Source organism: Halichoeres trimaculatus, unplaced genomic scaffold (genome assembly GCF_033239565.1).
Source record: "Halichoeres trimaculatus isolate MK-OKI-2021-1 unplaced genomic scaffold, fHalTri1.1 fHalTri1_scaffold_5, whole genome shotgun sequence".
Lineage (NCBI taxonomy): Eukaryota > Metazoa > Chordata > Actinopteri > Labriformes > Labridae > Halichoeres > Halichoeres trimaculatus.
Genome location: NW_027437183.1, coordinates 23801133 through 23923028, shown reverse-complemented (window position 1 = coordinate 23923028; position 121896 = coordinate 23801133). Strand labels below are relative to the sequence as shown.

The 121896-nt window shown below is 41.4% G+C and overlaps 10 protein-coding genes across 11 annotated transcripts; 5 read left to right on the top strand and 5 right to left on the bottom strand.

The window, feature by feature from the left end:
- Nucleotides 1–2541: 2541 nt before the first annotated feature.
- Nucleotides 2542–27591, bottom strand: adra1aa (adrenoceptor alpha 1Aa). Its single transcript, XM_074670673.1, has 3 exons — nt 27382–27591; nt 22097–23538; nt 2542–3593 (listed from the first exon to the last, which is right to left on the bottom strand). Exons 2-3 carry the CDS (start codon nt 22992–22994, stop codon nt 3049–3051), a joined length of 1443 nt encoding a protein of 480 aa, XP_074526774.1. The 5' UTR covers nt 22995–23538; nt 27382–27591; the 3' UTR covers nt 2542–3048.
- Nucleotides 27592–33508: 5917 nt separating this feature from the next.
- tmem230b (transmembrane protein 230b) lies at nt 33509–35291 on the top strand. The gene is made up of 3 exons (XM_074670778.1): nt 33509–33838; nt 34735–34857; nt 34934–35291. The coding sequence occupies exons 1-3, from the start codon at nt 33743–33745 to the stop codon at nt 35072–35074; spliced, it is 360 nt and encodes a 119-aa protein (XP_074526879.1). The 5' UTR covers nt 33509–33742; the 3' UTR covers nt 35075–35291.
- Nucleotides 35292–38123: 2832 nt separating this feature from the next.
- Nucleotides 38124–67479, top strand: igsf9b (immunoglobulin superfamily, member 9b). 2 transcript variants are annotated; one of them, XM_074670310.1, is made up of 22 exons: nt 38124–38684; nt 44050–44145; nt 46143–46349; nt 55688–55834; nt 56987–57138; nt 57324–57441; nt 57747–57888; nt 58831–58976; nt 59147–59289; nt 59387–59527; nt 59621–59737; nt 59833–59983; nt 60095–60206; nt 60312–60487; nt 60573–60811; nt 60956–61040; nt 61125–61295; nt 61452–61488; nt 61767–65117; nt 65278–65447; nt 65612–65823; nt 66039–67479. In XM_074670310.1, the coding sequence occupies exons 2-21, from the start codon at nt 44085–44087 to the stop codon at nt 65809–65811; spliced, it is 6066 nt and encodes a 2021-aa protein (XP_074526411.1). In that variant the 5' UTR covers nt 38124–38684; nt 44050–44084; the 3' UTR covers nt 65812–65823; nt 66039–67479. The 2 variants fall into 2 exon arrangements, with proteins under 2 accessions (XP_074526411.1, XP_074526412.1); XM_074670311.1 differs by lacking the exon at nt 65612–65823.
- A 2099-nt stretch (nt 67480–69578) lies between these two features.
- gatd3l (glutamine amidotransferase class 1 domain containing 3, like) lies at nt 69579–74717 on the bottom strand. Its single transcript, XM_074669728.1, has 7 exons — nt 73968–74717; nt 73788–73840; nt 73590–73703; nt 73307–73438; nt 73129–73221; nt 69807–69985; nt 69579–69709 (listed from the first exon to the last, which is right to left on the bottom strand). The coding sequence occupies exons 1-7, from the start codon at nt 74082–74084 to the stop codon at nt 69579–69581; spliced, it is 819 nt and encodes a 272-aa protein (XP_074525829.1). The 5' UTR covers nt 74085–74717.
- Nucleotides 74718–74897: 180 nt separating this feature from the next.
- tmem127 (transmembrane protein 127) lies at nt 74898–77779 on the bottom strand. The gene is made up of 3 exons (XM_074671193.1): nt 77001–77779; nt 76462–76626; nt 74898–76360 (listed from the first exon to the last, which is right to left on the bottom strand). The coding sequence occupies exons 1-3, from the start codon at nt 77236–77238 to the stop codon at nt 76050–76052; spliced, it is 714 nt and encodes a 237-aa protein (XP_074527294.1). The 5' UTR covers nt 77239–77779; the 3' UTR covers nt 74898–76049.
- A 1068-nt stretch (nt 77780–78847) lies between these two features.
- On the top strand, nt 78848–80660 carry LOC141790708 (arylamine N-acetyltransferase, pineal gland isozyme NAT-10-like). Its single transcript, XM_074670756.1, has 2 exons — nt 78848–79008; nt 79267–80660. The coding sequence occupies exons 1-2, from the start codon at nt 78993–78995 to the stop codon at nt 80142–80144; spliced, it is 894 nt and encodes a 297-aa protein (XP_074526857.1). The 5' UTR covers nt 78848–78992; the 3' UTR covers nt 80145–80660.
- A 435-nt stretch (nt 80661–81095) lies between these two features.
- LOC141790793 (arylamine N-acetyltransferase, pineal gland isozyme NAT-10-like) lies at nt 81096–85389 on the top strand. Its single transcript, XM_074670878.1, has 2 exons — nt 81096–81376; nt 84270–85389. Exon 2 carries the CDS (start codon nt 84275–84277, stop codon nt 85145–85147), a length of 873 nt encoding a protein of 290 aa, XP_074526979.1. The 5' UTR covers nt 81096–81376; nt 84270–84274; the 3' UTR covers nt 85148–85389.
- Nucleotides 85390–86400: 1011 nt separating this feature from the next.
- ciao1 (cytosolic iron-sulfur assembly component 1) lies at nt 86401–89009 on the top strand. Its single transcript, XM_074669890.1, has 8 exons — nt 86401–86481; nt 86583–86858; nt 87242–87390; nt 87472–87583; nt 87672–87760; nt 87872–88076; nt 88188–88254; nt 88487–89009. The coding sequence occupies exons 2-8, from the start codon at nt 86720–86722 to the stop codon at nt 88719–88721; spliced, it is 996 nt and encodes a 331-aa protein (XP_074525991.1). The 5' UTR covers nt 86401–86481; nt 86583–86719; the 3' UTR covers nt 88722–89009.
- A 145-nt stretch (nt 89010–89154) lies between these two features.
- On the bottom strand, nt 89155–102760 carry snrnp200 (small nuclear ribonucleoprotein 200 (U5)). The gene is made up of 44 exons (XM_074669889.1): nt 102495–102760; nt 102105–102268; nt 100876–101047; nt 100557–100749; nt 100392–100447; nt 100195–100293; nt 99949–100101; nt 99766–99865; nt 99544–99680; nt 99364–99441; nt 99086–99259; nt 98841–98978; nt 98590–98745; nt 98334–98504; nt 98036–98229; nt 97659–97782; nt 97277–97426; nt 96945–97187; nt 96667–96855; nt 96374–96571; nt 96134–96286; nt 95949–96029; nt 95740–95823; nt 95382–95488; nt 95174–95292; nt 94934–95088; nt 94659–94848; nt 94401–94574; nt 94098–94258; nt 93788–94015; nt 93510–93701; nt 93223–93401; nt 92982–93133; nt 92785–92893; nt 92582–92690; nt 91800–91989; nt 91173–91337; nt 90923–91044; nt 90667–90810; nt 90403–90579; nt 90144–90304; nt 89932–90013; nt 89758–89850; nt 89155–89653 (listed from the first exon to the last, which is right to left on the bottom strand). Exons 1-44 carry the CDS (start codon nt 102537–102539, stop codon nt 89504–89506), a joined length of 6411 nt encoding a protein of 2136 aa, XP_074525990.1. The 5' UTR covers nt 102540–102760; the 3' UTR covers nt 89155–89503.
- Nucleotides 102761–105887: 3127 nt separating this feature from the next.
- Nucleotides 105888–113335, bottom strand: zfand5a (zinc finger, AN1-type domain 5a). Its single transcript, XM_074671154.1, has 6 exons — nt 113088–113335; nt 109443–109604; nt 108777–108879; nt 108566–108651; nt 107958–108086; nt 105888–107833 (listed from the first exon to the last, which is right to left on the bottom strand). The coding sequence occupies exons 2-6, from the start codon at nt 109600–109602 to the stop codon at nt 107685–107687; spliced, it is 627 nt and encodes a 208-aa protein (XP_074527255.1). The 5' UTR covers nt 109603–109604; nt 113088–113335; the 3' UTR covers nt 105888–107684.
- Between the last annotated feature and the right edge of the window lie 8561 nt (nt 113336–121896).

Below are 121896 nucleotides of genomic sequence, written 5' to 3'. Positions count from 1 at the left end.
AAGGGTTATGGTATTTGCTTTTGGGCTTTGAGCTCGGGTTAGGGTAAGACTTTTCATCAAACAGTGCCTCTGTTCATTAACTGTTTCTAAAATTATCTCCTTCATTTTATTGCTTTTACTGTAATGTCTATTGCTCCATTTTTTTTGTCTACTTTGACATGTGCTGTTGCCTGCCTTGGCCATGTCACCCTTCTGAAAGAGGTCTTGACCTCAACATGTCTTTTACCTGGTTAAATAAAGGTTAAATAAAGTGTGTTTCACAGATAGTGTAATGATTAATGTTGGTGTGTTTTCATGGGTTAGAGAACAACAAATAAGATTTCTTTTTCACATAGATTCATGTTGTTGTTTTTTCATGTCACTATAACAACTGTCCCCCCCTTATCCAGGCTTCAGACTGTTAAAAGTGACCAGAAAAAGAGGCATGCACATGCATGATATGTATTAACTCATCTTACCCTGTGTAGTGACCGAGAAAAGAGAGCTCTTAAGGTGATGCAGCCTCACGCTTTTGCTTGTTTTTGCTTTCCAATTCAGATACTCCCGTCTCATTTAAATCATTGCTTTTTATTTAATAGAACTTTTATTCGCAGTGGATGCTTTTTTATTTTTATATTTTTAGAATTGTTAGGGCTGCACAATTTTTACTTTATTTTATCTTCTATCATAAACTTTACAAATTTCCTAAACAGAACTGTTTTACCCACATGCATTACTTCCTGTTGATTTCATGTTTTAATTAGGTGTTGTCAGTTTTAAATGTGGAAGAACTTGATCATGTTGATTGAGTAAATGCAGAGGGCCTGAGCGACACTAGGTGGAGTCACAGAGTCGTGACTTGTAGCTTCAGCTTCACATCAGCGTTTTGTTGTTCCAGCTCTATGGATTCTTTTGGCACGGAGGCGCTCCCAGTAAAATGAAACTGAGCAAGACAACATCACAGTGGATGCACACATCAACAATGGCTGTGATTAGTAAAGCCTCCCCGCGGGCTGTTAGACAAATAAAATGGAGCATTATGAGAGCTGTGATTGGAACAGGAGAGGGGGAATCCTCTAACGGCAACATCTTCAGCAGCTGATGAGAGCTTTCAGGGAAACAACTGGGGAAAGCATCAGAAGGACTTAACAGAGCTAAGCCCTCATGGGAAAAGTGTGCAAACATGAGTCACCAGATGTACTCGCTATGCCTTCAACACTCTGGGACACAGACAATGCTATTATAAAAGCACAGTCCTTCCCAGAATTGATTTTTTTCTTTGCCCCAATATCCTCATGAAGATAAATTTAGCAATGAAAGATTTCATACAGTCAAGGATTGTAGCCTTAGTGTGTAACCCTCAGTCAGAATTGATTGTACAGCGATTGTATTAATTTGCTGATGATTTCATATCAGAAACTTAAAGAAAGTCTGCTTGGTAAATAAAAGCAGGCTGTGTTGATGAAATACATGAGGCGTTTCAGTCTACATCTATATTCTGCAAGTCTGCAGATCTAATTATAGCATTCATAAAAGCTATTCCATTTGGGGGTAATTTATCTTTATGGAGCAAGGCACAAATGTATTTGTTGACTGAAATCTTCCTTATAATCCAACTGCCTCCTATAGTCGGTGATAAATAGAGATGGGTGAATCAGGTCTTCTGTACCATGTGTGGTTTATTGCTGCGGCTGCTGTAAGCGCCTCATCTAATGGCATCTGTGCAGAGATTGTGTGATTTACAGGTTCACAGACGTGCAAGTCAATGACAACGAGGACGCAGACGAGCACTCTCACTGCCCCGCCGGGTTCCCTCCCCCTGTGGGAGAGCTGTCCACTTCACTTCCACGACTGAACTTAACACACAGAGATTGGCTTGAGGAGTCTGGCTGCATCTCTTCCCTCTCACTCAGTCACTGAGAGAGTGCATCTTGGTACTACAGAAGAGCTTTCCAAAGGGGTAAATCAATACAGTTGGCTGTGGTTTGTCCTCTTGCCCTTTGATTCCTCTGCGTAAACAGAGAGAGACTCTTTGCAGTCTTGAACTCACGCTCAACACACTCCTTTTTTCACCTTTTGTGCTGGCAAACAGCACTTACATACCCAGAAGATCTCACAAAAGGAGAGATAAAAGCCCTGTGTGTTTTGTATGTGCACGGCAGCTAAAAACAACTGAAGGAAGACGCAGCCTGAGAGAGGAATGTCTGCGTATGACTTAGCCTGACATCTCTAAATCTGGTGGATTTTTTTAAGAAGCTTGGGGGCCGGGCAGGATTGAGGTCAGCAACCACAAGGTCAGCTAAAATTCCACAGAAGTATATTAAGATGTCCATCTGGCACAGCTCAGAGGTACATGATATTGTGGGAATGAGGAGAGATGAAATACATGTTTTCAGGGGCTATAAATTTTAGTGATTCAACCAAAAGAAACAACAACTGCAGTCCAAAAATGTCACCACGAATCCCATATTAGGAACACGTCATACAAATTTATTCGTAATGTGACACAGAAGTACACAAGGTCCCTTAATGTGTACAGAGGAGCACACAAACAATGTTTTGACAGCAGGAACAGCAACATGGGCAAACTCTGGAGACAACAGGAGCACCACCGATCAGCATTTAGAAATATTTGTTGAAACCATGCATTTTTTTTAACATCTTTTGCCTGCTCCTCTATAATATAAAATATGTAAACATGAAGGATTTTTGGTCTCTTTCATAGAGCGGTTGTTTCCTCTTGGTCCACCTCAGGAGGAGAGAGTACAGGGTTTTTTTTTCATAACAACTAATGAACATTTTCTTAACTTTCTTAAGTTTTAGCCAGACAGGTCTGTTTTTATGGAGAAAAGTAGATCAGTGTTTGAATTTCTTTGCAGAATTTCGACTTTGTCAAATCCAGCAAAAATCACATAAACATTAAAGCTGAAAGTTTTAGATTCTGATTTCAAAGCAGCCATCACTCAAATGCAGTCCTTTGTGATGTGAATGGACTGAAAGGAATATGTATATTCATCCCTTGTACCCTTGAACTCAGAGTTATGACTAATGGATACAGGATTACAGTAGCTATACAGCCTCTCCTTTCTCTGACAGGGACAGTTGGTGGATTTTAATGGTGGGAACAGGAGGGGGCTGAGCGCAGTCTGGTTCCTGCGGGGGAGTCCCGTCACCGAGGATGCAGCAGCAGGTCTGTTTAAAGCTTTTACTGCAGAGTTTGGCCACTTTATCTCTGCTCGTCTCGGACGGTACAGACCCTCTTGTGTGGCCTCCAGAGAGGACCCTCCACTCTCTGCTGTCCCTGGAGGATGGGGATCTGGACAGGGCCATGGAGGAGGTTGGACTGAGCCGACACGGAGCCCCTCTGCTGTCCAAGGCCAAAGAGAGGGACTGACTGTGACCCTGTGTGTGACCTTGACCCGCACTCAGATGGTGATGGTGTGATCTGGGAGCTATTCTCAGACAGTGAACTCCCAGTAAACTCTGGAAAGCTTTCCTAAACTCCTGATTAGAGCAGGGGTAGATGATGGGGTTGATGCAGCTGTTGAAATAACCGAGCCAGAAGGTGATCTTGAAGACTGTATCTGAAGGTCTGTACGCCGGAAACATTGAGCCTGTTGGGAAATAGAAAACAGTAGAATGATCAACATGACAGCAGATGGAAAGACATAGTCCAACTGATCCATTTTCTAAGTTTAGACAGTTTAATATTAGGGCTAGTTGTGTGGGTGCATCAATCATGTGTTATTTGTCCCTTTTGCCACACCATAGTTAACCTTTTACAGTGTATTTCTGTTTCCTATTGTTGCTGTGATGGGAAATAGTTACTCCACCCTGCTTGTGAATCATATTTCACATTAAAAACCTCCCAGGCACTGTGATCCAGCTCAAAGTTGTGCATCATGTGCACTAGTCAAAAGAGAAACTGGCTAAGATTAAGACTGATCTTGACCCATTATGTGATCAACGTAAACAGGCTCATGCTACACTGTTACACAACCTAATCTGAACTCCACGGATTCTGGTGTCCCATCTTAAGAACTTTTCTTGAATATGTGGCACAACAATTGACGCCTCTATGCTATTTTTGCTGTTTGGGGGGGGGGGGGGGGGGGGGGGGTTGTTCCCTCTTTGCCAGAAGGCGCATTCTGTGTTAATGAAAGGAGTCAGTACCCTCAGTATATGACTTAAGCTGCGTTTCCACCAAGCAGTCCGGGTCGGTTCAGTACAGTTTGGGACGGTTTGGTACAGTTAAGCCTGATCCCTTTTGCGTTTCCACAGCAGACTGTGCCCTCTCATGGTGGGTGGCGTGTAAGCCACCTTCCGAGAGCGGACCAGTTCAGTCTGGCACCCACACGAAAGGGTCCCAAAAAAGTGGGACGGTTCGTCTCGGTTTATAGGGATCTGTCCCGGGATGAGTCAGTGGAAACGTCGCAAAAAGCTCCCCGTACCGAGACAAACCGAACCGGTCTGCTTGGTGGAAGCGCAGCTTAAAAGATATGGGAGGTCATGTGTCTTGTCCGTCTAGAGAAGATTAGATATACCATCAGAGTTTGCACCAGGATTTTTTTTGACACTTGGCTACTGTTTATATCCTATGTTGAAAACATAGTGGTAACCAATATGACCCTGTACTGACTGACTGGCTGAATTTTTGTTGGAGACCCAGTTTTCAGGAAAAAGAAAGGAGCCATTTGTCCCTGACTGTCCAAGGTTGTTTTCGTTCAATGTTGTTCTTTTTGTAATCCCACCTGAAAAAAAGCCTTTGGTCCAAAAAAAAAAAAAAAAAAAAAAAAAAAAAAACTCCATCTCAGCTCAGCTGATGAGAAACATGAAAAAATGCACTTTACATCGAAGGAACCTGTAACATCCCTGAGGTACTCTTAGTTTGAGCTGCCCCCTACGAGCGAAGCATTCATGTGCTTCTTATCAGACTGATGTTTGCTGTCATCTGTTTGTTGTGCACTTGTGTAATGTAATGTGTAACAGTTTAGAACAGTGTAGTTTAAATAAACAGTGTAGTTCACGAGATAAGCAATTTGAAGCAGATTTCTTCTTCTGGATCATGGTTTTAGATCCCTGCAACATTTACTCAGATAATTATTCTAAAAGTAACTCTCATTAAGCAAATTCAAGTGAATCAATTTCATTCTTAAATCAATTGGCTGATGGGTTGTCAACTTTTTTCAGACCAAGAACCCCCTAATTAAGCTGGGACTCCTGATTGGTTGAACAGTGACAGAGGCGAGTCTTCCTCTGTCTTAAGGAGCTACAAGCGAATGCTGAAAGGTAACATCTTTGGTCCCTGTGCATCCAAGACAATAACCAGAGGTACCAAGAAACAAAGTAAAAGACTTAGTTACCTTACTTAAGTAAAAATTTGGGGTATCTTTACTTGAATTGAGTAAATAGTTTGTAGCCGACTTTTTACTTTTAGTCCTTACATTTTCAGGCAAATATCTGTACATTCTACTCCCCACATTTTAGAAATAGCCTCGCTGCTCCTGTTTCATTCCAGCCTGTCGTCATTCAAAATAACACACACCAAAAAAGTGAAAACCTTTCCTAGAATCGCTGACTTTGCGTCATCCTGAAAGAGTCAATTTGATTGTGGATGGATGAGATATAAAACCATTCCAACACCCTATTGGTTTATACCAGGGGGCAACATCTGGTTAGTAAAAATGAAGCCTATGAAGGAGGAGGTAAAAGTTGCTGTTCGTTGAGACTTCCCTTTAGGCTGGCTGCAGAAAGACCGGAAATCACAGACCCACACACCCATCCATACAGCCTGGTTCAAAAACACAGCTTGGGTCTAAAATGCTGATTTCACTATCGGCACACACTGTACGCTGAGTGAATTTTTTTCTAACTCAGCAGTTTAGAAGTTATCAGGATCGTTTGATTTTCCAATCAGAGACACAGCTCAAGTCACGCAACCAGCGAGCGCCCTGTAGCTGCTTGAAGAAAAACTCACAACCAGCATCATAACGAATGTGGCTGCATCCGCCGATAGGGGAACAGCAGATGGGCAACATTGCGGAGGCTACATCCATGTTTTATACAGTCTATGGTTTATTCGGGATACATCACTCCTGCATGTGACACAAATCACGCCACACTCAGCAAGGACATAACGAGGTAGGTAGCATAGTTTGAAGATGTCTGTGGCAGAGCAGGAGGGGGTATGAAGGCTATAGGCCCCTGCCTAAGCTTTTGGCCTTAATGCCCCCCCACCCTTGAAGTTACTTTTGCTTTCATATTGTGAGTAGTTTTTGAAATCTGTATTTTTACTGTCCTACTTAAGTAAAAAGCTTAAGTTGATACTTCAACTTCTACAAAAGTCTTTTTAAACCCTGGTATCTATTCTTCTACTTAAGTAATGAGTGTAAAAACTGTCAACACCTCTGACAGTAACATGAGTAAATATTGAAATATTTGGATATGGATATTTGAATATATAAAAAATTGCCCAACCAACCAAATGTGTCACAGACCCCCTGCAGAACTTCCACAGACCCCCTGTTGAAAACCTCTGCTTTAGATTGTTTACATGAACCTTAATGACTAGTTGGGAGTTCAAAATATGCAAATGAAATTGTGCTTAATCGTGACTTACATTGAAATTCAGTGAATAATGTGAGGTACATTAGGTTACCTGAATTATTGTTGGTGGAGAACACCTGAGGCAGGTTTTTTCTGCTTTTCCTCGGAGAGTTTGTGATGGACGCCCACCTCTTTCTCTCACCAGGGATTTAAGCCAGCAAGTGGCAAGACAGCTGCATTCCTCTATCTCTCTTAGCTTATTTAAAGTGATGAATGAACTGCTCCTGTCAGCCACCGCCATAAATAAAGTCTCATTCTGTGGGAAACATGACCGCAAACAAGCTCATTCTCCAGCTAATGAATCCACCATGAGTGTAAGATTTAGCTTTGATAACTTAAGTGTTCGCCAACCTTCCTCTCCTCTCCTCTCTCCAGCTCTGCCTTCTCCTACCAATGTTGTCACTTCAGGCTTCAGAAAAACAACATGGTAGCAGCCAATTGCCAAGGGCACCACGTTTGCTGACAGCAAACCAATAGGTGATGTCACAGTGGTCACAGCCATTATTTATTTAGTGTATGGTCAAAACACTAACAGTTTGAAATACTGTGAAGCTTTAAAACTGGAAGTGAACACCTGCTGCCAACTCTTAACACCCACAGCTGTCAAACATCACATGTAGCTTTTACCACTCATGCTGAGTGCAAACAGACAACAATATGACCATATTTGTTGGGTTTTTTTTTCAGCAGCTTTATAATAGTTGATGAAAAACACAGTGTGAAACTAAAGACTCAAAAACAAGGAAACAGGACTGTGTCGAGTTGGGAAGACTTTTTGCCTGTTATCTAAGAAGCTTCATCTGGCTTCTTGTTGCTAGGCGCCGCCCTGTTGGCTGTGGCTGCCTTTTGCATCAGCTCTCTCTTCTTTGTCCATTTCTTGTAATTTTTTCGTTTCTGTTTCGTAATCTTTGTATTTGGAGTGGATCATTACTTTGTATGGCTCATTGTTGGTCATGGACACCAAACTTTTTGCGGCTTCAGCGATGTTTTTACTACTTTTTCTCCTGTGTTTGTCTGGAGATCCTCCTTGTAACCATGGCTGCATTGTTTACATGTGAACTCAGCTGTTTGCAGCCTGTAGCCTGTCAATGCTAACTGGTGTAAGGCCTGATGTCTTCCCACAAGGTGAGGAGAAGGAGGTGAGGACCACCTGGTTCTCAGGTGTGAGTTAAGAAGTGACGACGAGGACCTGGCTGTCCATCCATCGTTATTGGTGTGACGGCCCCTGAAGCCGTCTATGCTTGTGTGTGGCACTGTTGAGCTGCCCTGCTCTCTCTTGTAGGTGACGTCTCGGAGGAGGTGGAGTTGCATGATGGAACAACCTGAAACACCTGGCCAGTGTGAGGGTTGGGCCTCCTATTTCTTCGAGCCCGCAGGGGGGCTGCGGTCTAGTGTGTGTGGACTGTTCGTCTTGCTGGATGTCTCTGCGCAGCTGGGTGATTCTCATGAAGCTGCAACAAACATGTTGGTTATATTTTATGATCAAAACACGTTACTTTGATAAGTTATGATATTTCCTACAAAGAGGGTTAAGTGGGCAGTAGGGCTAAATGTTTTTTTTACACCTGTAATATGATATTCAGAATTATTTAACAAAATATCTTTGTGAATTCTCATTACCCAAAAGATCCATTATTGTATTGTTCTTTATCATCCCCTGAAAATTCTGTTTTGTTAAAATAGAGCAAAATTGCACAGTATTGTGTAAAAACATTTATATTTATGATCAGTATAGTTATTTATGGTGTATAGCATCACACATATATATTGATTTTATTGAAAATTATTGTGTCCGTACAAAAAGTTCCTCATTACCGCAACTGTACTTCATCTGCCTATAAAAACTGCACTGTACCTTTAAATTGACAAGCAATCCCTTGATGCATCACTTCAGACAGAAGCTTCAAAATGGTGACAAGGTTAGTTGCTCTCTCTTTTCTTACATGATGAACTTTTTGAAAATGTCTTTAAATTGTCCTCTTGTTACACTGTTGGTTATCATTACCGATACAGGTTGATAATCTGTACTATTGAAAATATATTACATTATTTTTGTCTGAATGTGAAGACAATTTAGGACTTCAACATGTGGCAAAGGTAGTGTTTGTGTAGCATGTTAACATTTTGTGCTATATGCCAACTTAGCTAAGAGTGCCTCATTACCGTTGCTCATATTTCTCATTACTGTGTACTTTAAAGGCGCATAACAGTAATGAGAAGTTATGTTGTGGTAATGAGATGCTCTTCCTATAGTTAGAGTATAACATTAAATGCAAGTATGTTATATTAATTTAGACCTCAAGATTTATAAATGGACAGTTGATGGTTATTTAATGAATTTTTATTGACTTCCTACAGTACTTTGTTAGCTTATAATGTCTCTATGTATTAACTATATAAGTACTCAAATTGTATTTGCACACTCACTCTGCCTTTTTAATGATCGTGTTGAATGGCTTTTGTGACTGTTGCAAAGACTGACCAACGACCAGCGCAAGAAGGCAGCAGCCAAGCTAGGGTTAAAAAGCACAGGGAGAAATTATATGGGAATCCTGAACTTCTGGAAGAGTACAGAAGAAAGGAAAGAAAGAGGTATTTTTAGTTACAGGAAGGATAGTGTGTGCATGTGTGTGTGTGTGTGTGTGTGTGTGCATGTGTGTGTGTGTGTGTGTGTGTGTGTGTGTGTGTCTGTGTGTGTGTGTGTGTGTGTGTGTGTGTGTGTGTAGGTGTGTGCGTGCATGTGTGTGCATGTCTGCTTGCTTCAAAGATGTCTTCTTGGGATGAGCGAGTACACCCATTGATACCTGTTAAACCAACTAAATCGAATTTAAACAGAATGGATCTGAACCTGAACCCAGAGGTGCTGGGCTCAACCTAGGAGTGGGTGGTGCTTGAACAGGAAGTTGTTCATTGAAGCCTAAAATTGTTATGTGATGATCAGAAGTGTCTATATTTGTTATTTATTTGAAAACGTCACAGAAATTGGGAATTTATTTTTTATTATAAGCCAGATATATAGGAAATAGCAGCAACACATTTTTTAGAATTGAATACATGAACTTAAACAATAAAAAACTATCCATTCAGAATTCAACAAACTATAGTGGAAGAATACTCCAGGAAAATTAAATAATATGTATCTGATACTCATTTCGGTACTCGCTCAACCCACATGTAATCACACTAATTATATTTCTGCTCTTGTATCATATCCACATTTTTTGTTACTGTTATGATACTGTTGATATTATAAAATGCTTGCAAAAATACATTTTCATAATTTGACTTGTGGTACACATATGATTACTATTACTGACACCCTGAGTCACTGAAGTTTTATTTTTTGTAGATATCGAAAGCGCAAGTCTGAGGGCAAACTGAAATCTGCAAGTGACCTGGATGCAAAAGCATTAAAAAGACAACAAAAGCAATGGAGAAAAAAAATCTGCTAAATATTACAAAAAACAAAAGACCTTCGAGGGATGTTCCAGATCTCACCCCACCCTCGATCAATGATGAGACAGCTGTTGAGCCCAGACCATCAAGAAAGGTGACAGAAAATGGAGAAAATCAGCACGTTTGAAGCTCCCTCACCAGTTCACCCTCAAAAAACATCAACACCAAAAACAAACAGGTCTGCTGCATCCAGGTTGAGAGGCAAACTTGAAGAAAAAAACAAAGCACTACAAAGGAAAGACAAAGAAATAGACAGGCTAAGAAAGCAAGTAGAACGAATGAAAATGGGAAAGGAAGCAACAAAAACAAGAAATAAGCTGATAAAAAATGCCCGTTCAACCATCAAGTGGAGGCAGCTGATGAGAAGTGCGATCAGAACCTTCTTTCATCATGATGATGTATCCACCATTGTGAACAGTAAAGCAGGAGACATCAGGCGCGGTGGGCAGGTGTTTAGGAGACGGTTTCTCTGTGACACTAACAAAAACCTTCACAAACGTTTTCTGATAGAAAACCCAAGCAAGAAGATTTCTCGTGAAAGAGGGAACATGAAATGCATGTACAGGCAATGCAAAAATTGCAAAAGCAAGTCATTCTCCCCAATGTTGGATCCAAATACAAGAGACAACATTGTCCAGTGGAAGGAGTGGGTGAGCAGGTCCACACCCATGAGTAAGGAGGGACAAGATGGATCAACCATTGAAATAAGACAACAAGTCTGGAAAAATGCTCCGCCTCCATCGAGAAGTCTGGTACTTCCTGGAGGACATTAAGCAAGTCATCCCAGAGCCGATGCCTGCAACATCTTCTGCTCGTCATTTTTGTGTCTTGCCTGAGATTTGGGAAAAGCACTCAAAGGCCTGAATTGAATGAAGTTGGATTTAAATCAGTTTTAACATTTTATTGTTCAGAATTGTTGTTATTCAGTTATGTAATGTCCTGATGACCTTTTGAAATGAACTCATTCCACCATCAGTCATTACCGCAACATAAATTCTCATCCTCCGTAGCAGATTTTTCATTACCGTAATGGATGTAAATTGGAACATATTTTTATATTTTTATTATTCAGAAAAATAACTTTGTTAATTTATTATAAAATGTTTCTTAAATGCTCTCTGCATGTGTTTTCTGGAAAGTATTTCTTGTTACTTAAGAGAGTATTTCAAAAATGTGACTCTAAAATACCTATAGTATATCAGTAATGAGATATCTGTTTTTGAATGTTATTTAAAAAAATAAAATATTGCTATCAATGCACTCTGCTGTTTATTTACTGTGCTCATTTGTGTTAATGTGAAAAAATAGGGTAAAAATATTTTTTAATGAATGGTCTGCTTTGTCAACTCAGCATATCGGTAATGAAAATTATTCTGGATCATGCTAGTATAAAATTGGAATAAAACTGAATTTAATTGTTTTCCTGGTTAACTTCTATCAAAAAACAAAAATTCATATTCTACTTCAGCCAGTAGAAACAAAAAGTCTGCCAGTTTAGGTTGTTTATATTTTTGGGTCACTGTGACCCTGTTGGTGAGAATCACCCAGCTGCGCCCAGGTCGCTCCGACCCCAGACGTGAACAGGATGGACTTTGCTTGTTAAAACAATAAAAAACAAACGTAGTAAACCGGTTTAAACCTTGGAGTTGTCTCCTTCATTTTGGTGCGCCTGAGAGCCGGGCGTAACATTGGGAATGTAAGACTTATCTCTAATAAGATGGACGATCTAGCTGTGCTAACCCAGCAACAGAGGGAATACCAGAGGGCAGAGTAGCATCATGCCATTCACAGACATGGCTAACAGAGCTAACATCAGACACCAACGCCACATTGGAAGAGCTTCACCTGCTGTGAGCAGACAGGATCCAGGAGACAGAGATGGAGCATGACTGAAGAAGCTCAGTCCTGGACCCTGTGGAGGTGGAGGCTGGCTGAACTGGAGAATGATGGACAAGCTGTCATCATCTATTTTCTTATGGACCTTTTTGCACTTTCTATACACTTTCTTATTTTTGTTTTCTTGATTGCTGCTGTGACTTCAATTTCGTTGTACTTGTTACAATGGCAATAAAGTTATATTCTAATCCGTTCTATTCTATTTTATTCTATTCTATTCTATTCTTCTTGGATGAGAGGTGAAATGTCTTCCCAACTCCACAAAGTCCAGTTGCCTTGTCTCCAAGTCTTCAGAATAACCATGACCTGGACGAATGGGAATGTGTACAAACATGGACAAAACAAATGGCCATCCTTAGTGAAGCCAGAATTGTTATAGCTCCCCCTGGTGAATGGCATCTGTCAAGTCTTTTCACCCACCTAATCCATGTTATCAGATCTATTAAACATGAGTCAGGCTCACAGCAGATTTATACATGTTTGAAGCTTGGTACAAAAATAGTCTCCCATCTGAATAGCTGATTTTCTAATGGCACACTCCATAAAGGGGGTAGAAAATGTTTCTTACTTGGCAGTTTGGAAGATATTAAGAAGGCAAGTTTGCCAAATCAGAGGCACCTCACAGCTTACTGACACGCAGGCACCTCATTACTATTAGTGAAGAGGCTCCAGGCCCGCCTTTTTCAAATATGGTCTCTGTCAACAATCTGCTTCAAAACTCTGTTTCAGAAACAGACGGGTGACACCATGGAGACGACGAGCATTCATTTTACACTCCATGGTCAGACTTGAAAATTAAAGTGGAAATTAAATTGATATGCATCAAACATGCTTTATGTTATCAAAGTTTGTCCTTTCATTACCACGTGTTCTAAGATGTTGAAAAGATGATTAGTTGACAGCTCCTTTGACAAATGAGGGCCCCTGCAGTGTTCATTACAGAATAAGCTGAGGAGCAGAACAAATAATGAACATTAGAAGAGACACTGAGCTTCTTATAGCTGTAAATGTCAGCTTCAAACTATGAATATCAGACAAGAATCTGATCTGCTAAGGAGTGTACCAACTTCAGGATCTTCAACGTTTGATTGGTGAGTTAAATGTGTCTTGGTTAGCAGAGGGGATTTGACGTCTGTCCTGTAGCTCCTCTGGCCAGATCACCGTATGTCAGTGCCTGTCGAGGTTGCTTTATGGCATCTCACAATGGAACGAGCAGGGAAGGTTCATAATCAATATATAGTGAATGGTTGACGGATAGTATTTATTGTTACTTCTTTCCTCCGAGCTTTCTGTAACTGGATAGAAATGCATGCATGCCTATAGTTTCTGCTCCTTTTTATGAGATGGTGTCCCTTGAGATTTGTTTGATATTATGTATTGATTTTTTGGGTTGTGCAACACTTTGGTCAGCAGTCATTTTGAGTGTTATAAAGTAGAAGAAAAGTAGAAGACGTGTGAAGAGAAGAAACTTACTGCTCATGTTAAAACTTAAAAAAAAAAACCAGACTGAATGGCTCATTTCTCTGTTTGCATACCTTAGAGGAAATAATTTGTTTTTTTCTATCTCAGCAGTTAAAGAGATATTATCATCCCAGGTTTGTCCAATCAGAGGCACAGCTCAAGTGACTTTTCACGTTTAGCACCCTGTAGCCAATGAAAGGCTTTGCTATTCTGTATCAGGAACAGATGGGTGATACTGATACTGAGACTATGTTTATATATTACATAGTCCATATGTTAGACACACTCAGGTATTCAGTTCACTCAATTTACCCACAGACTCTGTGATCCTGTGTTTTCCCATGTTAAACACGCTATAGTCAGGTAAAACTGTCATAGTAGCTAGGTATTGGCTGGCCCAGAGTGTCACACCCACTGTGGTAAAAGTGTGGCTTTTAACCGGGGGTGTGTTTGTTTTGGAACTAATTTTCTTTGTTCAAGACAACTTTTTACCAGATATGACGCAACGAGGTAAGGTATTTATCAGTGCAGTTATGTTACCCTGTTGTTTCAAACGAGACAACAAGCAAACGTTGTCAGTTTGTACTGTACTTAAGTAGCCTGCTAATTGTAGAGCTACTAGCAGCCTGGTGCTGTGAGATGAACCAATAATGTGTAACATAAGTGAATCCTGTTAATGTCCTACCAGTGCTCATCGACCAAGCAGAGCTAACATAACCTCACTCTTCATTTTATTGATAGACTATTAAGCTTAAACAGACCACTGCAGAATAACTGCTGCCTGTGGGTTAGAATGAACATTATCACAAACAGCTTAGCCTTAGCTTGTAGCACTCTCCGGTTTCGCTTTCTTTGCTCTTCTGCCCTTTTTCTGTCTGACAGTTAGTGTCCATCAGCAGAGAAAAACAGATCTCTCTTCTCACTTCATCAGCTGGCGTGGTTTTGTCAGAGACTCTGATATGGCGTGAATCAACCTAGATCCTGACCTGATCAGGAAGCTACGAAAAAGCTACGAAGCAGCATTTCGAAATGACCCAAATTGGCGCTGATAATCTCATTTTAAAGTGTGGATTACGATCGGGGAATATATCTGGGGGGGGGGGGGGGGGGGGGGGATTTTCAAGGTCACTTTCAAACTCCTCACAGCCCCTTTAACAGAAAAGATCCACAGATGTTGTAAAGAGAAGAGTTTTAAACACCAAGGAAGAAAAAGTTTAGTTCACATGTTCAGGTACGTGAGAGTAAAAAGACACTTGAATAGAGACAAAGCAGATTAAAGCCTGATGGCGTGTTATCATTGTCTAAAAGCAGTGAGCCGAGAGCTGGCATGCAGGAGGTCTTAACTACAGCCAAAATTACCGCCAGCTCCACCCATTTAATTTTTTTTATTACTGACTTAGATTCATAAATTAATTTTAACCACAAAATATTTGGGATGGGACTCCAGTACCCTGTAAAACCCCATGTGTGATCAGTGTTGTGAGAGAAGCAGATTTCCATTGATTCCACAATTTCCTCTACCGTGTGGACAAAGTTGAATAAAAATGTTGATCTAGTGCTAGAGGTTAAACAAGGAGATCACCCAAACTGATCTCTGGGCACTTTAAATATCTGCACCACAAATCCAATCATCCAAAAAATAATTTCTGAGCTAAAAACAGGACCGCTAACCTCTGTGGGGTTTGTGAGAAAAGACTTATCGGGAATATTTACCAGGTTTCATAAACAACAATCAATCACAGCAAAACACACAGACAGTATAAAGATATATCAGTTTGAACTAAATGTTGTCTTTCATTTAATCATCCTGCTCACCTGGCAAAAACAATGCAGATTAGACTTTTAGAGCTTTAACTACTTCTCCTAGAGTCTATGGCATTACAGGATGTGTTTTTAATGAAATCTGCAACTACTGAACGAAACAAACCACTGCTCTTATTTACATCCACTTAAGACAATTTAGTTTAATTGTTTCTTCCAGTTTCCGCTCAAAATATCTCTCCATGCTTGCCATCAGGGTGAGGGATTTATTAAAATTGCTGCCATAAATTAGGCAGCTCTTGATTAGAGGAAACACTCAGCAGAGAGCGTGAGTTGGATCTGAAATGAAGAAGCAGAGAAAACGGCTTAACAGGCCATTTGCATGCAGGCCTGTTTATCAGTGAAATGTAGGTGACTGTCCACGTCTCCAGCAGCTTCCAGTGGTCCAATAAAATAATGAAATGGCTGACCTATTGTGTGGCTTCAATAAATCTTTCTATCTCAGCTTACACCTCCATTCAGGGGTAGAAAAGGAAAGGAAGGTGCCATGTGAAATGCTTTATTGGGTGAGCTGTCGCCCACAGCTAAATGTGGGCTGACAAAAAATACGACCCTGATTTAGAAATGGATAAAAGGAAGAGGTGGAAAGAATCTAGCAGCAAATTATTTTGAGCCCAGCTCTGCAGCTTATACATTTAATCCTCAGCTGGACCCAAAAGAACAACTCTGTCACTGATGCTGTCGTCAGAAGATTGTGTAACTCCAACTGTGACAAACTTGACACTAAACAAGTCTTGGGTCGCCACTTCTTCTGTGAGAACTTGGAGAATTACATGAGACTCTTTCCGTAAGCATTTCACTCACACACACACACACACACACACACACACACACACACACACACACACACACACACACACACAGACACACACACACACACACACACACACACACACACACACACACACACACACACACACACACACACACACACACACACACACAAACACAAAATTTTGAGAAGTTGTTATCAACACTGCATGATTTTTTTTCATTTGGGGAATTTCATGCAGGGACAGTGTCATGAAATGAAACAGGTCATAAAAAGGATGCTGCTGAAAACACTGTCATCTTTGGAGATATCTGATGGAACAAAAAGCAAAGTCTGGCTCTATAATGACATTTTTGGTTCCTTTACATCAGTGCTATGAGTAAACAAACCTATTCATGGTATCAGCCCACGAGTGTGGAAAGCAGACTGGCAAAAAGAAAACAGTAGAGCAGCTTCTTTTTTTATTGTGTACAACAATCGTGCTGGTCACAGGATACAGACATCATCCTCACCACCCACTCTCCTCCACTGAGCTGTCCTGACTTTGACCTGCTGTGTCCCGCAAAAGTTTTATTCAGAAAAAAAACAAAAAGGTGAAAAACTTTGAATATCTTGGGGCAGGATCGTCATTTCTGTTAACACTCGCAATGCACCCTGGACGTTAGAGGAAATTTTCGGTAGTGCCTGTGTGAATACAGTCAGAGACACATTTTTGGTCAGTAGCAATAGTAAACCATAATGCTGGGTACACAACTAAACAGAAAACAGCTACAGTGAGCGTGATTATTTTGGAGGGTATACATTAGAGGAGAAAAGCTCATTCCCCTATACACTGAACATGGGCTGCCTGAATTATCTAGCAGTAAGGGATAAATAAGTTACTGTAAGAGAGAACCGCAAATGATTATTGGCTCAAAATCTACCTTTCCCTATCACTGTTGTGCAGTTAGCTTGCAAGCTTTAGCCCGTGAAAGAATCTGTTCATCAATAATTGGTTAAAGTAAACAGTCCTTGCAGCTAATCAGAAAGGACATTCACCGTCTGTACTGCCAAACAAACCAGTTTTCTTCTTCTTCTTCTTTGTAAAACCCAGTAAATTTACTGTTTTCTCATGAGACGAAAAAAAACCCCCCACAATTTCCGCAAATTTGACAAGTCATGCTTCAAGATGCATAAATCACCTCCCCCTAACTAGGGGGCTATATAGAAAACAGTAGAATTCTACAGTTCTACTGTTTCATTTATGCAATTTCATTACATTTTACATTTGCAGACACTTTTGTTGAAAGCAATGTACAACACAAGCAAGAATTCAGACAGGAGTACTTCTTGTACTACTACTGCTTCCAGGTGTGAAATAAGACCTAGTTGATGCTAATATTTAACCATAGCAAAACAGGGTGAGAAAAACACAAATTTAAAGCTGCATTTCTAGATTTTGAGCCACCTGGGGGCAGTAGAACAAGTTTAAAACATTACATAAGCTGTGTCCCAATTCAGGGGCTGCAGCCTACGGAGGCTGGATTTGAAGACTGATTACGTCACAGCGGTGCGTCGGAGGCTGTCCCAGTACGGAGGCTCCTCCAAATGCGGCTGACGAATCCGTCCTCCGTTTCAGGGGCCGCGAAGGACGGGTTCGCTGAATCCTTCATAGCCTCACATATCCCAAGATTCATTGCGCATGAACACTGAACTTAATGGACACGGCCAAACTACAAAAGGAGTCCTTTTTTTATCCAGATATGAAGGATATCTGGCAACAACTATGTGATTGTGTTTCTAAAACGTGGAAGAATATTTTGTTTTTCTGTGTGAAAATGTGCTGTTTGGGCTCCCATCAAGTAATATCCTGAGGAAAAACAGTTCTTTATAAATCTTCTCATTATTATATAAAAATATGTCCATAAATGTAAATTCTCTTGGGAAAAAACTTACTTGGAGTTTTTTTTATTTATTTATGTATTTTTTACAGGGAATTCAAAAAAGACATTAAATCATTTCAGCAGCTTTTATTTTATACTTATTTATTTATCATCCCCCCAGCACTTGATCAAATGTTGAACATGTACGTTGTTGCCTTACTCTCATGTAAATGGTAGATCTATACTCTATCAATAGGGATAATAATAATTCAAATGATGATAATGATAAAAATGATGATAATAATAATGACAATAATTAATAACAACGCAAAGTAATAAAAAGATAGTAAAAATCATCCTGTTTTGAATGTGAGGTTTTGGTTTACGTGTGTTTAAAAGTAATGAAAGCCTGACAGGTGAGGGCGGCGCTGAGTGACGTCGAGGGTAACAAACAGGAAATGCTTCGTAGACCAGACTGTCTCAATTCAGTTAGGCCTTTGCGGTCTACGCAGGCTATAAAGGCCGGGTCCTCCGAAGGCTACAGCCTCCGTAGGCTGCAGCCCCTGAATTGGGACACAGCTATCGAGACATTTCTGTAATTGAGGTCCTCCGAGGGCTGTGAAGGTTAAAGACTCAGTTTCCCATGAGCACTAGCACTCACTGTCATGAGGATGTGAGTCTTAGCAAGGTGTTTGTTTTGAAGCAAATGAATGTAAAGCAGAAAATGTTCTTTGTTCAAGACAACTTTACACCAGATACAAAGTGACAAAGTAATGTATGTACTGAAAGTTAAGTAGTGCTGTAGCTTGAAACTCTCCAACCTCAACCTCACCAAGCAGAGCTAATGTAACCTCACTCTTCATTTTATTGATAGACTCTCAAGTTTGAACAGACCACTGCTGAATAACTGCTGACTGTGGGTTGCGATGAACATTATCACAAACAGCTAAGACAGTGTTTATCCCTTGATTTATCATTCCCCCATTTAGCTTTCTTCTGCTCTTCTGTTCTTTTCTTTTTATCCAGTCCTGCTCCAGTGTCTGCCATTACCACAAAATTAGCCCAAGAAATTGTTCTCATCAGAGAAAAACACAGATCTATCTTCTCAGTGCTACACTTTGTTGGCTGGCGTGATGTTGTTACAGGGACTTCTATGTGCAAAAAATCAATCATTCCAGTCCTGGAAACCCAGACAGAGAAACTAAGAAATGACATTTAGAAATAACCTTTTTAGGTGCAGATAATCTCATTTTAAATCAGGGATTACAATCAGACATACAAAAGAAGTGAGACTTTTTCAAGATCACTTAGAAAGTCCTCACATGAACTTTAAGTACCGTTATCATCAGGCAGGCATGACAAAATGATGAAAAATCTGACCTTTGTTGATATTTTCTTGGATTTTTGCCTTTGATTAATCAGGAAGTTCCATGAATATGAAAAATGTCTTTTTTTAAAAAAACATGGCTAAAGTAGCAACTATACAAAATCTCAGATCTCTCACACAATAAACATGAACAATATAAAGTTTACAACATGGGGAACATTGTCTGTTGAACAAATTATTCATATTCAAAGTGACTTTTAAGGAAACGTTATATCTCTTTAAGTACATTTTACATTGTAATAATAAATAACACTTTTAATCTGTTGAGTGAAATATTTTTTGATCATTTTCTATAATATTCCAAACCAAAGTGTATTATTGTGTTAAAGGAAAAGGCTGTCCCAGATCTGTCAAATCTCTACAATAACAATAGAGGGAAATAGTCAGAAGACTGCAAGTGGTGCTCAGTTAAGCTGAAAAAAGGACAGGGAGACAGGTAAGCTGGGAAATTTCTCAGCATCACTTTGTAGATATAAAGTTTGCCCATGTTGCTTTTTGTCATTTATTAATGATGTCCACCTCACTAAATCATAAAGAAGGCAATAATGGTAATTAAGGATTCTAACAATAGAGATGAAATAAAATATACACCAAATCAAGAGTCCATAAAGTGTCTGTGAATGCATACATATTAACTATGTCACCATAATTAATCACAGACAGGAATGACGCTTCCACAAGCATCTTCCTGGCCCTAATATCAAGAGGTGTAACTTTGTACCTCGCTGTCATCTAGCAGAGTGCTGCCGAGTGCGTCAGCACAACATAACATCACTTAGTTTGGTTGAAGGTGTAACAGATCACATCATGCCATGTGCGTACTTTAAATATTAAAAATAAGAAATGAAATAGCTCCACACAGACGGGGGCAGTTCAAGATTGAAATGTTAACACTAAAATCCCTGTGGGTGCTGGAAGTTATTTTTATATTGGAGGAATAGTGCTTTACACTTCCTGAAAGTAACTTTTTTAAATGTCAAGGAGTGTGGAGGACTTTCCATATTAGTTCAGAGCTGAAATAACTCACCTTTTTTAAAATAGGAAGCAATAACATATTCCTACAATTAATTTTTTTCTGCTGATAAAATAAAGTTTTCCCTGCAGGTTTAACTCAATGAAATGATTATGAGTTGTCCTGCTCTGCATGTCAAATACACGATGACTGCTTGATGATTCATTGATACATTTCTCATTTCCACGGACCTGCAGGTAGACTGCTGCCAGGATTTGTAAGGGATCACTGCTGAACCGAGGCTATTCTTCATTTCCCGGTCAGATAAGGCCTTCAGCCAAATGGTTGCATCTATATTTACAATCATGAGACCATGGAATAAATAAAAGCCCCAAGGGAAATTGTGGGCACACTGTGGGCTGTGCCATATCTCATATTATCTTCACAGATCTCCTCTCAGTCTCCTCCATACTGACACCAGCACATACAATGGAGCACTGTCATCAAGCAGTGTGAATTCCCCGAAGCTCGCACTTCATAAAGCTGGGTGATTCCTGAAGAGGACCATCACACGAGGTATGACAAGTGATGGGTTATTTTTCATCACTGGCTGTTCATTGTGAGCCCATGAGAGAGAGAAGAACAGGGAAATGACTCTCCTCTTTATTTAATAGTCTGTGGCAATAAGTAGGCATCTGAATTCCATGCCTTTTGTGTACAGACAGTGGAGATCTGGAGGCTGTCAGAGATCTGAAAGATTAATAAATGCTATTTTTAGAGCTTATACCTAGATGGCTAAGCCTAAGCGTATACTACGCTGCTCAAGAGACCACAAGGTTCATCAGAATGACTCTAACCTCAGTGTGCCCCCACAGAGAGTAATTCAATTAACATGATCGAACTATTACACTTCCCAGCACTTCAAAACCTGGACATCTATGAATAGCTCCGCTAATCAAATTGAAACAGAGGTTTAATAGCTTTTTAAAGTGGTCAAATTTGAGTGCAGTCCATCAGATAAATGGACCTGTTTTCAAGATGTAATATCTGCTTTATTAAGTGTTGCACACCTTCAAAGAAATTGTCTTGTTTTGGTAAATACACGTTTTCTTTTTTTTCTTTCTGTCTTTTTTTTTTTAAGATAATAATCTTGATTTTTGGGTGATAAAAAAATACCATTCCCATTTGTGTTTCAGTGTAAGTTTGGGTTTTTTGGGAAAGTTATTTCTCCAGACGGTGAACAAATGGAAACACCTAACAGCTCTGACAAATGGCAATGACACATGCACAACAGCTTGACTTGTTTTACCTTTGCCTTTTATTTCTTCCCCATTCACTGAGTGCTAAGCTAAGCTAATCTGAGTCATTAAGCTCGTTGCTAGTTATAGCTTAATTTTCTCCAGGCATGTAAGATATCAATCTTCTTGTCTCACTCTTGGCATTAAGAGAATATATTTTCTACTATAAAGGTGATTGTGACCTTGGGGAGAGCTGGGAGCTGGATGTACAATTATCAGAAAATCCGATCTCAAGCACTTAACCTTGGCTGGGTACTAAGGCCCAAATTGCTACCAGAGGCATAACCATGGAGCTGTAGATCTGTGTAAATGAGTTATATTATATCTCAATGAGAAGGTTTGTTGCCTCTGCCCAAGTGTTTGAATCAAGTGAATGTTTCTCAGACTGGACCTGACAGGAAGACTGAAGCAGTGTTTATCAGCACAATCAATTTGACCATTCATGAAAACAGTCTTCATGTAAATAAATATCTAGTGACACGTTTTGTACCATATCAATTTCTTTTTTGTTTGTGACTTTTCTCAGGAAATTCTGTGGAGCTCTCAAAAACATCTGGCACAGGACGTCAACAAATACTGGTTTGACATGAATGTGACATTACTCACCGATGGGAAGCACCAGGAAGAAAGGCAGCCAGCACAACACGAAGCAGCCAACAACAATGCCCAAGGTCTTGGCGGCCTTCTTCTCTCGTGAGAACTTGAGCAGACGCAGGGCAAAATGAGTGCGGCTCCGAAGGGCATCATCCTCTGATACAGTGGTGTTTCCTCTGTGTATTCTGAGTATTACACACTCTGAGTCTGACTTCTCTGTCTTCTGGCCTTCCCTCAAGCCCTGGCTCTCTCTGTGAGCAACCACATAAACTCGGCAGTACATGACCAATATGATGGCCAGAGGAAGGTAGAAAGAGCCCACAGCGGAGAAGATGGCGTAGCCTGGCTCCTCTGTGATCTTGCAGATGGATTCGTCCTCAGGCACCGGCTCCTTCCAGCCAAACAAAGGTCCAATTGAAATGATGATGGACAGAACCCAGAGAAGCATCACCGCCAGCAGTGCCCTGCGTTTTGTCATGATTGTCGGGTATCGCAAAGGGTAACTGACTCCAATATAGCGGTCAACTGAGATCACGCAGAGGCTCATGATGGAGGCAGTGCAGCAGCACACATCCACAGCTGCCCAAACGTTGCAAAAAGCTCGTCCAAACACCCATCGATCCACAATCTCCAAAATGGCAGAGAAGGGCAGTACAGTGGAGCTTATCAGCAAGTCTGCCACAGCCAGATTTACTATGAAATAATGTGTGACAGTCCGCAGGTGTCGATGACAAACTACTGAGAGGATTACCAGGATGTTCCCAACAACTCCAAAAACAATAAGGACACCAAGCACAGGGCCAAGAACCACAGCTTTGACCACGTTAAACTCTGGCACTAAAACCTGGCTGCAGTTAGAGCAGTTCTGTGTCGGAGGAGCAGGGGTCATATTGTCCAGCACAGGAACCATCTGTTCAAATACTTAGCTGATGCCCGACACTGTCCTGTGCAGCAAAAACAGCCTGAAACACACACTCCGGCTTTGTAAGTTCACTACAGGAGAAAAGGGACATCAGGGCATTCTCATAAAGGCTATTAGAGTAATGATCACATTAAGTCAGCCTTGTCACAACATAATTTGAATGATGACGCTGCTGGCAAATGAGCCATTATGCTGGCAATGCATCAAGGAAATAAAACTACAGGATACATGCAGTCACAGAGAGATATGTGTTATATATGCAAACACAGCCTACTGTGCTGAAATCAGGTAATCCATCCAGAAAATGCACCTCTTACAAAGATGGTCTTAAATGCATTTAGATGGCATCTAAAGGTGTGCACATCAAGGAAAATGTTTGCATATTCTCCAAATGTCTGCAGTTAGGGAACAAAAAGTCCATAAGCTTCTTGTAAAATGTTCCTCAAGACAGTGAGACGGCTTTCAGGGTAAGATGGAGAGCAATAATGAACACTCAGGCTCCTCTTGCATCCAGTGACAGCATCCAGGGTGCCTGTGAAAAGAAAGGCATAAAAAATAGCTTTGAGAAAATTGACACATACATCACATTTCTTAAAAACACAAAAGGTTCATCCTTGTTCTGTCTATTGTTCCATTGTTTGACTTTTTCTCTTTGTCGCTTTACCACGGATCAAATCTATCAAGACTGTAGACAGTGTCTGAGTCACAGTTGCTGTCAGATCAATGTGACTAAAGCTTCATCGTATCGACTCAACACAAAGAGAGGTTGAGGGCTAAAGAAGCTGATATCAGGGGCTGATTAGTTGTCTGCTTTATTGTATTGTCTGAGACACATCGTTCACGGAGAGTGGTGACATTTTTCTGTGGTTTCATGCTGCTCTATGATCTTCAAAAAAAAAAAAAGCACAAGAACATAAGACTGACCGTGCTCTTAATCCTTTTTCCAATCAAGGCTCTAACACACCGTGACCCCCTCACAGGTTGAGGTGAATCTATACACAGTGTAATGGTCTGACATTCACCAGCAGGTGTTGTGTGCATTCAGGTGTAGTTTTATTGAGCCTTTAATCCTGAGTGGTTATAAAGGGAAGGCAAGTTTGACATTTTGAAGAATAAGCTTATTTGCGCCGTGCTACCACTTTTATCTTAAAATGTAAATCTAAAGCTAGCAGAGAAGTTGCTCTTCTTAGAACAGTGTGAAGGAGACAACAGCTAGCATGACTGTTTGAAAGCTAAAAAAATGGCGTACCAACACCTCCAGAGAGACAAACTTATGTGACATGTGTCAACTTAAAACAAAGCCACCAGTGTAAAGTTTTACATCCAGTTTAATAAAAACAACATTATCTAAAGCTGAACTTGAGGGGCCTGTTGGGGACATATCATAATCTTTTGCAACCGGAGCTAGCTGCCTATCATGCATTCATTCATGATGCTGATTTTAACTCAATGGCTGCTGTTTTTTGGCTTTATTTTGATTTTTAGTGTAGCTACGTAAAAAAAAAAGTTTTAAGATGTGAGTGCAAACGTTTTTGACTTTGTTTCAAATTCAGATTTTGTTTTTTATTGTCAGTTGAAGCCATGTAGCTCCAAGTCAACTTGTGCTAACTTTGTGCTAGCACTAACTCCACTGATGCACAGTTGTATACGTTGTTTGGGTTTTCTCATTTTGCTGCATTGGACATTATGCTTAAAATGTCACACTATTCCCCCAACATTTGTAGAGATTTTCCCCTGCAGAGGCAAGAGTCATGCAAATACCTTCAACTTTTGTTTTATTAATGCTTGACATTTTAATGTCAAGCATTAATATCACTCCACTGCATTCAAGGTAAGCAAAGCAAAGGGAGAAACTCAGTAACTCAGGCCAGTTTGTAATTGATGCTGTATTGTGCTCTGGTCCTCCAGCACTGCTTGAAACTGCAGTGACTGTTTGCTGAATTTGGTGCATTATGTTTTGGCTCTTCTGTACTTTGACAGTAAAACAATGTCTTGAGCTCATGCAAGCTCCTCCTCTTTGACAGATGTGAAATTAATCTCGTCTTTGCGGATTACAGACGTTTGTAATGTCTATGTTCCTTAACCAAGCGTAGATTAGACGAGACTAGAAAAAGTAGTGCGAGCATGTTGACGTATTTAGGATTTAGTTAAGCTGCTTTTTTGGAGACTAAATTAAAAGTGTGCCTGAGTTGTCCTCTTTTCTACTGTGTGTTTCTTATGTATGTATCTATGTATGTATGCATGTATGTTTATATGTGCCTTCATACCCCTCCCCCATCTATCTATCTATCTATCTATCTATCTATCTATCTATCTATCTATCTATCTATCTATCTATCTATCTATCTATCTATCTATCTATCTATCTATCGCCTTCACTATACAGTCTCTTTAAATCTCCAGCTCCCTCCTGTACTTCACTGCTTCTCCACATGCTATTAACCAATGGCTGACCTTTTTCTCCGCGCCCCACAAACCCATGTTGCACACTGGCTCTACTGCTGTTAACATGTCTGACAGACTTTTTTTTTTGTCTCTGGTCAGCACTTGTGCTGGCACAAAGCAGCAAAATCCTGCATTTAGCAGCCATCATAACACGGCACCCGAGAGCCTCTCTTTTCCACTCAAGGAGAGGAGGGAGATCTGTGTGTGTGTGTGTCTGCCTGTGTGTGGGAGGGAAGCATCTAAGGTAATTACAAAGGTAAGACTAACATGTTTAACCACAGGAGACTTGAAGAAGCTCATTACACCAACATCATTTTACATATTAGAGGAGATTAAGTTACCTCAGATTAAAATATTAAATGTCCTGTAGAATTAAAGTTGTTTGTCACTGTAATATTTAACACACTGTGTAAAAATGAGCCACAGACAATAAGAATGCTGACAGCTTGGTGATATTGGCAGAATCCATTTGGTTATTTTAATCCCTGCGTCTCTCGGTAGTTAAGATATTTCAGGTCGTGCTGGGCTGCAGTCACTTATGTCAACAGTAATAATTCAGGGTTTGTTTTGCACCCACTTGCTTCATTACATTCAAAATGAAGTGTAATGGAATTGCACTGGCTGCTGCTGATTTATATTTATATTGTTTTTACATTACATGTGTTTGTGACAACTTGATCAATCAACAAGGTTAAAACAGAAAGATTTATAGTAGAAATCTGGTGAGACTTTCAATGAACCTGACAAAATAATTCATTTTGCTCTCTATATGTGATCTCAAGACTTAAACTCTTTATTGAAATTAATGTAAACAAATACTGAAAATAACCACAATTATATAAGTTTCATGGTGGAAGACCTTTGAATTCATCAAATCCTGTTAAGAGAGCTGAAATCTGAGTCAGGCTGAAATAAAGTGAGGTAATGCACGGTTGTTTGGTATGCATCTAGTGAGCTGATTAATATTCTGAGTCACTCATATCTAAAGTGGGTATCATGCACTGAAAGAGGGGTCAACCCATAACAAGTGAGTGGCTTCATAATGACAGGGCTGCTCAAGAGGAAGCTTTAGTATATCAGAATAACTTTGTGTTTACGATGTTACTGAACCTTGGTGTTTTGGGAGTTCTCCACCATATAATAGAAAATACATTACATTTTACTTTTCTATTAAATTCAAAAATAAAGAATAAAATATAAAAATATTAAAAGATAAAACTGAACAAGAAATCAAACTGTTCTAACATCTACACCTGCAGCATCTTTGTGTCTGCAGGTATTCTTATTAGTCAGGAGTAAACATCACTCCTGGCTGAGAAATAAACTCAGCCTTCTCACCAGTGTGCTGAGTGATTCCCTGCTCTATAAGCTGAGGACACTGTGCAAGGACCATATGTGACACCTGACAGGGAGAGGCGTCCACCTTAATAAAAAGACTGAGGCATGATGGACAGCCAGGTGCCGCTGGAGACTCGAGTCATGTTGTGTGTTACACTCTAGAAACTACATTGATGTATCTAAACATAGTCCTCTGCTGTGAGAGAAACAGCAGCCTATTATTCGGATAGATCAGTGCGACCCAGCAAAATTACCGCACACAAGAACCTCCCGCAGAATAGTAAAACAAAAAATAATATAGAATATATATGATAAATCTTAAGTAATAAATTCTTAATTTAATCGAATTATTTTTTTTGCAACCTCTGAACTTCATTCTATTTAAGTTTAATGTTAACAAGTTATTTATCTTTTTTCCCCACTTCAAAGTCTTTTGACGTGGTCAGAAACAATGAGATCTATCTAAGACCTCTATTACTAGCGCAAACCGCAAATTGAGACGCGCGTCTGTTGGATGAGATGTAATTAAAATGAGAAAATTAAACTTCTCACTCTATTAGCATTTTATAAAATTGAATCATCCAGCACTTACCCAACTTTTTCTTTGTAAGCTGTTTCACATCCCGTCGTTTTCCCTGAGCAACAGTCTCAGGCGGTTTTTGAGAGCTCACTCCTCACGGACGGTGGAAAAGCCGAGCGCGCTCAACGCGGAGAGCCCTCGCGTCAGGCAGCAGACTATAAATGCCCGACCTTCAGGTGCTCCAAATCTCTTCAGATGATGTTGAGCACCAAGTGAGTCACTGCTTTCTCTCTCGGAACCACTTTGCCCCCCGTTACAGCCCCACCACCCCCACCCCTCCTGCAACCATCCTCATCCTCATCCTCTCCCTCACATCACCTCATCCCTCCTTCAGCATCACTCCCTGTGCGTCATCACAACCAGTCACTGTCCACCCAGGATGGCTTTTCATTCACAAATGTTTCATTAACGACCGTCTCACTTTGGCAACTGTCAAACTACCAGACAAGGACACACCAGGGTAAAGTTTTATTATTCGAGTGTCGCTGGAAGTAATGCTTCAGGTAGCAGACCAAAAATACACCTGGGATGAGATTATCATGCACTAACGGGAACCCCATGAAACACTGCATTCATATACCTTACTCAAATGTCTCAACCATTCTCTCAGCTCAAGTAACTCGTTTTTTATTGAGCTATTGGAAGAGTAAATTAAACCTTGTGTAACAAATCCAAACAGTTTATTTTAAGGTTATTCTTATTAATCATCTTCTCACTTTTACATAAAACAGCCCCCTTATTTGCATTTCATCCATCAACATGATTTAAGTAGGCTAGCACAATTCAACCCTGCAATGACTATGGTTGACATTTGTGGTTAGGACCTCAGTATTTCAGTACAACGTACAGATAAATTATGTCTGTCAGGATTACCTCTATTATGCATCCATTTTCCTCTTATTACACTTTATAGGGTCCCTCTCCCACCGTATGTAGCCACATCATAGTCTTCTTACTTCTTGCTGCTGCCGTGATGGAAAATAATGACACCTTGGTGTTTTTTGAATGGCTCATTTCACTTCAAAAACGACAAGTCAAAAGTGATGTACACCAATGGCTACTAAAGTAGCCTATAAACTAGATCCACCACTGATGAGCTCAGCATAACCAGTCTGATGTCAGCAGGCAAGCACAGAGGACTCTTTTTGGGGAATGTGCAAACTACCACTTCATTTCAAATCTTGCTTTATGTGTTTGCTAACAGGCTGCAGGCTAGTCTACAAAGAAGAAGATTTAACACAGCAAATTTTCATTATGTTCCACTGTTCATTTACAAACTCCCATCTTCACCAAGCAGAGGTAACGTAACCTCACTCTTCATTTTATTGATAGACTGCTCCAGTGTCTGCCATTACCACAAAATTAGCCCAAGAAATTATTTTAAGCAAATAAAAGGACAAATCTTGTTTCTCAGTGCCAAACTTTGCAGTACAGCATGGGGACTTTTGGTCTACCTGGATTGACTCTTGTTTAGTCTCACTGAAAAATAGCATTCAGGAACTTCTGGCGCTAATAATCCCACTTAAATCAAGGATTATGAGCAGACAAATATATAAAAGAAAAACAATTTCAAAGTCACTTGTAAGGTCCTCTCAGGGACTGTAAAGACTGCTTTTCAGTTTATATAATTCAAAATAATGAATGGTTGAAAACTAACAGTTTAAAACTTGACACCTCTGATAAGAGAACTTAATGCACATTAATAGATTAAATATCTTGTTAGTGTAACACTGCTAGTCCTTCATGGTCTGTATAACCTGTGAACAGTTTGTCGAAGTTGTGCTCATTTCAACTCATAAAATACAGTAGTGTCTATTTATAAAGGCCAATGTTAATCCTGTTATAATCTCATGTCTATGTGTTGCGTAACTTGGTCAATACACATTTGTTACTGCGTGAGTCATAACAGTCAAATGCAATTTATTTAGTGCTGAACTTTCACCAGGGAATTTATTGCTCAACACCTGGCTTGCTCTTGTTTCCTCTTTTTTCAATTAAGCTTCAACAAAGCAGAATGAAGCAGAATGAAGCAGAACACACACACACACACACACACACACACACACACACACACACACACACACACACACACACACACACACACACACACACACGCACACGCAAGAACAGAAAAAATAAGTTCATTGATTTTTGATTTTCTTCATTCCACTGAGGATAAGTCCTTGGTTAAGTCGGTTTGTGAACTCTTTGTTTTTCTATTCTGGTCCAAATATGAAGGATGAACCACAAGGCTGCCACATGTTCGCAAAGCATTGGTCAACTCCACACTTTATCGTGAAAGTCCAGCTTCTCTAATCCATCCATTATCAAATTTACTGCAAATCAGATCAATTAACGTGTAATTATGTTTACATTGAAAGAAAGCCAGTGAATCAACCCCACACTTTAATAAAACACAAAAATAATGAGCTGGTGAAATCATTCTCATATGTTTATCCCTGTTGTTGGCTGTGTATTTGCATTTGGTTGGGGTCTATCATCTAGGACCTGTTCAAAAAGCAATTACCTGCTTAAGCCACCCATGCGGTGAGGCGGGCTGCTGAGTTTGAAAGACCCTGAAATCAATACCTCAGCTCTGGAGGAAACATTTCCCACCATGGAAGCAACTTACCTCAGCAGAACATTCAAACTAATGTTGGCATTTACATTGACATTCACTTTAATTGCATATCTTCTCCCTCTGCTTTTGACTTTGACGAAAAATTAAGAAAAAAGAAAAAAAGGATTAACTTGATGATTGATAATGAGTTAAAATGCCTTAAATTTTATGGGCATATTTGATCTGCTGCTCATACTCTCAGAGCCACTCAGCACTGCAGCAGGATTTTTTTTTTTTAACTCTGTAGGATAAAATGAGATGACATTGTAAAATAAAGGTGATAGAGTCTGTCATCATTTTACAAAGCTTCTCCAATAGTGTCCTCCAGCAGTCAACTGTCCACCCACACTCAAAAACACAGATGACCTGAGCCCACAATTGTAATGCAGATCAAAGATATAGCAACAGAAGTAGACAGTGTTGCAAGGAGACCAAAGCTGATTAAATTTACCCCGAAGGGAACATGAATGTCTGAACCAAAGATATTAAAAAACTTGGTGAAGGGTTTCAAGATATTTCACCTCAAAACTCAACTGGCATTCAAAGAGAAAAGGTCAAAATATTCTTAAATTTTCTGAATTAATTACTCAGCTGAGAAACGTTAATGTCTCTACCTGTTTTCTGCTGATCCATTCAAGAGATGCAAATAAATGTAGTGCTTTAGGTAACAGAGGAGAAGGTAAGGTGATCCCCAAAGTTATGGGGTATTTGTCCTCTGTAAAACATGAACGAATCCATGGCATTACATATTTTAGTTGTTGGGATATTTAGTCTGGCGCAGACACTGTTCACTGAGCCGTTACGTCACTGTCTCATTATAAAAACAGTGAGATCTCTGGCTGTACCTCATTCATGCACATATTCCACCTACATTCACATAACTATTCTTCATAGACCCAAAGAATATATAAAAATACAGACAGGCCACCAACGAAACACTTCAAACATTCACTTCCCCCACATGTGGCTGTGTAAGCCTGAAAATCAAAAGAATTAAATAAGTCTGTCCAGGCTTATCTTAAGCTTGTTGCTCATCAGCACCTGTGAAACACCTAAACAGCATATTCGATCATTGCTGAAACCTGGAGAGTTTAAGAGTAAAAAGGCTGAGCCACAGGGAGGCTGCATGATGTTCAAGTGGTATAATGGCCTGGCCTTTTATTGGGCTCCAGTCAGGGTGCTTTCTGCAATTGCTGTAATGAAGACAGACCTAATTATCTCCACAGACTGAACTCCACTTTGAGCAGGACTCTAATTATGGCCTAAATGCTGCTCTCTTACTGCTCACTCTCATACCCAGGGGTTATAAGAGGAGGGACTACTGCTGTCTTCCTAACATGCTGAATTACAAACACACACACACACTGATATGCACCCAGCTGTTCTGATGCTCTTCTGTGCAGGCAATATGGTCCAGGGACAGGGATTATCTAACATGACAACACACTCTGCCCCCCCTCTGACCAGTGACAGTCATGCCTATCATCTGATTAATAAATCACAACTCCAGATGTCACTTCAGCAGCATTGATATTAATATTGTGAAGCACACTGTGCTGGTATTGTACAGGAAAATCCCACTGAAATCCTCAAATCCATGTATTTCAGCTTAAAAAATAGAAATGATGACATATTAGGTGATGTCAAAAAATAAAAAAGTGAAGCAGTGGCACTTTCAGATAGATTACTCCATCAGTAGTCCAGTTTGAGTCCATTTAAGGGTTTAATGGATGTAAAATAACAGCATCATGCAGACAAATGAAATTTCACGTTTTTGAAATTAGACTCAGAGAGCCTCTGCTGCTTCAGCCTAAGTAAGGAAAACAGGTTGTTTAGACGAAAAGATTTAATATACAAATCTGCTATACACTGGTTAGGCAGCGTTAGTGCTAAATAATGGTTGCATCTAATTTTTGGTCACATCAGGAGACGTGAACGGAAACAAGCTTCATAAATTAAGCAGAGTAAAGCTCACTCTTATAGTTAGTAACAGGTACAATGAAGATGGCACATGCTCATTCAAAATCTCTGCACATCAGGAGCCTCTTTAATGTATATCCCCTGGAACAGAGGAGCCATCAGGTTGTACGTAGAAAAATAAATGCACTTCACATTCAAGCACATTAGATAGTACAGCTGATACATTTTAAAGTGGACACTAAGGGGAAAAAATACAGTGGTATAATCCCCTCTGAAACAAAGATCCACTTGTATCCTAGGTTGATATTCAGAGATTAAGTCTTGCAGAGGCTTGGATCTATTTATAAATATGCATCAAAATGTTAAACAAGATTAGAGAACATACAATGCAATATAATGCAGGGTGATTCATATTGCGGGCAGAAAAAAAACAAAACAATAGAATGTGAGACAGAAACAGATGGTTTCAGAAGTTTTATCTCTCCAGAGAGCAGCAGCATAGCCTCAAACTACAACAATGTGCATTGTAGTCAAGGTCACTGAGTGTACAAATGATCATCTGGGACTTGTTCCTCGCCAACAGGTACTTTAAAAGCAACAAGAACATATTATTGATGCTGCATGCACTGTATAATAATTAAAGGTAATAACCGTATTTGAATCGCTCTTGAAAGTATTTCTTGGATTTCATCCTTGACTATACAGGGAACAGTTTTGCCCAAAGGCTGGAATCACAATGATCAACTGTATGCAGCTTTCTGAATTTTACCAGCAGGAGAGTCCATATTTGTCTATATGACAGCCCAAATTTCTACCTACTGGCTGGGGACTGCGAAAAACTACAACTGGAATAAAAAAAAGCACACACACCAGTATTGCTTTAAATGTTTATATAATGCGAATATTATGGAAATGTAATGTCTTGTGTTTTGTCCCTTCATGTATTACCAGGGAGACTAAGATAGGCTATCCGTCAGAGATAACAGGCAAACATCTGCAGGTGAATTTGATTGATGATGGAAATTGAAAAAAAAATAAAATTGTTTATTCAATTTCTTATGTGTCTTACTTATTCATCAAGATGACTGTCAAAGCCTGTATTTTCTGTGTGGTGAAATGCGTATGAGAGAAGAGAAATTAATATGTATGTGATGTATAAGATTAAATCTTTGACTATCGACACCCTCTAGAGGAAGTTTATCTGCTGCTATATCTCAGCTCTCGTTGCACACATTTAAATAAAAAAGTATGCAGCCTAGACAGAATAAATCTTATGAGTACATGGTGTGAATATAAAGCTGGACTGACATTGCAAAGCAGGAAATGAGCATCCACACAAAGAGATGAATCTTGACACCAGTGTCACTGATGCTTCTTAATATTGTTATCTGATCGGTTTACAGTTAAACAGCGCTCTCTTTCGGTGAGGAAGCAGCGGTGCAAGTCAGCGTTTGAAAAACTTGTTTCATATGAAATGGATTCGACTACTTCAATTTTCTTCAGTCATCTTAAAACAACTTAAATCTTTCATCCATGGTGTAGGATTTGTCTGGGTTTTTTCAATCCCACGAAAAGGTTAAGCAGTTATGCGCATGCGCACTGCGTACCACAACTGAAACACGGAAGCTCCACTGTAGATGTCAACACCTCGCTGTAATCTCTGCACGCACTTCTCATAGATAAATAACGCTTTTAAAACTCAATCTGAGCAGCATAGTTAGTATATTTTTAAATGAATAAATCTTGAGATATTTTTAGGTTTGATACTGATTCTATAGCAGTAATTATAACCGGTTTTTGAGGGGCGCTGATAAACTGAAGCAGCTGAAAAAGATGCCAGCTCGTAGCGTTGTGTCCAATGGGATCCCCAACAGCAAAGTGAGGTACTCCAGGTTAGCCAGTGATGATGACGGCTACATCGACTTACAGGTAAGAGGGCAGTCAAAACAAAAACATGTTAATGGAATCTAGCAAATTATGTCACACCTAAAGAGGCTGTTATTCGAAAAAGAAAGCAAACTGCTACAAAACACATCTTGTTATTTCCATGTAACTTGCCTTTCTTTCTTTCTTTCTTTCTTTCTTTCTTTCTTTCTTTCTTTCTTTCTTTCTTTTAAAAGAAAAGTAACAATAATGTTGCATCAGTATCATAACCCACAAAGAGTAGTCTACCCCCCACCCAAAGCTTAATCACAAAATATCCGTGCTTCCTGCTCTATGAGATTACATAATGCAGTTAGTTTTGACCAGGTAATGTAACTGGAGAGGAGGAAATCCTTCAGCACTGATACAAAGCCCAATATAACTTTGAATTTCAACTATTTGCAACACTCTGCCTGGTTTCCTCTCTGGTGTTGTGAGTAAAGCTGATTAGCATTAGAGCAGACAGTATTTTTCTTGATTATTTTGTAGTGACACCTCAGAACCACAACACTGTCCCCCAATTTACAGCATTATGAATCAGTGCTGTAGTGGCATGAGTGCAGATGGGATACTTGGTTGCAGAAGCAATGAATAATATTCCATTCTGCATTTTGCTGCTTTTGTAACTGTTTTGTTGAAACAATGTCATGCTTAAGGTTAAGAAGATGAACTTAATTTTATCAATGACTTGTGTCTTTGACCAAGTTGCAGCAATGCTTATATTCTGTATAACAGCACCTCTTTTCATATAGTATTATGAATATACGGCGTAATAAAGTCACTGTGACCAGTGGTTTAGCAATGCACCTCAAATAGATTAGCTGGGAAAACAAGCATTGTGATGGAAAGCCTGCTGTGACAGAGTAAAGGGTTCCTAATTAAATATTTCTACTCCTCTGCAGTTCAAAAAGCCCCCACCCAAAGTCCCATACAAAGCCATAGCACTGGCCACAGTCCTCTTCGTAATCGGCTCTCTGTTAATCATCATCGGCTCCCTTCTCCTGGCTGGATACTTTGGAGTCACCGTAAGTTATCACAGTGTGAACAGTATGTTAACTCCATTAAATTAATGTCATACTGAGATGATGTCTCCTTTTTCAGCACTCAGATCGAACTGTGCCTGTCCTTATCATCGGGATCCTGGTCTTCCTACCTGGATTTTACCACCTGCGAATAGCTTACTATGCATCAAAGGGCTACCACGGCTACTCCTATGATGATATCCCAGACTTTGATGACTGACAGCTGCAGTCTTTCTGTATTTACGCAAAAAATTTAAATCTGCTACTGAAATAAACTGGCATAAATATCTTTTAAAACAGTCTGGTTAAACAGATTCTGTAAATTACCTTTCTTTAAATTTAAAGGATTTACATGTAAATGTTTTATTATGGGTTTAGAGTTAGATACTTGCTTGCTTTTGTTGATTTAATTTAATCCCAAACCCTGATTTGTAGTTTTATCTTTTATATGATGTATATTTGCTTTGAAAGCTTGATAAAGTAATTAAATAATAATTATATCAGCCCCTTTTATTTGAATTCTTTTATTTGTTCAGGTTATCATTTCTCTGACCTCAAACTTTTTTGACATATAGTACATATTGTGATTAATGGACTGTTTAACATTGATGCACTAACCCTTTATTCAATTCTCCCTCACTGTTCAGTCGCTCTTTTACTGAGGATTGTTTGTGATTAATTCCAATCCCTTGATCTCCATATGGTGTACCTTTCCTGTGAGAGTAAACATTGTCAGGGAAGGAAAGCACACTCACAATTAAGATGTTGCATCGTGTTAACGTATATTGAAGGCTTTACTGGCTTTATCTATGACATCAACTCATAAATTTCAAGAGTATGTTGGTGAAAGGTGGGGTTTCCACCTTCATTGTTCTTGCAGGACAATGGTAAGCAATGCCACTGTTCCCAACTAGCTGTCAAAGTGGATTTACCTAGAACTACTTTTGTGTTCTTGTTTATAGCTGACAAATGTATCTGCTCCATCAGCAATAAAAGCCCCATCACATATTGTTAATACCAGATCTACCACCAGATATCAGCAGGGTTTTTTTTTAGCAAGTGCCTTCCTCTCCAAAAAGAAAAGCTCACTCTCAGCCATATAAACCCGAGAGGAAGACGTAAAAAGGTAAAAAGTTGTTGCTTAAGTTTTGATTGCCTCAGCAACTTATCACAAAAAATGTTAAGCCTTTGGTAATATGTTTTAGGTCTATGTCACTTTTTTTTTTATTTAGCAAAAAAGAATTATAGATGCAGGCAGTAAAGTTTTATATCAAGCTTAGCCTTGTCACGCTAAGAAACGTGTAGGCAGACACAAAAAAAATCGTACAGTTGTTTAAGGAGTATTTCAGTAATTTGACCATGTTTGACAAGGGTAAGGAGGGACCATGTGGCAAAATCAGTCAATGGCCATTAGTCAAAATGTGTTATAGAAAATTCCATTCAAGTGATTTTCAATTCCTGTCTCCAATTGCAGCACACACGGTCCATCATCAACACTGTCTTAAACCTTTTTGAATTCAGATCAGTAACACCCCCTGGTGGTCATTCATGTTGGGGCATTGGATTGGTCGTTTTAAACTGCAACAGAACAGAGCAACCTGTTCCCCTTTCCCAACATCTAACCGGCCACACCCCTAACAGTTTCTGCATGTAAGCATATACCTATTTTTGAAAAACTTGCTAGTTGTGGAGGGACAGTGAAAAGTCGCTTTTGGGTAAGATAACGGCAAGCTTTGACAACAAAAATAAGTTTTCTTCTTTCCTTTTTGTCTTTAAATAACCTAAAAAGATAAATACATCCCAAAATTAAAAGTGAATAAATGATGTTGGTTAGCACAATGCTAACCAAGCTTGAAATAGTTAAAGTGAAAATTAACCTTAAGAATTAAAAAGGGAAACAAATTTAAAGTTTTGTGTCTTTGTGGATGAAAAAAAAGGATATTATATGATAGTGAACGGTTTGTAAAGGGAATAATAACTTCTCGTGCTAGCTTGGCCTTGGGCCGTTAGCCGACGTTTTGTTAACAGAAAGCTAATTAACGCGGGGTCAGCTAAATGAATAGTAGCTGCTACAGGCAGGTCTGTTTTGATTTGGGAATATTTAAAATGAATAAAATGTTTTTTTTTTTTTTAATGCAAGAAGACAAATAAGTTATTCACATTTAGTTTTTCTTCTCTATGTTATTAATTGAGTTTTTAACCCAAACTCTTGCTAATACATTGACTTCGTTAGCACTTGGATGTAATTACGCGTGACGAACAAAAATAGTGTCGATTTTTCATGTCACCCTTTTTTTAAACACAAAATATGCTCCTGTCGTAAAAAAAATAAATAAATAAAAATAAAAAAAAATAAATAATGCTGTACCAAACGGCAGGACACATTTTCACCATTTGGGTATTAGTTTGCCTTTTGTTTTGGTCCTGAAGTCTTTCCCACGAAAATGTGCTTTTGTCTGAGATGCTGAAGTACCAGCAGCATCAACTTGCACGACGACGAGTGAAAAACAAACGGAAGAGGAGCAGGACACCTTCAGAGTAAAAGCTTCATTTGTTGAGGGTCTCTAGACCTTGGCACCAACACAATCCTGCCAGGAACACTATTACTGTGTATTTCTTTTCAATTAAGTAACTATGTTTATTAAGTATTTTTTTGCAATCCACAGTCGGTCATGTTGAAAAGCCTGTAATGGTAAGAGCAAAGAGTGCCTCTTAGAAAAATTAGCAGACAGAGTATAGGTTTAACTTATAACATTAACAATATAAGTAGTTCTTCCTTGAATGAGTTTACCAAGAACTTGATCCTGATCCTAATGTTTCCCGTGAAGGTGTGGTTTATTTATATATATACATACATATAGGCGCGCGCGCGTGTGTGTGTAAACAGAAATGAATATTGCTCGCCTCTATTTAACACTGCAGTATAATATCTTAGACATTTTTCCACACCCACTGTCTAAATGTAAAAATATTTTCGGTTCTTTTGTGAAATTTTGAGAAAACCTACCGTCACATGAGTAAAGCAGAGTTGAACAGAGTCAGAGGCAAGGTTATTGCTGATTAATGATGGAAATAGTAAAGCTGAAGTTTATTTACTAGCATTTTTGAGAGGGCATTAATCTTACTTTTCCTACAACATTGTCCATGTTCGTTTAGGGGGATTTTAATGTGAAAGGTTTAACCGGAAGCACTGTGCGTCTTTGTTGCCTGTTTTTACAGTAGTAGAGACAGCGCCTGTAGTAGGGGGTGGAGGGAATGATAATGCGGGAGGAGGGACACGGAGAGAGTATCAACAGCAGGGCTTGAGCCAAACGTGCAGTGTGCTTTTTTTCCCTCATGAAACTTGCACCCGTTTGGTAATAAATGAGCGATGCGTCGACCGAGCTCGTCCTCCGCGTATTCATGGAGCTGATTTTAAACTCCGTGTGATCGAGGATACTTTTGGGGAGTTTGGACTGAAACCCGCGCAGACCTGAAGCCAAAGCGTGTAAAGTTTAAACGGACTTTAAATGGGATGATGTCGGACTCGTGAGGGTGTCCTGTGTGAATGGATTTTATCGAGTTTTGTTACTAAATCTTAGAAAATGGATTCGTGGGATTGTTTTCATCGAGCCACACGCGGACTGCAAAAAATGTGACCCGTGCGCTTTGGCTACTTTTTTTCTTTCGTGTTTTTTTCTTTAATTCTACTTTTTTCCCCCCCCAAGTCTGGTTTATTTCTAGAGGGAAGGGACAGTTACACTTTGCTCTGCATCTTGAGTCCTAAAGAAGAGCATCCATGGATTGACAGATTACACTCGCTGCTTCAAGTGAAAAGTGCCTCGAGCAAGGTAAGGAGCAGGGCTCAGAGCCAAAGCATCCTCTGCTGGATAAACAGCATATTCTTTCGTGACATTAGTGCAGTTTTCAGCAAAATGCACTATAGCATTTGCAAGGTACGATGTGATGGCGCCTTTGTTTATGTTTAGTGTATCAGGTTCACCACTCGTAATCTGGTAGATTTTTCCCCCTCAAACCCCGCTGAAAAGGTTTAACACCCCGTAATGACCTAAAAGTGAACCCTGTACTGGGATTAAAATAATGAGAACAATGGTCGGTTATATCTGTTCCCTTCATTTATGTATTTGTTTATTGACATGTGTTTTATTTCTATCATTCAGAGCTCCCTCCCCTCAGCTGCGACCACACTCACTGAGTCAGACAAAAGATGCACCTGTTTTTTTTCTAACAGGACGTCTGGTGATATGGAGGACTGAGCATTAAATTCACTGCAGGGGTGCAGAGATAAAGAGCTTGTGGCTTGGTGTCTGTTTTAAAAGTATCAGACTGTGTTTTTGCCTGCTGCTCCACATGGTGCAATGTGCAGGGCAGAACTTCATTTGAGGTATTGAAGGAGGCAGTGCAGCCTGTTCTGCTTTTCACATGATATACTCTGCTTTGCTCCAGCCTGGTGCTTTGCTTTCTTTGTTTTTGTTGTGCCTCTTAATACTGATCGGTGAAATGAGGTGCACAGAGGCAAACATCACTCCTGATGCCTGTAATCCCCTCTGTGAGGCTATGAGACTGTATAGGGGCTGTGTTTACTTTCATAAATTTAAGCTTCCTTTGCTAATCAGCTTGTTGGTTTTAGTCGCCTTTGACATAAAAAAAAATAAAGATGTTGATGTATAATTTTCTCCACTGAACCATAGAAAATTGTACCCCTCCAGTCTGGTACTCATGGCAGTCACTGATTTGTAAATCAGTGTCTGCGTCTGCTTTTGAATTATTTACAAGGTGACAGCTACATTCAAGAAGCAGATTTGCATTTTCCTCTCACATTTTATGGCCTGTGATGAATGTCAGCTTAGGTTTCTTTTACACGGTGATATTGAACATATTTTAATATTTAGCAAGCTTTGACACTTCATCGGTATTGCAACATTCAAATCACAGTGTGGGAAACTGCGCCCTGTAGGCAGACTGTCAGGCAGGATGAAATTGATTGTCTTGAGCAACAAATTATTCATGAGTTGAAAGTGGTTACTTCAAGTTGGTGTGGTGTAAGTGGTTAAGGTAGTCTGTCAGCCTGTAGGAAATTCATCTGAGTGATAGTGTTTCATCAAAAATGTACAAAAAACAGGAGTGAGTGAAGAGTAAGAGTGAAGGAGCATTGTGAAGCTGAGCTTGTTGTGAGCAAAGACAAATAGTCATAAAGTGTAAAGGCCCTAATGTGCGTCATAAATGGTCTCTTAATATCTTGTTGGCTTTGGAGGCATTCATCAAATGACCCTCTACATTTGAGCAGTAACAGATGGGATAAAGAAATGAGAACCACACATATGAACAGTCCAGTGCCATGCCAGCACACAAAACCTCAGCTCTTAGGTTTGTTACCTATCCACTTTTGACCCTCAGTTATTCTCCATCTCTCTAGAGTAAGGGATAGACTGTCCTGTCTTGAAAGTAGCTTTCTGAGACTGACCCATCTCTGAGGGGCCAGGCCAGGTCAAGGACAACAACTCAGTACTTACAACCAGAATGTTAGCTGCTTTGCTCTCAGAGGGTTGAAGTCACCCCCTGCACCCCGGAGACAGATACATGTAGATGGGACACTCACATACTCTAAATGAGTCCACTGTTTGGATTTTTTCGTGCCAGTAAATTCAAAACACTTTTTGCACATCAATGCTAAAACCCTGTGGCACCATGTGTTACTGTAGGTTTCCTTCCATCACTGTGTTAATCCATATACAGTAGGCTTTCCCCATCACGAGACTAGGGCTCGGCTCCCGTGCCCAGCGTGTGCCTCGCACTTCATTTCCTTTCACCAAAGTAGTTGTCAATGCTGGTTGGAATGGGGTTGCTGTGCCAGGATCAAAATCTATGAATTGATTTCTGTGCTGTGGAACCAGTTGAGGCCGAATTGATGGTTTACAGCCCTGCAACTGTGGGTCACGTGTACTAATTTGTAGATCACTTTTTTTATGGTTGGATTGGCGATGTTCTCTGCATCTCTATGAGATCCCTGTTTTGACCTGAGAAAGTTTGTGCACGAGTAACACCTGCAGTTCCTGCCACAGGCTGTTTTGCTCTGAGTTTACGGCCTCGGTCAGGATTAACCGGGATTACCAAGAGAGTAATGCTACTTCTTATCAGGCCTGTATCTGTCACTAACATCACTTTGGGTGCTGCTTAGGTACTGAGGGATAACAGACACTCTCAAACTCTTAAGGTCAAAAGTGCATGGGGATACCCTTTAACACCTCCTGATCTGCTCCTTTTTTTGCACTGGAGTCAGGACCACATCTAACCATTTAAACACTGATTCTGAAAACACCCTTCTTCTAATTAACTGATGAAATATGATTTCTCTGGAGGGTAATGGAGATTTTCACATCGGGGGGAATAATGCTTTAACTTTGAGTTATTCTGATGAAATTGTTACCAATGTGGTTTAAGGTTTTGTTGTACAGTAGTGATGAGAAATGAAGTTCTTTGAATGGAGTTAATGAATGGGCTGTCATATAGGGTCACTGAATGCACTGCCAGCATTTCACTAAAATTTCTTTAAAAAAATGTCTTTATAATTCAGACAACGCTTTTTTTTACAGTAAAGAAACCAGATGTGTCACTTCAGCAAACACAATAATACATTTCTTCTAGTGACTTGATTCAGTGGTGATTGATGACTACACAGCCTGTTGAGTGTGTGTCCTTGATTTGCCTCGCCAATTTGAACCCTAATTTGATTACACTATTAACACTCGGAGCAGAAGGGCAGGATTAGTCTGGGGTGTTACAAACGTACCGTCCAGAAGGCTAAGTCATGACTACTTCTAAAGCAATTTGTGTCATTGAAATCCAGCGAAATGTTAGACAAATCAGCTGCGCCTGCATGAGCTGTCTTGTGCTGAGGCAGGAATTCACTGCATGACTTATCCATGAAAGGCTTCTTCAAAACTCAGTAATTGAAGACTTCATCCCAAAGTCGTTTTGAGGTTTTAGTGTCATTTATTACTTGAGTGAGGAGCTTCGCTTTATCTTTGAAAATCACACCCCAACAACTTGATTGTTAAATTGTCATCCAAATCCAGTTTGTCTGACAGGCATATGTGCTGTAACAGGGTTGATTGTGGGGATGTTGAATATGTGAGCGTGCAGCTTGCACACAGTAGATAATTATGTCAACTTTCCCTTTGAAACTCTTGAGAGGTGTGTGGGAGTAAACCTTCTCTTTGACAAGTTTGTGAGGTGCATGCTTTAAAAATGAATGTGGACTGTAATCCACACTTAAATTTTCTTGAAGTAGATTATGATATGTAAAACAGAACTGCTCCAGACTCTACACAGGTTATTATAGGATGAGATGTGTCAGATAAATAACCAAGCTGTGCCACTGTCTGCCTGTTTTTAGACTTGTAATAGACTCAGTGATCCAATTCAAATATCTTTTTTGCGCCCCCTCTCTATGTACGTGTCAATTAACTGGCCCTTGCTCTGCTGCTCTGCTGCCTGAGGAAATAACCTGGCTGTCTTCTATCTTCCCCTGCACCTGCAGACATAACCCCCTCCAGGTTTCCTCTGTAATATGACGGCTCAGAGTGTCTGTCTGTATGTTCCCACGGGCCAGTCATATAATCTGGTGTGGAAGCAGCGCTGCAGAGCCGGCACAGCAAAAACAGAATTTTTCATGACTTGAGGTTGTCAAAAGTTACTTGAGGTTTAGATACAAGCCAGAATTTTAAATGCATGGGTGGATCTGCTCATTACTTTTTCTGTTTTGTCTTTGAAATGATTGCCAGGATGGCAGGCACAATGATGAAGTGATGTGCAACACTTCATTTTTTTTACAAGCAGGGGATGACACTCAAATCATTTGACTATAAATACTGCATATACTACTTTTTTGACTCGCATCCATTTTAAGATAAAGCTCTGTTCATTCTGACTCCCCTACTGAGCGGGTAATGTTTGCACAGTAGGAGTAATCCGTCCCTCATCACAAACATTGGGCTCAAATGATTCTGTTGTGCAGAAATCACCAACCCCAGCCATAATTCTGGTCCTACATGCCTCCCTACATTATCAGCTTTTACTGTAAACACATATGTGTTTGCCCTACATCTCCTCTGTGCTAGTTTTAGAAAGGTGCTGCACAAAACTAATTGCAGATGTCCAGCAGCAAAAGTCAACCCTGTTTTGTTTGAATGCATCTTCCTGCTGCTCTATCCTGAGTTGTCTGTTTACTGAAGTGCAAACATGACTGCTGGGAAACCATCAAGTGGAAGTCTTGTGTCGCTCAAAGTTTCTGCAGGGCATCTGTTGTATTAGCAGCTAACATTTACACCTACCTGCTTTCTAAGAATAAACTTCTCACATTACTTTAAATTAACTTTGAGTAATAAGCCAGCATAAGCCATACAGACTTAAGTAGAGGGGGGCACATTCTTCTATTATATTAAAAGGGCAACAACTTAAATATGTGCCTCAAATCCAATTTGAGGTGCGATGGTGTCACGACCTGCAGCTGTTCTCTTCTTTCAGCCTATGAGGGGGAGTCTTGTTTGTGAGACTTTTTAGAGATAAAAATCTGCAGACTGTGCTTCCACTGAAGCTCACAGAGAGTTACTTTCAGTTTGATTAGACTTCTCCGTATGGTAGTCTATTCACGGCCGCTTGGTTCCTTTTTAAAACGCTGCTAATAGGATAACATCTGGAGTCAGGGACACAGACTTCATTGTATGGCTCGTGTCACCTGTTGAAAGCTCTTGGCCTATTTAGCTCAAGCCGGGCAAATCACAAACATCAGGTTAATCTGTGCATACGCTCAGAGCTTCATACAGGTCTTCCCTATAGACGCGCACACACACACACACACACATACAGAGAGTCACACACTTTGGTCTCACAGGATGCACAAACCTCCCAATCCCATGCTTTACTGTTACTTGCTGGAGTAGCTTATTTGCTGTAATCCAGCTCCAGCTCAGACATGCAATTTTCCAGAGGATTTAGTGTTTTCAAAGAATACAGTTATTTATTAACTGAGAAGCATCTGGAATCCAGTGTAGTTGTTGGATTATGAGATGATGTTAACTTTAGGGATTACATTTGTCTGAGGGAGGATGTGAGGGATGTCCCAGCCCAGCTGTGAAACTGTGAATGGTGCAGTAGTTGTGCTCTGTTGATGGGATGTGCTGTTCTCTCTTTCAGGTCGGGCGATGTGTGAAGGAGTGTGACGGACGGCCATGGGACTGGAGAGACGGTGGCTCCAGGCTGTCACCACTGCTATAGCCATCTGTCTGCTAAGTGAGTATGCTAATGCAAATATGGATCCACTGCATATATTAACAATGCATCTCCACAGTTCATCTGTCATTAACTGCTTACAGGGTTTTTCTCTATATCATGTCATGAAGGTATGTCTTGTTATGTTTGAATCTGTGGACAAACTGTTGATTCACAATAAGAAATCATTTCAAAACTTTGATGACGACTGATAAATCATTTTAAGCAGCTACTACTTTAATATTTTGTTGTTGTTATGTACATGACATTGTGACATAAGAGCAGAAAGCAGCATTAGATCCCATTCCTCTGACCTGTTGAATAGAAAAAAGAAACCTTCTGATTATATGACACTGACATGTACTTTTCTGTTTACATGTGTAAATAGGAATCACACATGTATGCAGATTAACTGGGATTGAAATCTGCTTTTTTGGATTACATTTACAGGATGATGATGACAATATTACTCAACGAAGAGTAACCTTTGAATACTTTGGATTCAACTCATTCAACTTTTAGCAATAATATGTTCTTCATACCATCACTGTCACTTTTTAATCCATAAATTAGGGGTGGATTATGAGTCTATCTTTGATCATCTTTGCTTCTGGGTGACGTGTGAATTTTTTGGTATTAATTTTGCTCAATTTTACCAATTAAAAAAAAAAACAAAAGTTCTTCTTAAAGTAACTGTGAAAAATTCAGAGTTGTCACTCTTGGCAGACTTTTTTACAACCTGTATAAACTTTTACTAAAAGGAAAAATAACAGCTGCTTTGAATCCCCTTTTTGGTGTTGTATCTCAAACTTATATCTGCTCTATCATAACATTTCTGATACACATCCTCTATTTTAACTGTCACTTGGTTCCCATCTGTCTCTGCAGTGCATTGCATCGCTTCACCAAAAGTTACTGTTTTTTCTGTCAACAAGTCCTGCAGTATGGCACTAGCTGTAAATTAAGCATGCCCAACTAGTTGGCATATGTTGCCCTTTAGATGCCTGCGTGCAGCCTCAGTGACACCGTGCTGAATCTGGCACAGCGCCCATTGCCTTACATTAAAGGGAAAGTAAAAGAGGAAGGGGGGGGCTACAGCATAGACATCAGTGGACCAAAGAGAATGAGGCCAAAATCCAAGTTAAATAATATCTCTGGGTGTGGATTTAGATCAATCTGGGATTTGTGCTACCCCCAACCCCAGGCACGCTTCAGTGTGTGCGTGCATGTGTTTGTAGGAGGGGGTGGTGGGATTGATTGAGCTGGTCCGCAGACCATGTGTGTACCCCAGGGGGTAGTGGGAGGTCGGCTGGAGAGAGCGCAGAGTGTCCTGCTGTCCTGCATCAGAGGGAGAACCACACCACAACCCCCCCTCCTTCTAAGATTAAAGTAATCGGCGGGCCAGCTGAGAAGCAGAGCTAACACTGGCACCCAGTTGCACACACACTCACGTGAGCACATGGCAGCGGGTGAGAGAGAGGAGAGAGGAAAGCCTGCTCCAGGTGTCACTAATGGGATTGCTGTGTGTTTGCAGGCTTTGCAGCTATACGATCTTGCCGCCAAATGGCACACGATTGTTTTACATGCCCTCTGATGGCCCAGGTTGTATCAGGAATCCCTCTGGGGTTGTCATTCCTTTGTAAATCCAGTTCAGCGCAGGCCTTTGGGATTGGTTGTTGCTTTTTTAAATCACTTTACAACACCTGAATTAATTCCTGAAATCTTCTTGTCTGGTTGAGCATGCTTCTGCTTCATCTCCAAAGAAATTGTTGCTTATGTTTCATGAACCTGCTGCAGCAGACTATCCTCACATGAATGAATGACCAGAAGAATTCCAATGAGGTTAATCCAGCCTCTCTGGCAGCAATAACTTTTAAAGGCCCATATTTCTCAGGCCGTATAAAGCGTGATTTATGTGTTTATTTACTGTTTTGCTCTTTATAGCCTTTCAGTGCTATCTGCAAATGTCCAAAGCCAATCCTGTGCTTTATCTTGGTGGTATGTTGTTGTCTTTGCAGGTGTGTCTCAAGGCGGGGCATCATTGGTTCGAGCAAGAGAGGGGGGCTCTGCAGAGCTAGGCTGCAGTCTCACTCCCACAGCCAAAGAAGCCACCACCCCAAACCTCTTTCCTCTGCATGTGGTGGAGTGGGTGCGCCTCGGCTTCAATGTTCCCATCCTCATCAAATTCGGAGTGTATGCTCCCCGTGTTCACCCAAACTACAAGGGTAAGAGTTCTACAGATGTGTTCAATCAAAGCCCTCTCAACAGAAATCTGAAAGGCTCATTTCTACTTTGCTGTAGGTCCTTTTCCTTGAAACTGAGGAAATCTTTTCCAGTGGCTTTAAAAGCATCTCTCAGTAGACCGTGGAGTGACGATAATGGCAGTTTGTTTCTGAAAGTCTTCAAGAGACTGACCACGAGTTGACAGATTTCTCTAATTATGGTTCAGTGGGTTTTAGGAAGGCTAGAGGAGGTGTATATGTGGCAACATTTCTCTTTTACCACAAGTTACATGTATCTGTCGTGTGTGGGCAAAGGTAGGCGTAAAGAGGTTACACCTGTATTTATGAAGACTTGGGGAGGGGAAGTTTGGTTGAAACGATATGCCAAATAGGTAATCCATCCAAACCCCAACCCCTGTAATTACTGCTGCTGTTCAGTCTGTGAGTTTCCAGACTGAAGCTGCGGTGTAAGCAGAAGGGGAAGGGCGAGTATGGATGTCTTTTAATGGAGCCAGTTAAAGGGGGTTGGGGTAGCAGGGCTATAAGAAGGGGGGTACCAGTAACGCTGTGCATCAAGGGATTAGGAGTGTAGGTGGGTGGGGGGCTTGTTGGTCTGATGACAGTGTTTTATTAGTATGCTGAGGGGTGACCCAGTAAGGGGAGATTGTTGTGCTAGAAGGAGCATGGATGAAGCATTGGGAATAATGGGAGTTTTCTTGCTGGAGCCCTATAATCCCATCATTGTCTAGCAGAGGACAAAAGACAAAGAGGGGTATCACAACCTCCCTTTGCTTTGCCAAAGCTAACAGGACTACTAGGACACCCAAAATCCCATACTGTCCCAACTAGGTCAGTGAAATGAGCAGGGAAAAGTAAAAGCCCCCCTACGTTTGTCGCATTAGCACTTCATTTTAACAGGCGCTTAAGAGCCACTGGTGTAAAAACATGTTTTTTAGCACCAAGTCAACTCAGGAACCACATTTGTGGTGTACTAGTGCTGAACAAACTGCCTCTGCCAGATGATTGTGCTACATGTGTTTGGCATGTTAACCCTCTTGTCGACCGTAAACCATCTCATTGTTTCGAGGCAGTCATCTGATGCACAAGCAGTCATAATGAAGTAAACAACATCGCAGAGAGTAAAAACATGGAGCAGAAGACTGTTGTGGTGGTTCTAATATTTTGCCATCTCCAACCCTTGTGCGTACTGGTCTGGTGTGGGCTTTACCCCTGTCTGCCTCAGATCCTCATATCTCCCCTCCCACTGGAGGCAGATGGCTGCATGTGAAGCGTGTCAGTGCTGTAGGTCTAATGTATTCTGCCCTCAAATTAAATGTCGGGGGATTTCAGGTTTAACCACAAGACAGTGAAGTGGAGAGCATTTCCTGATCTTTGTCCTGGCTTGCCTGATATCAGGAGCTAGGGAACAGTGATGAGATCTGTGCTGTTGTTTAGGGCCTGGGTGGGTTCGCAGCAGAAAGCCTGCCTCTAATAAAGCTAAGTGATCTGTCAGACTTCAATCCGCATTATTAAATCAAAGTGTTTTCCTGTCCTTCCTTTGGTGGACTCATCCTACTTCAAATGCTGCACATTAAAGTAGGCTAAAATAAAACATAAAATGCATTCCCAGATGCTGCCTGTCCTTGGTCTGCTGCTTTGTCTCAAACTCACTGATGCTGTCTTCCATTTATAGAAGCTGAGATGAAAGAATCAAAGTAAGCCATATCTCGGATGACTATTTCAGTCATCCATTAAACCAACATTTTTTGATACGATATCAGGTGTATTTGAGATTGCGCTCTGTATTTCAGGAGCGTCATGGTCACAGAGCGTCCTTCTGTCGACCCCCTTAGACACCAGCCTGTCTGGGTCTCAGAGAGCTTCTCTCGTCTGCTTAAAGAGAATCAGGAAGGTATTAGTGCCCCTCATCCCCCTTCCTCTCTGTTTCACACCAAGCGTGCCCTGCAGGGCCGAACATTAGTCGACTCACAACAAAGAGGAAACAGCCGAATAAACTCTGACTGACACACTCTCATAGTCTGTTTGAGGTGTATTTGTTGAGACAATACGTTCAAGTCTTATGGTGTCAGGATGGTTTACTGTTGCAGAGACAGATCAAATGACTCCAGTGTGCTGAAGTAAATCAGTAGAGACTGTGAGCAGGGGACTCCGACCTGAGGTTAGAGCCACAATGGGCAAACCCCCCGATCCCAGCAGGCCTCCATCACGCTCGCAGTGTGACCTCTGAGCACTAGAGAAGTTAAGGTTTCACTTTTGTCACACACATGCACGAGACACATACACACATCTGCACAAACCTGAACTTTATAACCTTACCATTTGTAGACTTTGTAGGAACTTAATATTGAACGAGTAAGCTTCGGCAAACACACCTCTATTTGATGACTCCAAAAGCAGAAAATAGCCAGCTCAAAGGGGAAACTGATCCCCTTTACCAACCAGTTTTTCCACCATAACTAGACCTGGATGATTTGTGGCAAACAATGACACAATGAAAGACGAAAAGATGGCTGCTGAAACTTAGGAATGTCATGTTTGCTGGCTCAAAGCAATAAGGCCATTATAAAATATGTCACCTAATATGCGTGATCTTGCATGAGATCACGTCAGCCCTTTGCCTGTTCTGCTGTGGAAAGGTCCAGTTGTTTCCTTTGTAGATGCACATATCTGCTGCTGTGGGATTAATTAAACATAAGCTGAGCTGGGTTTCGTGTTGTATCAACATCGCCAGTCGTATTTTGATCAGTTTAGCAACCTTGATCTTTGCTAATGATGAGGATTATTCTTCCAGGCACCACAAGGCATTCCCCCTGTTGGTTTCTCTAGTGAGGGAACTCAAATCAATTTAAAGGAACCAACAATTATTAACATCAGTGCTATCTCTGTCTGAACAGCAAACAAAGTTGAGGATCTGTGCTGGAAACACTTCAATTATTTAACTTGGCTCAACTCCATACTAAAAGAATATCAATATTAACACCCCTCTCTGTGATCATGTACCAGAGCTTTTTCCTGTGGTGTAGTGAAACTTACATGTGAGCTGGGTGCGCTTTCTGGTTCAGGGGTTAACTGAGCCGGACAGAGCGAGAGGGACAGAGTTAACTGTAATCTATTCCACGACAAAGAGCTATTCATAAGAGGGTTAAACTGATTAGGGAGACAGGAGGATTGAAGAGAGAAATTTAGGGGAGTGGGAGGGGTGAGCTGTCAGAGCTAGGGGGCCGGGCCCAGACTTATGATTGTATTCAAATCAAAACACATCCCACAATGCACCTCTGCCCCGACTCTCTTATGCACATACGGATGGACAAAGAAAAGCAGTGCTGATGCTTCTGCAAACAGAATAATCTGTCTTCCTCCGTAGTTCCCCCTGCTATTGTATCACATGTTGTCCACAATGCGTCACACTGGTACTGCTATGTCAGTAAGAAGTAATGGGAACCTTTAAAGCAAAAATCAGATGTTCATTTCATTCCTTGTGAATAGGAAAAGGTCTGTCTGAGACCTTTATTGACTAAAATCAGATATAACGGCATTATAAGAAGAAAGCTGTATCATATAGTGTTGAATGTGGGCAAAATGATAAATAACTCTTGATAAAACGCATGAAAGATAGGATAAGATATGATGCTCCTTTATTTATCTCACAATGGGAATTTAACAGAATTACAGTAGCAAACAGGCTGTGTATGGTGCAAACAAAGTTACAATAAGAATATGTAAATGTAGAATAAAAGAGAAAAACAATGTACAGAACTATTCCCAGCTCACAAAAAGTTGTTTCCCTTTCAGAAAACCTTAATCAATCTTGTCTGTAAAAAAAGAATAGGAGATCAGAAACCGTGAGACAAGGCCGGCTCCTGGCCAGCAGCTCTGAGAGCTGAGTTATTCCTAACCTGCCACCCACTGGGCAAGAGCCTGACTCCAGCTAATATGAAGAGGTTGCGTCTTAGAGGTTCACACAGCACCCATGGATTAGCGTTTCCATTTATTACCCTTGGCTGCACTGCGGTCCAACCTGTTGGAAACAAGGGCTCACTTTAAGATGGCCTAGAGGCCGTCATGTGATAGCTGCTCGAGGAAAAACAGTGAGGAGGAGGGGGTGGGGAGGACACGAGAGAGGAGCAGCAGCTATTGTTTCAGCCATCCTCCCTGTCCACCAAAGAGTCTAATGATGTTTGTCTCTTGAGGAAGACTTGTGAGCGTTGTGCTAATGTAGAACCAGGGGGAGTGATAAATGTGTCTGCCGGGGAGTTTCGGAGCACAAAGGCCAGAAAGGTCAAGCTCTCATTGGTTTTCAGAGGATTATCAATGCACACAATTCAAGTAACCTCCCCGTAACCTCTGGCTGAGTTCTCCTTTGAGGAGTTTCCCAGTTGAAAAGCAAAAATGTTTTTTAATGATAACACTGTTGATCCATTTCCATGTCTTGTGTTCAGTCATTGCAACATTTCTGCTTTTTAACTATGCATCACAGAGAACAACAACAATTTTTGTCAACATCTTGAGGGCAGAGCACCTGCCGAGTCCCATTTAAGATTCCAGTTCAAGTCCAAAGATGCAACATTCAAATTTGAATAAAGCAACATTTGTCACACAGCGTCAGCCTTTTGTTCGTCTGAGGACTGAAAGGAAATCAGCCCTTCTTTGCGGTGTCTCATTCATTTCTTTTGCCTCTTGTGCTGCTGGATGTGACAGGGTTTTCTTTTTTCTATCTCAACATGTTTTCCCCTCTTGTAATTTTTCAAATCTTGACAGTAGAAACCCACCCCCCTTCTGCACCCTCTCCCCTTCCTCACCCTACATTTGGCCCCGCCAGGTTTCTACAGCAACTGAATTCAAATCTGAACCTACAGCCTGGGATTTTCTTGGTCGTATCACTATGGTAACCTGAGAGAATGAAGAGTGGGGGGCTGCCGTCTCTTTGTAGTGACGGACAAGAGGGGAGGTTGCGGGAAAGGGTTAAGTGTTGGACAGCGAAACCAGAATTCCCCTGGGGGCGGGACATTCACCAAATTTTTGAAAATCAACATGTAGACGCACCCACGTGCTTCTGAGGCCACGAGACCTGTGCACATGGCCAGTGTGAGGGTTCTCCTCAGTCATATTACAGGATTTGACAAGAGGTGTTATTAGCCACAGTGCTCTTTAAATACCCTGTTATACTTTTCCATCAGAGGATTAGGTGTGTGTCAAAGAGGGTTTGTGTGATTTTACACATCAGAGGTTTTTTCCTTATGGTCTGCAGTGGGCAGTTCACTCCATGTCAGATAAGAGAAGGTTATAGAGGAAACGTGCAGCTCAGGGAGGATCCCTCATTGGGAGATAAAAAGAAAAGGCCTGAAGTTATCCACACACCTGTTATCATCTCCCTGCACATTTCCTCCCTCCATTACTAACCCTGCCCAGTTGTTTGACAGATGCAGACTGAAATGAGAGGCGTTCATTTATTTTATGGTGCCTCTCAAGTGAACACCGCCCGTCAATTGCTGGTCTGTCTTTCGGGAGGTCAGTCAAACATTAAACCTGACTATTAAGCACAGCAACAGGCCCAGTCAGGAATGCAGGGTTAATTGTTAGCTATTGTTGCTTGTCTTTACTCTCAGTCTGTGTTTCACCCTGCCTTTAGGCCATGCATAGAGTCCAATGAATTTCATAGCTTTCAGGCTGAGCTCCAGACACTGCTGTCTGGAGGTAGAGCTGTGTGAATGGTAAGGATATTGTGTTTCTCTTCGTATTGTTACTTCAGGGTTGCAGGACATGCAGTAACTCTCTGCTCTTATTTGCAGTTTGTCTGCTGAGAAAGAAACTTAAAGGTTAGGCGAGGACAGTTCGTACATTCTATGTATTTTTTAGTGATCATGAACAAAGAAGTGTGACAGCTGCAGTTTATCTGAGCAAACAAAGTACCAGAGAAACAAACACATGGTGGAGAAACTTTCATGCTACAAGACAGAAATTCTATATCTTAACACTCCAGTCAGGATAAATAAATCATATTCTTTAATAAAGTAAATCTAAAAAAACAAACAGAAAAAAACACATAACTGCACAATACATCTGTGCACCTGCTGGTCAATGAGCAGAAACTGTGATCTGTTTATTTTTAGGCCAGGAGACCAATGCAAAGAGAGTCCCATCCTGAAGAGGCTCCTTAATAATGACTGAAAAATGATTTTATTGGTTTAAAATTATCATGTCTTCTGTTGAAAATACTTACAGTTTAAAATTTGTCTGTAGAAACTGCCTCCTTAAAAATTTAACAGTTTTACTGTAGGGTGATGTTTCATGTGGTGAATAAAAGGAAATCTAACTCTTCAGTAGGAAATTATCTTAGACGTTATAATTATTGATAAATTCCAACAAAAACACAACAGACAGTGATTTTGCATTTCAGAAGATCACAAAACCCACTTCAGTACAAACAGTGATGTTCTTCTTGTCTCAGATGTTGCAGCCTTTAATGTCCGTTACTTCATCAACAGCATCCTGACATTTGATACAGATTACATGAAGTTACTCTGGCGTTCTGGCAACCCTCCTCCTAATATATGACATTTAGAGAAGTTATTCTCTGAACATGAAGTCCCAAAGTCGTTTCCACATTCATCCTTAAATTTTAGCACCTAACTTTTTTTTTATGACTTTGACATCTCAGATGACCTCTTCAACTTCTGTCTGTGTGGAGGAGACTTGAACCTTGCCTGAGGTGAAAACAATTCACACACAGACAGGTTGTTGGGAGCAGCTAGTATACTGCCGAGCTTAGTTTTTAGCTGCACATGTTGCTCGGTCACTCTGATAAACACTTGGATCAGCAGGAAAAACCCCTCATCTTGTGTCATTACATTTCAGTAAACTCTCTGATGTTGTGTTTTCACTTAATTTGATTTTCAGATTCTCTATCCCCCTTCTTTCATGAGGGCCTTGTGTTTATTTTGCTGTTAGGACTCATATTAAACTAAACATTTCCACCAACAATGAATCAAAACAAGGTGAACGGTATTACATATATCAGCGACCCACCTGTCTGAGTTGTTCTGGCTTATCTGTGACATTTTCTTTCCACTTATCAATCCCTAAACCCCTCCATATCTCATACCATGTTCTGTTAATGTTTACTTAATGGCGGCTCTCATTTTTTAGATTCCTCTGTGGTAGACCAAAGCTTTTATAACTTTACCTCACTGCTTCTTCTCCAGTCTCCATCACTCCTCTTAGATTTCCAACTATGAACAGACTTGCTCCAAAACTCTAAGTGCTGTATGTTTTTTCAGTGTGTTGGTATGATTACAGTTTCCTCCAGACTCTAGCCACATCCTCACAACTGTATGACCTTTTAAAAGCGGGCTTTGCAATGAATAAACTGAAATAAACAACAGTGATGAATTATGTTTTCAGATATGGAAAATGTAAGATATAAAGCTAAAAAATATGGGAGTCAACAAACTTTGCTGGAAGGTCGAGGTGTTCATGTGTTCTACAGAGAGCGGTTTATTTTTATGCACTGAAAACTGAATTTAACAGACAGATACCATTTCATCTCAACACCTCGTTAGCCGAGGATAAGTGCAGCAGAATGCCGGAAATTTCTCCACATTCCCCTGTTTACTTTCAAACTACCAGGCCCTCTGTGAGCAACGTGTGTGTTTCTCCCCCCTGCACGCATCCTCCTGTCGTTTAAAGCCCTGAGATTGAAGGGGGGAAAAAAGAGTTCATTGAGAGACAGAATAAAAGGAGGGAGGGGTGGGTGGTGGGTGGGGAAGGGTAACTTCAGTACCCTGAAAACCAGGCTGCAGTCACCAGGCAACCGGCAGATCAAGTTTCAAAGCCTGACAAGGAGTTGTAAGAAGTACAGAGCGGAGCAGAGGGAGCTGGTATAGATGGGTGTGTATGCTCACACATGGATCCATCTGTGTCTTTTGAGGGTGTTCACACAATTTCAGAGTGTGCATCTGCCATGTTCTACATTGTTTATCTCAGACTGGTGTCACTCACTGAAATATTATGCGTCTGTTTTGGGATTCCCTCTGAAGGCAAAATCTCTAAAAGGAAACAGATTCAAACACTTTGTTCTAGTGTTAAAATGAAGCTGCTTCTGAGTGTTTCTGGCACGCTCATCCTCGCCCTGCACTCCACCACCACCCAAAACCCTAAATGACAGGACGTCATCTTTATCTGTAATCTTGCAAATCTTTGCTGTCATTGCTCGAATGATTCATGTGTTTGCACTCTAACTTGGTGCTATGACTTTTCTTCCTCTGAGCACCATCATTTGTCTCCCTCCTCCTCTGTTTTACGAAAATTGATCAAAAATTTTAAAGGAGTATTTTTTTTTCCTGAATGATGCATTAGTAGACACTGAGTACCCACCTGAAACCAGTGCAGTGAAAGCTAGAAAAGCACTCAGAGAGACCTCCGCCAAGCATATTGTGATTGTCACGCAACACTTTAGTCCTACTTTAATGTTATACTCCCTTTCAGCAGACTGTCTGCTACAATTTGGTGTTAGTTGCAGTTTTGTACCATAATTTGTTACCTGACAGTGTTGAAAATCATGATGACCCAGTAGATTTTATATTCTGGATGTTAGTATCCAGAATATTGCCAGGATCTGGATCGTACTTTTACATTTTTCAGAAATTATGGTGATCTTGTCTTGTATTGATTTGCAAAGCAATCCGACCATTTATGGTGGAGTTATATACACATATGGTGAAAACGGCCCTATCTCACAATGATAAAGAATCCTTTAAAAAAGTCCTGGATCCAGACAGTGATCCAGATCACCTCCAAAATTTAATCACTTCTTCCTGATCCCATTTTTAACATTTCCTGAAAATTTCATCATTGCTGTGTATCAAATATAAATTTCTTTTTTGAGTTATATTTTTCCCAGACAGACAAACTCTCACAAAAACACAACCTCCTTGGCAGGGGTAAAATTACAATATTAGTGGAAAAAAACGTGACACCACAGAAGTACCTCACGCTCATGTTTTTAATGTCAGGTGGTACATTTATTGATTTTTTTGGAGGGTGATTGAATGGTCGTATTGACTGGCACACATAATGATAACTGATAATTGGTTGTTATTTGCGAGGAATGCATTGTCTGCTAACATAAAGACTATGACTTTGACTCTGGCCTTTGTGACACTGGATGCCTGTGCCCTCTAAGCCTTCATCCCGCATATGCTGACTCTGCCTGTCTGGCTGTTTGTGTGCATGTGCTCACACCCTTTCTCTCTGTCTCTCACCCCTTCCTCTTTACCCTCCCATCATCTCCCATCCTGCTCCTCCACCTCCTCCTCCCACAGGCCGCGTGTCTCTGACCCGGGGTGCCTCTCTGCTGGTGGAGCGGCTGACCCTGGAAGACGAGGGCTGGTTCGAATGCCGCATCCTGTTTCTGGACAGCAAAAAAGACGACTTTCGGAACGGCACATGGACCTTCCTCTCCATCACAGGTGCAGCACTGCAGGGGTTTGGGGACTTGGGAGCCACTCCTTTAGTGGCTTGTCTCTGGCACTATCCATGTTTAGTCCAGCCTCAGCATGGAGCCTGGCTGGGTCTCTGATGGCCTGGCAGGATGAAATTTTCTGTGTGTTCAGGCAGCATATCAGAGCATTTAGTCTGACATTCTGTGAACACATCACATCTTGTCATCCTGCTGCGAGCTGGAGTCAACATAGAACTTTATTTTAGAACAACACAAGCAGAGGAGTGTATATGTGCTAAACTTTGAGGTAAATCTTTGTGTTTTTAACCCACTACCTTCCAAGTGTTTGTTGTGCCAAAGCAAAGCTTCTTTAACAGTGTGAAGGATGGATCTGATAGGTTTATACTGCAGTGAATGACAGACCTACATGTGCAGCATCAAGTTGCAGATGAAGTCCAGACATCTTTTTTGTACACAATAGTATTACATCAATGCACTCATGTAATATCACATGAATGTGTGTTACATCAGAGCATGTGTAGTAATCCAAAACCATTCACGACAATGAGTCTTGTACTTTGTCAATGACGACATATGCTACCCAAAGCCCCTCTGTTTCCTGTGAGTGCATGTAATTTCAGCTCCGATAATCCCATAAGGAGGAGAAAACAGGAATGTGGCAGTGCAGAAATCGTGTTAAACCAACAGATACACAGCCCATCACATTATTTCAGATATTATTTTAATTTTCTGATGTTCAGTTGTTACCCAGTTACTGTGTTGCACTTGGAGCCACTGAGTGTGTCAATGATACCTCTAAAATTTCACAAATCTCATAGAGACTGATAGAGTTAACGAAAAAGCGACGTGCGTTTGACCTTTGCACTTGGATGTTGTGCCTGTGCAACAGTGACATCATCTGTGACATGTAAACATGCACGCAACACTGCTGCCGTCACTGAAACCCTGGCAAAAGCCCAACTCCACCAGATGGATTTGAAGACAGCACACAGGACCACAGAGTGCTTACTTCTCACGCCTGTACCTGTAGCACACTTACAGTTTATTGTCATGCTTTTGATTTCTACATTTGTGCAGAAGTCACTTTAGAGCTTTGATTGTCATCTGTGTCCCTCACACTTGTTTAATTATATGTTTTTAATCTGTTCTTTCATTTTAGCTCCACCTGTTTTCATCAAGAGACCTCCAACGTTCGTGGAGGTTTTGCTCGGAGACTCTCTGACTCTCAGCTGTGGAGCTCATGGCAACCCTCGTCCAACTGTTGTCTGGCACAAAGACGAGAGCCGAATAGAGAAACATGAAAAAATAAAAGTGAGATGGATTAACAGATGGCATTTGCAGTGTCTTGATTAAATACTTTATAATTAGCGTTTTTCTGTTGGAGTTTTACCTTTGATGTTCCTTTGAAGCAAACTGCTTTGTTGTTCTTTCCACTGAAGCTCAAACCCTCTGACTTTCCTCTCTTTGATCCTCTTTACCTTTGCCCCCTTTCAAAGGTGCTCAATGGTACCTTGTCTTTGGCCTCCGTCACAAGAAATATTTCAGGAGTGTACACATGTCACGTGTCCAACTCGGAGGGGAACCTGACCCACACTACACAGCTGCAGGTCAAAGGTCAGTGTTGGACTGTCAGTCATCAATGAGAGTCAGGCCCTCAGCTTTTCTCATGTTTAAGGATGTGCTCTGACTGTGTCTGTGAACAGAAACTGAGGTAATGCTTTTAAATCTACTACCTATGTTTGTCAGGATTACAAGCCATTGCAACAGAGTCTACACTGCCACCTACAGTCCAGTCCCTGCTACTGCATTGATTCATGGTCCCCTGCAATCAAAACTAATTTCTGTCATCCAGGTTTTGATTAAATGCATCTTTCCATAAACTCCGTTTTAACATCAGGGTTGTTTGTTTTCTTCAAAAGGACCTCCAATCATCATCATCTCCCCAGAGGACACCACTCTCAACATGTCCCAGGATGCAGTTCTGCAGTGCCAAGCAGATGCCTACCCCTCAAACCTCACCTATGAGTGGTTGAAACAAGGACAGAATGTTTACCATATTGAGTGAGTAGAAGTCAAACTCAAGATGCTCAGTTAACATGAGTAATACTCTTTTCTTGTTTTATTTACACAGATGTATATCAGTACACCACAAGAAAGCACCAAGCAACAGTCAGTGGCAAGAAAAGCTTTTCTGCAGAAACAATGGCAGTATTCAGGGTTAAAGTATGTCTGATGTTAGCAAAGTATCATTACTGATATGGCAGTCTAATACCAGCATTAATGAGTAAATGGGGACTATAGGGAGTCTGAGTTGATCAGCTCTAGTTTTCATGTCCAATGGTTATGATTTGAGCAGAAAATAGGGCACAGGATCATTGCATGTGTATGGTGAACATATTGTAAGTCTAATTTTTCTAAGATAATCCTGGAGTATAATCAGCAAGATGGTAGCCATGTATTCAAAACTGATGGAATATTCTAAAGATGCAAAAAATATTCAGTGAAAGGAATGTGCACTACATCGCATTGCTGTGTAACAAATCTAAATTTGATGTTTGGCACAATTATCTCATTAAAAAATAGATTCTACCAGTGTTGAAAACATCATTTTAAATAAGCCGCGGTATTTTCAAGTTTAAAATCTACTTTTTGTCCGAACAGATTTCAAGACTTTGGATTATTCAGAACAACTGGTTAGGGTTTCTTCGTACCACACTTAACACAGTATTCCTGAAACAAATGGGTTGTTTAAAGGAAGCCTGTGAATATACACAATGGATCATTGGGGCGTTTGTCCAAACCACACTGCTAATACAATCAAGTCCAATGAGATTATTTGTAAGGCCATTATATCATGTTGTCACGGACAAAGGAGATTACTGCGCAGATTACCGCGATATTTCCAAAGCACTGTTTTCCAAACTTTCCACAATGTTCAAGTAAAAATATTTACATGTGATTTTGACCCTTTTTTTAATTATCCTGGTCTTCTTTTGGGTTTAGATCCCTGAAGTCCAGAGTGAAGGTTTTGGTGGATGGAACTCTTCTGATCCCTAATCTCATCCCAGAGGATGCTGGCAACTACACCTGCATCCCGACTAATGGGTTACTGACCCCGCCCTCAGCCTCTGCACATCTGAAAGTCAAACGTAAGGGTTTAGTGTACTGTGACACCTGTATCTGAGGGAGCCACACATCCATTATGAGTTTCACATCTTTAACCGGTCTGGGTTGCAGGGAGTCTGATCTTTTCCCTGACTGCCCTGGTCAAGAACATCCTCTGTAACTTATGATCATTTTCTTTCCCTCTTGGTCTCAGATCCTGCTCGTGTTGGCCGAATGTCCCGGGAAACATACCTGCCCTCAGGTATGGAGGGTGTCATTGTCTGTCCTGTCCAGGCTGATCCTCCTGTGCTGTATGTCAACTGGACCAAAGACGGGAACGATTTGAATCTTGACAATGTAAGTAACAAAGAAACTCAGTGACCAACACTGAAATAAATATTTAAAAAAAAATCACAGATTCCCTGGATCACATTGCTCCTTTCCAACCGTTCAGTTCCCAGGTTGGATGGTGAACTCTGAGGGCTCAGTTTTCATAACAACAGCCAATGATAATGCAGTTGGCTTGTACACATGTACACCCTACAACAGTTATGGCACCATGGGGAAGTCTGAGCCCACCAAGGTCATTCTGCAGGTATGGCTTGAATCCTTTCTTTATTGACATCTCTGGTTTCAGTTAAATTACGTTTACACATGCAAAAATGAAAATGCTTCCTCTCTTCCTCAGGATCCGCCATCATTCAAAGTGCTCCCTCGACCTGAGTATCTCCAGGAGGTGGGCAGAGAGTTGATCGTCCCCTGTGAAGCCATTGGAGACCCTGCTCCAAACATAACATGGAGCAAGGTGTGTGAGATTCTTCACTCCGACAGACACAGAATCCCGTTTGTTATAATCCTGTGTTTTAACCCGTTTTAACCCCGTCCTGTCCTTCCTCACAGATCGGCTCCACTCCTCGCTCCCCGTACACTGTGTTAGCTAACGGCTCTCTCCTGCTGCAGCCTCTCAGCAAAGACCACCAGGGCGGCTGGGAGTGTTTGGCCACTAATCGTGTGGCGACTGTCAGCGCTGGCACTGTGGTCATGGTGCTGGGTGAGAAGCCAGATGACATTCCTGCTTTGATAAAATGTGTCACTTTGAGAGGATGTATTCATGTGTCGTGTCCACAGTTTACACTGACAGAGGTGTTTTTTTCTCCCTCAGGTACCAGCCCTCATGTTGTGGCTTCAGTTTCTGTCACCACAGAGATGAACCAAGCTAATGTGTCCTGGGTGCCTGGTTTTGATGGTGGATACACCCAGAAGTTTACCGTATGGTTAGTACTCCCACTGTCAACTGTACATAACACAGTTTTAACATCAAATAAACATCTGAATCTTTATACTCTGTCTTTATTTGTTGTTTTGTTTCGTTTCTCTAGGGTCAAGCAGGCCTCTAGAGGAAAGCATGAATGGGCGTCTCTGCCTGTGCCAACATCTAAAAACTACCTGCTGGTGACTGGACTGCTTGCTGGCACTGGGTATCAGTTCAGTGTCCTTCCTCAGAATAAACTTGGATCTGGACCTTTTAGTGAAATTGTTACAGTGCGAACACTAGGTTGGTTGGTGCATCTTTTTCCAACCTTTTACCCTCTTTTGTTGTAATTCAGCATTTCATGAGCTAATATTGCTCATCCTTTCAGCTGTGCCAACAGATGAACCTCCAGTTGTCACCAGTCTTCCGAACCTGGAGCCTCCTTTTCTTCTGTCAGCCAACCGGACAGAGCGAGGTGTTCTCCTCCAGTGGTCTCCCCCTGAGGCTCCCTCCTCTCCTCTGAGTGGCTATGTGCTGCATGCTCGCAGAGATCAGGGCCACTGGGTCATCCTCAGCAGCAACATCAGCGCCAATCAGAGTGAACTGCTGGTCCAAGGACTGCTGAGGGTGAAGATCATTTTACAAGGACACTGAAAATATCAAACATTGAGTTTGCAGCTCATGCCCATGTTGATACGTAAAAAAGGAGAAGTTTGAGGATGGGGCTTTCATTACAGAGTGTTTGTACTGATCTCCCTCTCTTTCTCTCAGGACTCCAGTTATGATCTGAGGCTGATGTCTCGAAGTAATAAAATACTCAGTGAACCCAGTGAGTCTGTCAATGTGTCCACCATAGGTAAGCTGCTCTGTTTGAAATCAGTCACAGACGGTTAACATTAGCAAGAGTTTTTGTCCCTTATTGACTCTGATGTATTCACAGGTATGGAGGTGTACCCAGTGCGCCCAGGTTTCTTGGAGTTCATCCCTGAGCCCCTGTTGGCTGGTGTGTTAGCAGGAGTGTGCTTCCTGTTTGTGGCCATCGTCCTGTCATTGATTACAGCGTGCTACATGAGCCAGAGGAGACGACGCCGGCGCAGAAAGAGGAGACAAGGTCAAACATCAGATAAAGAAAAGAGAAACTTTTTCAGAACCATTTCTTTAATTTCTAACAGTTAATTTTGAAATTTATTGTCCTTCTACACCTGGTTGGAGTCAAGTTTGAACATAAACTTTTTGATAATTTTATCCTCTCCTCACCTTGTCTTAGATCTCCCAGCTGCCCTGCAGAAGACCTCTTCCACAGAGTAAGTGTCCTGTGCTACTTTTTAAAAGACTGAAATGTTCAATGTGCCATTTTTATGTTTTTGAGTAGACTGCAGTAAAACACTTTAAAGAAAACTTTGCTTCTCAGCTGTCGCTCTCATGTAAAAAATTTATGAAATGAAACACTTAAAAAACAGAATTTTAAATCCTCTGCATTTCGAATGTGAATACCAAATTAAACTTTCTGCCATTTTCAGTGAGAATGTTTTGTCCGGTAAGTTTTATATCAGCTCTTGTGTCTTGTCTCTGTCTACCTTAGAGCTGGCTCACCTCCTCGCAGCCCAGACAGCGTCCTAAAGCTGAAGCTGTGTCCACCGCTTCCCTTCTTCCCCAACTCCTCCTCACAGTCAGACCGCTCCTCCTTTGACAAAGGCAGCCGTGGAGAATACCATGACCAACGCAAACAGCTCCTGTCCAACTCGTCTCCACCACCACATTACACGCTCTTTGAGAGCCACTTGGGGTCTCAGGCGCCCTCTCCAACAGCTCTGGAGTCCATCTCTAGAGGCCCAGATGGACGTTTCATTGTCCAACCACTTCTCGAGAGCACCAGCCCTTCCAACAACAAAAATTTAAACAAGGAAGTCCTGCAGATCAACGGAGGGACAGGTGGCTTGGGGAGCAACAGGACGTCTTTAAGAGACTCTCCAAAGTCGAGTATTTTGAGCTCTGAGAAGGATGAGAGGAAGGACTCTCCTCTCACTGTGGATGTCCCAGAGTTGAGTAGACCGCCTCCCTCTCCTGGAAGAGTTCGAGCTCTGGCCAGAAACCTCTCCCGTCACGGCTGTTTTTACTCTGACGACGAACAAGGCTCAGAGGCCCTGCTGGAGAGAGCCAGCTTTTACTCCGACAACAGCGAGAAAAAACCCAGTGATTCTCTCAGAAGGTGTCGCATGCAGGCCCATGCTGAAGACCTGTTCCCCAGGAGAACTAAACTTCTAGACAGGGGCTACCAGGCAATGGAGAGTCATCTAACTAATAACAGCACCCTGGTCTCACAACTTGACAGTGAGCTGGAGAGGGACAGCATCAACAAGTGCGCCCAGCTGGCAAAGGAGAGGGAGGAAATGGAGCGGGAGCTGGAGAGCTACACAGCTGATCAGAGAAGTCGAGGACGTGGAAGAGACGAGCAACAGTCCAGTAAGGCAGAAAGCTCTCACAGAGAGGCATCAAAACCAGAGGAGGAGCCTATTTGGAAGCCACAGGACGTCGCCATCAGACAGAAACACAGACCCTCAGGTCAGACAAGTCGGGTGTCAGACTACCGCAGGGCGTGCTACTTTGGGAACACCAGCAGCCCCATGGACCGGCTCCAAGCTTCTCGCATACAGTGGGATATCAGCCCTGTCACGTCAATCACCAGCCTCATTCCAGTACAGAGCCCACTAGAGAGCACATCTCCCCATCATCATCATCACGCACGCAGAGAAACCACAGAGGACTCTCTTGATGTTGATTCATCACGCTCTCCAGTCACCCAGAACACATCCCTCCCCATGCTGTCCCCTGATGCCTCCTCAGAAAGCTCCCCAATCCTGTGTCTGCAGACCCCAGAGAGAGCCAGGTCACTGAGTCCTCAGAGAGATCAGGATTCATGCAGGAAGTCTGTGACAGAGCAGGGATTGAGGGAAAACAAAGACGAAGGTGTCACTAGGTACAGACATTCATATGCTTATGCAGGTGCCCAGCACTGGGATCCAGCAGCCAGAGGTCCTTCAGCTGACAGCGAGAGACCAACTAGTTCAGCCTCTGTTCCCTTTAATCAGCAAGCAAGAACTGCAGGGGTGGACCAGACGGCAGCACGGGATCCAAGTCCATCGAGTTACTCTACTTTACCTTTTGAACATCGTGAAGTCGGTGCAAAGGCCAAAGAAAAAGACAGTCGCTCCAGGGAGGACAGAAGGAGCTCAGGGTTTTACTCCGAGTTAGAGAGAGAGGGTGTGCGAACACGCTCAAGGAGAAGTGACAAATGTCTCTTCTCTGATAGTCCAAGTCCCATTACAACACTGACTCTAGTTGAAGAAGCTGAAAGTGACCAGTCTCAGTTTTCTGTCCCAGGAATGTCTGAGTCTTTTAGGGCCAAGCCTGCAGCTCCATCTCCCAAAATGTCCCCCCTGCAGACAAGTGCAATTCTTGAATATCTGAGCCTTCCAGGATTTATTGAAATGAGCGTGGATGAGCCTGGTGAAGATGCTGAAGATGCAGATATAGCGAGGGAAAGTTCAGAGTTAAAGCAACAAAAATCTCCAGGGGCGAAGCCTGATGTAGTTCCAAAAAACTGGGAGGTTCATGTTCAGGAAAACAGGGACGTAGACTTGAACCGAAGGGTCTGCTTTGAAGAGGACCACTCAGCAGGTGCTGCAGAGACAAGCTTCTATACTGGTAAAAAACAAAGCTTTAAGAGCTCGCTTCACGTTGACGCTAGAGACTCTTCAAACAGAGTAAGATTTCCAGATGAGACGCGAGCATTGTCCCCTGGTCCAGAAAAAACTTGCAGGCAGCTCTATGATGAGAAAACACAACTCCGAGGTGGGGACAGAAGCACAGACCGGCCTGAATCCAGAGTGGGTACAAGGTCGGCTCACACCTTGTTCAGTGCAGCTAAAGGCATGGCAGACATAGCAGCCAAACACTCACAGAGTTTTGCAGACAGTAGTGAGTCTTTATCAGAGCAACCCCAAAGACAAGCCTCTCAGGGCAGCAGGGCCAATAACATTGCCTCAAGAATATGTCAAGCCCCTGTGCCATTTTTGAAAAAGTCCTTAAGCATGGGCCCCTGTCGGACCCTCTCAGGTCTGGGACATCCTCGTCCCTATCTAAAGAAATCATTCAGCTTAGGCTCACAGAGGTGGGAGCACTTTGAGAGCCCAAGAACTTATGTTTCTGAGAAATGTTACTGGGACGAGTTCCCACATCCAGATGTCAGGGTGAAGTCCTACAGTTTGGGTCGCAGTCCGCCTTCCTTCCCCAGGCCGGGCCCCTCCTGGAGGGAATACATCCCCTTCAGACGCCCCAGCATGGGAAGCTTAGAGAGACTTCACCCTGCACAAAGACCTTTAGCTAGTCCTCCCTACCTCACTCAGCCTATGTACCCGCCCAGGCAGACCTCAATCTCCCCCATGCTGGAGTCCTCAGATCCACGACGACAAGCTGCTGTGTTCCCGGACTCTTCCAGGTGGTCCCCTTCATATCAGGACAACCTGAGGGCTGCCCACTATGTCCCCATACCCTCCTCCATCCCTGTCCCCCACTACCAACCCTGGCCAGGATCCAGAATGGAAAGCATGAGACCCATGGACCCCAGGAGGGGCCCCCCAAGGTCCTACCTGCCCAGGGGCATCAGCTGGCCCTCACCTTACTACGCCCCCTTCCCACCCAGGGAGGTGGAGGGCTACAGACAGTCAGACAGGATGATGGGGAGGGGAGGGGAGGCAGAGATAAGGGATGGAGGGAGGGCCAGCTATGCCAGTCAGAGCAGCGGCAGAGGAAGTGCCGGTCTTTTCAGACAGTCCCTGTCCATCACCCCCACGCTGCTCAGCTCCCCAGAAACCACCGAGGAGAGTGAGCGGCACAGAGCGGAGACAGAGCTGCCTGAGAGGAGAGCCAAAAGGTGAAACACCCCCACACCTGGACCATAACTACTAACACACTGGAGTGTCTTCTCATCAGAAGGATTTATTTATTGCCAAAATGAAAACAGTTTTCTTTTGTTTTATTTATTTGTTGTTGGTGTTGTTGTTACCTGACACTTCTTTTGTGTATCTCGTTAGAAGGAACACATCAGTAGATGAGAGTTATGAGTGGGACTCTGCTGATGCGTGCGTGGACTCAGAGGTCCTGGAGGCCACAGGGTTTGATCAGTCACAGAAGGGTTCACGGAGAGGCAGGGTGGAGCTGAGACCTGATCAAGCAGCTGGCCTCCAGGACCGGGGACAGAAAGGTGAGCATTTCTCCCTCTCCTTTTCCGTGTGTGTGTGTGTTGATGTTGCATGTTTCATCGGGTTATGCTCGACGTGTTGCTGCATGTGTTCACCCTGTGCCCTGGTGCTGTGATTATTGTGAGCTTGTCCCATGACGTACCCATCCGTCATTCCCCCTCCCCAGGCCCGTCTCCCTCAGTCAGCCCGCCAGTTTCCAACCCACCTCGCTGCCAGTACAGCCGCTCCCTGAGCGAGGCGCGTTTCAACGCTCTTCGTCAGGAGTACCAAGAGTACAGGCGGGCTCAGGAGTCCATCTGTTCCCGTGAGCCCTGCCTCGCCCCTGGCTATGAAACAGACTCTGACAACAACTCAGCACTGCTCTAGCAGCTTGACTCGGTCCGTTACTCTTCCTGCCCTCTCACCTCTTTCCTCTTATTTTCCTCCTGCCTCTGCTCGCATGGCTGCATCCTTTTCCTGCCTGCAACTCTACCAAACATGTGCTTTGTAGTTGATGCATGCCAAAACCTGCACTTCATTTTCATCAGTCAAAATATTTAATTTTGGACCTTTAAGAAATTTCCTCTAATACTGTCTGTTCTTCCTCTTCTCAGGTCCATACAAAACAGAAACCAAATAGAAGTTTCAATCATCTGACAGCACCGTGGTCCTGGACACTGTCACACCTCAATCAGAACTCAGAACTCATCCACTGTTACAGCAGATTCAAGGTGGACAACTTACAAACACGACTACATGCTGTGTGCCATCAAATAGTGCAGACTACCACTCTCATCCGGGATATAAATCACTCATTCTTTCACATTTATTCCGATTCTGCTACATAATGAAACTGAGAAGGTATTATCTGTCCATCTAAGTTGTTTGTGGAACTGCATTTTGAGATTTTATTTCTTAAACCTTGACAATCAGACGCACAGGGCCGCTTTGAGGAATGAGAAACCCCCCTGACCCTTCATGAACTGCTATAGAAAAGCAGCAGATGCTAAATAATAAAGGCTTATCTTCAAATACAAGTCGATCACATCAGCAACTTCCTTTTAATAAGAAGCTGCTATTGAAAATTATGCAGGTCTGTTCCCTCATGAATCTGTTAATCAAAATGTCTGTTTTTTATTTTCACAGCTACCTGTGTATAAGTACTCAAAGATCACACGATCAGGTCACTCTCAGTTTTGTACTTTGTTACAGAAGCGTTAAGCTATTGAAGACGTCTAATTTCACCACTCTTTTCAAAGGTTTACAGGATTTTAAAGAAGTTACTTACCTGTATGTTTTTCCTAATGATTCCATTGTTTCCTGTTGGTCTCATTTTATCTGTCTCTAAAAGATTCCCATGTTGTGAGTTCATAATTCAATCATTTGTGATAGCTCCCCAGTGTTTGTTCATAATGTACAAATGTTTATATGTACCTTAATGTGAATGAACCCTTCTGTTGTATTGTATATTCATCATTTCATCAGATGAGAAAATGCTACAAAACTCCACCTGAATCGGTCCAACCTTGCCTCTGTAATGACAGAAACACTTGATAAAAAAGTATCACAGGGAAAATGATTTTGCCTTATTGTCAGTTCAGTCAAGACGCACAAGCTGATTTATGGAAGGTCTTAAAGAAAAGCTTGTTTAAAAAACTGATAAGTGAATATTGAAAACACCTTTTTCAAACAACTGTCACTCATGTTTTGAGTGTTTCTGTTTATTTATTGAAGTGAGTTATGATATGCAACAATGTTTACAATTCACATCCCTGATGTGAAGGCAACACTGTGAATATTTCATCGACTTCAGGTCTGTAATGAGTTTTGTGCCCATTAGCAGACAGCTTTTAGTTGTTGTTTTGTTTTGTTTTGTTTTTACTGAAAAACAACACAAGCTGTTTTTAACGTCGCCTGACAGAGTGACAGAAAACTGTTGTAGGTATACTTTGGAAAGTTTCAAGATTTGTACTGTATTAACTTAAATAACCAAGATTAAATCCTTTAAATGGAATGAGTTTGCATTTCTGATGATGGTTATGGATGTTTTGTAAAAACTGGAAATTTTTATATCTTGTCTCTTGGTTGTTTTGTCATTTTTATATGTTTGTAATGAATAAATTGTTTTATTCTGAATGAGAGTTTCTTTATGATATGGGTAAAAGCTTTTTCTCCCCACTTCAACCACACTTTATATCAAATCATAAGCAAATGACAGATTCCTCTGTTAAAAGGTTAGTAAACCTCAGCTTTTGCCCTCATGTGATTATTCCCCCTGTCGAAGTTGTTAGTGATATATGAGTATGCATTTGAAAGTCTGAAAACAGCTTTTTTGTCACCTAATTTAGGTTCCTTTAAATGGCAACTTTTGACAAGAAGATCACATAAATTCAGACAAGTTTGATCAGTTTTCAGATACTTGACAGATAAATACTAACTCGTTGGATGAAAATTGATGAATAGATGCCGATTGTAGTTATGGGAGGCCTGGAAAAACAGTGGAGGAAAATAAACAACTTTGGAAAGGCTTACTTTTAAAAGAAAAATATACCATTTTCCAAGACAATCTGTCATATTTCTAGAAGTTGTTTTCATCTGTGAACTCAGAGTTTTTCCAGTAGACACTGTGTATACACAGTATATTTTTTTTGTTTTGGTTTTTTTTTATGCCTTTGTTCAAAAGAGGATAGAGCAGAAAATTGGTGCTCCTTTTTGTTGGTCTTTAAACCCAAAATATTCAGTGTAGTTTTAATTTTTTATTAGCGGTATATTAATAGAATCAACAATAACCAACAGTAGTTGTCATTATTTCCACAATATGGCTACACAGTTTGGGAGAAAACCTTTTGTTGTACGCTAATCAGAGAAAATGAAGCTTACCTGAAGAGGGACAAGGAAGCTTTAAATCTGGATTACAGCATGGGTTTGTGGTACAGATCAGCCTCTTGTGGTTGAAATGAGAATTGCAACGATAAATTCCAGACAAAAAGTTATTAAACCTTTTGCCCTTTTCTTTCAAGAATAATGAAAAAATAATTGAATTAAAAAATTTTTTAAAGACGTTTCTTTTTTTCATTTAATTTATTTTATTTATTTATTACTTTATTGGGGGGTGGGGTGGGGTGTGTGTGTGTGTGTGTGTGTGTGGGGGGGGGGGGGGGGGGGGTGTTATTTACTTCAAGAAATTGAATAATCCGACGTCTTTGTAAATGTAATGTAATGTCTATACAGGATAACTGAATATTAACCTCAAGTGTTCTCACAGACTTTTAAGATTTTCCTAAACATATGAACTTGACATATGTATAAGTTTAAAATGAGTTTCATCCAATTTAAACATCAGCTTCTAGAGAGGAAAAAATATTATTATTATTAACAATAGTAATAATAATAATAATAATAATAATAATAATAATAATAATAATAATAATGATAATAATAATAATAATAGTTTTAAGATGTGTTGAGTGACTTTTTTTTTTTTGGTGTTTTTATTTCGAACATGAGGTCAAAGTGAAATTTCTGTCAAAGACAGAAACAAATACAAACAGACATTATCTACTCACATATTTGAAAAGGAGTGGGATGAAGTATAAACTTATTAATTCCCACCCCTTTACCAAACAATTATTTATAAACAGATGCAGATGTTATGCACTCAAACATAGACAACTATGTCCACGCACCCTTGTTTAATGCTTGGACATTGCAACAGAAGACTTTTATCCAATTAATTAATTTAATCAAATTAAGTAATTATAATTTCAGACAGATATATATCATTCTCATACCATCATTATATTTTAATAATAACCATATAATAATTTCTTAATTCTCTTCATTATGGTATCTTGCAAATATCATCATTTTGTACATTTTTTTAAACTTGTTTTTACTCGAACATTTCTTTAATTCCTCTCTTAAACTGTTCCATATGCACAATTAAAAAAAGCAGAGGGTATTTTCATGTTTCCAATAATAAAAGGTATATTTGAATGAATAAAATTAATTAAAACCATCAACTCACACACAGGCAGTTTGAGCTTTTTCTAAGCATTTAATATTTTTCATGTAAGAAGGTAAAAGACACTAGAACAGAGGTGTGTGTTGTACTCAAACACCGACTTCCTGCTGTCTTCACACTATCTGTCACTTCACTTGGTGGACATGCGCATGACGTGTTTGACCATGTTTCCAATGCCATCAAATATATAGTGGTAGTGATACTCTGTCTCCCACATGAAGGTCGGGGTGCTGACCACTTTGTTCTTCTCATCCACATAGGCTTCGTAAAGAGCAAAGGTTAAGGTAAACGCAGTGAATGCCAGTCAGAACACACTTAATGAAATAAAGCATTTAACTGATATTTTAAAAGAAAGAGCTCTGAAAGGATATGTATGGTTCACGGACGTTGTGGCGAGCACCCATGCTCTTCACAGCCTGCACCATGTTGGTGTGGGGCCAGTTCCCCCAGCGGGTGTTCTCGTCCCGCTCGTATCCCATGGTAACCTCGATGCTGGGCAGCACGCGGCAGGCCAGCACAGGAGCCATGCTGGCCAGGCTGAAAGAGCAGCATACAGAAGGTGAGAGTCAGCTCAGGTTGTAGAGTAACAAAAGCCATGGAGGAAATGTAATCAGTCATTGCAATTTACATTTCTCACCAGCTTGAGGCATACTGTGGCTCTAAGTTAGTCATCGTGGTGTGGGAGAGTAATGAGTGGAAGATCTTAGATCTCGAGCTCTAATTAGTCTCATGAGGGTATAGAATCACTTCTTGAAGATTACCACTGATCAGATCTGACTCCGTGGTTAGTGATGCCATGAACGCTCTGATTAGCTAGCTCAGAATTAGCCTTACACATTACTTACAACTGCCTTGATAAGTTGGTGTTTTGGAACTGTCAGCTTCACCCCTGCATCAAAACACGTCACCTTTGCATGTCGTTACAAAACATTTCTGTAAAAACAATCTAATCATGCAAATCACCTGTCGAAGGTGACATGCTTTTAGGAAATCCTGTATCAATATGCTCATACATGGTGTTTTAAATCATCATCAGCAGAGCCCACATTGGGAGATCTAAAACATCTGGTTTTTGTATGCACCCATGGTTTTTGGCTTTGCAGGATTTTGTATTGTTATTGTTTGAAACTCAGCTGTTGCTGTCACTGAGCTTTCTGCAGCGTGAACAACCCCATGATGCTGCAAGTGAAACAGCTGAGTGGAATTTGGCCATCATGTGGCTTAAACACTGAGATGTTTGTTAAAAGGAATTAAAGATTTAAAGGTCCTGAATTAATGGCCCGGTCTGAGCACGGTCCACTAACAGAGCCACTGTAGTTTTTGATCTGCAGGATTATACCGTTAAATCAATATGATAAATATATGAGGAGTTATAACATGAACATCAAAACGCTCTATAGCTTTGACAGGAGCAAATCTGAATATATATTATCCATAGTAATCTGAGTTTATAACACATTTTTCTTGCATGATCAGTCAGGTCTGCTCTTGAAAAGATGAATCCCATATTGCTCTTTGTATTTCCTGTTACTTTTCTCATTTGTTTCACTGTTAACCGATCCGGACACAGTTAATTAAGCTTATGCATCAAGAAGATCAGTGATTGTAACCTACAGAAACCTAGTAAGCTAAGGTCAACCTTTTCTAATTTGATTAGTGGAATCCGTCTTTCTTTATAACCAGAGTGAGTCGTTTTTTGATCTTGCATTTTTTTTAATACTGTGACTGCAGCTGCTGGAGCCTCCAAAGTTCAGCTGAAGTTTAAAGTCACGTCAGGTAGACTTAAACTGCTACTCTGAACATCTCCCCCCATCCATCTGCACAGTCTATCTTTCCAACGCCTCACAAACACAGTGACCTCGGCCTCTAATCCTGTAAACCTACACGCCTCAGTGCAAGATGTCACAAAGTGAGATAGCACTCCACAAAATCCCTCCTGACATGTCTGCCTCACAAACACATATGTAGGAAGAAGAAACCTTGAACAGGAAATTTGGTCAAGAGCAAACTTGTTTATCTGCCAGAATTTTGGAGCTAAAGACGGATCATGCTGATTCATATTTTGTCCTAAAGCAAACAGGAAACACAAATGATAGATGAAAACACACTGGAGACAAGCCGCTCATCGTCGCGTGTAAAATGATGTTTTGATTTTACTGTTAAACACTGTTTGTCTTTTGTTCAGGGATCAGTTCAACAGTTTTGCAGACAACAGTGCCAGCTTTGTCCCAGTGTGTGTTAGTCTGTGATCTGTGTGGCTCCAGACAGTAAAGCACATTGTTAATCACAGAGACCGACACACAGACCCAAATGTTGCACAACAATGCCTTCCTGTAAATTTTTAATGGCCTTTGTTGTCACCTGGCTAAAACCATTTATTAGCCTAATTAGCAATAGGAAGAGATTAAACCTGTATTATACAAGTAAATTAATGACTGACGTCAAAAGTCAACATAACGTTTAACTCCGTTTTGTCATGGTGACAGCTGCGTCATCCCCTTCTTATTCAACTCCAATCTTTAATTCCTGTAATCCTGCATCTCCTGTCATCTCTGAGCAGCTCAGGTGCCTCACATTCACCCCATCCGTCCACTACTGCCAGCTATAGTGGCCAAAGGATCAGCCGCTCATCACCAGATCACATAGTATATGTTATCTGAGCCTCCGTCCTGTCCTGCCTGCTTTAATCGATAGGATTTGCCGGACCTGACCTGTAGGTTAGCCGATATGAGATTTTCTCTTCAGAGTACAAACTGTTTACTACACCTGCTCAACCTGCTGTGATCAGCCTGTCACAAGAAGCACCAAACTTCATGACAGATTCTCAGACTGACTATTGATGACAGTTTGTTGAGTTCTTGCTCAGATATCTAATGTGAAACAAGTTAATAAATATTAAATCATACATATTTTCATAAAAAGAAACAATATTCGAGAATACCTTGTTCTGTTCAACAATACTTCCCTTCTTAAGACCCACCTTTTCTCCCTGGCCTTTGATGCACAGTAGCTGGCGATTGTATTATTATTATTATTATTATCATTATCATTATTATTAATTTTATTTTTGCTTCTTCTGCGTTTTTATTCATTTTAATTTCTTTATGTCTTTTATATTGCTCCTTGTCTTTGAAAAACTCATTTTATTTATGTTTTATGTCTATTCTTTTATCTTGTATCTTTTTCATTCTCCTGTACAACACTTTGTTTTAACTATGGTTGTTTTTTTAAAGTGCTTAACAAATAAAGTTGAATGGATTGGATTGGAATACTGTGTGCTTCTGCAGGTAATGAAGTCATACAATCTTTATAATTTAATCAGTTTGAAGTTCATACAGGACATTGTTTCTAACTTTTTACTTCATTGTATTTATTTACATGTGAGCTCAGTATTCACTGTCTATTTCCCTTTCTACTGCTGCCCCAGTGTCCCAATTCCATTACAGGGATCTTTTAAATCTGTTTTGTTTATCTAGGCTAATGTAATCTAATCTAATCTGGTTTAAAGTGACAAGAATCAATGGCTGTCTGAAACTTATGTTTGGATTTCAAATTTTAATGTTACGTATTGTAAAACCAAAAGACCCGAGGTTTTACACGTCTGCTTTTGTACCTTGACTTATTGCTTGTGCGTGAGAATTGATGAAGTATTGGCTGAATATTATCCTGCAGATACATACCCGATAGGTTTGCGTGAACGGTGGAATTCTTTAAGAACTCTTTCCACGTCATTGTGCAGCTTGCAGTCCTTTCCATCCTTGACGAAGGAAGACCTAAAGTGTTGAAAGTTAAGTATCTTTATTAGTTTTACTCTACTTTGCGACACATTATCAAAGTCTTAACTTCACTTTTCCTCACATGTTCTTAATGATGCCATGGCCTCCTGGGAAGATAATAGCATCAAAGCTGTTGACATCCAGCTTGGAAAGGTCTTGCATTTGCATCATTCCCTGACCGTGACTGAAGCGAGCCGCCTCCATCATCATGTTCCTATGTGATGGCCAGAAATAGTCATAAATTCTACGCATGGAATTAGTCAAGTCTGGTGTATGACAGTACAAAGACAAAACAGGTCACTAGGCCTGTGTCTGATCCCCCACCCCCCTGTGATCCACCTGAAAGTCTTTCCAAATAAGCCTACCTGTTCTCTCCAGAGTGGGGCTGCTTCTTCACATGGTCGATCACATGCATCTGCTGTTGGTTTGGAGCAAACATCTGGAAGCGAGCTCCATTACGGCTCAGGTGGTACATAGTGCTGCAGACACAGATGGGACTTACTCTCTTGTGCATCGTGATGCATCGATAATGTAAAATTTCTGATCTCAGGTATGATACTCACTAAACTCCCTCATGGACATCAGTCCCATCCCACCAGCCACATCCTGAGAAAACCTGCAGCACAGTCACAGATCACAACAAGGATCACGCTTGTGCATAAACTAGCATTGATGACTTCCTGTCTCTATGTTTGTATCTCTTCTTGTTCTCATTTCCACATCATTTGTCATATTTTACTCACCAGTGCAACGTTGGTATTTCCCCAGTTGCCATAGTCCCCCTGGTGAACGAAGCAGGCAGGCTGGCGGGACAGGACCGCCATAGTCTGTTTTGACAGAATTGTCCTGGATGCAAGCATGGTTCAGCTTTAACCTCACTGGTTTTGCAGAAAAAAAAGAATGAAGAGATTGTCACTGAGAGCCTGTGCAGACGCTGGCAGTGATTTTGGTCTTGGTGTGGGTGTGTGTGTATATATACCACCAGTGTGGCCAAGTGACGTGACCACGTAAGCTCCACTTCCTGGGAAGATCCATCACCTCCTTGCCTTGGATAGCCTCTTCTCCTTATCGAACACCCCTCCCAAGTAATACCTTGTCTATTCATCTGATTAAGTTAAGTTAATTTGGCCCCGGACAGTTACAGCTTGAAAGTGCAGCTTTAAAGAGTAATCTAAACGCAGTGCTTTAACCCTTGAACTGTCATGGCCCTTATAGAACTAAACTCTTTGGCACCGCATCAGGACAGGGAAACCTGCAAAAACAACAAAAGCCTTCCTAATCTCACTTTAAGGCATTAGAGCAGGAGAGGAAGGAGAGGAAGACAAACTTTTCAACTTTTTTAATGTCCTCACTGCATGTTCTGAAAAGTAAAAGAGAAGCTTCTCAAAAACTTTCTATAGGGTTGTAGAGGATGGGAAACTTGGTATACCCTATGCCCTTTAAAGTCTATTAGGGTGTAAGGCTCTTACTCACAGTAATGCCATGTTGTGTCTCAAGGTCCAGACAGCAAACCCAGAAATACCCTGATCAGACCAAAATGTCCCTCTCAATATTCCCTCAGACCAATCAAGGTGTCTACAAACAGCCCCCTCCACAATTGAGATTAATCATAAGTTACAGATGATACACTTGAGGCAAAATATGGCATTTATTTTATTGACCACTTTTTTTATGTATAAACAATCAATATTTACATACTGGTGATGAAAATAAAGCGACAATTTGTTGAACAAAATGCAAAAATGGAGGAAAACTAACAATAAACAGTCAACTAGCCACCAAATCACAACTTTTAAGCCTCAGCTGAGACCTTGTGGGAGATTTTCCAACAAGATTCTGTCTGAAGGGTTTAAAATGTGCACACATTGGAACTCATGCAAAAACAAAAAAGGAACAACACATACTCAAACTGTCACACGTGGTAATCACAAAGTACAAATAAAGTTTCTTTCATAAATCAAACACAGAAAACGTGGCAAAACCAACTTATGCAACAAGGTTCCAAGGTTACTTGTTTTCACTTATTGTGAAACATACAGAAAAAGTTTCTGCATTTTTCTCCGTGGCTCGCTCTCACAACAAAGACTGAGGATGATCCTTTTCAAAACAACACAAACGTCAGTCTCACAGAGTTTGTGACCATTCAATAGTGTTAATTCAAGTACAGATGTGATTAAATAAGACTAAATCAGTGACGGATGTCTACAAAGCAACAGAGAGGAGAAAAGACACAGCACAAACAACTAAATAATAAATAGGAAGGACAATTTGATTGAATATAAAAGAAATGTTTAAAACAAACTTCTTCGTAGGTCTGCATTTCAGATGTTGGGGTAAATTTAAAATCATACGTGATAGGCTTATCAAAATGACATCGCGATGATGCTGAACAAAGCTCCATCCACATCCAACCAAGAGTAACTCAACCCCTGACAATGTGCCGACAGCCCAGCCTCGATATCTGGCACTGACCCGGCTGTGGCTGCTTCATCAATGACTTATGATGAGCCAAGTTGAGCACTTCTTGCAGTTTGGTTTGCTTCACATGTAAGAACCAAATCCTAAAAGCCATTTACATGCAAATCACTAACAACTTTAGTGGTGAAAGTAAGAATCATCTCCTAAATTTCTGCCACCACTAAAAGCTTCCATGCACCCAAGCACTGTCAGTAAAGAAGTTTCTGCACCATCCGTGCACGCTGTGTTCATTATGGGGAGTATTTTGCAAAGATATCCATTTGATAAGAGTGGGATTTGCTCATCAAGCCAATAGCCGTGCTGAGAGAGAGAGAGAAGCGTGTGTTAACAAAGCCAGTCTGGTAGCATTAGGGCGTGTAGGCAGGAGGTGGTTGAAACTGATTAGCAATGTCATAATCAGCAGGAAAAGTTTCACTGCTGTCTTCCATTTCTGAGAGCAGCTCCAAAGCCTGCTCCTCCTCCTCAGTGGGGTAGTGGCGCAGGAGGTTTGCAGCAGTGGCGAGGATGGAGGCTCCGCCAGCTCCTGCCACCAGGTAGAAACTGATGGCGAAAGTGACGTAAATAAAAGAACCATGGTACTTTTTGTGCTGCTGCTGCAGTGACAGGATGAGCTCCGAGGCCCAGTAGCAGAAGCCTATTACTGTGGCACACTGTAACACTGAGCAGAGACAGAGAAAAACAATTAGTATCCAAAATGAAAAACACAATACTGTAATAAAAAAAGAATCTGACTACAACTGCAGCAAGGAAGAATCATACCTGTTAAAATATGTGCAAATGCGTATCTGCGTGTGATCTTAAGTGCAGGGTGCTTGGGTCCAAACACATCCAAGAGGAAAGCAGTCAGACTGCACAGGATGCCAAGGAAACAGAAGGCAGCTATCACCCTGAGGAGTAAGATGGTCTGTGGGTTCAAACAGTAATCTGGAGGATATAGAAATGGACAAAAAGACATCACAGGTAAGCTTCAAGACTGAGAGTCCTTCTTTATTGTGCATGTACTTTCAACATTGGCACATTATGACGAAACTAAACAAGTATTAGAGCAATAATCCTGCTGTGAAATACTGAAAGTAGACAGCTATTTCTTCATCAATCCAACCGCACAATACTTCATCTGTGTAATACTCTGTATTGATATATAAATATATATCGCAAATCATAATTCTCTATTCTCTAAATACACGCAATATTATGTGTAACAACAACTGTCATGCCTAATCTTCCCCTGTGAAATAAATCTGGTGTTTCTGGTTCTGACTGTAGGCAGGTTAAAAGGGGAAGGAGTCGGTTCTCACCGTCCAGAAGCTTGGGATCAATGTACCCAAGGACATCCGCCACCCCCAGCTCTTGCCTCGGGCAGGTGCCCCCGTGTACCCGGAGCCAGGCCGGTTCCGCCAAAGCCGTGCATAGCGCAGTGATCGACAGAGCTCCGGGCAGAGCCGACACCAGGCTCCGCTCCGGCTGCTTGGGGACAGAGGTACCCCCTCTCCTTCTGCGGCCTCCAGGAACAGCAGAACCCGGCGGGGCATACATAATGGTCAATCTCCTGATTGTCTGTTTTAAAGTTGTTGTCTGGTAACTGTCAGACTGTTGGTGTGAAACGATCCGTCGGTAAGGTCAGCAAACTGACTGACCAAATGAAGACCCGTTAGCAGCTATAGCTAACGTGACCCGATAAATGAGCGGGTGACAGCGGCACGGGAGTTTTGTTCCGAGTGTTTACCAGTGTTTCCAAATGACAGATAACGGTGAATCTCGTTACTTGATAAAAACAGGCTAAGTATCTGACCAGCGGCAGACAATGGACAGATGGCCTTCAGGCCTGTTAGCTTTATTATGAGCTCGTCGAGCTAACTCACAGCGAATACCAAACGTCGCCAACGGTCGAAAAAATATACTCAACAGAAACAAATAAGATAAAACTAAACCTAATTACTGATCCAACTTGACCCCCGATGGAATAATCCAGTAAATGTGGTCTTGAAAACAAAGACAAACAAAACAAAAGGAAGCAAACGATGGCTTCCTGTAAAAATATTGACTTCCTTGTTTAAAACATTCTTCTTCGTTGGTTCAGTGGGATGCAGTATAAACAATTATGGAGATTTACCCCCATCTAGTGGTAACTTTTCCAAGCACGGATAAACAACTTAACATACTTGGCAGAATACATATTATTTAGTACCCTGTATTTTACATTTGAGTGAGAGTTACAAAAATGTATTGTTTTGTTAACGGTCATAAAAAAAGCTCTACTAAGCAATACATAGCTGCCTGAGATATAATTCCCCAGAAGCTCTATGCAGTCATGCATCCTTTTCAGTTCTTTATTTTATCGCCAATTTACATATTGATGTAAGAAATGACAGCACGACAGACTGGCCTTTTCCTTCTTTCAGAGCACCCAAAAAGATCACGTTATTAAAAAATGAAATGCAATGAGTTAATTGATGTAACAAAACAAACTTGTCCTTTACTAGCAAAGAAAAAAAAGATGTCGAGAAACCAACTTAAGTTATTTTTGGAGATGAAAAATAATAATAATAATAATAAGGTATTGGATTAAAGAAACTTAACTTTAGGTGGAAAAAAATCCCACCACCATCAAAAAAAACCTTACAGGTGGTAGGTAGAATGTGAAGGATAAACAGATTAATCAAATGAAAGTGCAGAGATATTACATTTTTCCTTTTTTTATTTTTTTTTACAAAGGCAGTTCTGTAAAGGGAAGAAACATTTTATTAAACTAGAAAACCTCTTAATTTTGTGTTAAATAACTTCCTAAACAAGTCCTCTGTAGTGAAGTCATTTCTACCCTTTCTGTTTTTCAAACGGAAGTCGGAATTGAGGAATGTTCACGAATGTTAGAAAGAAAAACATAACAACTTCCGGTTAATCTATAAAAGTAAAAGCACATTAAAAGTAAACATTTAAAGTTATTACGAAGAATCAAAATCGAATGAAACCCCTAATTGTTGATGAGTTTATATTTCTGGCTCCACAATTAAAACTATCCTTTTGGCTCCAAAAACTTGTCATACACGATTTAAGAGGAGGCAATCCCAGGAATGCAGGAGGATGTCAGACCCTGTATTCTGTGCTTAACATTTCGCACATTTAGTTTTGATTAGGGATGGGTGGGAACTTCACTTTTCATCGGTTCTCCGTAAGCCGTTTAATGTGAAGGCGCGATAAGCAACCGTACGTCTGCTGCAACAAACTTTATCGTGAGGAAAGCTGTGCTACATTTTCACACCATCTAGAACTACAACAAACGAAAATTCATCATGTCAAGGTCTCAAGGTAAGGGGTTTCTGATCCGACATTCTACCTCCATGAATCATCGAATTAAAGAGTGAAAGGACGTTAGCAATAAGCTGTTTATTTATATAATGTACATATAGGTAAGACACATTGAAGGCACAATGTACAAATTGTCTTTCATACACCAATAAAAACTGACATAGCTACTCTAAGTTACACCCACCCACACCACACACAGTGAAAAAGAGGGAGATGTCTTCCAATGAATTTATGTGATGCCTTTTTTTTGTTTTGCAGAGAAGATGAATCTGGAGGAATACTTCCACAGAATTGGCCTCCGTGGCCTTGTTTATAAACCTGACCTTGAAACACTGAAGCTGATTCACAGGCAGCACGTCATGACAGTCCCATTTGAAAACCTCAGCATGCATTGTGGTGAGAGGATGGTCATGGACCTTGAGGTGATTTTCAACAAGGTTGTGAGGTGTAACCGTGGAGGCTGGTGTCTGGAGAACAACAACTTGTTTGGCTGGGTGATGAGAGAAATGGGCTTTGACTGCACAACACTCGTTGCCAGAGTTTACATGACTTCACTCAAAACCTATTCTCCCATTGAGTCTCATCTTATCCATAAGGTGGTCATTGATGGAAAGGCCTACATAGCAGACGTAAGTTTTGGGACTTCTTCTCAGCTGAGGGAGCCCCTGGAGCTGATCTCTGGGAAGGACCAACTCCAGGCATCTGGTGCCTTTCGTCTGATAGACCAGGGGGACTTCTGGGTGCTGGAGAGGACTGGCAGGAAGCTGAAGATTCTTGATCCAGATTTTGCTAAATCAAGTTTGATCAACAGATCTGAAACAAACCCTATCTACCGCTTCACCCTGGAACCCCGTGAGCCAGACAGTTTACTTCCTGCAAGTGAGCGACTGCAAACAGACCCAAACTCACTTTTCAGCAATAAGTCCATCTGCTCTTTGCAGACACCCACAGGGTTCAGAGCTCTGATTGGATGGACCTACAGCGAGGTCACCTTCAAACCTGAGGAAGGGGTAGATTACTATGACATGAGGAATATTAAGGATGATGAGGTAGATCAAATCCTGAGGGACAAGTTTGATATAAAGCTACAGAGAAAACTGACACCTGTTGGAAACAAATCATGGTACACACTATAAAATCCTCACAGGCATTTACAGTTTCATAGCCTGAGTGGATTTTATCATTAACCAGTCAGAGCAGCTGGCGTCAAAAGTCTCTAGTTCTGTTGTGTTTTGAGTAGTTGTAGATTTACAATAAAGTTGGGATATTAAAACTAACATAGCGACACTTTTGAGTATCTTTTCAAATCACTAACAACATTGAAAATAAATCATCTTTAACATTTAGATTTTTTTCCACTAAGGCAGTGTAAAGGGATGTTTCTATTTAATGTTCTCATTATTTCATAAGTAAATTGGAGGTAATCATATAAAGGCTAATTTTTTTAAAAAAAAATGTAGGCCTATGTGTTGAAAACTCTCAAGCTCAATATCCAAGTCATGTGATGCCAACTACACAAAAGTCACAGAAATTCACTAAGGGTCCTGGGGTAACTATGTTTATTATTATTTTTTATTTTATAGCAACAATAACATGAGTGCTTTTAAAAAATACATCTTTTGGTGGCATGATATTTTTTTTTTTTCACAAGAGCCATGTTATCTGAAGTATTCCACTAAAGATGCAATAAATCTGTTATAAAACCGGTCATGGAAATTACTTTCCTGTTCCTAATTTCTTTTCTTTTCTTTTTTTTTTTCAGGAGTTGATCTGTAGGGAGAGAAGATATTGTGATCATTTTCCTGAAAATGGATTTTGTTTTGTGGAAAAGTAAAGTTTGTTAGAAACTTATCCAGCTCAGACATTAGTATTAACTATTATTCACATAAACAAAAAGTCCATGCCTTCTATTTCGTTAATATAAAACATGGAGCAGACTGGAACAGACTTTAATTCCCTTTACCTCAATAGCTACCGACAACTGATGGCTTTAACAGCCCTCTTTTGAAATTATTATATATTGATTATAATAAATAGGCCTATACTATTACAAGCCAGTTTCTTCTACTATAGTACAAGAAACATTTTCACAGTGGCATGGGTACATAAATCCGGTGAACCCCCCTATTTTGTATTCAATGCTTAAACAGTAAGTTAATTTACTCTGTGCATGTGCAGTACATTTTATCATCAGTTTCGTTAGGAACAGGTGAAAACTTCACATTTGAAGGGTCGTGGACTGTACCATCGCGAGAAGGACTCTGGACGTCCGGTCATCAAACTTTATCGCGAGGAGAGCTGCGTTAAAGTTTACACCATCCAGAAGTCTCTAAACAAACGAAAACTGTACATCACATCTGATCCCAAGGTAAGTGGTTTCTGCTCCGGCTATAGGTCTACAACTCGATGAATGAAGTTGAAGGGTGAAAAGACGCTCGCACTGAGCAGCTCGTCTATCTGTGCATAGGGGTGGGGCACCTGCGCAGGTTCTGTACTCTGAGTGCATCCTCCCGAGACTCAGCTACGCATTTTTGTTCTCTGTAGTGGACAACACTTTCAAAGTCGAATTTTAAAAACAAAAGTATCAGGAAGGATAAAATCCGTTGTGTTTTTTAAAGGATATCCTGAGCTTTCCAGTGACATTTGAGGAGTTGGGGTTTATCGAATTATACTGTCTCTCCAAAATGTCCGCCCCACCGACCACTGTGTAATGAGCATTAGTAAAGTAAGATACTACATTTTTGCAAATATTGTGCTTTTAAGAGATGAATGTTGAATGATTTAACATAAGTCTCAACAAAAGTTTTAAAACTATAAACTTAGAAGTTTGATGTTTTGTTCATTTGCTGAAAATAATTTTTCGGATGTCCTCCATGGTTATGGAGACATACGCATTCATGTGAGATTCAAGATACTTCAGATGACAGGTGATTGTCATACCGACAAATTGGCGGTCGTAAAATACACACATGATGTGCCCCAAATACAGATATGCAGAAACACTCAAAACTATGACACATAGCCTTCATACACTCATAAATGCAAACATATATATTTTTAAATACATACAAATATATCTTTATGCACATGCAAATGTAAACATACAAGAACAGCCATAGGTACACAGTTGCATTTATCATAAACACACATACATACATACATACATACATAGCTTAGTCTAAGTTCAGTGTTAAGTTTTAAAGGTTTTTCCAGAGCAGGGTACACAAGCCACAACAGTTACATGCCAACCATAACATTTTTAATGATTTATGTTTTTTTTTGGTCACATGCAATAAATAAATGAATAAATAAATAAATAACAAAAAGAACTCCCTGTTCCTCTCTGCATAATGGTAGAAAAAAATGATGGACAAATTACATTTTTAAATACAAGGAAATCCTGATGTCCACAGCAAAGGACACCCCAGCTTAAATTTTTTTAATAAAAAATATTGTGGCATGCTTTTTCCAACCAAGGCAGTCAACACTTTTTTTTTCCCATCTGGGTCTCATATATTAACAAAGTGATGTCTCTTTTGCAGGAAGCAATCCTGATACGCCTTCAGCTTGAGATAAACGTGAACGCACCTAGCCGCAAAATTCAGTGATGGTCAAAAATGTATGAATCCAGTGTTTTGTCCACGATGCATGCACCACAGCGCCCCCTCCACGTGAAAAACACAGACCCTTCGGCTACTTCGAGCTACAGGCCTGAAAATGTTCTTGTCATGCCAACGCCTATAAAAAAAACTCACTTCAGACAATCACAAATTCCATATAGGAAGTACAGATTGGAGTCATATTTTGATGATTCATGTATTTGAACAAACTAGTCCTTTTTTTTTTAATCAGATCCCCTCCAAACTGGGTTTGTGTATACTAGACACATTGACAATCAAAAATTATCAATAAATTTTATGTAACAAAATGGCCTTGGCCATAAAACAAAGTCAAAAATTGACAAATGTTTCATCTACATCAAAACCTTTACTGCTCTCTTGTACAATGTTGGATTAGGACCAAAACGCAGGCACATTAAGTGTCTCAGCCTGAATGCATCTATGGGCTTTTTTCTTTTTTTTTTTTTTTTTTTTTTTACTAAAAGTACACCGCAACTGACTATTAACAGGAAGTCATACGTTTTACTCGTTGATTAAAAATTCCCTTTTTGAACACTATTTTTGATTGTGCTCAGAAATATCTTACAGGCCTATTAAAGTATTACTGGTCACTCATGTCCTGTAGTTAAAGGGTGTGTCTGTGGTACTGCATCAAACTCTGATATCCTATCATTAACCAGGAGGTTATTGTAGCTCCTTCATTTAAGGCTCAATCAGCTTCAAATTTCACACACCGTCATATTCCACTTCCCAACACATCTACAGGTTCAAGTCTCTGCTACTACAATAGCGCCACCCTATGGAAATGCATTGTAGTATATTTCACATAAATTGTTCAGACTCTTTCAAATGTAACACACATGAGCACAGTACCACTCTGGACCGTACACACCTTGCCATAAAAACAGACTTTTACGACATTAAAATGCATATTTACAGCCTGGTTCAAAAAATGGCTTGGGTGTAAAATGCTGATTTCACTATCCACACACGCTGTACTGTGAGTGTTTTTTTCTAACTCTGCAGTTTAGAAGTTATTAGGATCGTTTGATCGTCCAATCAGAGACACAGCTCAGGTCACGTGACTAACTGGCGCCCTGTACCTGTTCAAAAGGAAACTCACATCCGGCATCATATCAAATGTGGCTGCGTTTGTGTGGATTGTCTTCCTTTCATTCAAGAACAGAAAGGGGATGTCCCAGAGGCTACACCAATGTTACATACAGTCTATGCGCTGGACTCATATACAGATGCATAAGGGTGATAGCGCCACCTTTTGGAGACAAGTGATATTTACTCCAATAAACAGCTTTAAAGACCTTTAAATGATCAAAGTCATGGCCATATCTAGTGGTCAAACGCAGTATTGCCACATACTCTGTTTAGAATTACCTATGTATGCTTGCTGCAGGGGTCAGACCTCATCTGCATTTATGGCTCTGTGCTGAGGCAGATCTTGCTGCATATGCACGCAGCCGGGACATGCACGATTGGCACACTGAAGCAAGGGACAGCTAATCGCCAATCAGGCTTAAATTTTTCCTGATATTAAGGCACTCAAAAAAACTGCTTTTTTAGATGCTTCGCAAATAAGATCTGTAAGAGTTCTAATTACATCACATGATGCCTTTTTTTTTGCAGAGAAGATGAATCTGGAGGAATACTTCCACAGAATTGGCCTCCGTTGCCCTGTTTATAAACCTGACCTTGAAACACTGAAGCTGATTCACAGGCAGCACGTCATGACAGTCCCATTTGAAAACCTCAGCATGCATTGTGGTGAGAGGATGGTCATGGACCTTGAGGTGATTTTCAACAAGGTTGTGGTGTGTAACCGTGGAGGCTGGTGTCTGGAGAACAACTACCTGTTTGGCTGGATGCTGAGAGAAATGGGCTTTGACTGCACAACACTCGTTGCCAGAGTTTACATGACTTCACTCAAAACTTTTTCATCTGTTGAGGGTCATCTTATCCATAAGGTGGTCATTGATGGAAAGGCCTACATAGCAGACGTAAGTTTTGGGACTTCTTCTCAGCTGAGGGAGCCCCTGGAGCTGATCTCTGGGAAGGACCAACTCCAGGCATCTGGTGTCTTTCGTCTGATAGACCAGGGGGACTTCTGGGTGCTGGAGAGGACTGGCAGGAAGCTGAAGATTCTTGATCCAGATTTTGCTAAATCAAGTCTGATCAATAGATCTGAAACAAACCCTGTCTACTGCTTCACCCTGGAACCCCGTGAGCCAGACAGTTTACTTCCTGTAAATGAGCGACTGCAAACAGACCCAAACTCAGTCTTCAGTAATAAGTCCATCTGCTCTTTGCAGACACCCACAGGGTTCAGAGCTCTGATTGGATGGACCTACAGCGAGGTCACCTTCAAACCTGAGGAAGGGGTAGATTACTATGACATGAGGAATATTAAGGATGACGAGGTAGAGCAAATCCTGAGGGAGAAATTTGATATAAAGCTACAGAGAAAGCTGACACCTGTTGAAAACAAATCATGGTACACACTGTAAAATCCTTACAGGCCGTTACAGTTTCACAGACTGTATAGATTTTATCATTCACCAGGCAGAGCAGCTGGCGTCAAAAGTCTCTAGCTTAAATCTCTATGTAGTCTTTTGAGATGTAGATTTACAATAAAATTAGGCAGGGATATTAAAACTAACATAGCAACACTTTTGAGTATTTTTTCAAATCACTAACAACATTGAAATTTTTTTTAAAACATTTAGATATTTTAGATGATTTTTCAACTGAGGCAGTGTGAAGGGATGTTTTAAAGCTCTAAATCTCAATATCCAAGTCATGTAATCCAACCTTTACTTTATCACATCATAAAATAGGCTGTGGCAATGCTTGGAATTTTGTCATTTAGAGTAATGAAATTACCCCTTTTTATTTAATAAATTAACACTTGAAAAAAATCTTACTTCTGAGATGTATGGTAACCAACCTATAGTTGAAGTGTTTCATGATAAGGTACTAAACTGTGATTTAACCTCCTGCTGTTTGCTGCATAGAATCAATAAACAAGTGAAAACTACATTACTCTGACTTGTGATAACTGGCTGTTATTACTCAGACATGAACTACAGATCCATAAATATCCCATTACTGCAGGAGGTTATTGTAAATTACTTAGCAAAGATGTTAACTTTGGCTTTTATTCATTGAAAGACTTAGGAAAACTGGATTTTACTTTATTTCCTTTAGTTACGACATATTGTCTTGGGAGGTTAGTTATACAGTCCCCATGGTAATCACTCTAAACACTATGACCCAAGGGCCAGATTTTGCAAGTATGCCTAACAATTAAGAAGGTACACTGACAATACAAGAAAAATGTAATGCAGCTCAGAAATAGTTTTTAAATCTGTAACAGAGAGCCATGATAAGTGATAAAGTAGTTTTATGAGTAATATCAAATTTTATTCTGTGTATCATTTTAGGTTTGGAAAAAATTATGAAACACTTATTCAAACACAACTAAAATCACTACTGAGACTTTGCTGTTCTTGAAAATGCTTGTTATGGAGTTATAGTTCCTCTGTTTATTTATGGAGTGCTGAAGTGTAGCTTGTAAGTTTTTTTTTTTTTTTTTTTTTTTTACCTTTTTGTCAATGATAACATTTTGAGTGAGTTATTATGCCATATACGTTGGCCACGCTCTGGTGGCATCCATCCATATACTTTTGTGGTTATTTGACCAGGAAATTTAAACTGAGTTCGAGATTTGAAAATCGACCAGAAGGGGGCAGCAGTGCGCCCTCGATGCGCCCAGCCTGCCTAAACCAACGAACAAACACAATCTCCATCAACACTGCAATGCTTCCGGTGTGAACTACCGGTTAGTGAACTTTCCTACCTTGTTCATCAGTGCAAAAGCATTTTTTATTTTCCTCTTACTCCGTTTCATTAAGTATTAATATAGTTTCCATGTTTGTTTAGCCAGGTCGGGTTACTCGTGTTCGTGGATATATGTCGTCAACCTTCAGCAGGAAGTGACAGGAACCGCGGGGTGACAGTAGATAAAATACGACACCTTTTTTCACCAGCTCACCTTCAGTATTGAACCAGGCTCAGATATGAAGGAGGCTCTGACTCTGCTTCACAAACTGAGTGGACACCCGGACTCTCGGTGCTGGTTCGTCAGCTGGAGCCCGTCCGGGACGCTGCTGGCCTCATGTGGGGGCGACAAGGCCATCCGGATCTGGGGACAGGAAGGTGAGCTGTCAGTAGGATGAAATGCATGACTGTTTACGGATGAGACACTCTCACAGGACCCTGCATCTACTGATAGAGTCAATAATAAAATATATTGAAAAGTGTCATGATACTGATAATTCAAGTTAACGTCGTTGCGTCACTACTTTTTCAGCCAACGTTACATATCTTATGAGTGTGCAATCACATCCTGTTTCCTCTCTTGTGTCTGTGCAAAACAAAACAAAACAAACAAACAAAAATCGATTTAGGACGTTTGATAATGTACCTGAAACAAATAATAAAACTAGTGAAGAGGAATAAACAACCTCAGTGTTTGCAGATATGGCTGAATCTGTTATGGCAGAGACCCCTCCTGACTGTTTTATCCTCTTCCTTTCTAGGAGACTCTTGGGTCTGTAAGACTGTGCTTCAGGACGGACACCAGCGCACTGTTAGGAAGGTGGCGTGGTCCCCCTGTGGGAACTATCTGGCGTCTGCCAGCTTTGATGCAACAACATGTATCTGGAAGAAGAAGAATGATGATTTTGAGGTTAGAGAAGATGCTGATGTAGAATACACCTGCAAAGCAGCTTTTGTAAATCTGACAGTTTTTCTTCACCATGTCTTCCAGAGTTTGACTGTGCTCGAGGGACATGAGAATGAGGTCAAATGTGTGGCGTGGGCACCTTCAGGGAATCTGCTGGCAACATGTAGCAGAGACAAGAGCGTATGGGTCTGGGAAGGTTTGTGACTCATACTTCTCATGATTCCAAAATCCTCATCTGTTCATCTTTGTCTTTCTTTTAAAATGATCTGTTTTGGGTTCTACAGTGGATGAGGAAGACGAGTACGAGTGTGTCACAGTCATAAACTCTCACACTCAAGATGTCAAGCATGTAGTTTGGCACCCTAACCAGGAGGTAGATCACACTTCACACTATGCTCCTAAACAATGACAACAAACAACAAATAAAAAGATACCTATGTACCTGCTTCGTCTTACTGTTGCACCTGTGTGTTTGTTCCTGCAGCTCCTGGCCTCAGCCAGCTACGACAACAACATTTGTATCTACAAGGAAGATGATGATGACTGGGAGTGCAGAGCCACCCTGCAGGGACACACATCCACGGTGTGGGGTTTGTCTTTTGATGTGGCTGGCCAGAGACTGGCCTCCTGCAGCGATGACCGCACTGTAAAGATTTGGAAGGATTACTCCAGTGAAAGTGGACAGGGTGGTGAGTTTGGGTTTTTAGGGGGTGTATGTTTGGTCATGAGTAAAGTCTTTGAAAATAATGAAGTAAAACTTCAAGTCAAAGATTAACTTGACTTTTTTAATTTTAATTTAGATTTATCGTGGAAGTGTGTTTGCACTCTGTCAGGGTACCATGGACGGACAGTGTATGATGTTGCCTGGTAGGTTCCTCTTCCTTTTTGTGTATGTCATGGGCACAGTGCTCTCAGCCCATATTGGGTGCTCTTAGTATATTAAGACATAGGTGAAAAACAATGAGCCATCTTTCTGTTTAACTACTTTTTAAAGCCCCGTTTACACCAGTGACTGTTAAATCAACAGCCTTGTGCTTTTACATTTTTATCACCTTGATTGATTGAATCAAGTGTACCAGTAATGAATCTCTTGGCTCAGGTGTCGGCTGACTGGTGCCCTAGCCACAGCCTGCGGTGACGATGGAGTGCGAGTGTTCAAAGAGGATGAAGCATCTGATCCAGATCAGCCAGTGTTCTCACTGTCTGCCCATGTGGCCAGAGCTCACAGTCAAGATGTGAACTGTGTGGCCTGGAACCCAAAAGAGGCGGGAGTGCTGGCGTCCTGCAGCGACGATGGAGAAATCAGCATTTGGAGGTTCCAGGAAGAAGACTGAACGCTGGTTATCGAACAGCGCTCGCTGGACTAAAGCACATTCAGAAAGTTACACTGGGAACTGTGTGGTCCTGATGTCACCAAGTTCATCCATTGATTTATATTTACAGAAAACCTGAAAGCTAGGCAGTATTCAGCTTGTTATTACAGAGGGCACTCTATCATTTTTCTATGATCGTGCTTCAGCCATTGTTGTGCCTTGTGAGTCAAATGTTTCTTTATTAAAGCTTTTTTTTATTTTATGATTTATGTTGGAAAAGATGAGTTCGAGATTAAAAGAATATGTCAAGATTTTTGAGGCTCTTTATTGTGAAAAATATCCAAGATACCACATCATTATAAAAACATTTGACCAGTCCAAGAACTAAACTTCACAACAGTTCAAGTATCGTGAAAGAGCAGTTTCCTGTAGTATTTAGAGACCCAATCAGGAGTAAGAGCATTTTTTTTTATTTGTGAGGTTTATCTACTCTCTTTGCACAGAAAGCTGACAGCTGATCTGGAAATACAAAGTTTATCCAACTTTACACGAGCCTAACAGAAACCGGAGCTTTACCATGAATCTGTAAAACACGACTGATCACAGCAAATCTGGACTGGCACACATCATTTAGGGGATTAAAACTGAGACAGGACTACACTAAATAAAATGACAAAGACGAGAAGATGATGTGAGCTTTCAGACAGGAGTCAGAGAATATCTACAGTAAAAAAAAAACACATGCTGACTCCTCTTCATATAAATCAAACTGCTTTGAGAGTCTTCAAAACTCATGTTACTCTTTAATCTGAGTCGCTGTCTCCGTCGCTGTCAGCCTCCTTTACATCAATGCTGAACTTGTACTCCTGATCACAGCCCATGTACGCGTCACTCATGAAGTACAGAGTGTAGTTGTGAACCCCCATCGCTGGTGCAACAAAGTCCAGTTTGACCTGCAGAGAGAGTGGCGGAGCAGAAAGACACAATGATGCCTCAGCTGGTTTTGAAGCACACTTTTATATAATTAGTCAGAGAAGAACTGTGGTGACCCTCTCACCTTTGCTTTCTGCTGCAGAGTCAACCTCTTAATGGAGATGAGACTGTTTGATTTGGGGTCTCCGATCACCACCCACCAGCCCTCCTCACGTTTCTGCATCAATAAAAATGCTCATGTTATTATCAATGAGAATCTCTTCATGGGACTTCTGGAAATGAGAAAGAGGATGATTACCTGAGGGAAGAGAGGTGCGATGACGGGCCCAGTCACCTCCTCCTCTCTCTCAAGCTGAACCTGGACCAGAACGGGGCTGCCACTGTGGAATAACAAAAATACAACCATCAAGATTTTCCAAATCGCACTCAGCCATTAAAAATGGACTTCACTCATGAGAACCCTTTACAGCCAACCCTATAAATGAGTAAATAGACAGGATCCATACACACCTCTTGACGTTGTCCTTTTCTGCCACCTCGTACGACAGCTCAATGTTGGGGTAGCGGTTGCAGAAGCGAGCCACATCTGCCATCTGAGCATCTGAGAGCTGCAGCAACGCAGTTCTGTCTTCATCCTCCATCTCCATGATGTCAAAGATACTCTCAACGCCCTGATGAGAAGAAAGAGAGAAGCCGATGCACATTTCTTGAAATGGAGAGGGCGGTTAAGATTTGATTAAGAAACTTCAGTTTAATGAGGCTCATGTACCTTGTCTGTGCAGCGCTTGATGTGCTCTGAGGTGAAGAAGGGCAGCTGTTTGAGGTAAGAGTCCTTGGACCACATGGCCTGAGTGACCATCTGAGCCAGCTCCATGGCTGCTAGTGCAGGACTCAACCAGCCGTTACTGGACAGCACATCAACACAGGCCTGGATCAGACGGACCGCCTGCAAACACAACAAACAGGTTTCAAGCTAAGTCATTTGATGTTCTTTATCCCCACAGTCGAAACTGAAACCATTACTCATCCGTACTTTGCTCAGGATCTCCTCAGTGTCTGACTGAAGCTCAGCACTCAGCTGCATCCTGGAGAGATGAGCCTGCAGCAGCAGGTTGGTCTTCACGTGTGGGTCGTTGAACTTGGGGTTGTTCAGTTTGTGGGGAACCTTCTGTGCCAGCTAAAATAAAAGAAGAATGAAGTGTTTAAACACTGTTTTGATTTCAAGGACTCCAAATGGAGTGTCATCACAGGAAGTAGCCAATCACATGTGATCTGTTAAAACGTGTTACCTGTCTGAGTAGTGTGTCTTCGTGATGTCTGATGGGAATGTTCTTGTACTCTGCAGCGTTGGAGATGATCTCGATCAGCCCACGGATTTTCGTCTTTGCATTCAGGGACATGCTGAACAACTCTGCCAAACACAACCAGACACAAAGTCAATGAATAAACTCTTGTGTGCTGCATAATGTAGTTGTTACATTCATAAAAAGACAATGATAAAAGATACTCTGGGCATTAGGACAGTCTTGGAGTACAAACCAATGGTGGTGTAGTTGATGTAGTAGTAGGCAGCAATCATGCCCAAGTTAAGCGGCGCAACATCCATCTCGTCCTCTATGCTGATGCACTTGGACTGCTCCAGGTCATGGAGTGTGTGTTCCACCAGCTCAGACAGGTGGTCCGACAGGTGACGATGGGACATTCCTGACAAGGTGAAACAAAACTTCACATTAAACATCCTGTCCTACCCTTATCTTTCAGGGGTGGGAGGAAAAAAATTGAAAATCAATACATCCAATTTTTTTCCCTCATATTCAAATTCTTAATTTCAGTCTTTGTTCGTAAACTGGATTTTAAAAAAAAGTTACCACTTTTCCACAGCAGAGGGCAAAATGTTTCTCTCTGACTCATGTGATGCGCATTTTATGGGACAATATGGCTCCTGATATAGTCTGTAGACATCATCATCATTATCATTTAACTTTTTCACATGGTCTGGTGTTAGAAAAGCAAAATAAAACTCACGAAAATCTTAAATATCAAAGAAACACAATTTAAATTAAATCAGCACCCGTAAAATCAGAATAGGTTAGAATCACGAGAAAAGCATATCGTCTTGGCCTTATTATCCTTTTTGCCTCCCAAATGCGACGGGACGAGACTCACCCTGCAGGTTGTAGTAGTTGGGGTTCTGGGTCATACGGCGGTAGAGGAACGTCCACGTCAAGTAGTCCACAGCGTCTTGCTTGTTCTCCACAGTCTTGGTGACGATTTCAGCGTTGAAGTGGTCATGGAGGCAGTGATCCAGGTGAGACTCCACCGGCAGAGGTTCGTACAGGAACTTCTTAAAGAAGTCCTGTTGAGCGCAGAGAAAACAAACAGCTTGGTTTTTACAGTTGCACAGAAAAAGTCACTAAATAAAACTAGAAAAGCACTTAGAGAGCACAGACCTCACACAACACTTTAGTCCTACTTTAATGTTATACTCCCTTTCAGCAGACTGTCTGCTACAATTTGGTGCTAGTTGCAAATTGATGTATGATGTTGTATGATGACCCAGTACATATTTTATATTCCGGATCCTAGTATCCAGAATATTGCCAGGATCTGGATCGTACTTTTCCATATGTCTGAAATTATGGTGACCTTGTCTTGTATTGTTTTGCAAAGCAATCAGACCATTTATTGTGGAGTTATTTACACATATGGTGAAAACAGGCCCTATCTCACAATGATACAGAATCCTTTAAAAAGTCCTGGATCCAGATGGTGGTCTGGATCACCTCCAAAACTCAATCACCTCTTCCTTATCCCATTTTGATTTCAGTTCATTTCCTGAAAATTTCATCAAGAGCTTTTTGTTCCTTTTCGAGTACACAGACAGATAGACAAACTCTCCCACAAACATAACCTCCTTGGCGGAGGTAAAAAATTACAAGTGTGATTACCTTCTTGGAGCCCTGACACATGATGACACAGCGTCCTTCATCATCTAGCATGGGTCTGTTAGCCTTGCCCACCATCTGGAGGACGTCGTATATGGGATAGTCCACATACCTGTGAGTAAACAGGCAAACATAAGACCGTCACTAACAACACATTCTATCTCAAGTACGAACATTCAAGAGAGCCCGAAGAGAGATGGACTTACGCATGTATTTTTCCATTGTAGTACTGCGTGTCCATGACAATGACGAGGTGTGCAGAGATGTTGATGCCCCAGCAGAGTGAGCGAGAGGATACAACCACCTGAACAGCACCTGTCAGGACAAATCAAACCGTGTCTTATTAGTTATACCTGGACCTAAACAGACAGAGCTGAAGGTGAGCCGCAGGGGTGAGTCATACCAGAGTTAAACAGCTGCTCCACTATTTTGCGCTCTGTTGCAGAGAGACCCTCATGCAGGTAGCCCACGCCGTTAGCCAGAGTTTCTTTCAGAGTGGAGTCGTTTATTTTGTCCAGGAATGGAGCGAGGTCTTTCTCTGTGCAATGCAGGAATCTACAGAAAGAAACATTTATTTTTCCACAGAGTGAAGATATGGAGCAGGTTCAAAGTTAATTCATCGTCCAGATCATGTGGTAACCGACCTCTGAGGGACGACGTCTGCAGCACAGAACGTGAGGATGTCGATGGCTGTGAGGCGAGTCTGTCTGCGGGACGGCACGAACACCACAGCCGGCTTGGAGGGAGAGTGCTTCATGATGGCGTGATAGACAGGCTTCGCCATGGACAGGAGGCGAGTTTGAGTGTGACTCACATTGAAGCCCTGAACAAAAGACAGGTCAAAAACAAATCAGGAACCTGGCATTTTACAGCAGCTTGGCTGCTTCAGGAATGATAAACGCCAGTTTGAGTTATTTTGGTCTTCACAGACCTGGATGTGCAGCTCCAGAGGAACAGGTCTGACGTTGGGGTGGAAGTTGAATGTGGCTGTGGTGCTGCAGCCCAGCCAGTGAGCCACGTCTTTGGCGTTGGACAGGGATGAGCTGAGGGCCACGATGCGGATGGGACGCTCAATCTGAGAGGAGATGTATCTCATCCTGGAGCAGATGACCTCCAACACGGGCTGATCAACAGACATGAGGAATATTAATGCACTGCTTACAGGTGACCGTAACGTAGTAAACATGAAAGAAGATCTGCTGCTCTTACCCCGTTCTCTCCGCCAATGAGGTGTGCCTCGTCCACGATGAAGAGGCTGACGTTCTGCACATTCTTCCTCTGTTTCCAGCGACGAGACAGGATGTCCCATTTGTCTGGGGTGCTGACAATGATGTCACCTTTTCCCAGGAGCTTCAGATCTGTGCTGGTTTCTCCTGTCAGCAGCACCACCTTCTTGTTCAGGATGTCCTGGAACTTCTGATGCCAGTCAATGAAGACCTGAGGCACAAAGACAACAGGCATTAACATTGAGCGTGGAAAGAAAAAGACATGAAATACTGTTTTCTAAGTGGCCAAATACCTGTTCAGCCAGGGCTTCCATCGGCGTGATGTAGACACAGCGACCCTCTGCATTGTGCAGGAGCATCCTCAGGATGGCAAACTCAGCACAGATGGTTTTACCACTGCCAGTGGGAGCTCCCACAAACACATTATCATCACTGTTGTACACCGCGTTGAACACTGAAGGGACAGACACAGGAAATACATAAAATGGTGATGAACTGTGAGCCTTGGAAACATACATCATTCTTAATATAACAATTTAAAGAAACAAAAGAGATGAGACATAGAGACAAAAATAGGACAGCTTTCTGCTCTGTACCTTGTGTCTGGATTGGGTTGAAGAAGGGGAACTTGTTCTGGTAGAGAGCCTCAAAGGCAGAGTTCCTGAGAGCAGTGACAGGCAGCGGCTGCAGGTCCAGCAGCTCTGTAGGTGGGGGGTATTTCTCAGGTAGGATCAGGTGACGGAAGCTCACTGGGAGCTGAGTCTCACAGGCTGAACAAGGTCAAATAAAAACCAGAGTCAAAAGAAGACAGACACATCATGCGAGTCATTTTCCTCATGAATGAAGTTACTCACAGAGCCATCGGTCTGAGACCACACGGATGAAGTACTGCGGTGGCAGAGGCTCGAACACCGGGACAAAGAAGGTCACCAGGTGTTCATCCTGGGCGTACTTTGCTTTGAGCAGGAAGTACTCGTGATGCAGGATCACCTCACTGTCCACATCCTCCACCAGGATCCAGAAAGCCTCAGAAGAGCCATGAATCTAAGCGCAGAAATGAAAGAACGTCAGAGGTCTGAAAAACACTGGCAGAGGCAGGAGCAGCACTTTGTGAGTTTTAACCCCTGACCTTGTCGTCCCACTGGAAGTCAGGTGTGATGGTGAGCTCCACCTTCAGAGTGGAGCGGGTAATGGGCTGCAGGTGAACTGCCAGGTCCAGTTTGGGGAACTGGTGCACATATTTGTGAATGGTCTTTCCCATTTTAGGCATCCTGATCAGCTCACCTGGAAAATAAAACATTCAGTGTGTTTGCTTCACAGGAATGAAGAGGGAGCGCAGTGAGACATAAAGGAAGAGAAGAAAACTCACCAATCTCATTGTGATTGAGGTCATAGAGACGCTCAAAGGGGAAGTTCTTCTTCTCGATCTTCTTGATGACTTCCTCCGGCAGCTTCTTGAACTGTCGCAGTGGAGACATGGACTGCCACCTGCGGAGAGACGGGATGAAGAATATCAGCGGCTTGCACGGGAGGATAAAAACACATGAAAGCCTGTTCTGGTGACGCTGCAGACTTACATCCTCTTGTCGATCATTTTGCAAAGATTCATGGTCTTGTCCGTCAGCTGAGCCCAGCCTCTGTTGAGCACGATCTCAAAAATGGCGCGCATTAACCTTCCAGCACTCTGAGGAAAAATAAAACACATCCAAAATTTAAATGTATCTCATGACAACAAAACAGAGGGCACAGAAGTATTTCGAGTTTTTTTGGTCATTATAGATTGTTTTCATTTATTCTCCTGCAGTAAACATGGCATTTTCTTTTGATCTTATTTGTATTATGAATTTTATGACTTTCTATGTAAACATGTTTTTGGTTAAAATTGGTGAAAAACAAATGGATGACCAACAATGAAAATGATGAGTTCAGGTGTACCTGTGTTACATAGACCATATCAGCCATGAGAGCAAAGCCTTCCAGTTTGAGCTGAGAGATGTACGCCTGGAGCAGCACATTGATCTGAAAATAAAACCATAACATTCAGGATGTTTTTATTATGTGGAACAATACTCAAATGTAACCTTTACCTATTCATTATGGTTGTTTACAAATCCAGAAATACTTAAACTGATTGTGAAAACTACCTTAGCGCTGGGCTCCTCGATGCTTTCCTTCACAGGTATAGGAACTCTTTCCAGCAGCTTCTGCAGCTCCAGCTTTTCTTCCTAAGAGACAGAAACAACGCGTCAGTCTTTTAATTCAGCTCAAGTTGAATCGTTTTTGTTGCAGGTTATCACCAAACAACTGTGACTGTCTGAAGCTGACGTACCTCTCTCACAGTGATGTTTCTGAACTCTGAGGAGAGTGAGAAGACCCTGAAGAGCTCGATCTCACTGAGAGTGGGCTTCAGCAGCTGGTTGTAAGTTTGAATGGAGTCGTGGGTGATGTAGAAATGACTGGCAATGCGTCCCAGGTCGGTAACCTTCAGGTTGAGAGGTGAAGAAGTGAAGTGTTAAATGCTTTAACTCTGCTAACTCAGGTTGTGATTTTGATAGATGGATATGCGCACCTGGAAGCTGCCGGTCCTCTTGTCATACTTGATGAGGCTGTTCTTGTCGAGAACATTGGCTGCTGTGTGTATAAGGTCTGTCCTACGTCTCTCCAGCAGGGGGTCTGAGCTCCGGTCGTCATGGGAGACACCGTACAGGGTGGGGTTGCGGAGCATGCGCACGTACAGGTATGTGTAGCCAAGCCAGTTCACAGCATCCTGACAAAACAAATGTGACAAATAAGAGGAATGACGACAGAGAATTACTGCATAAACTTCTTGTTTAGCAGACGATGCGCTGACACACTGCTTACCTTCACTGTCTGCACGTTGCCCAGTACGATCTCTGCGTTGAGCATGTCGGGCAGCTTTCCCACCATCTGGCTCTCGATGGGCAGCTGCTGGTTGAGCAGTGACAGATAGTACTGCAGCTCTCCGTGTGATGTGATCAGGATTCCTTCTCCTTTGGTGTCGTACTGAGGACGACCGGCTCGACCAAGCATCTGAAACGAGACACAATCCAATGAGTTTTAACTGTGAGGAAAGCTACTAAGTATTCTTTTTATACTGTATCAAAGCAGTGTGATCCCACCTGTAAAATGTCCAGAGCTCCAAGCTCAGTCCATCGGCCTTTCTCTGGGCTGTACACCTGAGTGCCTTTGATGATGACAGTGTGTGCGGGCAAGTTCACACCCCACGCCAGAGTAGCTGTGGACACCAGAACCTGGATGTGCCGATCAGCAAACAGATCCTCCACCAGAGTACGGTCCACTCTGGTCATACCAGCGTGATGGATTGCGAAACCGTAAGGCAGAAGATCCTTCAGCTCCAGGTTCTAGAGACAAAGGGTCATAGGATACTGATTAAGAACAGAGAACATTTCAGATGTGGTCATTGTTCCTTGTGTTGGTGGGTTTGGCTCACCTTGCACTGCTCTGCCTCAGTCCTCAACACTTCAGTAGAAGCTGAACCCTCTCTGAGGAAAAGACCCAGAGTGTCTTTCTCCAAACACATGTCTCTGATGGCCCTCGCAGTCTTTCCAGTCTCCTTCCTGGAGTGGACAAACACCAGCACCTAACGAGCAAATTCAGTCAGTTAAGGGTCATTTTAAGATCAAGGTTGGAAACAAAGCTGTGCTCCCTGCATCTCTGATAGTTTGATTTCTAATCCAGCATATGTTAAAAAACTGTAGTTTTGAAAGTGCATAACCTACACTTTGTGTTTAGTTTGAACTCCTTCAACTTTGATGGATGAATCTGTAACGATGGTGTCCTAAACCCAATAATCTACATCAGGAAGCACTCACCTGGTTCTTTCCAGCATGCTCCATTATCTTTTCGTACACAATCTCATTCATGATCTGGAAACGCTTGATGGCCTTCTTCTCTGTGATGCCCACATAAGTCTGCTCCAGTGGCACAGGGCGGAAACTTTAGAGAAAAAAGACAGTATTGGTAAATTAAGCTGCAATGAAAATGTTCTTAACATGTGAACAAGAAAAAAAAGGGTAATTTGTTTTTTTTTAAATTTTTTATAAGTTATATTTTCTTGCTATTTACTCAGAGAGGACAGGACAGTGGATAGGTTGGAATTGAATCCGGGCTGGCTGCTGGGACCTTGGTCCAAACACAAGGCTGTAACAGCACCCTGTGAAATCTTTACATATTACTCTTAACAATGTACCTGTTGTCAAAGTAGAACAGTCCCTTCGCAGGGTCTACACGCAGACAAGTTGCCACATCCTCATAGTTGGGCAGTGTGGCACTGAGGCCCAGCAGACGCACGTCCTCCTGGGTCAGCTCCACGTTACGAATGGTCCTGGCAACCAGAGACTCCAACACAGGTCCACGGTCATCGTGCAGCAGATGGATTTCATCCTGAACAGCATAAAGTTTGGTATCATTCAGTTTTACTTTTCATACATCATTTGCACCTTGCACTGAAAATTTTTCACATCTTTTCATGTTTCCGCAACACTTACAATAATGATGAGCCGCACTAGCTGGGTGTAGGTGCGCTCTCCACCTTTACGTGTGATGATGTCCCATTTCTCAGGCGTACAGACGATGATTTGTGTGGCATTTATCTCTTCTTTGCAGAGCTGGTGGTCCCCAGTCAGCTCGGACACTGTGATGCCGTAACTTGCCAAGCGCTGAGAAAAGTCGGAAATGTGTTAATTGCAGTTCCAGTTAATCCAGTTAATCCTTTTTTTTAACAACTCCTTCTTTGCACCTCACCTTACTAAAGCTTCCAACCATCTCCTGCACCAGTGAGCGCATGGGAGCGATGTAGATGATTTTGAAGTCATCCACATTGATGGTCCCGTCCATGTTTATGTGCTTTCCAATTTCTCTCAGCATCGCCATCAAGGCCACATTGGTCTTTCCAGCTCCCTGTGTGCACAAAGAAGATTAACAGTGAAGCAGAAAAAGACACCTCAGAATAAACTTCCATTTGGCTGTTAGCTTTAAAACAAGAGTTATCTTACCGTAGGAGCACACACAAGCAGGTTCTCGTCTGTCTCCATGGTGGTCTTGAACAGCTTGCTCTGAATGCGGTTCAGTGTTTTGAAACCTTCAAATCCAGCCTGTGCGTACTTGGGCAACTTCTCGATGGCAACAAGCACCTGCAGACAAATAATACGACCACTGTAAGGCACACATACGCACAATGAATATTTACTCTACTGAATTGTTTTACATAGTTGGTCGACACTATCATGAATGAACAAACCTCATCATCAGCAAAAGGTTTGGGTTTGAGCGCTGGCACATGAACTTCCTCATAACCTTTGCGCTGTTTGCGGAAAGAGCCGTCTGGCAGCTGGCAACGCTTGTTGGCCATGAAATGACTTCCCTGTGTGAAAGCCAGGTCCTCGAGGTCCAGCAGCTGGCGGGGGGCCATTGACTATAGGAGAGGGACATTAAATATAAAGCTCTCTTGGATTCTTTGAAACTAAAGAAACGAGTTAACTTGCTTATGCTTTGATGAACGGTTTGAGCATCATTTACCTCTCCATGATCAATATCCATCGCTTCCATATCATCAACACGGGACTTTCTCACTCTCTCTCTGCGAGACCGCTCCTCCTAAGAACAGAAATCCAAACACATAACAAACATCAGGAACCAACCTAGGTATCTTTAAGCACCATTTTCAGCATACTTAAATAAAAAGAGCCCTTTTTCTACCCGAATAATATCCTCCTTCTCCGTCTCTTGTAGCTGGTAAAGAATCTTTGACAGTTCCTGATCAGACTCCATCTTCCCGATGATCCGCTCTTTTTCGGCCTCGCTCTGAGCGCTCGCCAGCATGGTGCAATACTGAACTGTGTGTCAGAAATCAGGAAGTGATTAACAACTTCACAAGCTCAGGATGAAGTCATGTTTAACTACATTTTCAGCACTGCTTACTCATTCGACGGTGCTGACGGAGGATTTTGATGAAGTCGAAGGTGTTGAAGCCGAGCAGTAACACCAGCTGGTTCTCACATTCTCTGTCATCACTGGCCGTCTGTGCAATACAAGCAGAAAGATGGATGAGCAGGTGTGAAGAATAAAGATGATCAAGTGCCAAAGAAAAACAGTCAGATGTACCTTCAGGATTTCCAAGACTTCGTCAGCTTTCTTTTGAGAGACGATGGCATCGTCATAAAAACGACTGAGCTGACGCTGGAGCCAGAAAGCATCAATGTCTCGAGGATGTAGATCCTTTTTCTTCACCGTCATCACATCTCCAGTCGCACCAAGCTAAAAAAAGAAATGGAAAAGAGTCATAGATTAAATTTTATGTAGTGTAGAGTCCTCCTCCTGTCAAAAATTTGTTTCAGATGTGGCACTTACATTTGCTGACAGAGTGCAGCCCAAATCTGCCTCCTCTCCTTCACTGTCCTCATCTGAGTGTTCGTCTCGTACCTCTCCAAACTGGTCTTCATCTCCCTCCTAAATTTTAAGGTTGAGAAAATTAGGGGGTCTGTCTACTTGATCAGAATTTCGAGGTTTAAGTCAGACTTAGTTTGGTACAAGCAAAAAGACATCACCTCCTCATCGGACTCAAACTGCACGTTAACACCATACGTTTCATCAATGTTATCGTCTGTAGAAGAAAGGTAAAGACCACTGTCATAGAGGGGCTTCAATAAAACAGACTTCATAGATTTTTTAATGAAATATTTATGAGCACAAGTTGTTCTTTATGTTCTCACCCATGTTCTGTAAGTCCTTGTCTCCACCATAGTCAGTTATTTTTTTGCCCAAATTAACCAACACGTGGTAACGTGTGTCATCAGCAGGTCCCAGGAGCTGCTCCACTTCACGCCGCCTTTCCTTATCCCTCATTTTGTCATTCTTCAGCACTGCTAAGACTTCATCAGCCGCTCCGCACAGAATATCACGTGGCTGTGAGATATTACATGGGTGAGGTCGTTGAAAGCTGTTAGTGAACTTTGCAGATGAAACATGCCAGCTGAAGTTTATAAAAGCCACCATCTGATGGGTTTCCTTTTGTTCACACTGCTCACTCACCTGATCCCCTAGGGCAGCATGGATGAAGCTGAGCAAAACCTCATAGGTCTCTCTGGTTTCTTTGGTTTTAGGCTTGTACACGATGCCCACCATTTCATCAATGCCCTCGGACAGGAGGGTAAAGCCCTTCATTTTGTTGATGTCATGTCTGTCCTCATCTCTCTTCCGCCGCCTGCATTAACAAACAACAAAACGCAAGTTTAGAGATAACGAGACAAGTCATGTCAAATTCAGTGTAGTTCTGCATGATTTGGCAAAATTGTTGGATTACAATTATTTTGGAATAATAATATGAGTCTTTTATCAAATTAACCTTAATGATAGTTTGTCTTTTATCAGTTTTATCTTTTGTTTAAGTTGTAGCCTGTTGATCCTGTAATTTTACCAATAAGCAAAATTAAATGCTCTTGATTGGAGTATGGGCTCACATAACTTGTTGGTTGTCTGCTTGTACCTCATTACACATATATTTTGTTGCTTTTCTCATCAACTGATAGATTTATGCTGACCGAGGGTTCATTCGATGGAAGACATCCTCTGCTGTGAAGGACAGGACTTAATTTTTTTGCAGGTAAAACCCTCTCTCTCTCAACTTCTGTAGCACTTATGGCCATGTGGTGTACCGCTCTGTCTCCAACTGAAAGTTAATGTGGATAGCTCGATGACAACTCCATGATGCTAAGTGCCAGAGAGAACAAGAACATTTTTATAAAATTCAAGTTTTTGTTGTTAAGTAAATTTACTTTTACTGTCAACATCATGCTGCACACACATACAGAGACATTAGTATGATTGTGCAGCATTTATTCAGTATATTAAAGGGCTGATGATGAGACAAATTTGTTTCTTAACACTCTTCAACAAAGAGCACAGATTATTTCTTTACATACCATATAGGCAACAGTTCATTTAGAAGTCACGTTTCATTTTGCAAAAGCCTCTTAATATGCTTTTAACATGCTTGTTTATGGTGATGCTTTTGTCATAATTGTTTAAAATTTCCAAAGGTTTAGTTGACTCAGAGGGTATACTACAGACTTACTGCATGGTTCAACCAGATAATAAATCAAAGAGAAAGTATCCACTCCACATGTAGAAATTGTAAATAAGAAAAAAAACAAGACCTGTCAGTCCATTATTTATAGTGTTCATAGATGCACTGACATCACAACGTGACTTTCGCCTCATTAACACAACATTCTGTCTAGTCTACATTTAAAGATACTGACTTGTCTCGTCTCTCCTCCAGTTTCTGAGGTTTGGTCCTCTGAGCTTTATCTCCCATCTTGGTCCCCTCTAGCTTTCCCACCAGGGACAAGACCTCTCCGGTAGGCTCATCTCTCCGTGTGCGATCGATCAGGGAGCGATCAGCTTGCAACACCAAATTAGAGTTCTGAGAAACAGGAAAAAGTAAACGTGGTTATCCGTCAGGACTTCAGGCTGCATTAGTTCAACAGGGCTAGCTGCTAGTTAGCTGGTTGGCTAACTAAACAAGGAGCTTAAAAACATAAAACTTGTTGGTTTAGAACAAGATTATGTGTAAAGACTGCAAGATTTACATGGGCATTACATGATTTCTACTCTTTGGAAGTTTTCTGTATAATACTCATTGTACTCACCGCTTTGTACTCATACTGCAGGCTTCGAGCAGTAACATCCGCCATGGTGCCAGGTCAGTGTTAGCTTTCAGCGCTTTGATGAATGAGAACAAACAGCAGAGACTCAAATACTGTACTCTGCCTCTTTATCCACACGCTGGATACATCCGCGCACAGTTTGTATATGTTTCTTTTGATTGTTTTTAAAGTTTCATCCAAAGTGCGTCTCTCTTACGTTAGCGCTAACACGAGCGCACTACAAGCCGCTAATGTTTCCTCTTCCGGTGTCAGAGGTCAACACAAGTACTGAAAGGAGGAAGTGACAGCGCCCCTAAAGGTTTGACTCATCACTTTTCGTCAGGTTTGTTGTAATATTTAGTCATTCTACTGGTTACATTTCTAAATGTATTTTCCTTCATTGTCAGATCTCGTTTCTCTCTCAATCCCGGGATAATGTATTTATTTTTACACTAAGATTTTATTTAACGTTTATAATAATAATAATAATAATAATAATAATAATAATAATAATAATAATAATAATAATAATAGAAAAACTGTGAATAAATATTTTATTCAATTTTATTTAAAGGTAGGGGCGTGTCCACAGCTGCCCAACTGGGACTATGTCTTTTGCAGAGATGACATGAGGTTTGTGAGCTCTAACACTTAAATGAATACCTTTTATTTACCATTTCTGTCTCCTCTAACCCCATGATCACATGCATTAATAAAAACCTGAAAGTAATATATTCAAGATCAAATTTTATCATAAATCAATAAATAAAAAAGACCATTAAAAATATTGTCAAACAAACAAACAGCATGTGAGGATATTTCATTAAAAAAAGTAATGATAATGAAAAACCATAAAAAATTATATTAATAAATTAAAAAACTGTCCCCAATGAAGTTGGCATAAATTTATGGGGACAATGTGATTTAAATTATTTATAGATAAAGACAAGTGTATATCCCCTCAAAAAAAATTCTCAGAACTGTATTTATTAGTCACTTACAAACATATCACAGCGAAAATTAAACCACAATAAATCTTTGTGAATCACAATCATTTCATAAGAAGAGGTTGTTAATATTTTATTTTTAATTTTACGGGGGGCTGTACACATAGAAGAAAGGAGTTTTCAGTTCATCATATATTTTAATGTTTGATCAAATATTTTTGCATTCTTTAAAATATTTTGGTATCTTAGTAAATAACATTTGGATAAGTTTTTACACTTAAGGACATATTTTATGTTTTGTATGGTGTTCATGATTTTAAGAAAATCTGAGCATTTACGTCTCTCGCCCAATGACAGCTGGGATAGGCTCCAGCCACTTGCGACCCTGAGAGGGATGAGCGGTTCAGAAAATGAATGAATGAATTTTAGCATAAAGTAAAATATTTTCTGTCTTCAGTGTGATTGTGCATATGACCCACAGAGCCACTGTAATATTTCATTAACTGCTATTAGTTAAGTATCAGAAATAAAGTTGATTCTAACTCATGACAAGGTAAAAAAAGACACTCATAGATTAGGATATTATGAGGATCTGAGCCTTCCTCAGACTGATCCCTCCTCAGATCTTGATTATTTACCATATGTTAAAGCTCTTTCTTCATTGTTAACATGTTGGTATCTTAGTTGTGTCTTAGCTCAGTTCCCTTTGTTGCTTTCTGTTCAGTTTTCACCTCCAGATGGCAGCAACAAGCCTAATTTAAAGTCATGTTTCTTGAGCAGACTTCCACTTGTGTGCAGCGTAATCTGACCACATAGACACAATCAATGAATGGTCCACTGAGCCCTCTGAATCACAGCTGCCTCCATGTGAGATCTACAGCTTCCTTTGTGATACCTGTAGATGTCTAAAGGATCAAGTCCAATATGCTGTAAACTTTCACACCTTCTGTATGAATAGGTAAATATTCAGGTTGGTTTTATTTTTGGTCTAGAATAACTCATGTGAAATACAGTGAGATATTCATACAATGAAAAAGCATCAGATTGAGATAACAAGTAAAGTAGAAGCTGCACTTTATGAGGATGTGACCTTTTTCTAATGCAAAAAGAGTGTTTGTATTTACTGTCTGTGACCTCATATTACTTCCAGCCCATCTGCACATCTGGCAGTGACATCTGTCGTTTTCTGACAGTCAGAATCTCTGATAGTGTTCACTGACTGAGCCTCCTCCTTAACCTCGGCTACACCCAAAGACAGACCAAGAGAGAAAGAGGGAAAGAGAGATGGCACAGATAGATGGGCTGCACACATCAGTGAAACAAATTATAGGTTACGTGTTTGAAGTGATGGATTACTGACACTGGAGAGTGTGTGTGTATGTGTGTGGAACTAATTTGCACTGGTGGACACACACACACACACACACTCACACACACACACACACAAAGTGTGATTCAAACTGCCCGCAGTTGTTCCAGGTCATATTTGGAGTGTGCTGATCCTCTTCTCATCTGTCAGCGTGTCGGTTATGAAGTGCTCTCCTCTGTCCTCTCTGGTTCAAAGGACAGGCAGTCTTGTGATCCACAGCGTGGAGGATGGTGTGGGCAGTGATTAATCTGCCTTCTAACACCTCATCACCGGCAGGGTTGGAACAGCTCAATACAAGTTAGAGTTGGAATAAGTGCAAGCCATGATGTTTTCTCTGATTTATGTGTGTAAATAAATCCTCCATAATACTTCAGAGTTGTGTAACCACAATGTGATCTCTGTCGCTCTCAGTCACAGGAACACCACATGAGCACACCTCAGCTGTCTGCGCAGCTGTTGCTGTGACGCCATCTGTGAACGCACGCTGTTCAGGACCTCCCAACAGGAGAGTGAGAAAGCACATTGTCTCTAAAGTGCACACACACACACAGTCTTGTATATAATGTTTGCACTGCGTGAAGCGTGCCAGCCTAGATGGAACAGAGCATGGTTGCTGTCTTCCAGGGTTGAGGGATTAACCCTTCCTGAGTGACCCAGACAAGGTTTGGACGAGAGTGTCTTGAGTAAGGTTTACTGTCTGTGCTGCCAACGCTCAGTATTAACATGAGGATGCTAAAAGAAGCCAGGTGAGCCAGGGTGAGGTACTATTAAAAGGTAATGCCTGACCTCCATGACTCCATTACTGTTCTTTGTGAAAGTCTCTCCAAATTATAACTCAGAGCATCCTGCACTGCTTCATCACTGACCTGCTTTACTTTTGATTCACTCTAGTAAAGCTTTTATGAACCTGTTGGCTGTCCTTCTGGTCTAACAGGTTTTTACAGGTTATTAAATGTGTAATGCTGCTTGAAGTAGACCGCTGACCTAAATTGAGACTCTTCACTCTCGAACAGAGCTGAGGAATGAAAACATGGAGAGCTTTGAAAATCAACACACAATGAAGCTTGGTAATGTCTCTCTGTACAGTTTTATTTACATGATACTATTCTGTCGTAATGCTGGATAGCAAGATTATATGTAATACATAAATAACAACACGGTTTGTTGTTTTTTTCTTTTTTTTGTACAAATTTGCATATAACTAAGAATCATAAAGGAAAAAACTCAAACGGATACATACAGTTGTCTTTTAAATGAAAAACATCCTTACAGGAAGGGGAAAAAGGGGATAACACAAGTCACAAACATACATGGTTTAATGTGTCAGGCAGCCATGAAAACACACTTCTGCACAAGAATGTGCACACACACACACACACACTCACACACACACGCACACACACCTGTACATTGCTCTAAAGCAGACACACAGACTGACAGCTGTTAGACTGATGAGAAGTTACATCTAATCTTGGTATCTATTATTTTTCATAAATCTAGCTCTGGCATGCTCCTGTAGTTCTGTAAACATGTGCTGAGAAACCGGGTAGCTCCACGGACAAGAGGGAGGGGGAACAACACACTCACACATACTCATTCACACACACACACACTGTGCTCACATGAACGTTCTGTTAGCGCATACAAATAAAAAAAGTCATGGTTCACATACCCTAGTTCCACAAATGCACCGAATACATGCGCTAACATCAGTACAATATCCATGGAAGAGAAAAAAGCTAATAAAATATAACATAATTGTCTTTCAGCAAATAAAAACCCTAAGTTGAGTGATGCCAATATTTCCAAAACACTAATGCAGATGAAGAGTAACTCATGCATTTATCCCATTCATTCACTCATGCTCCTACAATATTGTTGCTTAAATTCACCAACCAGGCCGGCCAGGGAAGGGTGCCATCCTTCCTCTCAGGCCACACATCGGTACACACAGCCCTGCACCAGGCGTCTGTGATTAAAACATGAGCACAGAGCTCCTTTACCCATCACCACCACCATCGTCAAAAGTGTTCAGAGTCCAGTGATTGGAGTCGTTTGTTTGTCCCTGTCTAGCATGATACCTCCAGCCATAATGGAGCAGCCCCATCACAATCAAACCGATCAAAGTCAACACAGACATGCTGATCAGAGGGGTCACTGAGGCTGCCTATCAAGATGATCTGCTGGGGTCGAAGCTGATGAAAACTAAGTAAAAGGGAAGACAAGAAAGTTTAACACAGCAGCTGTGAGGTAGGTTAAGCTAGGAGAGACAGAGACAAAGTAACAGAGCCCCTTGTGCGCGGTGGGGGACAGTTGTACGGTTCTCCAAACACTGACTGACTCCAGTACCAACGGAGCACAGATCAAAACTCTAAAAGGTTGAGGGACACAACTTGTGTGGACTGAAACTTTGTAGTCTGAATGTTTAAAAAGACCTGCCGGTGTCAGACACACAACAGGCTCTGAGTAAAATGATTTTCCACGGTTTGGCACAAAATGGCGCCTGGTTTGGGTGAGAGGAGCACAGCATATCCTGGACATTTAACCTGGGCTGCTCTTTATAAGACAATACAAGTTCTTAGAAAAAAAAAGGACTGAACAGCGGCAAAGTCACACCACAGAAAACAGAATAAAACAAACTAATGAATTAATCAAAAAAAAAAGTGATCATTCATGCATCTCCCTCAGACAGGATCTTTTCTTTTTTTATTCTTTTTTTTCCTCCATCTTTTCTTGAGGTTGTAATTTATAAATCAAGTCCTTTCGATCCTCACTTAGCCACCCGTGCCGGTGCTCTTCTTTAAAGGTTCACACTCATACTCCAGTCTTTGTCAAAGATGTTATCATCGATGCCGTGAAAGCTGTTGTTTTTGACTTCTATATTCTCTGGATCTTGTCAGCCACCACCACAGGGTTCTCTTTGCGGATCTTGGCGGCAGCCTCAGCCTTGTAATCGTAAGGGCAGTTGTGCTTGTCCGAGTACCGGTGGATGCCACAAAACAGATTACCACAACGACAGTCAAACCCTGGAAGCATAAAGGTCAGGGGTCAAAATGAGAACAGCATGGAAAGTAAAATATACTCAATTCTTTTCTTTAAAAGGGCATATGTGTGTTGAATGAAATGCCCCTTCGTGTCCCTTATGCTCACCTGTAAGGCCAACTCTTTTGCGACACATGAAGCACCTATTCTTCTTGGGTTTGGGGGTGTCACCCTTATTTTCTTCACTGCTAGAAGAGGCTACAGGAGCAGGGCTAGAAGCAGCAGGCTGGTTAACAACTGCAAAAAGACAATGGAAGAGAAAAAATGAGTTGTAATGCTTGGTCAAACTGTTCTCTTAACTTGCAGGAGAAGCAGACTCATGGTGCTTGTGCCCGTTCCTTAAAATAATTACCACAGAAATTTCAAACTTTTGTCTGGACTGACAGTAAATCTCGTGTTTTTATCTCTGAATTGGTTTTGGCAAAGAACAGTGCACTACCCCGAGAAAACCTCTGGCAGGCAGCATCCAATCTGAGAATGCCCTGTGGTGTCGAGCTATTTTTACATGCTCTATTTTTAGTCACAGTCTCTTTCTTGGAGGCTGTAAGTAAAAACCAACAGTTGGGTTCAGGTATGCAGTGAAGCATCAAAAATAAACTGTGGGTCCTACAAGGCGATGTGTGCCCTGAGAAGTCTGTTCGTGAGCAGTCACCCACATCTGTGTCAAATGTCTGCTTGTTTATGTCTGCCTGTCTGTGTGTTTATGTGTGTCGTACCAGGCTCTAAGGGTTCTGGCTTGTCCTCTCTCGAGATGCTCATCTCTGTCATTTGTTGAGTCACAGGAAGAGATCCTTGAATAGTTCTGCAGGTTTCGTCAAAAAGGAGAAACAGAGAGATGAGCAGAAGAAAAGGAAGCAGTTGGCCAACAGTAAGCAGAGGTATTAATATTAAAGAGAAGAGGAACAAACATTCCCAGTCAACACTGACCTAGACATGTCTGGTGAAGAGGCAGGGGAGGCGTCAACCTTAGCTAGGCTGGCTTCTAGTCTCTGGATGGCTGAGGCTTCTGAGGTAGGACTACCAGCCGAGCCTGGACAAGAACAGAGAGCTTCATCAGTCAAAGAACAAATCAATCTTTAAATTTTAAGCAGTAAAAGAACAAAATGATACACTTGTTGCTGAATTCAACAACTTATAAAGCAGAAAACAGTGAAATTAATACTGAAAAAAGGCAACTGGTCTGGACCAGGTAAACAGTTCAGCTGATGTGGGTGTGAAGAAATACATCAAACAGGTTGACTTGACTGACAAGTCAATATTTGACCTTCAACATGTCTAGAAGACTGAACAACCCCCCAACCTTGAACACTGTAATAAAGAAAACATCTGTCTTTCATTACACGGAGTGGAAAAACAAAGGGGGAGGGCGGAGGAGGAGAGCTGGGAAGAGAACTGACTGACTGAATTTCAAAACAATGACAAGGTTCCTGAAGCTCCTCCTTGTTGGAGGCTTTGAATATATATGAACTGATCACCATTATTTGTTTACATTAAGAGCTTGGGGTTTCTGAAATCTGTATAACTGTATTGTTGGCACGTTTTCTGAGAAACAGAACTCTGTCTCATTTTTGGTGCTCTTATGTGCTAACTTACCCATAGGGCTGAGGGGGCTCATTCGGTCGCTGCTCTGCTGCCGCGTCAGGTGTTCCTTGTAGCAAACAGAGCACATGCCATTGGTTCTAGGGTTGCCATAGAAACCACAGCCGGTGGCACAGAGCATCGGCACCGGGCTCTGGTTCGTCTCTTGGGCCATTGCTAACAGATAAAAAGAGAAGAACAGAGAGAGATTGTTTGTTAGATTGACAAACTTACACACACACACACACACGCACACACACAAAGAGCATTTTCCAACATGAACAAGTTTGATATGTAGACGGCACACAGGACACACACGAGACTCATGTGTCTCCAAAGTAGCTGGACATGCAAACAGATAAGAAGCCATAAAATGAAAATGTAAGGGTAACATTTCTCCCTCTGTCTGTGTTTGACCTGTCCTTTAGCCTGAATGCATTAATGAATGTGTCTCCACAGGAAGTCCAGAGAACAAACAACACCCACTGTATTCTGCTCTGCACCTTGGCAGAAACTGGACTCTGTTCTCTCCCACAGCTTTGTTCACTGTTGTGTCCCCCTTTTCCTCCCCCACATAGACCTCTTTTCACTGTTTGAGCTCAGCTAGCTTGTCTTTTCCTCAGTTCTAACCCAGCACCCTGTCATTCTCATATAATACATGAATTGCTACGGGGAACTTGGTGAGTTACTTCTCTTCCACATGGGTAGCATAAGCTTATTGTGTAATGTTCAGAAGAAATCAGCTTTCAAAAAGTAACGCATCATCACTGAGCATCATGATTAACACATGACTGCAAATGACTCTTCACAAGGAGCAACACCCTCATCTCTGAGTCATACGCAGAGTCTGAGCCACAAAAGGAACAAAAACAGGCAGTAAAACAATACTGTGTCCTTATCTCAAGAACTAAGCTCATGTGAAGAGAAGAACAAAGTAGGTCGGCAGTTTCACAAAGTCCTCCCCTCCTTCCTCAAGCTTCTTGCCACACATACAGATTTCTAAACTTCCCGAGTCATTTCTCCCCACACACACGCCTATAAACAAGCAAGTATGTGCGTAACTTGGCTAAGCGTGGAGCACTATGACGTCGTTGCTCTGCTCTGTTGCAATGCAATACAGCAGGAACTTGTGTGATAGGCGGTGCAGCCTTTTCGGCTACAGATCAGAGACACCTTGATGAATGAACAAACAGACAGACAGGAAGTCTGAAGATTAGTTGGGTAAGAGGAACCTGCCTGCCAGTCCTGCTCCTACTGTTTTAAAGATCAACTAAAACCAGGCTCCCTCCCCCGGAGAAAAACACAACCAGAAACTGCCAGCGTGCACAGTTAGAGAGCCATATTCCTGCTGTAAACAACCTTTAGACCACTGTGCTGTAACATGGCAGCTGCTGGCTTGCGTTGGTGTGAAGCTCCTCTTTATTTCAGTCACAGACACTAACAGGGGGGACGGTCTGTCTTAATGTTCCAGGAGAGGCTGCCAGTTGTTTAAGAACGTCCTGTCAGTTCACTCAAGGTATCCTGGCCTCACAAACAGACTAACAAGTGTCATTAAATCCTAAGCCAACCCCTCCCTCACCCTCGCTGCCCCTGCATGCTATCGCTGTCGTGTCAACAAAGGGTTTCCTTGGAAAAGCCCACAAAGACCTTCTCTCCCTCAGGATCACGTGTTCAGCTGCTGACTGGTGAAAAATACCAGACAGAGGGCCAGAGCTAAAAGCTGGGATCTGCTGAGAAGCTTGGAAATCATTTTTCTTTTGGGTGTGATTATTAGGGTCCTTTTTTAAATATTCACTCAGCAACCCCAGTTTATCAAACAGACAACTGTGTGTGGACTGAAGCTAACAGCAAAACATCTTTATGTCATATACCAATCAGCATTAAATAAAGCGTCAAAAATTGGACTACATCTGGCAAGATAAACAAGAAAAACAAAAGAAAGCGTAACAAGAACCACGTCGGCCTATAGATTAACCCAGGCTGTTGACTTTCTGACACAAAGGAACAATGGATAGTGTGGCTCAGCTGTCACGTTTGAGTCCAGCTGTCAAACAGCTAGCATGTCAACCTTACCCCTTAATCAAATAAGAATAAGGAGATAAAACCTCTGAGTGACTAAATGACACAAGTGTGCTGCATACTATCAAACTGTAACACATCTCATCATCTGATTAGAGGTAGTAATACACATATAGGGTTGATTTAAAGCCATGTTGTTGTTCACAAGGTAAACAAATGCCTATGCTTGGCCTCCTCAACTTAGAATTTGGCTAAAATGCCTAAATACGACTTCTTACAATATCTTGTGTATTGCTTAACAAGTACTCACAACAGGGTAAGTAAGGGGGTTTCCAGCACAGGGTAGATTATCAGCCTCTATCATTAAGCAGCTACTTCCGGTCACAAGGAATTAACAATATGTAAAAACTGGCATCAATTATGCGTATGCAGTTTGTCTCATGGCAGACTACTGGGGCCAGTTTACAGAGCATATGCAAAAATCTCCAGCAAACAAAAGAGAAGACTTAGCTTCTGTATCAGCAGCAGGCTCGACTCATGTTTCAGGCCCTGCTGGACTGAAAACTACTGAGTCACACCGAGGGGCAGAACAGAAAAGCCCACTGTTGTTTTGGCACAGGCAATAAATTGTTCTTTGTAATAAAAATGGCCTAATGTTGCAAACATTATTCTGAATCGTACATGAGGACAACAGTAATCATGTTTTCTGTAATAACCTACAGTCTAGACAGTGTGGTCTATGCCCCCTTTGTTTCTTCTTTCTTCCTTTGTCTACAATCTCTCAGCTTCCTGTTAAGACATCTTTTTGAAGCTCCTCTTTCTCGCAACGTTTCTTTTGCAAACCATTTTACGTGTTTTCCACGAAGCAATGTGAACAACCTCGATTATATAATCACTCTAAAGTACTTAGAAACGACTTGGTGTTGCCACAGCAAACCTCATTTTCGCCAAACTACTGCAAACGCTCGGCAAAGCTACCCTGACAGGTCATTTAATATTTAACCAAAAAGCTCTGTAGTAATTTCAGAGGACTTCTCTCGCTCTACTTGCCTATTCGGCTTATGAATTTTCTATTTCTAGACAGGAATTAGCTGGCTTTGGTTCCCCATCCCCCAGCTCTGGGCAAATAGAAAAACAAGAGACAGCGACCAGCACTATCTAGCTCCCTCCCTTGTTTTTCTCCTGAACCAGACGGAGTCACGTTTGAGGGCTTGTGATATTCCCAGTCAGGAGGAGGACGGTGGATATGATAGAAATTATATTAACAAAAGCCAAAAAACATGTTCTTCGCCAGCGTTTCGGTTCAATGAGCGACCCTACTCGCAGGCGACTTGCAGTTTAATGGGTTGGTGGTGGTCGTAGCTACAGGGGACGTGAGGTATCAGCTGTATAAGTACAATAACCACCATTTCATTCGCCTGAAAGTCACCAGTTAACAGGGTCACTCGTTATACCGAAACAACACACAATACCGTCACGCATACACCACCTGACCTTTCAACACAGCGTTAAAGGTCGCCATGACCGACCACAAACCTGCTCAAACACCCATCTACAGATGTATACCTCATTGTTCAAGCTTACTTGAAATTTTATCCTTGTTAGAAAAGAAAAAAAAGAAAAATAATCCAAGATCATCACCTGCTAAAAATCGATGAAGTTTCTGGGGAGATTACAGGGAAAATAGCCGTTTATCCAGGCAGAGGAAACAGGTCGATGGGTTTCAGGTCCCAGTAATGTCCGTTTGACTATCTACTGGTGTTTATGTGGCGTTGTCCCCCTTTTAGGCAGCTCTATGTGGGTTTATTTCTCCCTTCCTCGCCCTCCTTCCTCTCTTCCTCTCTCTCTCCGTCTCTTGTTCCTTCTGGATGGATGTTTGTTTCCTTCTTTAGTAAGAGGAGTGGCGGATGATGTCACGGGTAGACCAACGTGTTGCCATTGGCTGCCCGCGGAGCCCCCGAGCGCTGTGTACAGTTCTGCGAGGGGGTTAGCCTGGAGTGCGCATGCGCTATGCGTTGCATTATTACACATCCATTCGTCATCCTCCTACAAGGCCACGGATCTTTTTATTGAGTAATCCAGCTAAATGAATGGGCAAATGAACAGTGGTGCTGACATGACTGAATAATGACAATAAAAAATGATGAATGATTAAGAGGCAAGGTAATGTCCTGGGAATGCATCTTAGTCAAGATTTCACATCTGCATAAAAAGACATTTTTTTGTAGAGTAGCCCCCCCTTGTTTGATTACTTCCGTCAGATGAACAAAACAGGAACAGACTTTAAAAAGGAAAGGAGTTTGTAGTGGGTGAGTTCTTGTTGATAGAGGACTGCCCACTTGACCACCCACCCTCAAACATACTCACTGATACACAAACATACTTATTGTGCTGACATAGTGTGTAAACATGTTTTCAGGAGTGTAGTAACAGACAACAAGGCCAAGGTGAAGCTACTATCAATATGGGAGGTTAGGATACTGTGCTGCTTCATACAACATTTATATAATACATATTGGCTCTTTCTAAAATAATAGTTCTTTAACAAGTTTATACACAGCACTGAAATTCAACGATAAAAAAGAAAAACACAAACAAGTCTGTTTTTTAACGCTTTCCTGCCTTGAATGCTATCAAATATCAACCAAAACATATCCTGTCAATCCCAATGACTCAGGTTTAATACTAACACATCTTAATGTATGTAATGTATGACTTTAATATTAAGTTAGCAATTACAAGGATAAGTACCTTCCTTAAACCCACCAACCCAAACATCTTTAATTTCTAATTCAATCCAATGTCAACACATACTTTGTGTTTTCCTCGAAAAAATGTCTACAATGCACAGATATTTTTTTACAAAGAAAGGCAGTTGCGTGTGTGTGTGTGTGTGTGTGTGTGTGTGTGTGTGTGTGTGTGTGTGTGTGTGTGTGTGTGTGTGTGTGTGTGTGTGTGTGTGTGTGAGAGTGTAAACATGTCTTGTGGGAGGACACAAAAGATAAGAGCTGACAGTTTCAGGATGTACAGCTGTTCAAAAGCAGTTGTGAAATCCACATTGGTTTTCACATGCCATGGTGTAGTGTTTAGAGTTTAATCAGATGTACTAACCTATACAGGTGGTCAACTGAGGCTGTGCATTTTTTTGCTACTAATGTACCCCTGCTACTTTATGAAGCTTATTCTGACTCAGTACTCCCCTACAATATACCCACAGAAACTGAGTGTCTCATGCTGGAGCTTAAGAAAGGAAATGCAGAAATATAGATGTATAACATTTCAATAAACTGGCAAATACAGTGCAGGTTGATTCTTTCTTACTTGCACTCTCATTGCGTGGCTGTCACTTGATTAGCCTTACTCATAATCCTACTTGGACCGTCAGGTAAGCTAAATATTGGTACATAAAGGAAGCCAATATTTTGATAATATATCCAGTTGAGTTATATACTTGTATGAAGAGTACCAGGCAATGAATATGATGTAATTCACTCACATGGGAAATGCCAACATACAAATTCATCCATTTTTACCATGAGCATACACACAGGACAGAGAACCCACAGTAACAAAGAATTTGATGAAAATCTGGGGGCGCTGTCGTAGGTTGGGATGTGGGCTACAGTGGTTCCCAAGCCAGTGCGTATTGAGTGCAGATCTATGATGTACTTTATATGAAGAATTAAAACAAACAAACAAACAAAAACAGTGTTTAGTTGAATTTTCAAAGAGACGTCATATAAAGTTTTGGTTTGAAAACTGTGGTTTGTTAAACTTAGGCAGAATTGAGATTGCAGAGGGACACAAAGTATACTTTGTCCCTGCGCTCTAGGACTTCTAAATTCTTGGTCATGGCCTGGGAGTAAACAAGAATCTAACACTGGCCAGGTAATGATACTTAACTGTCACTAAAATATGAACACCAACTGATCGTGTGAGGTTTTCTGCTCCATCAAGTTTTACAGAGGGCTGTTTTTCAGCCAGCAGATCGTATCACCTACTGCTGATGTTTTTAAAAACACCTTCCTTCTTCTAACTCACAGTTTGTCCTATGTGCTATAGTTTAGCTTGCAGGTCTAACAAGTCCAGACATACTTCTCCACCTTGTCAGGATAACGTCACACACATCCCCAGGCACTGCAGGCGGCACTCTGCAGCAAACAAACACTGTGGGGTAGGGTGGATGGGTGTTTGTGTGTGAGTGAGTGAGGTCGAGGGAACACGCTGACACCCATCAGTGAGGGGATTCGTGGAAACTTGGTACCCGAGTACAGTTTGGAAACAACCTACTAGCACAACCTGTTTGCAGCCAGTTGAAACCAGAACACATATTGAAACTGAGAAAGATGTAGATGAGTGAAAGTAAAAGTCGGTCCAGCTGCTGAACTTCCCCCAGCTTTCTTGAGTGATATACACACAAACACACAGCTATTTACCCACTACACTGTTTTCCTTGTTATACAACACGTATACAAAGGAGAAAATGATACATTTATTTCTTTATTTTAACAGCATTAAACATTGAGCAACAAGTTTCTGACAAACATTTTCACACCTTAATGTATCCAACCATCTTTTTCTTTGTCTAATTATACACAAGAGAAAGAGGTTGGAAATCGAGAATGACAAAATGAGATGGGCATTTTGTTTGATTGTAGATCACATCACACTCTTAAATGTCAGCTTTTCAGCAAAATGTCAGAAGATTGTCAGTTTTTGTTTTCCATCTCTCATGATTTTTAAACACAAAGTGATGCAGCTTGTTTGACGTGTGTAAACTGCCTTCAAACAGAGTGGGAGGATGCTTAATATTTGATGTACTAAAGTTGTTGTCTGGGCTTTAACAGGTGTCTAAATTGTAACATCTCAGGAGCCCCTGCTCATTGTCATTGTTTGACATGTTTCTATTCTATCATTCTGTGTCTATATTTTTTTTCTAGCAATTTTGGCCCCTGTGTGTGTAATGCATTTTTTTGTTTGTGACAAAGTAATTACAACTACTACTACAACTACTAACTTACCCTCTTAAAACCCTAGCAACACAAATTGTTATAAATCAGGATCCGAATCTTATTTGGAAACACAAATGTCACAATTTAAAAAAAATTCTGGTTTAACTATCAAGTAACTCATGAGAATGAGATGATTTCAAGAAAAACACAACATTTGTTGTTCTTTCTTTTTCAACCAACTGTTTAGTTGAGATGTTGCAACTGATCATTCAGGAAAATTCACCCTACAACAGGGTCATCTTAGTCAATCTCTGACAAAAGCCAGCTTAATTGCTATGTAAACGTAGCCTTGTTGCTTGAATGGAATAAAGAAGCAAAATTACCATTATCACAGAGGTATGAGCAGCACATTTACTCTTTTATTAAGCAGAAATAAACTCAGTGTCACATGATGTTCATGCGGCTGTCTGTTGATCTTTTGAGACTTCAAACAAAGACTCACTTTGATAACAATGACTTCATTTGCATACAACTAGAAAAAGCAGGGAGGATCCAGGAACATGACTCATTGATTAAAGTGACAGTATAATCAAGTAAGTCAATCAAATGATAGAAAGGGGTGATGTGTTGACAAATACAGTAGGCGGTCATGGTTTTGGTTTAAAGTGTATCTTTCAGGATGGTTAAAAAACTCATCATGTGGCATTTTGATGCAAATCCTGCTGCCGCCTGTATGGTCCCCTCATTGTACAGACTTTTTTGAGTAAAGAAAGCATAGGGGGGCAGAGAGAAGGCAGCCTGTGTCTTACACTGAGCTCTTTGTGTGTGTGTGTGTGTGTGTGTGTGTGTGTGTGTGTGTGTGTGTGTGTGTGTGTGTGTGTGTTTTGTTTAAGCAGCCCTGTAAGCAGAAGCAAAAAAATAAAAGGAGTATGTGTGTATGTGAAGTGTGTATGTCTGTTTAGTATGTGAAGGTTCATGGGTTTCAGTGAGGGGAGGGAGCAGCTGAGGAGAGAGTGGGAGGTGTCGAGTATCGTTACCCATCCCCCTCGATGTCATAGCTCAGCCTCTGTGTGTGTGTTTATAGGTTTCAGTACCACTGTATATGTGAATGTGTTTGTGTTTGTGTTTTTGGTGTGTGTGTGTGTGTGTGTGTGTGTGTGTGTGTGTGGGTGGTTCAGTATAATGGTGCTGGTGGCTGCATTGAAGGAGAAAAGGCGGGGGCGACAATTCTTCTCCACGACCATGATGTGTGCACGTGAGGAGCTGAAAGTGACGATGTTGCTATGACAACAGATGCATACAATTTGGGGTGATGCTTTTTGTTGTGTTTCAGTGACTGCCCCCTGTGTGTCTGCATGCATGTGTGTGTGTGTGTGTGTGTGTGTGGGCGTGAGGATTACTTATGTGAATCTGGAACAGCCTGTATGTAGTTACCAGGCAGATACTGGCCCATCTCACACACACACACACACACACACACACACACACACACACACACACACACACACACACACACACACACAGGGGCACAGCTTGCCCGTGTCTGGCGTCGGCGTGGTGAGACACTGTTGATAAAGGGGCTAGGGGTGGAAATGGCAGCTTATCCATTTACATAAGCTGTGTGCGGGGCTCGATAAGCTCTGCACTGAGGCTGTTTTAAAACTTGATCCCCCCCACCCTGCCCCTTCCACATTCAAGTTCATGTGCAGCCCTGCAAGAAGGGTGTGACGATTTTTGTGTAAAAGCCACGTCTGCGTGCGTGTGTGTGTGTGCGCACATGCCAATGTCAGTAAGGAAAAACATTGCATGAACAGAGGGTGCCTGTCTGAATGATTCGCGGGAGATCAGAGACAGCTTTGTTGTAAATCCTCGTACTCTCAGTTCCACTTACTCTGCAGTTGATTTAATTGTTGGGGAAACACAGGTGGAAACATGTGAGGTGGGACACACACTGGAGTGTTTTTTTTTCTTGTCTTTGAGGAGTCAAAAAGAAACATGTAATGTGCTGTGAGAGGACATGGAGAGATTTAAAGCAGTAAAGGGACAAAAAGATGAGGAAAAAAGTCCAGGCTCAGATGAACATGATGTGCTGATTCAGCACCTACTGGCCATTCAGTCCCTCACTTGCGCTGCCACACAACTCCTCTGCCTCTCTCATGAATGTGTGTCTTGTTTCTCAACTTTCCCAGCACACTTAACTCTCCCCTTCATCCTTTCTCTCCCCATTTCTCTTCCTCAGACACAAAAACCTCACCATACATGGATATCTGGATGACTGTTCGGTTAACATGCTGCATGTGTTTAAATGTGCTGTTGAAAGTGTGTGTGTGTGGAGTGACAACTTACAGAAAGGTGGCATATTTGCAAGAAAAACAATGTACTCATGCTGCTGTGGAGCCATTTGCATAAACACAGTGCTCTGTGTGGGTTAAGGAGCTGATCTATGGGACTCTATGTACAACCACATGTCTGCGTGTGCTGAACAAATGTGAACCCCTGCATGTGAGTGTGTGTGAGTGTGTGTGTACATGTGTGTGCAGCAGATGTCCTGTGTTCTGTTCTGTTCCCCAGACTGGTTGGTCTTTGTTGCTGTTCCCTCGTGCAGACGGGGCTGGCCACGTGCTTCTCTGTCTGCAAGGGCAAGACACGCCTCCGTCCCTTTAATCTGTCAATCCCAGAAGCCAAGCCCCGCCCCCAACAACACCAAGAGTCTGACAGGGTCCGCCCCGTGCCTGATGACGCTGTTTTACTCACGCATACTCCCCATGCTCTCTTTTTCTTCCTCTCACTCACACTCTCCCACACTATCTGAAGCTGTGCCACGAACACGGTGCAAAGTAGTTGAGCAATACTCTTCCTCCTTTTTTTTTAAATCCATGTTCAGTATGTTTGTGAGTCGTTTTCTGTCTTGCCTCCGTTGTGAAGCAGATCTGTTCTTCCTGAAAATGTTTCTGCCTTCCTCTACTTCCATACTTGGAAAAAATTCAGTTCTCAGCAAAAACAGGAAGAAGGAATTTAGTGGCGAGGGACACAAGGGAGGGAGATGTGGGCAGGGGCTAGCTTTCGAAGAAAAGACACGTGGGCCGGGGATGGATTTGGAACCATGATTCATCTTTTACCTTTTCATATTCTTCTGTTATATTTTTTAAATGTCCCTGTATGAAACAAATGAAATTCCTGGAGCTGTTTTCACAGTGATAGTGTATCTAAAAAACTGAAAAACAAGTCCAACCTCTGCTGAAAGGTAATCAGTTGTTCCAGACAGAGTTTCAGGTAAACACCCTGGATCACACAGGCCTATAAGCTACACATGATACCGCCTGCTTTGAATGTCTGTAATAACAAGTCTTCATATGCTGTGATTATCTCATATTGAATCCCTTTGGCAGAAATGTGACTATGACCTGAGTCACACCTGATTAACCTGCACTCCCCTCTCAGCTGCCCTCCCTCTCTGACAAAAACAGCCAGGTTTTACCCTCAGGGGTAGAACTCCCTGCTGATTTACATTTAGCGTCAACAGTTGTTCAGCTGAAGACGCTTTATTGCTTCACAAAGTTCACAGGGTTGATCACTATCAGTAGAGAAAGACAGGCTCAGGATCACATGAGCCGACAGCATTTGTTTTTGACAGTTTGAGTACCCTAAAGTAAAAACGGTAAAAGGATTATCATCAGGCACGTGAAGTCTTTTACAGTCTGAAAACTCCTAATTTTCCTTCTAACTTTGTTGGTTTTAGCCATCAGCTATCTGGTACAGGCAAATGGACTTGTATTTACATGGCTCTTTCCTTCTGACCTCTACATACACTTTTACAATGCTGGTCGCATTCACCCATCCACACCACATTCACACTCTGATGGCAGAGACTGCTGTAGTAGGGGACCAACAGTTTTAGTGAATCTCCACTTGCTCAAAGACACTTCGGCATGTGACTGAGGGAGCGGAGATCAAACCCCTTCATACTGAGGAACCAACTATCGCTAAGATAAAACATTTGTAAACACAAGCTTCCCGTGACTCAGGCCTGTTTTTCCTGCCTCTGTAACCTTAAGCATTGGGACAGACAGGATTTGTGACAAACAGATCATCTGTTACTGAGTGTGACACATACTGTACATGCTGACCCCTTTCAACTCTTAAATGTGAAGCATGCTCCTATCTAGAAAACTGACAGTCTCACTAAACACAGCAAAGACACAAACAAACTTTAGAACAAAGTGCAACAAAAGAAAACACCAAGACACTACGAACTTTTGATTAGATCTTACCATCTAAGTTCTACTTGCCCCATAGACCACGGCCCTAAACCATGAGGCATGGTATTCAGGGATACCTCTCCTATTTCACATGTGCACATTGAAAAATTTCCAAGAATTTCCAGATGCTCTTCCCCCTAAATTGGCCACGTGTGAGTAGGATAACAACAACAATGGTGGGGCTGCGCTTGTTGGATGGGATGAGTCTTGAGAAGCAGAGCATGAGGTCACATGGATGTTGCGTATGCCACAGTTTAGTGTTTTTTATGATGCTACATGTAAACAGACAGAGGAGGAAACACCTTCACTGCTCCAAGAGCTATTTTCCTTCAGCATCAGACGTTTTCATTCATTGTGTTATCTGTTATCCTTCCAGGTTTGCATTAGTCACATTAACACCGTCAACAGATTGCTGTGAATACTACTTGCTGCATTCTCACATCAGCCTTGATCTCACAGCTGTGCTTTATCGATGTCTTAGTGTGTGACCCCATGTTACGTCAAAGTATTTCAGATCATCAGTGATCTTGTCTCACTTCTGTAACCTTTCTGTTAATACTTCCAATGCTAGCGAGGTGATGGGATGACTGGAGCTCACCTGTGACACTTGTGAAATCATTTTTTCAGAGCGAGATATTACAGAAGCATAAATGCCACCCTTGAATTGGAAAAATTAAAGGGCTATTAAGGCCACATATGCTGAGACCTTTAAAATGTATAAGGGTTTCTGTGTATGCATGAATACAGCTGTGCAGCACATTAACCTAATTCCCTTAGTCTATGTTAAAACCCCACACTGTGCCTCTTTTGTACATGAACCCTAAATATTTGACATTTTGTAGTTGTATAAAAAAACTAGAACTAATCATGAATGTATTTTTGACACCATGAGCACCCTGAACTATTTTCTCCTCCTTATTATGGCAGTAGCCAAGAGGTGAATCACCCCAGGACAAAATAACCTAAAGCTATCTGCATGACACGAAGCCATAAGACATAGAGTATACACTGCCTGGCCAAAAAAAAAGTTGCCACCAAAAAAAAAAAAAATCACTCAAAGATTTCGTTGGATTACCTTTAGCTTTGTTAGTGGATGTATTCACTGTGGTATTGTTTCGATAAGCTTCTGCAGTGTCACAAGATTTATTTCCATCCAGTTTTGCATTAATTTTTCATCGAGATCTTGCATTGATGATGGTAGAGTCTGACCACTGTCCGTCAGCCATCAGTGAGGTGAAG

Coding starts and splice junctions, on each gene's coding strand:
- adra1aa (XM_074670673.1), bottom strand. CDS start 22,994: ATGGTTCCTGTGCTGGACAATATGACCCCTGCTCCTCCGACACAGAAC. Junction 3,594..22,096: donor CTTCCTGGTGCTTCCCATCG/GTGAGTAATGTC, acceptor ATTTCCCAACAG/GCTCAATGTTTCCGGCGTAC.
- tmem230b (XM_074670778.1), top strand. CDS start 33,743: ATGCCAGCTCGTAGCGTTGTGTCCAATGGGATCCCCAACAGCAAAGTG. Junction 33,839..34,734: donor ACGGCTACATCGACTTACAG/GTAAGAGGGCAG, acceptor ACTCCTCTGCAG/TTCAAAAAGCCCCCACCCAA. Junction 34,858..34,933: donor CTGGATACTTTGGAGTCACC/GTAAGTTATCAC, acceptor CTCCTTTTTCAG/CACTCAGATCGAACTGTGCC.
- igsf9b (XM_074670310.1), top strand. CDS start 44,085: ATGGGACTGGAGAGACGGTGGCTCCAGGCTGTCACCACTGCTATAGCC. Junction 57,139..57,323: donor AGAAACATGAAAAAATAAAA/GTGAGATGGATT, acceptor CCCCTTTCAAAG/GTGCTCAATGGTACCTTGTC. Junction 61,296..61,451: donor GCGCAGAAAGAGGAGACAAG/GTCAAACATCAG, acceptor ACCTTGTCTTAG/ATCTCCCAGCTGCCCTGCAG.
- gatd3l (XM_074669728.1), bottom strand. CDS start 74,084: ATGCTTGCATCCAGGACAATTCTGTCAAAACAGACTATGGCGGTCCTG. Junction 73,704..73,787: donor GATGTCCATGAGGGAGTTTA/GTGAGTATCATA, acceptor CTGTGTCTGCAG/CACTATGTACCACCTGAGCC. Junction 73,439..73,589: donor CCCCACTCTGGAGAGAACAG/GTAGGCTTATTT, acceptor GCCATCACATAG/GAACATGATGATGGAGGCGG.
- tmem127 (XM_074671193.1), bottom strand. CDS start 77,238: ATGTATGCCCCGCCGGGTTCTGCTGTTCCTGGAGGCCGCAGAAGGAGA. Junction 76,627..77,000: donor TGATCCCAAGCTTCTGGACG/GTGAGAACCGAC, acceptor TATATCCTCCAG/ATTACTGTTTGAACCCACAG. Junction 76,361..76,461: donor ATTTGCACATATTTTAACAG/GTATGATTCTTC, acceptor GTCTCTGCTCAG/TGTTACAGTGTGCCACAGTA.
- LOC141790793 (XM_074670878.1), top strand. CDS start 84,275: ATGAATCTGGAGGAATACTTCCACAGAATTGGCCTCCGTTGCCCTGTT.
- ciao1 (XM_074669890.1), top strand. CDS start 86,720: ATGAAGGAGGCTCTGACTCTGCTTCACAAACTGAGTGGACACCCGGAC. Junction 87,761..87,871: donor TTTGGCACCCTAACCAGGAG/GTAGATCACACT, acceptor TTGTTCCTGCAG/CTCCTGGCCTCAGCCAGCTA. Junction 88,255..88,486: donor ACAGTGTATGATGTTGCCTG/GTAGGTTCCTCT, acceptor CTCTTGGCTCAG/GTGTCGGCTGACTGGTGCCC.
- snrnp200 (XM_074669889.1), bottom strand. CDS start 102,539: ATGGCGGATGTTACTGCTCGAAGCCTGCAGTATGAGTACAAAGCG. Junction 102,269..102,494: donor TGCAGTATGAGTACAAAGCG/GTGAGTACAATG, acceptor CCTGTTTCTCAG/AACTCTAATTTGGTGTTGCA. Junction 98,230..98,333: donor TAGTGCGGCTCATCATTATT/GTAAGTGTTGCG, acceptor TATGCTGTTCAG/GATGAAATCCATCTGCTGCA.
- zfand5a (XM_074671154.1), bottom strand. CDS start 109,602: ATGGCCCAAGAGACGAACCAGAGCCCGGTGCCGATGCTCTGTGCCACC. Junction 108,087..108,565: donor GCCAGAACCCTTAGAGCCTG/GTACGACACACA, acceptor GTCTTTTTGCAG/TTGTTAACCAGCCTGCTGCT. Junction 107,834..107,957: donor CAAAAGAGTTGGCCTTACAG/GTGAGCATAAGG, acceptor TTATGCTTCCAG/GGTTTGACTGTCGTTGTGGT.